General features: G+C 45.8%; 4 protein-coding genes, 1 long non-coding RNA gene and 1 pseudogene across 6 annotated transcripts in view; 4 read left to right on the top strand and 2 right to left on the bottom strand.

Annotated features, from left to right (window-relative positions):
* Alkbh3 (alkB homolog 3, alpha-ketoglutarate dependent dioxygenase) overlaps nt 1–17,917 on the top strand; it is a 38,281-nt gene extending 20,364 nt beyond the window's left edge. Inside the window, exons 9-10 of the mRNA XM_090347863.1 lie at nt 16,264–16,362; nt 17,610–17,917. Of these exons, the coding sequence (XP_090203989.1) occupies nt 16,264–16,362; nt 17,610–17,732 (222 nt within the window). The 3' untranslated portion in view covers nt 17,733–17,917. The remainder of the gene's footprint in view (nt 1–16,263; nt 16,363–17,609) is intronic.
* Nucleotides 17,918–18,575: 658 nt separating this feature from the next.
* On the bottom strand, nt 18,576–20,969 carry LOC150052936 (uncharacterized). The gene is made up of 3 exons (XR_016538043.1): nt 20,885–20,969; nt 18,875–19,021; nt 18,576–18,791 (listed from the first exon to the last, which is right to left on the bottom strand). It is a non-coding gene; the product is annotated as an uncharacterized LOC150052936 (long non-coding RNA).
* An 11,101-nt stretch (nt 20,970–32,070) lies between these two features.
* C16H11orf96 (chromosome 16 C11orf96 homolog) lies at nt 32,071–33,379 on the top strand. The gene has a single exon (XM_090348911.1). The coding sequence runs from the start codon at nt 32,290–32,292 to the stop codon at nt 32,659–32,661; it is 372 nt and encodes a 123-aa protein (XP_090205037.1). The 5' UTR covers nt 32,071–32,289; the 3' UTR covers nt 32,662–33,379.
* Nucleotides 33,380–56,593: 23,214 nt separating this feature from the next.
* LOC150052934 (large ribosomal subunit protein eL29 pseudogene) lies at nt 56,594–57,089 on the bottom strand (annotated as a pseudogene).
* Nucleotides 57,090–76,465: 19,376 nt separating this feature from the next.
* On the top strand, nt 76,466–122,971 carry LOC150052933 (putative inactive 1-aminocyclopropane-1-carboxylate synthase-like protein 2). The gene is made up of 19 exons (XM_090349243.1): nt 76,466–76,607; nt 105,909–106,366; nt 109,025–109,084; nt 109,744–109,814; nt 110,848–110,917; nt 111,095–111,161; nt 112,080–112,177; nt 112,593–112,670; nt 113,162–113,262; nt 114,615–114,704; nt 115,680–115,725; nt 115,810–115,951; nt 117,177–117,319; nt 117,410–117,560; nt 118,507–118,675; nt 121,778–122,025; nt 122,123–122,251; nt 122,295–122,540; nt 122,907–122,971. The coding sequence occupies exons 2-19, from the start codon at nt 105,998–106,000 to the stop codon at nt 122,969–122,971; spliced, it is 2,343 nt and encodes a 780-aa protein (XP_090205369.1). The 5' UTR covers nt 76,466–76,607; nt 105,909–105,997.
* Nucleotides 122,102–139,548, top strand: Accs (1-aminocyclopropane-1-carboxylate synthase homolog (inactive)). 2 transcript variants are annotated; one of them, XM_090347861.1, is made up of 15 exons: nt 122,102–122,251; nt 125,070–125,360; nt 126,513–126,572; nt 127,065–127,135; nt 128,499–128,568; nt 128,983–129,049; nt 130,896–130,993; nt 131,431–131,508; nt 132,541–132,641; nt 133,799–133,888; nt 135,351–135,396; nt 135,507–135,648; nt 138,456–138,598; nt 138,706–138,859; nt 139,001–139,548. In XM_090347861.1, exons 2-15 carry the CDS (start codon nt 125,070–125,072, stop codon nt 139,063–139,065), a joined length of 1,476 nt encoding a protein of 491 aa, XP_090203987.1. In that variant the 5' UTR covers nt 122,102–122,251; the 3' UTR covers nt 139,066–139,548. The 2 variants fall into 2 exon arrangements, with proteins under 2 accessions (XP_090203987.1, XP_090203988.1); XM_090347862.1 differs by lacking the exon at nt 122,102–122,251 and adding an exon at nt 123,036–123,135.
* The last annotated feature ends 2,536 nt before the right edge of the window (nt 139,549–142,084 follow it).

Genomic DNA, 142,084 nt, shown 5'->3' with positions numbered 1-142,084 from the left:
TGAACAGTTAACAGCCCATGCAGAGAAGTATGGGCTGGGAATCAGTCTTAGCCTTTGCTGTAGTATTTCAGTATGATTAGGTTTTGGTCCTATGAAATCCTAAGTTCACACATCAGCAATTTGTCTTGCCCTTAGTAAGGCTCATGTTTTGTTCATAACGGTGAGAGGCACTGTGTGTCTCATCATTTATGTTCAGAGCCTCTTCTCAAGGCAGACTTGGAGCAGCATCCCCTTCTTGCCGGAAGTGGCCCTGGGAATTAGGGCTCTAGCAGTGAGTGAGCGATATCCTTTTTTCCCTCCTGGAGCTCCCCCTGCACCTGCTGGCATTAGTGCTGCTAATCCTCCCAACTCCCCCCTGCTTTGGGGAGGGACACACGAGCTGTGGTGTATGTAATCTTCTGCATCATCTTGCTCTTGGCTTCTTTACAGTTATTTTCTTTGCTGCTAAGTATTTTAAGTCTTTACACCCATACATTTCTACCACCACTTTTTGAGAAATATCTGGACCCTAGTTATAGGTGTGTGTGTGTGTACCCATGTATACTTTGGATTTTGTACTTTGTGTTCTTTGGCTTGCTCACATCTGTTGCTGTATTACTTGGGCACACCCTCAGTCTGGCATGCTGCTGGTTAAATGGAGATGTAGTCTCACAAGCTTTAATGTCTGGACTGGCTTTGACCACAGTCCTTTAGGTTTCAGTCTACTGCATGGCTAGGATTACAAGCATGGGCCATCAGCACCCAACTCAACAAGTGTTAACTTTTGAAAAGACTCCTTCGGGTTTCATGAACAGTTTCCCAAAACTCTGGGGATCCATAATAGTGACTAAGCTAACAGTGAGGAAACCATAACAGCCATAGAAATACTTCTTAGGGGGTGCATCTTTTTTTCTGAAGGACCAAAGGGAAATGGTTATTGTAAATGTCTACTTTTCTTTCTAAACTCAGGCGGTAGCTCTGAGAGCATGCCTTATGATTCATATAATCCAAGGGAAAGTATAAATTAAATTCACCTTCTATGTGGAGTTTATATAATTCTTAGAAAGCCACTGTAGAAGGCAATTTTCATGTCTATCACAAGACATCTGAGGTATACTGACTGTTGTGGAAGGGAATCTTTTGAACTTCTGTTAGCTTTGACCTATCAGATGAGTAGTAATACTATTTAACTTGAGTCACAGTTCCTCATTTGAGGCAGACAAAAGGGTGGCAAGATGTCCTTTATTTACTATAGATAGGCAGTTTTCATACAAAGCTTTTGTTTTAGGCTCTTTACACACTCCAGCTCCCTTGTTTCTGCAGCATGATGTGTGAGCAGCTGCAGATATTCTGGAAGCTGCTCCAGTTTCCTACAGCCTCCTCTGTGCAGAGATGGTAGGGAGCTCTGTGTTCTCCAAGCTCCTTTCCAATGCCCACACTGGCACAGTCGGCTTCAGCTTTGATTTTGTGCATACTTTATCCTGGGATTAAACAGTGTCCTAGCTTGAGCTACCCAGCCTTTACCACTGTTCTGCAGGCCACATCAGCTCTTGCTCGCTGTTTTGGTTTGGTTTTGTTTTTTGGCTGATCCTGGGGCTTTACCTCAGGGCCTAGGCACTGTCCCTGAGCTTCTTTTGTTCAGGGCTAGCACTCCACCACATAAGCCACAGCTCCACTTCTGGCTTTGGTTTGGCAGTTCAGTGGAGAACAGAGTCTCACATACTTTCTTGCTTGGGCTGCTCAACCTCCTGAGCAACTAAGAATCCAAGAGTGAGCCACGCATGCCTCACTTGTTTTGGTTTTAGAGTAAATATCATTTCCTTTAATATTTGTAGGGGACATAAGAGACTTATTTGATCTTGTTCTTTTGTTTACCCTGACCCTGATCCTGTCAGATTCTGAGGGAAGAGTACCATGTCAGTATTTGGCTAATACCAGACCCACCTATCCTAGCACCTAGGCAAAGCTGACCAAGCACACTTTAGTAGGTCTTCTGTATTTAGTCAGGGTATGTTCATGAAAGCTTTTCTATACTCTCTGTCCAGATCCAGTTGTACTTTTCAAACCACATGGTGTCTTGTGTTTGTAAAGATTTAGCCTGTTTCTTTTCTAGCTTTAATTCTATACAGAAGAGCAAACCAGAAGAGGAACTACAAAAGCCATTTGGCAGGTTGCTATTTCTCTGTCGGTTACCATGGAAACAGTGATGGCTGGGGGGGAGGAGTATTAGATAATAGCAGGAAATTTGTGATGCACTGGAGGGTTTGATTGCCAAAAGCCTTGTTTTTTTCCTAGCAAAATGACCCTGGATTAGTTCTCGCTTTTATGAGCTGAGTCGTGCCGATATGAGGGGCTTCTCTTCACCTCCAAGTGATTGAGCTGAAGCAAATTAGACCTTTGTGTAACCACTACTCTCTCTCCCAAAATGTGTTCTGAAGACAGTGCTTCCCTCCAAAGGGAGTGAATATAGAAGCAAGCCCCGTGGTGACGACTGAGAGCATGTAGTGATGGAGGTCCCAGAGGCTCCTGGCTAAGAGTTTTATATCACTGCTAGGGTGAGTGACTAGCATATTAAAAAGTCAGCCTGATGATAAATATTGATATATTTTTCCGGAACTTTAGAAAAAGAGAAGGATATTAAAATCTAGAGTAATTGGTGATGAATAGCTTCACTTAGGATGCTGGATAAGCTAGGAGTGTGCACATTTCATGAAGGAATGGCTGAGCCCCACTTTAGGTGCACCCGTTCAGCCACCTGCTGATTGTTGCACCTGCGCTGAGAGGTTACAGAACATACTTAAAGACATTCTTGAAAACTGTAGGCCTTTTAAAACATCCCCTAATGAAATGTGGAAAATCAGGTCGTTTCCTGTTCCTCTCCCTGAGGCTGGTAAACAGCACTTATCTGCCTCCTCTATACTAACTCTGATTCCACAAATGGAAATGATCATAGGTAGCTACTACATGGGAATAATCAAAAAGTTTTTCCGTGGAAAGTGTTGCACTAATCAGTGAATTTCTAAACTGTTAGAAACAGTAGATACCACAATGACTTACCAAAATTGAACAAGGAAATGAATAACAATAAACTCCTAAACTCCTTTGGATAGTATAATGGAGTCTGAGGGAGGGTGAGGCAGCCTAAGGACTAGTAACTGAGTCTTCAAGCTATCTGAAAACCACCTGATGGTGTGAATAAATACGTGTGTGTGTGTGTGTGTGTGTGTGTGTGTGTGTGTGTATGTGTGTGTAACAGGTAATCCTGGTTAAAATGAATTGTCAGGCTTGATTGATTTTTTTAAACTAATTATAGATAGATAGATAGATAGATAGATAGATATAGTTTCACTGTCTTTCTTTATATACATATAATGTACTTTGATTGAATTTCCCCCTATTTCTCTTTCTTGCCCAACACCCTCACTTTTTTGTGGGTCATGGGGCTTCAACCTGGGTCTGGGCACTGTCCCTGAGCTCTTCAGCTCAAGGCTACTGCCCTATCCCTTGGCCACAGCCCTACTTCCAGTTTTCTAGTGATAAATTGGTGATAAAAGTCTCATGGACTTTAGTGCCCGGGCTGGCTGGCTTTGAACTGCTGGCTGACTTTGAACCGTTGGCTGGCTTTGAATTGTGATCCTCAGATCTCAGCCTTCTGAGTAGCTAGGACTACAGGCATGAGCTTAAGGTCAATAGAGTAAGTTTATTTGAAAATGAAAGTTATGGAAAAAGTAGTGAACCCTCCATTATGAGAGGGGCCTTAAGATGAGTTTAATGGAGCCCCTTAGGAGGGCTGTTGTATAATTCGAGGCTTCTCCCATTCTCCCCTGGGTAAGCTAATTTGTAACAGGTTTCATTATTCTGTTTTCATATATGTATATAAAGTTCCTTGATTAAAATCACCAGCTCCTGTCACCTCTTTCCCACATCACTTCCCCTCCTCAACAGTTCCCCCTTCACACCACACTTGAGATTCTTTGGGAGCTAGAATTATTTGCTCCCTCAAGACTTTGTCTCAGGCTTTGACATCTTCTGGGAACAGTTAATTTTAGCAAAGACCCTCTCAGATCTGAATTGCTAGTGACATTTCTGGATTCAGGAGAATGGCCTTTTCCAGTGTGTTTCTGTGTATTTCAGGATTAAATAGGAGAGCTGCTTGAAACCTGATTCTCAAAGCTTGTCACAATAGCAATTTTTCTCTCTCTTGCTATCCTCAGAAGCATTCTTAGCCTTCTAGTGATTGTATTCCCTTTCAGAAGTCGTGTTTTTCATAGAGAATGGCTGTCTGCAAAGGGAGAGGAAGCCCCACCCATAGCACTAGCATGGGCATGAATTGTATAGCAGGTGATGCGAGAGAGAACGGGGGCAGGGCCAGGCTGTACAGACACTCTGCAGGAAGCAGAAGTTTTACTTTAAGTACATCCAGAAGCCACTGAGGTTTGTTAAGCAAAACATAGGCATGTCCTGACTGACAATTTTGAAAGATCAGTATGGCCACTGCAGTGGAGCCTAGATGAGAGAAGAGCAGGGAAAGCTCAGTCAGCCTCGTCCATACAAACTAGGACCGAGGGAAGGAAGGATTCAAAGGAGCATGAGGTTTGGTTGGTTGTTGTTTGTACATTCAAAGAAGCATGAGGTTTTGTTGTTGTTGTTTGTGTTGATGGTATAAGGGTTCAAAGCCTTGTGATTTTGCTTGACTTTTTCAAGGGTGGTACTGTACTACTTGAGCCATGCCTCTAGTATGGCATTTTGCTGCCTGTTTTGGAGGTGGAGTGTTATGGATTTTCCTACTTAGTCTGGCTTTGAACCTCTATCCTCCAGATCTGAGTCTCCTGAGTAGATTACAGGAGGAAGTCACCAGCACCTGGCAGGAACATGGATATTTAATGAAATAGGGCAAGGGTGAGACTGTTGCCTGACTTGACTGAGGGACATGAGAGGAAACCCGAGTTTCCTTAGGATAAGGAGAAAGAGGGGACCCTCAGAGCTCACAGGGGTTGATGAAAAGGCTGGGTCAGCGCTTTTCTGAGAGGCAGGTGCAGGGGAAAGAAAGTGGGTTGTTTATGTGTTTGTATAGGTCTTGTCCAGGAATGTCTGGGAAGGAGAATGCCCTGGTTTTTGGTGGATGGCCCGTCGAGTTTGCTGGCTAGTGGCTGATGTCAGCTGTTGGGCAACGTCCTACACTCTTAGAAGATACTTTTTGTTTCTAGTGCTATGGTCTTGGGTGAAAGCCTTTTCAAAACAGCAGTTCCTTTAAACTGCGTTTCTTGGAAATATTTTATTACCAGAATTGCAATCCTCATCACATGACTTCTGATTTCTAATCACATGTAGAGTGGCTAGAATGGTTGCACTATAAATGTAAAGCCAGATTGGTTCTTGTTTAAATTTCTAACTTCCCACCTCCATCCTGCCCCCAGTACTGTATCAACAACAAATCTGATCAGCAAACACCATCAGTGGGTATTTCCTTCTAAATTTCATTTACCTCCACCTGGTCTTGAGGAGGAAAGGCAGGAGTCTGCTGCTAGGTTGGTCTTTGGGGTTTCATCATTGATATCTGCAGAGCTATGCTGCATCCACCAACTGCCCAGGCCTCCAGATCCTCTTGTGTGAGTCAATAAAGCGCTGGCAGATTCCTGCAGTATTGGGCTCTTAAGGTCATGTGATGGGCCCAGGTCACCCGTGATCTGTTGCACCTTCTGGTTCTTTCTGCTTCCTTTTCTTACTCATCTCACCAGAACCTTCCAACCCTGTGAGTGCCAAAAACCAGGAGTTCAGTTAAAACCCAAACAAAAACCAAGGGGTATATGTGGCAAGTTTCAAACCATTTTGAACCAGTAAAACCTTGATGGCTTCAAAGCCGCTTGCCCAGCTAATCTTTCTTGAGTGTATCCTATTTCAGAACCAGCTGCTTCTGTTTTTAAAGTAATGTACTTCAGATCAATGCTGAGGGATGCCATCATTTAAATGTGTGTTGAATCAGCAGAATGTCTGCACAGATGACTTGTTGGGGTCCCAGCTTTATTCTCTCCACAATTCCCATAACTGCTAGGTTGTGTTGGTGTAGATTTTACAGTATGTTATCATTATACACAACAGTCCAGCTGTTCTTATATAGGAACAACAGCGCCATCCAAACACAGCTGCAAGCATCCACTGGCCCAGCAAGGTCCCCAAGGACAAGGCAACTCCACGGTGCAGAGAAAGCAGCTGAGGAGAAGTGATAGCTGAAAAAGGAGACAGGCATAGTAGGTATGTAAGATGGGAGGCAGGGCAAGTAGAGCAGCATTTGGCCTTCAGCAGCTAAGTAGCAGCAATTGATTTTCAAATATCATTTTAGCCTATTAAGAAGCTGTATTACCTTTTTCTCTGCACTGTTAGAAGCTAGCAGTAAACACCACATGGGCCAGGCCACTTTCTGCCTTGTTGTTTTATGCCCATTATTTCACAGCAGGTATACATGCTTCAACTGAACAAATAAACATGTATGAGCTCATCAACTCTTACAGCTCCACCATTCTTTCTTTGGTGAGCATTGCTTACACCTGTTTTCAGCTGACTATTTCTACATGTTTATGGGACATCTCTACTTCATAGTAACATATGTAACTTCCAAACTGAAGTTATAAAATTAAAGCCTTAGAAAAACCCCACATCGCCAAGAGCTTTAAACCCATTTTGCTTGTGATATCACATTCTGTTGGTCAGATTAACAACACCAATTATTTCAACTCTTCCTTGTTCCCTTGTTTCTCATAAGTTAATGCCAAAATTATCTCCCTACCTTCCTCCCTTTCCTCCTCTGTCTTCCTTACCTTCCTTCCTTTCCTTTCTTCCTCTTTGTTTTTGATACAGAGTTTTACTGTTTTGCTCAGGCTAGCCTCAAACTCTGCCTGAGCCCTCTGAGTAACTGAGATTACAGATGTATAACACGGTGCTTGGCTCTTTAATTCACAATTTTAATTTTGTTCTTTTCCTAGAGGACAGTTTTTCTTAAGTCCTTAAGGGTCCGGCCTCTTAGTTAGGCCTTAGTTGGTGCCATCTTGGGGTAATACCAGCTATATAAACCAGGCTAGTAGTAGTGTTTGGTCCTTCCAGGCTTCATGAATGGGATTGCTGACCACCTTGCTGTGAATGACACAACTCTTCACGTAGAGCTGGGAAAGCATCGAAGATGCTTTCTTAGGAAAGGTCCAGGCCTGCAGCCTTCACCATGCTTTGTGTTCAGCTTCCTAATGGCCTCATCCTTGGCACATACCCAATACAGCTTATGTGGTGAGCAGGCTGTGTGTAGCCAAAGCCCTTTTGGGTACAATGCTTGTTCCTTTTTTGCCATCTTGGAAGTGAGGACCCCAGCCTTTTTTTTTTTTTTTTTTTAGAAACTCAGTAGCATCAAAAATAACCATGAAGCCCCTTCCCAAGAACTAGGACTACAGGTGTGTATGACTACACCTCCCTGCTTCTTTTTGAAGATCACCTTTCTTACAGTATGGTCGAAACACAAAATTTGTCTTTTACTCTTTTTTTTTTTTTTTTTTTTTTTTGCCAGTCCTGGGCTTGAGCTCAGGGCCTGAGCACTGTCCTTGGATTTTCTCAAGGCTAGAGCTCTACCACTTGAGCCTCAGCACCACTTCTGGTTTTTTCTATGTATGTGGTATTGAGGAATTGAACCTGGGTCTTTGTGCATGCTAGGTAAGCATTCTTCCTCTAGGCAAAACCCCCAGCCCTTGTCTTTTACTCTAGTTTATGTTTTTAAATCATCTGTCTCCTGCCCCTGCTGTTATTACAGTCTTCGTTCCTCTCCCCTGCCCAGTGTCTAGCTAGGTACCAAGTTGTATTTTCAGTAGCAGTTCTTTTCTGCCTTTACCTTCCTCCTCACTTTACTGCTAGATGTTAGTGTGGCACCTACTGAGTGTTGAGTATTTGCTCACAACTCAAGGTTAGATCTGACCCTTGCAGATTTCTATGTGGTGGGGATAAGTGAGGTGACATGATTCCATTTACTTTCATGCAGGTTCACTTGAATGTCATGTGAAGATTAGCTCAGGGACAGGCAAGAGGAGGCGGCAAGCAGACCGCCGAGAACAAAGTGGCTATGGGAAGCTGCTGGCTTGTTCTTTTGTGCCAGAATGAATCAGTAGAACTTGCCAGAATTTCAGATGCGGGGCAAGATTTGAGAATGGACTCCCACGTTACTGACTTCACCAATTAGTAGATGGAAGTGCTACTAACTCAGAGGAGAAAATGAATTTCTGCATTTGATTTTGGTGTGTGTGTGTGTGTGTGTGTGTGTGTGTGTGTGTGTGTGTGTGTGTGTGTGTGTGTGTGTGTGTGTGTGTGTTGTCCTGGGGCTTTAACTTAAGGCTGGGCGTCATTCTTGAGCTTGGGTTCAAGACTAGCACTCTACCACTGAGCCAGTTCAATTTTTGGCTTTTTGATAATTAACTGGAGATAATAGTCTCAGGGACTTTACTGTAGGTAGGATTATAGGTATAAGCTATCAGCACCCAACATTCTCCAGTTAGAGAGTCTGAACTATAATCCTTCTTTTTATACTTCCTTCTATAGCTCTGGTGACAGGCACGTGTCACTGCACCTACTTGTTGAGTTAAGATCAGTTGTCACAAACTTGTTACCTGAACTGGCCTTGATCCTGGCCACCCTCCTGACCGCTGCCTCCTGAGCAGCTAGGTTTACAGGTGTGAGCCATCTTTGTTGGTGGATTTTATTTTCTTCCTTTCCCTCTCTCCCTCCCTCCCTCCCTCCCTCCCTCCCTCCCTCCCTCCCTCCTTCCCTTCTTTTTCTCCTTCCTTCCTTCCTTCTTTTCTTCCTTCCTTCTTTCCTTTTCTTTTCTTTTCTTTTCGTGTGCCAGTCCCGGGCCTTGAACTCAACGCACCGAATTCAGACACTGTTCCTGAACTTATTTTGCTCATAACTAGTGCTCTACCACTTGGGGCACAGCTCCATGTCCAGTTTTTATAGTTGTTTAGTGGAGAAGAGTATCACAGACTTACCTGTCCAGGCTAGCTTTGAACCGTAGACTGGCTTCAAACTGTCATCCTCAGATCTCAGCCTATTAAAAGTAGCTAGATTACTGGTGTGAGCCGCTAGTGCCTGACAGATTTTGTCCTCTTTTTTTTTTTGCCAATCCTGGGCTTGAGCTCAGGGCCTGAGCACTGTCCTTGGAATTTCTCAAGGCTAGAGCTCTACCATTTGAGCCTCAGCACCACTTCTGGCCTTTTTTTCTATATATATGGTGCCGAGGAATCGAGCTCAAGTCTTTGTGCATGCTAGACGAGCACTCTACCACTAGGCCAAACTCCCAGCCCCAGATTTTGTCCTTTTTTAAAGGAGTATCATCTACATATCACCTGGACAATACCTGAGAGTTCCACATGTACGTTATTGATTATAGATTACCTAGACTAGAGATGGCACTTGGGTTGTCAGAATGGCAGAGTAAAACACTAATAATAACAAGATATAGTCTGGACTGGGTGCCTGTCTTTTTTCGAAGTGCTTTGTACTGAATCCTTCAAAATCTTGTCTAGTCCAGCTGTAATTGTCCCATTGACAGACAAGGTGCTGTCACTGCGAGATGGCTCAGACAACTACTTCTAATGATAGGTACAGCTTGTTCAGGGCAAGGGAACAAAGAAAAAGAAGCACATAGTGAGCCGGAGCTCTCTGCTCTTGTCACTGTGTTTTTCCAACCCAAGAAAGTCTCCTTGTGCTCCTTCTGGAACACAGGATAAAATGTAAATGTCTCAGCCAAGTTGTCAGATCGTTCTAGAATCTGCACGTAATCGCCCTGGTCTCCTGTTCATTGCATGAGTGCTACATTCTACTGAATGATCTCTCTGTAGGAATTTTTGTTCATTCAATTCCCTTCCAGGCCTCCAGTACCTCTGTAGCCCCTGAGCCTCCCTCATGCCTCCATTGCAGAGACTAATAATAGTTCTATGTGGCAAGGCCTTCTGTGAGTTGGGAGATGAGACCCAGGTAGCAGCTTGTGTTTGTCTTTCCTGCTCACGTGTCTTGCTTCTATAAGCAACTTCTTGAGAGAGGAGATAGTTCTTAGATAAAGCAGCTTATCGGAGACCTAGAAGATCTGGAAAACCAAATGTCTCACTGTTAACTGAGATCAAACATTTGGAAGCCGCATTTTGCTTTCGGTCGCTTTTCTGTGGGGAGTGAGATGAGCACAGTACTGTCAGAGAAGGCAGTATTGTGTAGCGTGGAGTACAATATGGTATGGCAAAGGGGGATCATGGAAGCACAGCTGATGACAACTGGCATGAAGGGTTTACAGGCCTGCTAGAGTGACTGACAGGGAAACAAAAGAAGCTAACCATGTTAGCACACCTGGGGAAGCCTTCAGCGAATCCAGCCCCAGAGTTGTGGCTACTGCCCAGTGTTTTCTAAAGGAACTGAATTACATGAATTATGTACCTCACACTTGTAATCCTAGCTACTCAAGAGATCTTAGGATCATGGTTGGAAGTCAACACTGACAGCAAAGTCCATGGGACTCTTAGCTAGTCACCAAAAGAAAATAAACAGAAGTGAAGCTGGGAAGCTGTGGCTAAAGTGGTAGATCACTAATTTTGGCAAAAGAAGCTCAGGGGCAATGCCTAGGCCCTGAACTAAAGGCCCGGGATTAACATGCATACACACACACAAGCATAGGGACTTGGGATATAGCTAAGTAAAGAAGGCCTGACTGGTATGCATGGAGCCCCAGTTTTGGTCTTAAGCACACAAAAAGAAAAGCAAGGAAAACATACCAAAAAAATTAAAAGTCCAAGAAGTCTAAGTTATCTAAGGAGTTAAACCGACATTTTTTTTTAACTAAAAGGAAATGCAGTTGTGTGTTTAACTTTCCACAGGATGAGAAAAGGCTTTCTAAGCATAAAAGGCCATGAAAGTGAGCCAAAGAAAGGTTAATAGACTTGACTAAAATAACCTCAAGCTACTCTATGTTAAATAACATAAACACAGTTAAAGTTAGGCATTTTAGAGGAAAAGTATTTGCAAGACCTGTGACACATGGCAAATGAGCTTCTGTCTATGGTGAAAGACAAATGTTAAGACCCTGGAGAAAAGTGGACACGTTTGAGAACACGGGTCACAAGAAAAATTTAAGCAGCAAATAGGCATGAAAAATCAGTGAGCTGAACCAGTAAACACAGAACTGTCACTTGCATGAGTTGTCACCTCTCTCCTAATTTCTTCCCTGTCACTGTCAGCTGATAATGTTTGGTCAGAAGATAGATGCCATCATATTTTTCAGATAGAACCACAAAGTGCCATAGCCTTTTCACAAAAGCCGTTTGGTAGTAGTAATGGAGTGCCTTGAAGTTCATACCTTGGGGCCCAGAAATCTCAGTTGAAGGGTCTCTCCTAGACATAAACATATTTTTTTAAGATTTTTTTTCTTTTGGGTCCGTTATTGGGCTTGAACTCAGGACCTAAGCACTGGCGCTGAGGTTTTTTTGCTCAAAGCTAACATTCTACCACTTTGAACCACAGCACCACTTCTATCCTAGACATATATTTAGAAATGTTTCACCTCAAATTTACTTGCTGTAGCCTTTTCTATTTTCATTCCTTGCTGCCATGTGTATCCTTAGTACAAGCACAAAACCTAACACACACACAGGAACTTCATTATTCCCGAGTTTAAAGAAGAAAGGAAATGCTCAGACAAGAAGTATTCAACAACCACGTTAAAGACAGAAAACAGCTCTGTGTAGAATGTTGACTCTGTTGTGTGAATTCTGAAAGGTAGGGTTAAAGGTGATTTTATTTTCTTGATATTTTCAGTCATGGAGCACAAATTGGTTGGTGTGCGTGTGACAGGCAGTAAGTATGTTTCTAAACGGCAAGACTGCTAAGAAAGTAGTGAAGAAGATAATCATTACAGGCTATTACATTAGCAAGCTTATATAAGTTACTCGTATTCTCCAAAGAAGTGACAGCGATGACTTGGAAGTAGTGGTAATTATAAATTTCTCAGACACTTACAAGAAAGGGAAGACCACAAGGAAGTTGTAAATCTTATACAGCGTCACTTGCCTGCCACAGTTCCACTTCCAGCTTTTTGATGTTTAATTGGAGGTAGGAGTCTCAAGGACTTTACCACCCCGGTCCTCAGATCTCAGCTTCCTGAGTAGCTAGGATTATCAGGGTGAGCCATCACTGCCCAGTCCCCCTCCCCCTTCTAAAACCAATTTTAATAGGTTTTGTTCTACTTTCATATGTGCAATTAAACTCCACGGACTACATCCATCCTCAGTCACCCTCTTTGCTAGCCCTCTTATGAATTGTCTTTGTAACAAGAAGGAAAATTTCTAGGTGGACTGTCTTGTTGGATGGTTAGTACTAGAACAGTAAACACACCAGATTTTTTTATTCTCTAAATAGCATTTTTCTAAAGGAAACTGAAGAAGACATATCTTTATTGTTTTTATTATCAGGGTGATGGATAGAGGGGTTGCATTTGTAATGTAGTGAGTACATTACTTCTTGAACATGGTTATATGTCTTAGTGAGGTGGAGATAAGAGTTGCACTACATCCCCATCATTCTTTTTTTTTTTTTTTTTTTTTTTTGCCAGTCCTGGGCTTGAGCTCAGGGCCTGAGCACTGTCCTTGGACTTTCTCAAGGCCAGAGCTCTACCACTTGAGCCTCAGCACCACTTCTGGCTTTTATCTATGTATGTGGTACCGAGGAATCGAACCCGGGTCTTCATGCATGCTAGGCAAGCACTTTAACCACTAGGCCAAACTCCCGGCCCCTACATCCCCTTCATTCTATAGGAAAATAAACTTAAGCTTTTAAATGAACTGGCAGTTATTGGAGAGAGAATAAGAATGTTGCTTGACATTAATATGAAATGCTCTAGGTTGTATTAATGTTGTATTAATGTAAAAATGCATAAGTTTTGCTCATGCCTTTTCTCTTGAAAAGGGTTCAAGACTTTAGAACAGCAGGAGCATGTACAGCAATCCTGCCCTTTTGGCTGAATCTCACTCTAGTAACTTCCTCTGTCCATAAAGTATTGGGATGTTTTGTGTTGTTTTGTTTTAAAGGAAGTCCTGAGTAAATCAAAAGAACGAGAGATGTGTTTAGAGACTTAGCCACAGTTAATGAGGGGCAGCTCTACACGATCCAGCCAGGCTTTCATGGTCACTGATCCATACACTCAAGCTCTTGGACAAAGCGTGAGCTCTCCTGGCTTTCTATCTGCTTTCCAAGTGGAGAAAGTCTCTTGTGTCTTGGTCAAGTTAAAGTTAGCAGACGTATTTGTGAGCCTGTGGATTGTTAGGTCACTCACTCCTTCATGTCCATCTCCCTCTGCAATGAGGAATTTGTTTTCTAAGCCAAGGGTGTTGGAAGGATTAAATAACAAACATCAATGTAGTGACATCACCTTTCACAGTGGGCGCACATGGGTCACTGTCTCCTTTGTGGACCGCTGAGAGTCGCCTCCCTCCCAAGTGAAGGCTCGCCTTATCTGATTTTTGGTATGTCTGCTATATTAGCTGTAATGTGCTTAAAAGGAGCCCGAGGCTTTCTCTTCATTTGAAAATTTCAGCTCTTAGCAACATCAGATGGAGGGAGTATGACTGTTCAACTTCTTTTTCCATCAGTGCCTTTGGAATTGTCTTCCACTTCTCAGGTGCATTTTCCTTCATCACATTTCCAGGTGGAATTACAGAATTCACCTCTTCTCTTCCATTCCTCCCAGCCCCCATTTCTCCTTCCCCAAAGTGTTTTTGGAATGTTCTAGATCTTTGTCTCAGATTGGTCCTCATGTAGTGATCAGTGTCTGTCTGTGCGTGTAACTTTGCCCCTCCAGTCTCGGTGTCTGAGTTCAGACACTGAAGTGTAAGTTCATTTACACTTTGTAGGCTTCATTATACTCTGTTGATTATGTAGCAAATAGAGGAATTTCTGCTTCCAGCTCAGTTGAACCTTAAGTTGGTAACTGCCATTCTAGCCTACATTAAGGAGGCTTGAACCCCCAAACCTCAAAGGTGATGCATTGCCTTCTCATACCTCTTCTTTAGCAAGACCTTCATCTCTTCTACTCTTATAGCTGGCGTGCTCCCTCTCCCTCCCCCCCCTCTCCCTCCCTCCCTCCCTCCCTCCCTTTCTCCCTCTCTCAACTCTCCCTCCCTCTCACCCCCTCTCCCTCCCTCTCCTCCCATCCTCCACCTCTCTCCCTCTCTCCCTTTAAGTCCCTACTTAATTCCTCTAAGATGGAACTGGGCCCCATATACCACATGTAAGATCTCCTTCCCTGTGCTCTCTGGTTAGCTGAGCAGGGAGAAGCCAGTGTCTTAGAGTTTTCTTATTCTTGGGAAAGAAAAGCTGGGAGACACAATTAAAACTTGATTTCCAGGGGCTGGGAGTCTTGCTTAGTGGTTAAAGTGCTTGCCTAGCATGCATGACGACCCGGGTTCGATTCCTTGGTACCACATACATACAAAAAAAAAAGCCGGAAGTGGTGCTGAGGCTCAAGTGGTAGAGCTCTAGCCTTGAGAAAGTCCAAGGACAGTGCTCAGGCCCTGAGCTCAAACCCAGGACTGGCAAAAAAAAAAAAAAAAAAAAAAAAAAAAAAAAAAACTTGATTTCCAAAGCCAAAAATTATTTCAAAACATCACTTCTGCTTTCTGTCTGTGCAAATGATAGGCTGTCCTTGACAAAGTCACAGCCAGGGATTGAGACCTGGAACTTGCTGTTTATACAAGTCCATTATTTTGTTTTCATTTCCATTTTCCTGAGGAAATCATGGTAAACAGTGAAGTTCTCAGAAGCACTCTGCAGTAATAAACATAAACACAGCCCTGCACTGCAGTAAATCCCTGGGCCACCTAAATGTAACCCCTGCGCTGGAAGTGAAGTATGTGGCCCTCCATCGGTGGAGGTGATGAAATCAGGAAACTCAGGTCTGTCCTGGTCTCAACTCTCACTTGCCCCATCCTTCCCTGCTTGAGCTGGGAAGCCGCTCCCCCCTCTCTTCCCCTCCCCTTGCCACTGTGGCTGTGGAGGCACTGCTGCACCACCTGTTGTGCTTTGCCGGCTGTGGTGTGAAGACTGACAGTGCTGGAGCACTCCAGGAGAAATGAAAATCAAGGCATTTCTGTCCGCCTGTTCAGGAGTTATAATCATTCTCAAAGGCTCAAACAGCCAGGCTTCCTTTAGCAGTACTGCTGTGATCAAACCAGAGCTCACATTGTCTGCTCTGGACAGAGGTAGGAATACATTTCAGAAAAGCTGTGACTAATGATACCATTGGCACCACGTAGGGACTTGGCACAAATCATGAAAAATCCCCTAGCGCTGTCCCATAGCTTTTCACTCAAGGCTAGCCACTCTTCCACTTGAGCCACACCTCCACTTCCGGCCTTGGGGGTTTTTGGTTTTTTTGCTTTTGTTTTTGTTTTTTTGCTGGTTATTTGGAGATGAGATTCTCATGCACTTTTCTTGCCATAGGCTAGCCACGATCCTCAGATCTCAGTCTCCTGAGTTGCTAGAACTCAGCCCATCAAGCCTTGGTTAAGCGGCCATTTCCCTCCCTTGTGTGGTTTTGAAACACGTAAGACTGCTGTATAATGCAGGGCTGAGAAATTCTTGTATACATGACTGTTCCTCCCCGGTCCAGAATGGGTTTCTCTGTATCGCAGATGATGGTGGTGATGATTCTAGCTGCTACACGGTTCTTCATGTGAGCCTGTCCCCACATTATTTATACAGAGCACCTGAGGCTCCCTGGAAGGCAGATGAGGCCACCATCGCCATTTTATGAGTAAATCAAGAACCCATGGGTTCTATGTATGAACCATATGGACTGGCCATAAGTTGTTAGGTCACAAAAGGACATAATGTAGCGGGGAAATTCAGGTTTGGGGGCTCATACCTGTAATCATGGCAATTCACTTAAAACTCCTCGCACTTAGGAGGCTGAGTTAGGAGGATCTCAAAAACAATCTTAAAAATGCAGTGCAAGCTAGGCATGGTGGCTCACGCCTGTAATCCTAGCTACTCAGGAAGCTGGGATCTGAGGATCAAGGTTCAAAGCCAGCCCAGGCAATGCAGAAACTCTTATCTCCAATTAATCACTAGAAAGCAAGAAGTGGGGCTGTGGCTCAAAGGTAGGGTAGTAGCCTTGAGCTGAAGAGCTCAGGGACAGTTCTCAGGCCAGAGTTCAAGTCCCGTGACAAAAAAAAATAATAATAATAGTAATAATTCAGTGCAGTGGATGCTGTTTTCTAGGAAGAGAATGGAGACTACACGTATGTGGAAAGAGTGAAGATACCCTTGGACCACGGGACCCTGTTAATCATGGAAGGAGCTACACAAGCTGATTGGCAGGTGGGAGGAACATGTGGGTAAATGCGGGTAATGCAAATTCTCTCTCTGGATGATGGAAAAGTATTTGTTTCTAAGTAAGCGTGCTAAGAAGCAAGTTGCTCAGGGCACCCGTGGTTCTTATTTAATTATCCTAGCTACTCAGGAGGCTGATATCTAAGGATTGCTATTTGAAGCCAGCCCAGGTAGGGAAGTCCGTGAGACTCTTTATGTCCAATTAACCACTCAAAAACTGGAAAATGGAGCTGTGGTTCAAAGTGGTAGAGCACTAGCCTTCAGCAGAAGGGCTCAGGAACAGCATCCAGGCCTTGAGTTCAAGCCCCATGACTCTCCCTCCCACTTCAAAACAAAAAGGTTGCTTTAATAATAAGCCAAAAGGCAGTAAATTGACAAATCTCTAAGGAGTTGTGGCAGTCAGAATAGACAACTTCAGCAGCGCTGTCTAGTGTAACTTTTTTTTTGGCTTGGTACTGGGGCTTGAACTCAGAGCTTGGGCACTGTCCCATAGCTTTTTCACTCAAGACTAGCCACTCTTCCACTTGAGCCACTCCTCCACTTCCAGGTTTTTGTTTCGTTTTTTGCTGGTTAATTGGAGATGAGAGTCTCGTGTACTTTTCCTGCCCCAGGCTGGCTTTGAACCATGATCCTCAGATCTCAGTCTCCCTAGTAGCTAGGATTATAGGTGTGAGCCACTGGTGCCTGACTGGCGATCGTGTTCTATATCCAAGCTGGCTGCTTTAGTAGCCACTAACTACATGTGACAGTTAATTACTAAAGGTGTGATTATGTGCTGAAGAACCAGTTTAATTCATTTCAATTTCAGTACCTTCAGGTAGCTAGTGGTCAAACACTGTGGTCCTCTCAGCTCCTCAGGGAGGCTAGGCCAGATCTTTTTTAAAGTATGAATATAACAGTGTAAACTCTTGGCACGAGAGTCAAGTCCCATGCCTCTCTTTGGCCTCATCCATTTTTGTTTTTCTTATGAGATTGGGAAAAGCAGCAGGAGCCTGAGAAGAGCAGTTAGAAAGACAGCGCGCCTGGCTGCCAGGGTGCTGGCGCGGGTGCAGGGTGCTCAGCTGGAGATGTGTTTCAGAGGAGGAGAATGTTTCCAGAAGACATCAGAGAGCTTAAACGCTGCTCATTTAGACAGGGGTAAAATGGAAATATTTCCAGATCCTCATAAATAAGTCGTAAATTGCTTCCGACTAAAACCATGTGTGTTTATGTCTGTTATTTATATTTCCTTTTAGCATCGTGTGCCCAAGGAATACCACTCCAGAGAACCGAGAGTAAACCTGACCTTTCGGACAATTTATCCAGACCCGAGAGGGGCGCCCGGTGATGGAAAGTCTTCACAGATGCTGCTCAGCTAGGACCAGGCAGCCCCTCTGCTGGAGACTGTCCAAGAATATGGTTGCCTTTGCTTCCCAGTCCTGTTTAAGAGAACCAGCAGTTCATGTTGGTAATAGGTCAGTTGTGGGAAGAGTTATGCTAAAGCACACCTCAAAATCAAGCATTACCCTCAGGAAAATTAAAAACAGCTCTAGCTGTGCTTATAGATGATTTATTCCACCAATTTATTTATCTTCTGCCCCTTGCCCCCCTTGCACTTGAAGCCATCTGAATGGCCTTGTGCCTCTGGGAAAGGTCCGCATGTGTTTGTGCCTTATGACGTCAGCACAGTGGAGATATAAATATGCGTCAGTGACTGGAGCCTTCTGTAGGCAGACAGCTGGTGAAACCCAAACAGAGGTGGCTTTGTGGGGTTTTGTGGAAGCTTCTCTTGACTCTTTAATATCTTGGCTCATGTGTTATTGTAATGGAAAGCTGCATATTCAGGGCTGGTTGAGGGGAGGGGGGTAAGCACTGTTTAGCTGAGTCTCCGGCCCATCTGTCTTCCTGGGACACATGGAGGCCACAGGCTTTCACACAGAGGGAAAGCAGTGTGCTCTGCCGCACACTCAGCCAGACACCGGACCCTAGGTAATGCAAGAGAAACCCAGCACTTCGAAGGGAGGAACAACTGAGGGTGTCTTGAGCAGCAGAAAGCTGAAATCTCTACTGAAGAGCTGCAAAAGTCCCTGTCAGTGACAGCTGTTCCACATAGATTAGTTTCCCCTAGAGAATGACGTGAGTCATTTAACCCCAGGCCAGCTAGAAGCTGGAGCAGTTGTGCAGGGAATAGACTCAATGACCTCATGCTCTGCTTACCTGAGACTTCAGATGCCCTGTGACTAAGGCTGTCTTCTGACTAACTCACTGCTCTCTTATACAAGAGCTCCTGGAGTTCGGGGGTTAGTCTGTGATGTCACCTGGGTTCCACAAACAAAACACAGTGGCTGCACCTTGTGGCATCATGAAAGCACATGTCTCCTTGAACTTTGACTCAAGAGCAGGGTGCCAGATTAACTCCCAACCAAGGAAAAGATAACCTGAAAGACAATATAAATGGGTGAAAGTAGGACACGAGAGTTAGAGTTTCCTCTCTTGGCCTGAAGGGGAAAATCAACATTACCTTCCTGGGTTTCAGCCTATTTGCATCTATGCTGTAATACTGATGGTCCTCATCACAGGGCAGTACCCAAGACTGGGCTCTCCTCCCACGAGCTCTCCGACCCCTTGTGTTGAGGTCACATCATTTGAAAGCATATATAACTCCTTTCTGAAAGAAATACTCAGTGCTATATACAATTTGAACATCGAATTAAGCCTTCCTGCAAGGTACAAATCACCATAAACATAAAATAAATCCCCTGATTCCTAGCTGTTCTCCAATTACAGCCAACAAAACCTGGCTGAGGTAGTACAGCCAGCTGTGGTTAGGAGCTGGATGCCTGATACAGAAATCCCTCTGTTCTTAGGAGTAAAGAGACCCGTAAGCATGAGGCTCCAAATCTTCCATTGCCCTCCCCTCCTCCCTCTGCTCACCTGTGCATTTGATCTCTCCGTTCAGTGTGATGAGTCAGAAAACACATTGCTCCTTTCCTGCCAATAGACCGGACCAGCACCTGGGTCCCATCAGAGAACTGCAAATGGTCCCATTACTCCAGGCTCCATAGGCACACCTGCCATTGATTTCCACCACTGGCATAATGTCCCTTCCACAGTGTCAACTAGGTACTTACCACGTTTAGGAATGGATGGGAATCCCAGGCAGTGGCCGAGGATGGCCCTGCTCAGTGACTGGACCAGCCTGTTATTATTTCACTGCTGATAGGTCTTACCTAGGAACTGGGTAAAGCTATTTTTGCTAACCTTACAGGCCTGGAAGTGGAAGCAGATGTAATAGCTGCAGCATGAAGAATAGGTTTGTTTTATCTAAAGCTCTTTTTTTTTTGGAGGGGGGTAAGTTTTAGCAGACTGCAAGCATTGTCCTAAGAGCATACATAATCTCTAATCTGCTCTCCACCCCAGTGCCTCAAAGCCAGGATACCATCCTGACCAAGGAAGCTGAGTCTCCAAGAGCTTATTTAAGTACTTTAGTAGGAGTAGTAGTGGCAGAGCCAGATTTCAAGCCATTGGTGAGTCCCTGAACCTGGTGCTTTTTGCTCTGGCTTGCTGAACGTGGAGTCCTCATGGGAAGCTCTGCTGCTGATTGGCGCAGCCATTTTACTGGGAAGCTCACTTGGAGGAGAAAAGTGAGTTTAGAAAATTCATGGGGATGGGAGAGTGGCTTAGTAGTAAGAGAGCTTGCCTAGCATGAATGAAGCCCTGGGTTCCATTCCTCAGTACCACATACACAGAAAACAAAAACCGGCATTGGCCCTGTGGCTCAAGTGGTAGAGAGCTATCCTTGAGCACAGAGAGGCTCAGGCACAGAGCCCAGTCCCTTACCTGAGTTCAAGCCCCAAGACCAGCAGGAAAAAAAAAAAAAATACCAACCTTCTCAACAGCTGTACGTATACCTGGAAGCTTCCACAGGAGGGAGGAAGTTTTTTCCCTTCCTTCAACCTTCTCTGTGAGTACCATTGGAGGCATCTGATTGTGTTCCCAGCACTGAAATCACATAAACTGTGCCACTGGCTTGGCTGGTGATTCTGGGGCCCAGCTGGGGGCTCCAGCTCCCTGCGGCCTCTGTGGCTTTCTAACACAGAGTCGGTGCCCATGTCACAGCAACCCTGAAAGAGTTAAGCTGGCCCTGCAGTGAGCAGAAAGCTCCTGTTGGAGGATTTCGGAGAAAATCCTGACAAATGATGCATTCCTGCTCTGCGGGGAATATTTCTTCTTGAGTTCTGGCAGCTTTTTCCTGACTACAGAACATCTAAGGCCCACTTTGCCTTTTCTGGTCATAAACACTTGGGGTGTTGAATCTGAAGTCTTGATTGCTTTATTTTGCCTAATGGTGCCTTTGAAAGAAAGCTGGAGGGTTTCCATAGTGATGCATTCTGTTTGTTTAAATCCTTGTACTTATACATGCTTCCACCCACAGGCTCCCTTGCCAGGGACTAGTTTACAGTTGCCCTTGCCCCTCGCGGGGTTTGCTCATGAGAAGGGATCCACGTGTGCCATCCCGACCACTGCTCACCGCTGGAATCTCTCCTTAGCTAGAGTCCATAGGCAGATGACTTCGATGTGGAACAGGAGCCAGCCGCGCCTCCCCAGCCTGTGGCTGTGGCGGGAGCTCCACGCGGAGACCCGGGCGGCGCTGGGGCGGGGCGGTGTCAGAGCCCCGCAGCCCCTCGGTAGGGTAGCCAGCACCCCGGGAAGATGTCCTATCCCCACAAGCGCGCGTGTGACCAGGACCATTTCTATGCCCTCACTGGCCCTCCTGGGAACTGTGATGTCACTGTCAGCACAGGGTCATCCCAGAGGCCTGGAAGGGAAGGGGAGGGGGAGGGAGCTCAGCGTCGCCGCCCTGCTGGCCCACTGAGTCCGGATCCCAGTTATCCCCCCTCCCCCCAGAGCCCCGGCCCATCCACAGAAGGGGAAACCGAGGCACCGGATGGGGCTATCCAGAGGGCGTGGCTGCGGGCCGGGCCTCGAGCCTCGGGTTCCCCACGCCCCGGCCCCCCGCGCCTGGCAGCGCGGAGCCTTTCCGGGGCTTCCTCCCTGGAAGCCCGGCGGAGCGCACGGGGCGGGAAGCGGGAGGAAGTGGTGGGCCGCGCGCGCACGGGAGGGCCGCGTGATCGTGATGGGGCGCAATTAGCCTCCCACGCAGGAAGGGCGTGGGCGCGTGCGGTGACGGTGGCAGCCGCCCGCCCACCCTCCGCGCTGCGCCCGCCCGCCAGAGCCGAGCCCCGCGTCCCTGAACCCGACGCCGCCCCCGCCCCCGAGAGCCCCGCAGCCCGGCCACACAGTCCGGGACCCCGGGACGGGGAGAAGGGACGGGGACCTGGCTGGCGGGCTCCGAGCGGCCGCCCCTTGGGGACTTGGGCAGATGACATCCTGCGCGTCGCTGTGTCTGACAGTAACACGCTTAGTACACAATGCCTTGAAGCCGAGCCTTTCACGTGCCCCGCTCACCCCACCCTCCCCCTGCGGTTGGTGGGGAGAGGGGGGTCTGTGAGTGATGGACAGCCCGGTGACCCCCCCGCTCCGCCCTCCCCCGTGGGGGACAAACCTCTGTTGCAGTCAGAGGTCGGGGATGGAGGGGCCTGCGCCTGCCAAAAGGATGAGGGAAGGGGAGACTGCAGGGGCGCAGCTGGGCCTGCCTGCTCCCCGGTAAAGCTGAGAGCGCCCAGATGCCAAAGTGGCTGGGTGGCGAGGCTCAGCTTGCTCCTGGCAGCCGGGCCACATGCTCCCCAGGTAATTGGTCTTCTAATGTACCATCCCTGGCTGGAATCCAGCCTGTCTCCACGGCTGGAGGTCAGTTCTTGCACAGTCTCCACGCCCTGCAAGCAGGTCACTCCCCTACCAGGCACAGATGCAACCCCCGCCAGTCATATTGTTTGTTTGTGCTTGCCGGCCATTTCTAAACCCTGCACAGAACACGTTGGCCTGGAAGATTAAACAAGATTGTCAGGCTGGAATTCAGTTCAAGACCAAAGCTTTTATGTTTAGAGATTGTGTGCTAAAGGTAGTGGGGGCAGATAAAAGAAAGACACAATCCTTCCCCTGGCAAGATGGCAGTAAACCACTGTGGCTTGTATTTTCTTTTGCAAAATTAGTTTGTCCTCCTTGCCACAAAAGGAGTCTGTGTTCTTTGCAAGAAACTAGAAAGAAAAAGAGGAAAAATCATTTTGTAACTTCATAAACCCATGATGACAAGCTTCCACATTTTGCAGGACATTTTTTTCTACACATTTGTATACGTGGAAGAAGAAAGCTACATCATACTGAATTTACAGTTTAGCCTTTTTATGTTGTTTACATTTGTGTATGACAAGAATTATGGGGGGGATAGACAGTTGTATTGCTATTTAGCCAGTTTCCTTGTGTTGGCTATTTCTTAGCAGTGGTTTGACTGTCAGTAAAGTCTGACTTGGAAATCATGAGAATGGGCATCAGGATAGTAGTATCACTAAAAGGCAAGGCTCTGATCTCATTCACACACTTTAAAAGACGCTGAGTATGTGCCAGGTGCTATGCAGAGCTTTATGTATCTAGTATCTCATTTGGCCCATGGACCCTGGATGTGTGTGTGTGTGTGTGTGTGTGTGTGTGTGTGTGTGTGTGTGTACACTGGAGCTTTAAATCAGGGCCTGGGCAATGTCATTTAGCATATTTATGGATGATACTTTACCACTTATGCCACAGCTCCACTTCTGGCTTTTGCTGGTAAAATGGGAGATGAGTCTCATGGACTTTCCTGTCCAGGATAACATCGAACCATGATCCTCAGATATCAGCCTCTGGAATAGCTAGGATTATGGGTGTGAGCCACTGGTGTACCTAATCTGGAGACAGTCAGCTTCTAGAGCTGCAAAGCACAGTCTTCTACTTTCCAGCCGCATGGCTGAGCACACCCGTGACTGTTTAAGTGGGGCTGCAGACCCAGATTCTGAAGACCATACATACTTTTAAAGCTTTGACTGTATACGTTAACGCAAATGACTTCCCACAAAGAGATGCCAGCTTTTATCTTCCCAATAGTATGTAAGCATATCCAAGAAACACCTGCCTTACACCAGCTTCACACTCAATATTCTAGAAGCTTCTCTAGTCCAAAGAAAGCAAGAACTTAGCACATCACTCCAGGGTTAACATCATAGGTATATTTTGTGTCACTTGAGAAAATAAGAATGTCAGGGCTAGGATAAGACCGTGAATGCTGCAGGAGTTAGGACATGCAACAGAATGTGGGCTAGTGGAAAGGGAAGGCTGTGTGGTAGACGAGGCAGAGGCACTTGGAGAATGGGAAGGAGGACCCTGCAAAGGAACTGCTCTGGGCTCAAGAGCAAGAGGAGCCATAAAGGACTTGGTGGGGAGTGTGGAGTTGGTGCAAGGGAGAAGAGAGGAAGGTGGGCCTGGATCAGGCCAAGAGCCTATCCAAACAGAGGACACTGAAGCTCGGGGGGAGGTGGAGTGTGGAACTTTAAGGAAATGTGTTTGTCAGGATGGAGTGAAAGGCTAGCCTAGAGTTAGACAGTCTGACAGGAGCTCAGAGCAAGTGGCTATTTGACCTGGCTGGGTACCACTGACAATGGTGAGGAGAGAAAGGCTAGACTCAAGGTAGGGTCAGCGCTGCTTCCCACTGAACAAGAGAAAAGAGGACCGGTTACATTTGTTGACCTTCAACAAGGGCTGTGTACAGCAGGCCTGCCCTGCTAACCTCAGGAGACTGCCTCCCCCAGTTCCTGCCTCCCATTGCTGGAGGGGAGGAAGGGAGGCCTCCAGGCCTGCATCCAGAGGGGGAGGCTGGCCCTTTCCCGGGGCCTCCCACATAGACACACAGGAGCTGAGCAACTTGTGCTCTGATCTTGAGGGCAGATCTGGAAATGGGCAAGACCAGGCCAATTTCCCACATGCCCAATGTAGCAACTCCCAAACTTTCCTATCAGATAAGACTTCCCCATCTCCTGGGAGTCTGGGAGAGAGGTGGATTCTGCTTTTCCAGTGTTCTTCCCTGCTGAAAAGTTCCTGTCTCACCGCAACGCCCCTCTCCCCCCAGTCAGAGAGGCTTTAGCAAAAAGGCTGCCAACAGTAGGCCAGGCAGGACAGTTCTGCATTGCAAAGGTTGGCCTAGTAAATCTGGCTTTAGTTCCAGCTCCTGCACTTGTTCCTGTGTTGCCTTTGGCAAAATTTTTTCTTCTAAACTTGGTCTGTGGCAAGAACTCAGTGAAACAATGTCAGTTCTAGACCAGCAGCTCCTTAAAGGCCTGTATGGGGAGGTGAGGAAAGCCCTGCCCCCACACACACCTGTAGGCAGGGCTTGTGGGACTTCTGGGAAAGCCTCTGGGTGGCTAGATCCTGGGCAAGACCTGGGGGAAGGAGCACCTAGTCTGGGTGAGAGAGAGTGCGGTGACACTTGGTCTGTAGATAATTTGTCTACAGGTGTCATTGAGGTTGGTGGAAGGTTAGACATGTTGGGTAGGGGATGGGAGGGACAACCCTGAGAGGAAAGCAGGCCAGGAAAGATCTGTCATCACAGCCACATGCAGTGATTGACTCCCATCCTAAACTCCCTACCCATCTGTTCAACAATGAACTGGATTTTCCCTCACTCTGTGGGAGCCGCCCGGGCAGCTGCTGGTAAGCAATAAGTGCCTACAGGTAAAAGCAGACGCATGAGGTCCAAGCTGCAGCAGCAGTAGGCCATGTGGGTCTTCTGTCTCTGACCCTGGGCAGAGCCTTCTGCTCTGGGCCATGATTTCCCATCTGTACAATGCAGGGCATGACCAATTGAACAACTTTTTACAAAGCCACAAAGCACCTGACAACAGAGGCCCTGGGCAAGACTTGCCTATGTAGCAGAAGCTTGGTACTGCCTCTATGGTCCCGGCTTCTGCTCTCCTCTTATAGAGCTGTTCCTCTGTTCCTCTGCCTTTCCCCCTCCCGTTTGAAAGAGAAAACCCAACAGAGCCATGCTGAGCTTGAACTTGTCTCCTGGTCCTCTGCGGTCATCAACTAATCTTTCACCCCTCCCACCTTCTCCATCCTTTCTCCAAAGGCCAAGGGGCCATGGTTCTAAACTCTTCAAGGAGGAGGAGAGGAGGAAGGCCTGAGGGTGAGCTCTGGGGCCAGGTCTTGGCTGAGGGGCAACATCCACTTTATTAGGCTCTGCACCCACCATGTTCCTGGCACTGGGCCAACTGTGTTTTACATAGCTCCTCTCATGTAAATCAATTCCTTTGGATCCTCTGTGGAAACCCTGATGTCCTGATGTCACCCCCCCATTTCACAGATGAGGAAATGGGGAGTTGATGCCTCATAAGGGTCACCTGAAGAACCAAGGGCAGAAGCCAGATTCAAAGTGAGGTTTGCTGGGCTCTCAAGTCAGTGCTCACTACCTTGGGCCATCACTGTTCCTGGGGTTTCTATGCAGACAAGAACAGGACTGGGTCAGAAGTCAGATGCCCATCAGTCACCTGGGCTGCAGTGTCAGCTCTAGCATCCACAGCTCTGTGGATTCGAACCAGTTGCTTCCCATCTCTGAGTTGAGGTGGGTGTTATAGCACAGAACACAGAGAAACCACAGCTATCCTGAACAGTGCCTTATGGAGAGACCGGCACTTTGTGTGATTTTGTGATTTTGATCCCACTTACACGTGCACATGTGTGGGTATGTGCGCGTATGTGTGTGTACCTGGCACAAGGGGAAAGAGCCAAACAGGGACAAATACAGCACCACAGAGCTGGCAGGTGATGACAGACCTGGCATCCTGGCCAAGCTCTTGGCTCCCAATGTGCCAACTCCATTACCCAGAAGAGCCATGAGCCTCTGACTTCTGTATCCTACCCAACTGCTTCTCCTCACTCAGAAGTAGCATGTCGTCTAGAACATTGTGAGCATAGAGCACTCTGACAATTTTGCTGGAGGGTTGCCATGACAATCCTCAGTAAGTACTAAGAGGAGGAGTCAGTGTGAACAAGCAAAGAGAGCAAGAGAGGGGGTGACAGAAGGAGACAGCAGAGAGGAACTATGGAGACTCCAACCATGTCCCCAAGTAAGATGACCTCGCCCCAGTCTCAGGTGTCCCAGCCCAGAGTTCCCCATTCAGGCTATGATGAGCTCAGCTCTAAACTGGGCCATGAGGCAACAGGATGCCAGCTGCTTGTATGCCAGCTGTGGAGCTGACAGAGATGGGATGCTCTTACCCTGTGCCTGCCAGGATAAATCCCTGGGAACACAGGCTGGTGGGGACAGGGAGATTCTTGGGGACTCAGAGAGAGGCACACCCAGGGGGATCCCCCTTAGAAGCCTGCCCAGCCTGAGGAGCTGGCTGTTCCCTTAGTGGTGCCAAGACTGTTTCTGAGCACACCTCCCCAGCCCAGCATCTGGGCCCAGGGCTTCCTGCAGGCATCTTGAAGTTCTGAGTGTCCCCTTTCTGGGATGCCCAGTGAGAGAGCCAGTGCATGGCAGTGGATAAAGTCTTCTACTATTTGTGCAAAGTAGTCTCTCCTCTATGGCCTCAACAAAGCTCTTTGATATAGAGCTACCATTTATTGATTTGTTTATTTATTTGCCAGTCCTAGGGCTTGGACTCAGAGCCCTGAGCTCTGTCCTTGGGCTTTCTCAAGGCTAACACTCTACCACTTCAGCCACAGCACAGCTTCCAGCTTTTTTTTTTTTTTGGCATGTATGTGGTACCCAGGAATCGAACCCTGGTCTTTGTGGATGCTAGACAAGCACTCTACTACTAGGCCAAACTTCTGGCCCCATCCTTCCTTCCTTCCTTCCTTTTCTTTCTTTCTTTCTTTCTTTCTTTCTTTCTTTCTTTCTTCCCCCCCTCTCTCTTTCTCTCTCTCTCCCCTCACTTCCTCTCTCTTTCTCTTTCTTTTTTGTCAGTCATAGGGCTTGAACTCTGGGCCTAGGGGCTATCCCTGAGCTTTTCAGCTCAAGGATATCACTAGAGCCACAGCACCACTTCCGGTTTTCTGGTGATTAACTGGAGATGAGTTTCAAGGATTTTAATGCTTCGGCTGGCTTTGAACCACCATCCTCAGATCTTAGCCTCCTGAGTAGCTAGGATTACAGGCATGAGCCACCAGCGCCTGACTCAAAGCTACTTTTTGAGAAGAGCAAAAAGAAGCTGGGAGAGGGGAAGAAACAATGTCTCTTCATTCTTGCTCTTCAAGGTGGTATAGGGGAACAGCACAGAAGTTTAGGACAGGCACTTTCCTCTTGGAAAATAAGTGGAAGTCATATCTCCACCTGAAGAGTTCAGACGTGTAACACCTCTCACTATAAGAGGCAAAAGTTGGGGAATGTGACTCAGCCAGGTGGACAGCCAACATTCCCTATCAAAATCTTCCCATTAGAACAGTGGCTCCCCTGTCCTGTGTCTCCTTAGCTCTCAACTTTGTCTTTGCGGAAAATTCTACCTTGCTTTGTTTATCACTTGGTGATTTACAACCAGAGCATAATATTGAGGACCACTGCACATGGAATGCTGACTTAGGCTTGAATAACCCTGGGCTTCTGCAACCAGACCATATGTGTGTGTGTGTGTATATATATATATATATATATGCATGCCAGTCCTGGAGCCTGAGCACTGTCCTTGGGCTTTCCTCAAGGCTAGTGCTGCTGTACCACTTGAGCTTCAGCACCACTTCCCGCTTTTTCTGTGTATGTGGTACCAAGAAATCAAACCTAGGACTTCATACATGCTAACAAGCATTCTATCACTAGGCCATGTTCCGGCCCCCAAAATATATTTTTGGTGATAGTAAGATTTGAACTCGGGACCTTGTGTTTGCTAGGCTAATGAAGTATCACTAAACACCATTTACAACACTGTTTGCTTGTGTTCTGGTTATTTTTAGGATGAATTCTTGCTTTTTTTTGTCTGGGCTGGAGTCTGAGTTTCTGTCCATCTACTTTAAGTCTTCCTCTTACCACTGGGATCACAGACCCATGGGATTAGCTTCCCTCCCATTGAGGCAGAGTCTTTCAGACTTTTCTGCCTGTGCTGGCCCGCAGAGGTAGCCCTCTCAGTCTCAGCCTCCCCCATAACCTGGGGTAACAGGTACATGCCACTTGTACCATGCTTGAGAAGAGATCTAACCTCAACCTCCCAAATAGGTGAGGATGGCAGGCAGGAGCCATTGCCCCACTGCCCAGTCATACAATTTTGTCAGTGATAATTCCTCCAGGGACTTGGTGGGCTTCACATCTACCTGGCTGTCATCAGACCCATGGTCCAATAACCACACCCACAGTTCCTTTTCTGACAGTATGTCTTCCTTGCCCATCTTCTCTTCTTGCTTTACAATGAAGGCTACCCTAAGGACATGTGAAATAATATATTTTGATCACAACACCCTTCCTAAAATGCTTTACCATGGGGTGTATCTGGGAGCTCGATTTTGGCCCAATAGACAAGCACTGAGAGATCTCCTGCTAATCTGAAGTGGTTTCTCCAACCCCCAGGACAGCCGCTTTCTGGATTCTATTTCTGGCTATTTTGTCTTGTAAACTAGCCAATCTCTTTCTTGTAATACCTTGCTAAAAGCAGTATCAAGTAGCCAACACATGCAAATGTTTTTGGCTCATTTCAACCATCTTTCTAGAAGTATAGGCTCAGTAGGCATTTGGTCTGTCTTCCGAATATCCAGGTGATGTTTGCAGTTGGTATTTTGTCCCCGGGGAAAGGGCACCAGCTTCCCATCCACCAGCATCTGTTTCCCTGCTGCATACCACCTGTTGGCTAAGTAGTGCCACCGCTCTGAGGTGATTAATTCATAGGAGCTTTGCACTCCTGGTACAAATTTCCGTTTTAGTGAGACTAAGGCTTATTATTGGGAGGAACTACAGGACATTTTTGTTTAAAGGAAATACAGAGTAGAGTGGTTCTGGGCACTATGGAAACAGACTTTTTTTTCTCTCTCATGGACTAGAATTCCATTATGAGAATTTCAGGACTGGGGATTTCAGGTGGGTTTTGATGATGGCCATCTAGCAGGCTGTCCTTCTTCTAGGTGTTTCCCTGTCACTCATTGGCCCCATCAAACACATGTTCAAGCCAAATACATTGGAGTCAGCCTTGATCTCCTCCTCCCCTGAGACACACAGGCCCTGCACCTCATCTTCAGACAAACTCCAAATCTGACCACTTTCCCCCTTCATCTCCACAGACTCCCCCTTACTCCAGGTCTTCAAGGTACTGAACCTGAGGTTGTATGATACTTGTATAAGCAAATTCCTACTCTTCTATAGCTCCTTGCTTCACTACAGCCAGAGGAAGTTTTTCTTTAATTATAATTTATTGTCAGGATGTTGGGGTTGCAGTTACATTCATTGGGTAATGGGTACATTATTTCTCAAAACTTGATACTTCTCCTTATGTTTTTGTCCCCCTTTCCCTCCCCTAACCCCTCCAATCATCTTGTTTTCCCCCTTCCCTATTTCAAATAAACAAATTAACATATATACAATATACCAGGTAACAAAGTCTGATACAGCAACCACATGAGATTAACCATAAGTGGAAAGAAAGAGAAAAGAAATAACCACATAGCACATTAAGAACAGCAATCACACAGATAAGCCTCTTGTCTCCATAACCTAGAGTTCATTTCGTTTAGTCTCATCCTGTAGGACCATATGTACATAGCTTTTGAGCTATTGTGATCCTCTGCTAGGAGAATCCTAGATGTGTACCAATTATTACAAATGAGGGAAGCCATGGAGCTTCTTTGGGTCTGGCTTACTTCACTTAATATTTTTTTCCAAGTCTTTCCATTTCCAAGTCATTCTTTCTGATAGCAGCATAGAATTCTATTGTGTATAAGTACCACATTTTCTTGATCTTGAACAGCCGGAGGAAGTATTGAAAAACAAATTGGAGGATGTAGCTCCTGGCTCAAAAATCCTCCAGTGCCTCACTAAATACCCTCATAGTGAAATTCTATTGCCATAGCATGGCCCCAAGGCCACCGTGACTGTCCCCACTTCTCATCCTCGGCAGCCACACTGCTTTAGGCACAGGGCTTCCCAGCCTTATTCCTATCTTAGACAGAGAGATGTGGGCTCTGCTCAAATGCTCTCTTCTCAGTTGGTCTCATGGCTGGTCCATTTGTCTCACTCCAGTCTGACCACTTTAGTGTAGTAGATAAGGCGGAGGGCTCACGACTCACACTGCCTGAGTTCAAATCTCAGCTTTACTATTAACTAGCTGTGGGCCAAGTTGTTTAGATTCTCTGGGCTTTGGTTTCCCTCACCATCTACAGTACTAAGAAGGAGGTTGAGAAGATGAACTAAAATAGCTAACATTTGCATTAAGTGAACTGATGTATAAATGTGATCGATGCTTGGCACATTGCTTACCAAGTACTTAGTGGTGCTATTATTGTTCTTTGGATGTCAGCTAAAGGCCACCCACTCTGAGAAGCCTGTCCAGCTGACCAGCTCCTCTTTGTATCTATCAGACCAGTACAAAGTAGGTTCTCCACAAACGCTTGGTGAGTGGGGAGGAAGGAATGGAGGCCAATTCACACCTCTTGGCTAAAGGCCCTATGAGCCTGATCTCTAGGCAGGCTCACCAAGTTCCCTCTAGAGGCTCCTGGGCACTGGACAGGGCTGTCCTGAGGGATTTGCTCTGATGGGGAGGAGGGAGAGGAAGGGGGGGCGGAACAGCCAGATTTAGCTCCCCTATGTTACCCTCAGCCGGGTGCTGTACCCTGGAGTCTGTTCCATCTTTACTAGAGGTTCCATCTTTATACTAGAGGACTAGTTAATTATCCCCTCTAGGCCTTCCTTTTCTCATGTAAAATAGAAAGAATACTAATTAGCTCACTGGGCTATTATGAGAATGAAATAGGATAATGTATGTAAAACGGAGCTCTCTAGCTGGCTCGGGAGTAAGCCCTCCAGATGGTAGCTATTATTATTGTTGTTGTTAGTACCGTACCCGAGCGCCATTCTTAAGTGCATGAATGGGGGTGCAGGAGGGACGCGTGTGGAAGGGGGCAGGGAAGAGACAAGACATGTCTAGGGAAGGAGAGCACGAGAATGGAAATAATGGGGTGCGCGTGTGTGTGTGTGTGTGTGTGTGTGTGTGTGTGTGTGTGTGTGCGCGCCCGCGCGCGTGCCTGGAGAGTGGGTGGTGGTGATGGTGAATTTCAGCTCCAGAGAGCCGGGTATCCTTGGCTCTTCCAGCCACCAGGAGAGCAGATCGTGGCTTTGCACTCCCCGGCGCTCGGGGTGCAGAACCCCTGGGTGGAATAGCCAGCGTCGTAAGTGTGAGCCTCTGGGATGCGGGGACGGGGAAAGGACCGGGCAAGGGGACCTGAACCTCAAGCCACTTGGGTTGGTGCACATCGGTGGCGAGAGGTCCAGAAAGCCGCGCCAGCTCAGCCTTGGCCACCTACGAGCCCATCCTGCGCTCAGCTCCCCGGGGCCACGGATTCTCCCGGAACCCGGCGGGCGGGGCCTGCCTTCCGGAGCCGGGTTGGGGGTGCGCGGGGCGGCGCCGGGGAAGGGGCCGTTACTTTCCCAGAGTGGCGGGGCGACGTCAGGCGGAAGGGCGCGGGGCGCGCACGCTTTAAATGGCATTCGTTGTCATCCGAGCCCGCAGCCGTGTGGGCAGGAGCGGGCTATATAAGCAGCTAACCCGGCCACCGCGGGGCAGACGGCGACGGCGGCGGCGGTGAGCGCCTCGGAGCGCAGCGGGAGCAGCAACCCCCCTCCCCCGCCAGCCTCGCGCCCCTCGACGGGTCCGTACACCCACCCACCCCACCAGAGCGCCGGCCCGGGCCCGCGAGGGCCGCCGCCACCCCACAGCAGATTTGGATCCCCCACCCGGCGAGCTCCAGGCTGCTGCCACCCGGGGGGACCCGGTGCAGCGGCCGCCCGAGGAGAGCCCCAGCGCAGACGCCGGCGGTGCCATGGCAGCCGCCAAGCCGGGAGAGCTCATGGGCATCTGCTCCAACTACCAGGCGGTGATGCCGCACTTCGTGTGCCTCGCCGATGCCTTCCCGCAGCCCGTGAGGCCGGCCAAGCTCTCCAAGGGCAAGGGCCGGCTGCGGCGGCCGCGCCAGTCCCGCTTCAAGACGCAGCCGGTGACCTTCGACGAGATCCAGGAGGTGGAGGAGGAAGGGGTGTCGCCCATGGAGGAGGAGAAGGCCAAGAAGTCCTTCCTGCAGAGCCTGGAGTGCCTGCGCCGCAGCACGCAGAGCCTGTCGCTGCAGCGGGAGCAGCTCAGCGGCTGCAAACTGAGGAACAGCCTGGACTCCAGCGACTCCGACTCGGCCCTGTGAGGGGCGCCGCCCGCCTGGGGGACGCGCGCGCGCGCCTCCGCCACCCGCCGGGGCCCCAGTGGGGGCGCGCCGGGGGAGAGGACCCGCGCCCCGAGGAGTGGGGGGGGGACCAGGATCGGTGATCGCTGCCCCCCCCCCCCCCAGCGCGTTTGGACTCCTGCCCCGCTGCCACCAGCTGGTGGGTGCGCTCAGGGTTGCGTTCGCCTCCGGGGTAGGGGCCCCGAGCTCGCTCAGCGACCCCGCGCCGAGGGGGGCGCTTTCTTTGCCCTTGTAAATGTTTATTTTTGAACTCTTCCCGGTACGAACTCTACCGTGAGTATGTGGCGGGCGGGGACCAGGGGCGGGGCCCGAGGGTCGCCCGGGTCGCCGCTCCACACCCTCGGCTGCTGGTTTCCAACTCCGATCGATCTTGTGGCAACCCCGCTCCACCTCTCCCCTCCCCTGCGTCCCCCCGTCCCCCTCCCCACCCAGCGCACGCCCGTTCACACTCACGCCAACACACTCTCGCTGGACACTTTTATAAAATTGTCAGGCGGGCCGATGGATGGGACTTGGGGCGCAGCGAGGCTGCTGCGGCTGCTGCCGTTGCGACCGGAGGATTGATATTTATTTTTGCACTGCAAGAGCTGAAGGTGTTTATTTAACGATCTTTTTACCTGGATATGTCCGTGAGGCTCCCGAAAGGAGACAAATAAAGTCAATATATTTACACAGTGAATTGTTTCACTCCTTGACTCCTTGAACCTCATGGGTGCCCAAGACGGGTGGCGAGGGTTGGGGGTGTGGGAGTGTGTGTGTTGGAGGGGGGGGGCTGGGTAGAGCCAGATTCCCAAGACTTGGAGGGAGGAGGTACCAAGGAGACCCAAGTGAAAGAAACGCCACAAACTTCAGTTGCCAGCACGAAGTGACAACCTCCGCCCAGAACACTCGTGCCACCCACTGTCTGTTCTCCACGGCTAGCATCGGATGGGGGATGGAGAGAACCCTAGGAGATGGAGGTCAGGTAGATGCCAGGGCATCTAGCACAGGAGACCCCACCCATCACCCTTTCCCAGAGGCCACGTGCAAGGAGTGGGGGGGGGGGGCGAAGGGAAGACGCTGGCGCAGTCAACAATAGGAAAGCTGGGTAGTGGGACCCACGGAAGGGCGACAGTGGGGTCCACACTGGCTGTGCTGGAGAGGTAAAGGACCGGGAGCTCCACGCTGACTCAGCGCAGTGACAGACGCACCTGCGCTGCAGCATCCAACTATTACTGTCCCTTCCCCCCTCCCCCGCTCCGCCCTTCACTTCCTGGATCTCCAGGGCGGGGCAGGCCTTTAGGTAGAGACTTAAGAGAGTTTGGACACTTACTGCGTCCCCTCCACTCCTGCCTAGTCCCCCACCCCCAGCCTTTGCTTACAGCCCAGAAGCTGGGGAGAGCCACGTGGAGGGTGGAGGGTAGTGGTTCAGGCTTCTTGCGCCTTCCAGGGCTCTTCTACAGCTACCCTGCATCTCTGTCTACGCCCTGAGTCCTCTGGGTTAGAGATATAGATAGCAATGTCATCTGCTACCAAGTGGTGACCGACTGGAGTAACAAGTGGCCCTCTGAGGATTGGTCTACACACTTGGGGTCCCCTGCAGAACTCCTTCTCCCAAGCAGACCCATCATGGCAGAAGAAAGGGTTGGCAGGTCTATGCTGGGTGCCCTCTGGTGGAGGGGGTACTGTGTGTGCGTGTGTGTGTGTGTGTGTGTGTGTGTGTGTGTGTGTGTGTCTGACATGCGCATAGTGCTTAGCATATAACCCATCTGAAGAGATGAAACAAAGAAACAAAAATAGAACTCCAGGGCCTTAGAGGAAGTCCTCCCCACTGGCTTACAGTAGAAATCCGGCCAAGGCCTTGGTGTTTGGGGTCTTTGGCCCCTGTCCCAGCTCCTGAGAACACACTGGCCATTGCAATGGCTCCATTGTGGTTCGAAGTGTGACAGGGGGCCCTTTAGCTGCCACTGTCTTGGTTTTGCCAGGCAGCTGTGCTTGATGCTTTATTCCAGGCCCCACAGCTGCCATCTCTGGTTGGCCCTCCCTCCTCCAGGAGTGGGAGGGGGGGTGGCTGATGCTCTGAATCCTCTGAGTGTCCCCTCCTCTCCAGAGACAGGAAAGGGGGAGGGAGGAGCATGCTCCAGCTCCCTCTTCCTGCTTCTACTTCCCAGGAATCTGAGTCTCTCAGGTTCTGGCTGACATCCCTGCCCTTGATGCCTGAACGGGGTCCATGGGTCACACCCTCCAGTACCAAGGGCTGTGGCAGGACTTGGGTCATCTCTCTTTTCCCTGGCTCAGTTGTGGACAGAAAGCAGCACTGGCCACATGCTTTTGGAATGTTTGTGAGTTCAAAGCGAGCAAGAGGCAGTAGGGAAGCTCCCTGTCTGTCCCATCTACTTCCAGATTGTCCATTATTCTAGTATTCATTCATTACCCAAGAAGAAAAAAAATGCCTATTCTAATGCAAAACAAGTCCTTGTGTTCTTACCACTCAGGGATAACAGGAAAATACTGGAAGTTATACCTGCATCTGCAAATCTCTTTTCTTGGACTAAAAAAAAAAAAATTTGTGGTCTACTATTTTTTAACCTGCCTCTAAACTCTATTACATTTGTGCTTAATGCACGGATCATTATCATGTCTTTAAATCAAGTTCTATTGAAGAGATATTACACAGTTAGTTAAACTCATGCTTCTACTTTAAAGTACAAAAGTGACATCCTATTTGACCCAGTGTTTTGAGTTTGGCCCACAATAGGATTTATTAATTTTTTTTTTCCTTTCTGGTAATGAAATCTGATCTCAAGGCCTTACACTTGCTAGACTGGTAGTCTACCACTTGAGCTACATTTCCAGCCCCGTTTTTCATTTGTTTGTTTCTTTTAGAGATAGAGTCTAGCAAACTTATCTGTCTATTATGATTTCAAACCTTGATCCTCCAGATTGAGTGTCCTGAATAACTAGGATTATAGGCATAAATTACTGGCATTGGCTTATAATTGGCTATTCTGAGAGGTAATACAGGAAGAAATTTGGTAAAGGCAGTGACCCTGAGAGGGTCTGGTAATAGAGAGGTTTGGAGGCTCTTATGTGAGAGGAACAGGCTGTGCTAGGCTGAGTGACCAAGTGGCAGAAGACACGTAGAGATATGTCTCTGGACCTAAAGACAGAGAGAAAGGGAGACAGTTAGGTGATGATGAATGATTGTTGGATAGGGAAAGGGACACAGAGAAGATAAAGGAAATACATGGATGCAGAAAACTCAATTTGGAAGGCAGAAGATATCAAACAAGAGTAAGACAAATTCTAGCAGACAGAGAAAAAGGGGTGGAGGTGGGAACGATGGAGGAGGTGAGTCTAGAGTCAGTGCACGAATGGGCGCTGGGGAGAGAACGGAGAGTGTGGGGGATTGTTGTGATGCTGGGTAGGTGGAAGGCTGCCAGCCATCTGGATTTACAGGCCTGTCCAAGTAGACGCCTGCTTTCTCCCCTTACCTCCTGGTCTCCAGCTTGTGATCTAGCCTGGGTGACGAGTTTTTCAAAAGGCTGGAGCCTAGAGCAGGCAGAGTAACAAGTGACCATCTTGGTCCTGGTTGGCAGCCTCTCCTAAATATTTCTCTTTGGCCTGGAGGAAATATTCATCAGAGTGATTCTTGGATGAATTTAAAAGCAAGTGTGGCCTTTTGCAGCACTCTGTGTGCCAATTTTGGGTCCACGTGGTGTGGGGTTGAGAAGAAGGCCATCTGCAATCCCAGGGAATTGGGATTAACTGTGGACTGGCTATCCTAGTAGCCCCTGGCTCTTGTGAGAATGGAGAAGTTGCTCAGAGGTGGTGGTTCATGTCTGTAATCCTAGCTACTAAGGAGGCTGAGAACTGAAGATCATGGTTTGAAAGCAGGTGGGTCAGGAAAGTTTGTGAGACAATTCTTTTTTTTTTTAGTCATGGGACTTGAACTCTGGGCCAGGGCCCCGTCCCCAAGCTCTTCAACTCAAGGCTACTGCCGTAGAGTCTCACAGACTTTTTAGTGACTGGGTTGGCTTTGAACCACAATCCTCAATCTCAGTCACCTGACTAGCTAGGATTTCAGATGTGAGCCAATGTACCTGGTGAGACTCTTTCTAGGTAATCAACAAAAGGCCAGAAATGGTGATGTGATTCAAGTGCTAAAACTCCGGAATTAAGCACAAAATACTCACGGACAGCATCCAGGCCCGAGTTTAAGCCTGAGATCCAGCATGCACATTGCATGGGTGTATGCATGTGCATGCACTCACACACACACACACACACACACACACACACACACAGACCCAGAGAGAGAGAGAGAGACAGACAGAGAGAGAGACAGACAGAGAGACAGAGACAGACAGAGAGAGACAGAGAGAGAGAAAGAGAGAGACAGAGAGGTTGTCAAGATCACTATTTGGTAGGCAGCCCCTTTGGGGAACTCCACCTTGATCCTGGCAGTGTTTCCAAGGCAGTTCACAGATAAGAAGCTGAAGGTTAGGTTTCCTGACTAGCACCATGCAGATGGCTAGCTATATTATAACTTAGTTTTGTTTTGTTTTTTAAATTTACAACTCTGCTCTTTCTAGAATCAAAACCGCAGTTCCATCTGTGAGCCTCTGAGGCACCCATTAGAATGGGCCTCACAGAACTCCTGCTGTGGGGAGTCCATCCTGGTTTTGAATTCTTTCTTTGGCTGAGGTGGTGATTCCAGCTCTGGGCTGCCACTCCCAGTGTAGGTGTGGCTGGGGTACTGAGGCAGAACCATTTCTGGGGACCATGAAGACTTCTGAGCTGGTGGATGTGGGCTCAAGCATTCCAAACACTCTGCTGTGGCTTTTGTGGCTGCAGTGTTAGGGTCTGTGGACAACTTTCTCTCCTGTCTCCATCTCTTGGGGCCACCCTAGAGGTCTCCCCCATAGGCCCCTGGTCTTCCCTGGCTCTCTCCCTGTTTCCTTTCACACGGGCTGATTTTCTTGGGAGACCTCTGCACATTTAAACCCATCTTGGCATCTGCATCCTGAAGAACCCGGGCTAGAACATCCTTCCAACTTCCCTAGCGACCTCACGCCTTTTCTTCAGCCTCCACTTGGCACGGAGGGAGAACAGTGGGCATGGTTTTAGGGAAGTCTTGTAGGGAGATGGAAAAGTTTTCCAGATGAATATGTTTCTTGACACTTTGTTGGCTTTGTGTTTCTGGGTGGGAATAACCACGTTGTGGCCTGTGTGTGCGAATGTGGTGGAGGAGTGAAGGGGTGAAGGGCTCCCACATTGTCATTCTCTCAGTCTGGCTATTGTCTATGTTCAAGGCCATATTGATTCAGAATGGCCATCTGCCCACTCAGCAAAACACCCTTGCTGGAGTCAAACTGTCCACCAGCACTGACTTCCCGTTCCTGAGGGCATTCAGTCAGATCCTGTGTCTCAGGCTTTCTCAGACCATGTGTCTCAGACCTTAGGATTCCAGGCAGCCCCTCTCCCCGCCTCCCACCATGCTCTTTTCCTTTCCTTTAGATGGGAACTTAAATATGCCAGCAATCCAGTGGTGATAAAGCCACTGGCCCTGGTAATGGCACGGAGATAAAATAGAAAAACAGCCTGGCTGTCAATCTGAAACAATTGCCACCATGGGCTATTACACACAACAGTCCGTACTTCTTTTTGGAGTCACTGATCTTTGCTGAATGTCTTCATCATGGCAGCCTTCCCTAACCATAAACCAATAGAAATTAGTCCTAGCAATGCTGTACCGTTCTGACAAAACCCCTAACATGCAAGACACTTAACTCAGCGGCTTTGTTGCATGCAAGGGGAGGAGACACGTGTGGGCTGGAAAGTTGGCAACTCTGCGACCCTTGGCAAAGCATTCGGTAGAACCATTTTTATGACAATTTGGAAGACAAATCAATATGTGAACTCAATCCATAGTTCTGGGACTGCTTGGAAAGAATCAGAACATTAATAATAGAGTGGCTGCTATTTATGTCTTTTAGCAGATTATTAGAGAAAGATGTTCATCAAGAGGATGTAGAAACCAGACTTTCCAGAGGTGAGAGCATCAGCTTGCTGGCCCACATAGCAGGACGTCAGGCCAGCAGCTGTCCTTCCCAGAGGCCACCCCAGCTCAGCCAAGCATCCAGGCCTACAGCAAGGTTAGACAAAGGCTATTACCTTCCCACTCACACATACTGTTTTAGCACCACCAACAGCTAGCTGAAATTAAAATGAAAGGGGTAAGCCAGAGCCAGAAAGCAAAGTAATAAGACAGGCTTCAGAACTCTGCCAAGAAAACATCTTTGGGTGTGGTCTCTGGCACCCGGAACTGTCTGGAAGCACATACAAGAAGCTTTGTAAGTATCTTAAGGAATGCTTTGCTAAGAACACTGGGAATAGGAAACTGTGCTCATGATTGATTCCCAGAGCAATCCCCTAAGGACACCAGGCCCTGAAACACTCTTCACTGCACACATGGCCCCCCAAGGAGGATGGGAAAAGGAGAACTTCCCAGAAATGGAGTCAGTCCAATTAGCCAATCGACAAACAGCCTTGTTTTCCAATGCAGGAAGCTGCCAAGTTTGGTTGATTTCTGAGTTTTCCCATTCTTCCCCTTCTCAAGTGAATGTGCTTATTGTGGTTTTCTTATCCCTGTCCACTGCTGTAGGGGTGTGTGTGTGTGTGTGTGTGTGAAGGTAAAGACAGATGGCTTGTCTTGCAACTGATTCTGTTGCTGGAGCAGAGGACCCTTGTGTAGCTCTGAAAAGGAATTCCTCTCCCTGAGACATCCCTGCATTTGGAAGTGTGACTAGCCAGAATTTGGGAGTGAGTTTCTTGGGAAAGAGCTGAGTATGTTCTGTTGTGGGAAGAAGAATCTAATAGCCCATAGGATGGACCTCAGTGGATACAGTGGGTGATGCCCTGAAATCTCCTGTCTGCATCTCCCACACTCCAAGGCTGGACTGATTTTCTCCACCCACTGTGCAGTGCACAAAACCCCAGGCCTGAGTTCCACCCGTGGAATGGCAGGAGGAGCTGTGGACCACGCTAGACCAGGACCTCAAGCTCTTGACATGTCGATTTCCTTTCCCCAAAGACAGCTCATGGGCAGATCTGAGGGCTGCATTAGACCTTGGATGAGAACAAGGTCTGGACCAGAGAGGGGGATGAGGGTGAATTATGATGCTAATCTGCCTGTGGATGTGAAATGTAGAATCAAGATGGGCCATGAGTTGAGAGAGAAATGAACTTTCCGTCTTCCCTCCAAACCAACGCGTTCCTGCTGGACCTCTTCAACGTGTTGTGTTCCTTGATAGCAGTGAATCATTACAAAGTCCTTTCCTAAAGTCTACATGGAGGTAGGACAGGTTCTCCACCAATCTGTCCTATAACTTTTCCTTTTTTTATGACAGTCCTGAGGCTTGAACTCAGGGCCTGGGTGCTTGAACTCCTTTTGCTCTACCACTTTGAGCAAAAGCACTCCTTCCAGTTTTTTCCAAGGAGTGTATTGGAGATAAGAGTCTCATGGCCTTTCCTGCCTGTGCTGCCTTGAAAGCACAACCCTCAGAGCTCAGTCTCCTGAGTAGATAGGGTCAGAGGCCGAGCCGCCAGTGCCCTGTGCTTGGACATGACACGTGCCCCAGCGGTGAGGTAAGTAGTTGAGGAAAGTGACATGTCAAGACTCGTAGGCTGGGACTGGGATGAGTCCTACCCTACCCCTGCTCTGGCCCTCCCTTGCTGTGTATTCAGGAGCAACTCGATTCTTCTTCCTGTCTCTGAGGACTTTAAATTCTGAAATCAACTTAAAATCATGGACTACCAGTGTTACCTAGAAGACACACAGGCATGTAGGGATGTCATGGATCAGGTCTTTATCCTGTCATAGATACACAGGAAGATGGAGGCACAGAGACAAGACAGAGCCTTGGGACAGCAGTTCTTCCATCCCCCTCCTCTTCCCAGCCTGGAAGAGTTCACTGCATCCAGGGCCATGCTGCCCAGCGTTGAATAATTCATTTCAAGTACGAAATCACAGCCCAAGCACCATGTACAGCAGGATTAGGATCCTGCCCTGCCTGTCACCACCCCATAGCCCACATCCTGCCCTCTTCTGGACTTGGCAGCTGGCCTTTGAGAGAGGTCTGACTGCCTCTTCTCTTCAAGAGAAAGCTCATCTGAGAGTGGTCTAGCCTCAAGAGTGGTCTATCCCTAACGCCATGCCTAGCAACCCCCATCTCAAGGCTATTCTATGTGTCCTTATCTTTATGGTCTACTGAGGGTACAAACTACATAGAAAGTGGATGTGCTCTTGAAAAGTCTTATCTTCTCTTTCCTCTCTTCTTCCTTCCCTCCCTCTTCCCTTCCTTATCTGTTCTTTTTTCCTTCCTTTTTTTCTCCTTTCCTTCTCTTATTCCCATTGCCTTCTTTAAAAAAAAAAATGGCACAGCTACTGAAATCTATGCATTTTCCTCCAAGTCCTTCTTTAACTATAGCAGTTTATAAGACTACTCAAGTTTCGGTTTGCATTTTCTCACTGATTCTAGTTGTTTAAATACTAGTTGTACACTTTTTCAATTGGAAGCATGTATTTTCTTTGTCATTTATCTATTTATTTTCAATTTTATTGAAGCCAGATGATTTTTTTAATAATGCTTATGTCTTTTGAAAGTGAATACAATTATTCTTTGTGACCTTATGAGAGTCTCAGAGCCACCTGAAAATATGGAGTATTGTAATGCCCAGAAATTTGAAGCCCTCCCGGAAGGATCATCAGAGACCGAAAATCAATGCAAATTGCAATGAGTTGTTTATTGACGAGCTCGAGCACGGGTCTCTGCGCACTGATAGTCGAGTGCAGACCAGAGGCCAAGAGCACAAAATTACAGCACCTTTAATACATTCTTTGGTACCCCTACCAAAGCACTGGCACTACGATTCCATTAAATGATTGGCGCAATACAAAGCGGGAGGAGGGTCGTGACTAGTCATTGGTTTAGCGAGCTGTCGTGCTTTGAACTGATTGGCTAATGGGTGAAGGGACAGACCCAATATGTGATCAGTGGAGAAAACCCGACAAGGGGCCAGACAGGCTAACAGGCTTGTGCCTAGTTCGCTGGTCCTCGCAAGTCCGACCTTGTACAAGTATAAAAATACAAATGAATACAAGTATAAAAATACAAATGGCTAATCATAGGTTTATAGAAAATATATAGATATTTCCTGTGCTCCTCCGTATTTACTATTTTTGTATCTTTGATCTGCCTAATTAATTATATCACTAGTATCCTTGCATCTGTGATATAGAAAATAGATCTTCACTATAATCTGTGCTCCTGTTCTTCCTGGAGCAAGATTAGACTAAAGTTAACAAATCAGGAGATTAAGTTCTGCCTGATGGCGTGTGAAGAGAAACATGTGTGCCATTTCTAGACTTAAATCTTCTGTCTATGACTGTGCCACCTCCATTTTTTCTTGCCTTCTTTCTGCCAGATGCAACCCAGATATGGTGGTACCTCAGCTTCTACCACACCAAGGAGGCTACAATCCTGGGGACTAAGATGGTACATTGAAAGGAACCTGCCATCCTAGAAGATGGACCTCTTTCTACTATGTGAGAACAAATCCTTGAACTCTTCAGGGCCAGTGTTCTCTCCCTTACTTTTCTCACTCAAGTGCTCTACCACTTGAGCCACAGCTCTACTTCTGTCTTTTTGCTCATGGACTTTGCTGCACCAGCTAATGTCAAACCATGATTCTCAGATCTCAGCCTCCTGAATAGCTAGGATTACAGGCACGAACCACTGTGTCTGGTATCGCTTTAGTCTTTAAGCCATCTGTGATTTCAATCTCTTGCTTTCTTCTTTCTCTCTCATTTTCAACCACTTTTACCCAAAAGTATAAAAATCGGTGACAACAACAAAGCTGTTGGGACTGAAACCCAGTGGTCAAGCAGCAGGTATATAGACCTAGGGTGGTATATGATCTTCCACTCATAGCTCAATTAGGAATGAAATTCTCTTTAGTGATAGCCTGAAGTTACCTCCCAGGAGGTACCTTAAGGAGTAAGTTGGAAAGATCTAGCAGGATTGTGGCTATTCCTTGTTACTTTTAGCAATGTATGCAAAGAAAACAGTTGACTTTGCAGGAAGTGGCCGACCTGAAGCAGAGATGAAAGGGTCTAGAGGTAGGGGGTTCTCAAGGCTGAAAAAGCAGAAGATCAGATAATTGTGGCTCAGACCTTTTCTCAAACACTATCCATTAAGTAAAATACACAAAAGGAACCAGCCTCAAGGCAAAGATGAATCTAGAGGGTTTGCTTTGCTCATAAGCCTATTATTTCAGTAGTCTTAAAATTAACTGTGATTAATAGGAGGGGAAGAGACGTGGCTGGTGCAAGGAAAGAAAGAAATGTAGTGGGAATCAGAACTATGTGAGAAAAAGAGCATAAAGTGTGGTTTCTGGTTCACGAAATGACTGGGAGCAAATAGACTTGAACTCCAATAAATAATCCAGGGAACTGTGTCTTCCAAAGAAACTATGCAAGTCATAATTGTTTAGGCCCCCAAGCAGCCCTCAAGGGAGACGTATTTTCTGACACCCATTTCAGGTGAGGTTAATGGACAAGGGAAGATCTTCCAGAGAGCAAAACCAGAGCAGCCAGAACATTTCCCACTCAGAGTAGAGCCTTCCCCTCCCCACAGGCCCTCACTGTGTAAGGCTCTGCTCTCTCCTTTGAGCGGTAGCATTGATGGAGTTTTTCCTTTCATTGATGTTGTGCCATCATCCAGATGAGTGGGCCAATTGCCCTTGAGTTTATAAGTCATGGGAACACAAGGAACTATCCTTGCATCCATGGAAATTCTGTGTGTCACTTGGAGGTCATGGGAATACTAACTAGATACTTTTGGCTTGTCTGCCATGGAGAAGGGAAGACAGTTTCCTGGAATGGGAGGAATAGGCACATTGAAGGTATATGGGGTATATGATGGCCAGAGGCATGGGTTGTAGCATAGCTTTCAGTGATCCCCTAAAGTCTGGCCCACTCTTCTGTTTAGTTATGAGGTGAAACCATTCCCAGGCCATCTGACCCAAATGGAGAAACCACTGGAGTTTATCCAGTGACAGGTTTCTCCAATACAGAGAGTGTTTAAGTAATAGTTTGCCATTCTGGTTCTGGCTTCGATCTCAGCAGCGCGATCTTTCTTACCTTGTTATAGGAGCAACCTGGATGTGGTAGTAATTTGTCTTCTACCAGGCAGACAGTGTAGCCTTAAGAAGCTGAGGGAAGAAACTTGGAACCACCAAATGGCACAAAGCTGTCCACAATTCTGGGCTGCTAAAGGAGAAACAAAGCAACAAACACCCAAAGTTGTTTCACTGGTATGGTCTCCTGTGTTTCAGCAGCACTGCATTGCATTTTTCTCTCCACGTGATCTACCTGGGAAGTGAATGCAACTCTCTAACTGCTCGAGTGTTCCTGATTTCTGAGCATTGCTATAATCCATACCTGCTGAACGAAACAAATCAACTATGTGTTGCATAGACATTTGTTAGAATTCCATCTACATTTTAGTTCAGTGGCACATGGATATACTGGCTCCTTGTTTTGCTTAATATATTTTAGGCTGAACTGAAATGTATTTGCTAATCAAATAAGAATATCAAAATTAGTAAGCCACATATGGCAGCTTAGGTAAGAGGATCCAGTGTGAAGCTAGCTCTAGGGTAAAATCTCAAGAATCTATTAGAAAAAATAACTAAACAGAAGGGTTCAGAGGGCATGACTCAAGTGGCAAAGTAGCCACCTAACAATTACAGGCTCCTTAGTTCAAACCCCTGTAAGGCCAAAAAATAATTTTCATCTGCCTTGGTATATATAGCCTTTGCTCATCCTTTAGTTTCCAAATGCATCAGTTTATATTAGGCGTATCTCTTTCATAGTCTAGAGTTGGATTTAATCAAGTTAATTATATAATTAAATAAGAGATTAAATTAGAAATGAGAAGTCTCTGGCTGTGGGCAGCTCCTAGGTGCAAAGTTTGCATGGTTTCCTTCATTTGTGGTAGATAGAACGTAAGTCTAAAGTGAACTCATTGAGCTGTATGCAAGTGGTTGCAAACAGATTAGCTGAAGTAGAATAAATTCTATGAAGAGATCAAATAATATAGTTTTAGTTTAAAGACTAGGTCAAAATCCAGTAAAATCAGCACCAGAAAATGGATATATGCAAGAGTGGGGATAGGGCCAGGGGGAGATGGGTAGATGAAAGAAAGGGGTGTTTTTTTTTTGGGGGGGGGAAATGCAGCTAATAATTCATTGTATATACCACAAAATTAAGAAAAGCAAGGGAACAGGAACTGAGAATGTTGAAGGGGTGACACCAATCAAGATATATTGTACTCGGGGCCAGGAGTTTGGCCCAGTGGTTAAAGTGCTTGCCTAGCATGCACGGAGACCCGGGTTCAATTCCTTGGTACCACATATATAGAAAAAAAGTCGGAAGTGGTGCTGAGGCTCAAGTGGTAGAGTTCTAGCCTGGAGAAAGTCCAAGGACAGTGCTCAGGCTCTGAGCTCAAGCCCAGGACTGGCAAAAAAAAAAAAAAAGATATATCGTACTCATAAATTGCTTGGTTAAATGGCAACTACTTTGCACAACTACTTGAAATAATTTTTAAGATAAAAAAATCGAAAGACTTCCAACAAAAGAAAGTGAAGAGCCAAATTACTTCCCTGATGAATTCTACTCAATACTTACAAACACTGTTAAGACATTTCTAAAAAAAAATCATCCATCATATACAACAAGACAAACAACTTTTAATTTATTTTATAAGGCCAGCATTAGCCTGATACCAAAGTTGGAAACAGCACAAGAAAGTTACAGACCGATAATCCCCTTATGAGTCTAGATGCAAAAGTTCTCAACAAAATACCAGCAAACCAAATCCAATGGTATGATAAGAGGATTACACTTCATGACTAATTGGATTTTGTCCAGGAATACAAAGGCAGTGCTATGTGAAGCCAACTGGCGAATTACCCTACATTTGTAAAACAAAGGGAAAATAACGTATGATCATCTCAACTGGCCTAGAAAAAGTATCTGACAAAAAGTCACCATGCTATCATGATTTTAAAACATTCAGTAAAACTGGGAACAGAAGGAAAATTCCTCAGCCTGATGAAAGATGCTTATGAAACACCCACAGCTAATATCAATCTCAGTGATGAATGACTGAAAACATTCCCCTTTGACCCAGAAAGCCAGAAGGCCTGTGTTTTGTCATTGATTCCCAATATTATATTGGAAGTTTTTAGCCAGAACCATTAAGCGAGAAAAACAAAAGGTACCTGATTTGGAAAGGAAGATGTAAAACTGTCTCTAGTCGCAGGTGACATGATCCCATTTGTAGTGAACCCTAAACAGCAACAATAACAAAACTCTGAGAGCTGGTAAGAAAACTCACAAGGTATAAGATCAACATTGAAAAATGAGTCTGAGTCAGGTAGTGGTAGCTCATGCCACACGCATAGCTAATCAGGAGGTAGTGATCAAATGTATTGTGGTTCAAGGCCAGTCAGAGTCATCAAGTTCATGAGCTTCCCATCTCAAACAATAGCTGGGCATGGTAGTACATGCCCATTATCCCAACCTAGTGGGAGGCTGAGATCTGGAGGATCATAGTTACAGGACAGATGAAAGAGAAAACAGAAAGGGTTGGGCGTAGTGGATGTATCTGTCATTCTAGCAACAGTAGGAAACATAAATATGATTGTGGTTTAGGCTGGCTTGGAGAAAAAAGTGAGACCCAGCTCAAAAATAACCAGAGCAAAAGGGGTAGGTATGGCTCACACAATAAAGTATCTGTCCAGAAAGTAAGTACAAATCCCTGAGTTTCAATCCTAGTATCTATACAATAGCAATTAATGACTTGAGGAAGAAAGAACAAAATGATAGCATTAAAAAGAAAGAAAGAACAAAATGAGAAGGAAAGAACAAAATGATAGCATTAAAAAGAGCAAACTAGATATACATTTAATAAGGAGGTATAAATACAAAATACTGAAAATTATAAAACATTACTGAAAGAAATTAAAGAAGACCTAGGAAGTGAGAAGATATTTCATGCACATCAATTAGAAAATTCAATATGGCTCAGTTGGTCTACAGGTTTAACACACTCTCACAGAAATTCCAAAGATCTTTCTTTCAGAAACAGAGGAGCTGATTCCATAATTCCCGTAGCATTATAATCCTCAAACTCAGAATTTACCATAAAACTTAAAGAAATCTACACCAATTTGGCAGTAGGATAAACATAGAGTTTGGAAACAAATTGAGTTTGGAAATTAACCCCTATCTACAGTCATCTGCCTTTTGATTATCATCTTTTTTTTTTAATTGGGGTGCCTTCAACAAATGATTCTGGAACAACTGGATATCCATAAACAAAAGATTGATATTGGGCCCTTCCCTCATGCCATATATATATATATGTATATATATATTAAGAATAATTCTAAAATGGATCAAAATCTAAATAGAAGAGTTAAAAAACATGAAGTTCGTAAAGAAAATACAGGAGAAAGTCTACAGGATTTGGAATTTGGCAATCATATCTCCGGCATTACACCAAAAGCAAAAGTAACTAAGTAAACAACAAAGTTGGACTTCATCAACATAAAAAACTCTCAGTCGGGCCTGGTAGTGCATACCTGTAATCTCAATGCACAGAGGCTATGGCAGGAAGAGCAAGCATAGAAAGTTAGTCTGGGGTATATGTCAAGACCCATGGTGATGGATGAACAAATAAAGCTTTCATAGATCAAATAATCCTGTCAAAAGAATGACTAGACAATAAGAAAATACTTTGATGATATTGTATCTAGAGTAAATATGAATTTTTTTGTTCTACAACTCAACAAGAAAAAAGCAACCCAGTTAAAAACCAGCAGAGAACTGAAATAGACATTTATCCAAAGAAAATATAAAAATGTTCTTAAAAAAAAGATCTGTGAAGCTGGGGTGGCTCATGCCTGTAATACTAGATACTCAGGAGGCTGAGATCTGAGGATCCATGTTCAAAGCCAGCTTGGGCACAAAGGGACCTGAGACTCTTATCTCCAATTAACCTCTAGAAAATGGGAAGTGGGGCTTGGCTCCAGGGTAGGGTGGTAGCCTTGAGCTGAAGAGCTCAGGGACAGCACCCAGACCAGTTCAAGCCCCATGACCTGGGGGGGGAAGGGGAGGGGAAGGGGGGGGCAGAAAGACCTGTGAGTTCTGGGCATTGCTTGGCAATGAATATTGTGTAGGTCAGCCTGATTTTATCCCTCTGTTAATCACTTGATTTTTTTTCTCCTTTTTTTTTTGAGGTGGGGATTAGCTGCTGAAAGAATTATTTTTAACCTTTAAGTTTGATAATTTTATTAGGAGAGAGTCTTGGAATTGACTGTTCTAGATAAACATCATTTGCGCACATACTATATTTTAAGTAGATTCATTTTCTTCCTTCATATCAGGAAAATGTCCTTCAATTCTATTGTAAGCAAGTGTATTTCTTTGTTTTGTTTTTCTTTTTAGAAATTCTAACTGTGTAATGTTGGCTCTCCTTTTTTTTCTGTCTTTTATTTTCTCTCGAATGAAACAAAGCACTTTCCTCATTTTGTCTCATCCCATTTGCTTTTCTATTTCTGTCCTTCATCAGCATCGCTGCTTGTAAGTTCTCTTTCCAAATGCATTTTTTTTTTTTTTACCAGTCCTGGGCTTGAGCTCAGGGCCTGAACACTGTCCTTGGACTTTCTCAAGGCTAGAGCTCTACCACTTGAGCCTCAGCACCACTTCCGACTTTTTCCTATGTATGTGGTGCCGAGGAATCGAACCCAAGTCTTCATGCATGCTAGGCAAGCACTTTAACCACTAGGCCAAACTCCCGGCCCCCCAAATGCATTTCTTTCTGATGGTCTGGTTCTTACTTTCACGAGTTCTTTCAGTTTTCAATCCTCTCCCTGCTATCTCCCAATTCTTTCTTTTTATTTTTTTGCCAGTTCTGGGCTTGAGCTCAGGGCCTGAGGACTGTCCTTGGACTTTCTCAAGGCTAGAGCTCTACCACTTGAGCCTCAGCACCACTTCCCACTTTTTTCTATGTATGTAATACCGAGGAATTGAACCCCTGTCTTTGTGCATCCTAGGCAAGCACTCTACTACTAGGCCAAACTCCCTGCTATCTCCCAATTCTTGATCAATTTTTGTTTACCTCTTCACATCTTGAGCTTCCAGAAAAAGAGGAGGAAGGTTCCACCTTCTGCTTCCACTACACTTCCCTACACTTGACTTCTGAAATGCTCCAGATGTTCCCATGAAACCTGGGACTATGAATTAAGGCTTCAAACCACCAGCAGCTGATTATGATCGTGAATTCTTAGGGATTATGCTTTTGCTCTTCATTTAGTACAAAGAATTCTTTGTGGGTTTCAGTAGGGGCGAGCTTCGCTCCTTCATTATCCCTAACCTGTCTGTGAAGACCACTGAAGATCTAGCTTTTGTGCCAGAGGTGGAGGTAACATTAGTCTACCAGGACTCTGGGAGTTGACTTCTGTGTCTTCCATCCCCATGAGTCGTGGAGAAAGAAAGCCTGGGTCATGTGATGAAGCAAGATCCCTGCTGCCTCCCACCCCCAGCACGCGTTCCAACTTTACTGTTTTGTTTTAGAAATTAATTTATTGTTATTATGGAGGCAGTATACAGAGGGCTTACAATGATACGAGTCAGGTAATAAATTCATTTCCTTTCATACAGTGTCTTCTGTTCCCTCATTCTCTCCCAGTTCCTCCCTCCTGACTATATAGTTGTATAGTCTCCCTCCTGTTGTATAGTTCACTTTTATAAATGGACTGTGGGCTCCACTGCTGTATTTTTTCACCCTTTTGCCCTCAAGTTCTGTGTCCCCTCCCAAAGATACAGATATGAGTATACCATACATAAGGTAAAGAAGACCAAATCATCAAAAACTAAATGAAAAAAGTCTTTTGTTTCCATATCTTGGAGTTCTTTTTAGTAAGTATATTATTTCATAAATATGAAGAGGCACTCGGTCATTGTGCCTTTGTTTCTCTCCTAAGAGTAGCCTCTTTTGGTCTCCCTGTGTGTGAATAGCTAGGAATCCTGTATATTTTGTCTTATCTCATGGCTTTTTAGATCTAATTTCCATATATCAGAGAACATACATTGTCAGTCGCTGAGATTGGTTTACCTCACTTAACATGATTTGTTCTCATTTCCCCCATTTCCCTGCAAGTGATATTTAATGGCTGTATAAAGTTCCAGTGGGTATAGGTACCACAGGTTTTGGGTCCGCTTGTCTATCATGGGGCCTCTGGTCTATTTCCATATGGACATGTGGGTGTAGGTGTGGGTGTCCTCATCGTATCCTGGCTCGTGATATTCAGGGCCGATGCCTAGGAGTGGCATGCTGGATCACAGAAAAGGTCTAGATTTGGTTTTTTGAGAAATGTACAGACTGCTGTCCAGAGTGGTTGTACTAGTTTACATTTCTACCAGCAGTGCAATGGGGTTCCTTTCCCTCCACATTCCTGCCAGTGTTTGTTGTTGGAATTCACAATGTTGACCAATCACTGTGACGAGATGGAATCTCAGAGTTGTATTGATTTGCATGTCCTTTATGTCTAAGGTTAATGAGCATTTTTTCCTATGTTTCTTTGCGATTCTTACCTCTTCTTCTGAAAAATCTCTTGCTTAGCTCCCTTACCTGTTTAGTGATTGGTTTATTAGGTTTGAGAGAGAGAAGTTAGTTTCTTGAGCTCCTTGTATATATTGGATATTAGGCCTTTATCTGATATATTGCTGGTAAAGGTCTTTTTCCAGTTTGCTGGCTGTCTTTCTAGTTTAGTAATTATGTCCTTAGCTGGGCAGATACTTTTCATTTTGATATAGTCCCACTTGTCAAGTCTCTTTCCTATCTGTTGTGTCCTCTGGGACTCCACTCAAAGAGTTTCTGCCTCTACCTGCAAGTTCTAATGTTTCTCCTACTCTTTCTTATAGTAGTTCAGGTCTGCTGTGAATCTTTGATGCACTTTGAATTGATACTGGTACATGATGTTTGGGTGGTCTTATGTGGCTTTGAACCACAAATCTCGGCCTCCTGAGTAGCTAGGATTATAGGTGTGAGCCACTGGCACCTGGTTATTTTTTTCCAAAATTCATGTACTTTTAATGATCCTGTTTAGTTGCTTACAATATGAGAAGCAGCAAGCAAATCTCGTTCTCATTGTCCTTACCTTTCTAAGCTTCTTCCTCAGGGAGAGATGACTCCTGCTTCTCAGGCTCAGACCTAACTTCTAGTCCACTGCCTCCCACTGCCCCTGGGGCTGGGGTCCACCCATGGCCCTCAGCCTTATAGAGCTGTTATTTCTTTTTTTAAATTGTAATTAGTAAAAGGGTTACATGATATTTGCCAGATAGAAGGTGCGTTAATTCACATACATTGATACCCTTTCACATGTCTTGGTACCCATTTCCTTCCCCCCCCCACACCCCCCACCCGTCTTGGTTTTCCCCCCTTCCCTATCAAATTTCAAATATCCAATTACAAATAAATTCAATATATTAGATAACAAAGTGAGATACTATACCAATATGGGATAACAAGGGACAGCAAAGGAGATGAGAGACAACATAGTACATTAAGGACAACAATCATTCATTATATGGCTTTTGTTTCACTATCCTGGAGGTCCTTTTAATTAGCTTCACATTATATGTCCTTATGTATCAAGATTTTTAGAGCTGTTATTTCTTACCAAGATGATACAGCATGTTGGTCTCAGTACTGTCAAGGGTTCAGGAAAATAGGCGTTGTCCTTCACAGAGCCGACATTGGGACAGACTGAGGGGAAAGTTACATGAGATCATTGCTGAGGAAGAGATGGCAAAAATGAAGTATCTGAGTGAGATGTTGTCCTCCAGAATTCATGCAAAGGTGTACAAACACACGTGTGGGGGGGATCAGAAAAATGGCAGCATTGTCCCTATAGCAGATGCCAAGAGTCATTTGAAATGACCATGAAGAGGCTGATGCCAAGGTCAATAAATTGTGAGACAACTTCATGAGGAGAAACCTGATGCCATTGTAACGACTGAGTACTGGGAGCTGTGGTTAGTCTGCTGTCAGTGAAAAGAACCAGTTACAATATGGCATTTATATTGAGATATAATTTCCAATCCAGATTTATTTAAGTATCACTGACAAATAACAGCTGTATATATGTGAAGATTTGATAGACATACTCATTGTGAAATGGTTCTCATCCTAAACCAGTTTCTGCACTTATCACCTCACATTGCCCTTATGTTTAAGATCTCCTGTGTGGACAGCTTGCAAGTATACGTTACCACATTGTGAAGTTTAGTCACACTGTGGACATTAGATCCCCAGAACTCATTCATGTCAGAGTTGAATGCTATACCCTTTGACCGTCCAGATAGAATTTCTCTATTACTTTGTGAGGATATGCTGTATACCTGTGTGTATGCTTTACGTCCTGAAAAGATTTAGCAACATTTAAACAACTCTATTTGTTAAAGTAATGAGACTTGTTATAACAACCAGCCAAACTCCCTTGGCATACACATAGTTGAACTTTATTTCTGGCTCATAAAGTCAAAGACAGATGCCAGTGTGCCTCTCTCTTCCAAGCAGTTGACCCAGAGTTCCAGTTTCATCTTGCAGCTTTGTCATTTTCCATTTGGCTTGTTGCAGTTCTCCTAGGAAGATGGAGGGGGAAAGAGAGGGGCATCATTGTAGTTGCCACCATTCCCTTGGCCAAACCTACAAATGGTGCCCTTCACTTCCAGTGACCACATTGGTCTCTGGGTGATTTGAGTGAGTTCTCTAGGGGCTTGTGTGTTGGAAGCCTGGCCCTCAGTGTAATGATATTAAGAGGCACAGCCTGGTAGGAAAGGATTGGGTCTAGCTAGTGTGATGCTGTGAAAGATAGATAGATAGATAGATAGATAGATAGATAGATAGATAGATAGATAGATAGATAGATAGATAGATAGAGGCCTAGCCCCTCTCCCTGCTCTGTCTTCTGGTTACACCATGGGATCTGTCTCCTCACACAGAGAAGGATTTCTCCTTCTCTTACCACAGTGATTCTCACCTCACCAGAGTAGAGCAGAGACCAATTTCCAACTCTTGGATCTCCAGAACTGTGACCAGAACAAACCACTTTTCTAAGTTCCTTGGTCTCAGGTATTTCATTGTCATGAGGTAAAACCGACAAACAGGGAAGAATAGGAGAAGAGAGGTAAGGTGTGCCCACGGGAGTCATCGACAAGATCTGATGTGCAGCGTAGAGTGCCTCGTGGCCACTTCTGTAATGTTTGGAGAGCTTGAGTGCGCTCACATTACTTTCGTTAGAGTTCATATGAATGAAGCTGGCTACTAAGCCTTATGCTGGGTCTGTTAGACTCTCTCAGGGACAGGATGGGGCAGCTCCGATGGAAATGGTCCCTGTGCTGGCCAGTCCTTCCATTGTGATAGACTATTTCTTGCCTGTGGTTTGGTCTTTTGGACATTTTGGTAAGGGTTAAAGTCTCCATTTCTAGGTGAAAGTAATGGCTCTGTTTGGGGTTTTGGTGGCATCATGATCTTCTTAGAGTAATGATCTCCCCAAAGACGTTCTTGTACAATGTAAGATGTCATACAAGAAGGAAGAACTAAGGGTGCTAATCTACTGACCTTAAAACAAGGAGATTACCTGGAATGATCTGGATTGTCTGGATGAAAAATGTAATTATGATGGATGGCTCTTAAGTGGGGACAAGGAGGGTAGGACAGGGAGAGCCAAAGAGAGGGCACGGCCAGCTCTAGAGATGGTAGAAGGGGCCGTGTGCTAAGAACATAGGCAGCCTGTGGATGTGGAGGAGGACAAGAATGTAGTGTCTCTAGACTACAGCCTCCAGAATGAAATGCAGCCAACACATCAGTTTTATCCTCCAGCAACTCCTAGGCTTCTAATTTCCTTCTGAATTTTACAATAAAAAATTATGGTCATTTGTGATAATAGCAAGAAGAAACTAAGGTATTGGTCATTTTAGGAACCCATTCATTTATTCCAGATCTCTCTCTCTCTCTCTCTCTCTCTCTCTCTCTCTCTCTGTATATACATGTATATAAATACATACATATGCACATATGTACATATCTATTTATACATACGTACATGTATATACATATCTATGTACATAACACAGTAATCTCTGGTTGTGGAGTCACACTATTTTGGCTCTGATACCCAGCCTCACTACTCACTAGTTGTGTGACTAAACAAATCACTTGTCTCCAAACCTCAGTTCCCTTATCTGTAAAGTAGGGGGGATAATGGATAGGGTCGTATGGGTGTGGGATGACATTGTACACTGCCATGAGGCAGGACCAGTCCCTCCTTGTACCCTGGAGGTTGTTAGTTAAAGTCTGTCCTTGGACCCCCATTCTTCCAGTGTTTTTGTAAGGTGCTCCTGAAATGTAGTTGGAAGAGAAAATTCTTTGCAAACTACAAATCCTTGGGGGATCACAGCATGATCAATAAATAGAGGCTTATTTGAGTTTGTGGTCCAGAGGACCCCAGGGAAGGAGACACCTGTTCCTATTACTGTGTCCTTTTGAAACAGGAGGCTTATTTTTTCGCTTTCTTTGAGATTATGCTGGTTTGAGGTTGGAAAAACACTTTATCCACATGAACTAGGTGGAATTTTGGATGGAGCAAGTTTTGTTTTGTTTTGTTTTCAATAAAAGACAAGACCACCCCTCTCCCCATTCTGTGTCCTTCATGGTCTGGTAAGGATTTTATATTCCTTTAATTATCCAGTCCCATTTGGAGTGGACAGACTGTGATTTGGGGTTTAATGAAGGAGACTTTTGGCATTAATTATTACTGTTATTATTGTTTCTGGATAAGGAGTGTCTCCAGTTATTTTCTCGGCTGTCTGGGTAAGGGGCCAAGGAGGATCATGTCCAGTCAAAAATTGCTCGTGGCTTTTATTTCACTAAAATCAGATCCCAACCCAAACTTGCAGGGATGGTGATGAGCTCACTGTTGATGAAAGTCCTGGCCTTTCACTACCTGGAAAAAAAGAAAAGCAAAAATGCTACCATCACTCGGAAAGGTTCACTTACCTATTATCTACACATTGATGTAAGGAGAGTATTTGTTTAGGCTAGCCCATAGGTGAGCTGTAATAACTGGAGTCCATCTCCATCAGGCTTTATTTCTAAATATAAATGAGGTATGTACTTATTGCAGACAAAATATATTTTTAAAAATTAGCTAGGTATCTTGAGAAATGCCTATGGTCCCAGGTACTTGGGATGCTAAGACAGAAAGATGGCTTGATTATAACATATGCATTGTGGGATTTCTCTTTCTTTCTTTCCTTCCTTCCTTCCTTCAATTCAGGGCCTAGGCACTGTCCCTGAGTTTTTTCACTCAAAGCTACTGCTCTACCACTTTAAGCCACAGCTCCACATCCAGCGTTTGGTACTTTCCTGCCAGAGATGACTTCAAATTGTGCTCATCAGATCTCAGCCTTTGGAATAGCTAGGATTGCAGATGTGATCCACAGACACCCAGCTGCATTGTGGGATTTTTTACCTAAAGGCCTCCCATGGGTGTCTAGAATTGCATAACCTGTGCCCTGGGGTCTTGGGAGATGGGTGGTAACACTTATAGGCAATGTCTCTTCCATGTCCTGGTGGCTCTAGAGAGCTAAAAAAAAAACCATATGGTTTCTAATAAGCTTGTTTCAAAATTTTACACATTGTAGATGTTTGAAACTTAGATATAAGTTTTTTTTTCTGACATCCCAATCCTTAAAAATAACTACCCCTACTTGACATGATATTTCCAGATTTATCTGGACAATTACAAAAAAATTACAAGGCTACATGAAAGTATCATTTTTATCAAAAATAGAATCTTGCTGTCTGAAGATTTGTGCAACTTCTTTTTCTACTTCATAATAAATCCTAATCAGGCCTCCCTGAAAGTTCATGTACATCTCTCATTCTGTTTAATGGCTGCCTAGAAGTCTGTCATTTGAATATGCTATAATTTGTCTGATCTCCCTATGAATCAGCATTTGGGTTGTTTTTAATTTTTCTTTATATAATGGCATTATAAATATTCTTTTTTTGTGTGCTGCTCCTGGGGCTTAGACCCAGGGTCTGGGTGCTGTCTTGACCTCTTAATTGTTCTAGGCTAGAGCTTCACTACTTGAGCCATAACTCTACTTCTAGCTTTTGGGGGGATAGTTGATTGGAGATAAGAGCCTCATGGACTTTTCTATCTGGCTAGCTTCAAACTGTAATCTTCAGATCTCAGAGCCTCCTGAGTAGCTAGCTAGGATTATAGGCAGTGCTTAGTTAGAAGCAATTCTTGTATGTGATTTGTGCAAGCCACTCTGTGAAAAGATTAGAGTGACATATGTCTTCTCCAGCTGCCTGTGGCTTCTGCATTCTTATTATCACAGGATATTATCAATCTTTCAAAAATATTGCCCTCAGGAAAAAAATACCATATGTTCCCATTTCTCTTAGGGAGAGAAAAGGCTGATCCCACAGACGTAGGTTAGAGCAGTGGTTACCCAAGTGAGGGAGAGGGCACAGGGGAGGAGGCTGGAGAGGTGATTAAAAGGAACAAGAGAGGAGAGAAACCAGGCTGGGAATGGAATTCAGACCTTCTAATGGGCTAGGTAGACTCTCCATCACTGAACTATAATTTGAGCCCAATCAGGTAATTTTTTTTCTTGCCTCAGCTTTATTGGTAGAAATGACAACAGGCCATTGGCTGAGAGCCACAGCAGTCCTCCTGTCATCACACTGGCAGACAGAGGTCTTCATTGTGGGGCCTTCACAGGGCCCTGGTCACCCTTAGAAGATGGAGCCTGGGACTGAGCTGGAGTGGCAGCTGGAAACTGGGCCTTGGCTGGAGCCTGGGCCTTGGTTTGTGCCTTAGCCTTGGCCTTAGCAGGAGCCTGGGCCCTCGCCTTGGGCTGGGTGAGCCTGCAACCCCTGGCAATGTAGGCATGGATGCGTGCGCTTCCTGAGCTTGGGGTGGGCAGTGTAGGCTAGTCGCTGGAGCTTGCAGGTGGCCTGCTCTGGAAGCTCGTGTTTGTTGCTTCACCAGGCCTGCATGCTCATGGCCTTAGCATTGTTGGCTTGCATCTTCTTAAAGCCCTTCTTGTTGTGCTTCTTAGCAAAATGCATGCTTCTCAGGAACTTGGGGTCCACCCCTTTCAGCAACTCATATCTTTGTGACCTGGGTATCTTGATACCATTTCTGTGCCACTTCTGGGACTGGTTGTGTGTAGTATGGTTCTTGGACATGGCCATGTCTGAACTGCCAACCCTCAGGAGCTGATGTGCCTGGAACCAGAAGGGAAAGAGACCAATCAGACAATTTTAATATGATTAAATTATTTGATTTTTCTGAGCATTCATGATTAATGAAGTTAGCATCTCGCAATACATTTATTGGATATATTTATTCTTCTTTGAATTTTCTGTTCATGCCCTATCCTGCTATTTCTCAAGGTGGTTTTTCCTCTTAATAACTTAAGATTTCTTTGTATATTAGGAAAAATTATCTTTTGCTTGTCATGTATTTTAAATACTGTGACCAAGTTGTTTGTCATTTGACTTTCTGTTTTACATCTTTCCATGCCTTACAATTAGTAGTTTAAATTCTTTTTTTTTGGCCAAATACTAGGTATAATAAAAGTTGCTTTATAAGAGGATAAGAAGGATGGATCAAATGGTAGAGTATCTGCCTGGCAAGTGGGAGACCCTGAGTTCAGACATTAGTACCACCAAAACAATTACCCAATTCTTACCAAAAAAATTGAGGTAGAAGGTGGAACTGTTTTGTTTTGTTTTTTAGTATCCCAGGCCCAAAGTCCAACTGTTCCACTTGTCCAGTCCAATCACTACCTTCCACGTGAAGAGACATGATGAAGGACTCAGAAAGGAGATTTATTACATGATCGCCACGGGAAGACAACACTATGGTATTGTCTCCCGGACATCTTCAGGGTATAAACATTATGCAAGTTAAACAGAAAGTGTTGAGGGAGAGGATGGAAAAGAGAGGCAGAACTAAAATAGCTCCAGGTCACAAATGTGTTCACAAGTGGTCACTGGTGGTTTGACGGGCTGTTGTCTAAAGATGGTGCAGACAAGGCCTTTGTTTCAAGGGCCATCACTGTCATCTAGCAAGTGGTCCAGCTCTTTTGGGGTTCTGAGATGAAAAAACAGCTTGGGACAAAGGACAGAGACAGAAAATGGAGGAGTCAAGGACGCCTAATAGTTTTCAAGTTGCCTCTTAACGCAACAGGCAGAGAGTCTTGGCACTGGTAGTATTAATCTTCCAGCCAGGGTAGATAATAGGGGTAAGATTTGCAATAACAGTCGAGTTTTTCCTGAAAATAAAATCTATGAAACCAACAATGGGTATTATTTTCATTGCATCTAAATAAAATGATATCCCCTTTCTCCTGTGTGACATTATATATACCCCTTCCAGTGTTCTTGGGTGTCACAGCCATACAGGAAATAGAAAACTATCTTCCAGGACTTCAATTCTCCCTATTGAACTCAAGGCCAAACCTTGGAATAAGAAATATGGTGCAAGATGGCTAAATGGGCTGAAGTTCTGTCTTCCTGTGGCATGTCTGTGCCACCTGCTCTCTTTCCCTGCCACATTTCTTTTCTAACAACTTTCCTATCACCTTTACTATGCTCACATCTTGCCTGAATTCTCCTGTGGCCAGACTCAAGGACTGAGGTCAACTTAGCTGCCCTAAACTTTCTGTGAAAACTGGTATCAGTCAACTCCTTCCTCTACCTCATTTTCTATAGAAAGGAAGTTAACGTTCTTTCCTCTCACTCTGAGAAGTTGGCCCAGGAGACAGCCCTAAATTAAGGCCTGGAAACCCTTTGCTCACAGGCCTTCTCTCAAGATGTCTTTCCTGGAAGGCTGCCTGGAAGAGCGTGGCCTTGGTGCCTGTGTCCAAGATCAGCCTTGGACAAAATTGTGAGTGAGGCCAGCCTTCTCCTGCCTTGTCTTTGGCTCCTTCTCCCTGCCTAGGGCACCTTCGTGGGCTCGTGTTCTTTTCCTCTTTCCATTCAAAACACTCTCCCTGCAATGTAGCTGAAAAGCACGATGTTCTCTGTTGACAGTCTGAGGCAGGGTAGAAAGATGAGGTGACAGGGAAATTATGTTGTTTTAAACAAATACCAAAAGAGCCAGACTCAGAAACGAGAACCAGACAGCCACTAAGCAAGCAGTTTAAACTTGCTTCCCACCATGTCTCCTTCTTGATGTTAAGTTACAAGAATAGGAGACACAAGAAAGGCTATCTATAAATCAGCCATCTCCTTGATATAGTAAAAAGCTAAACACTCCTCATGAATGGAAAGAGAGAAAATGAGGAACAGAGTTGGGAAAAAGAAGTCCTAAAACTCTCTTATCCAGGTGGGCTCAGAGACACCAACATATTTTAGAATAATAAGTAAGCAGTGCCCTTTTTGCCACTGAGAATTTTGCTTAATGTTTGAGCTTTGTTAGATCACATGACCATAAGTATTCCCTCAACTCACAAAAAAGAATAAAGGGCTGGGAATGTGGCTTAGTGGTAGAGTGCTTGCCTAGTATGCATGAAGCCTTGGGTTCAATTCCTCAGTACCAAATAAACGGAAAAAAAAGAATAAAGGCAGCAGGTAACAGGTGCCATTTTGAGTCTTTTCTTTAACTCCCATTTTCTGCAAAACCAACGGAGAATGTTTCTCTTTTGTTCCTTGTTTTTCCCTATTTTAACCCTGTTATACAAAAATAAATTCTTGCTAAAATTTTTGCCTTGTGAGACCTACCTTTTTATAAGACGTCTGAAGTGCTTTTCCTGTGTGGATGGATCTGTGATTTTGCATGGAAACTAGGGAACTTGAAGGTGGTATGAGTTAGAAGAAAAGCAGACAGGAAATTGTGACCTATCGAACTTGCATATGACAGGATAGGTTGATAAGCCAAAACCTGCCTGACAAAGAGGCTGGTGCAGTAGAAGGATGAGGGTGTATGGATGACAAAGAATGAGAAAGTCAGGCGCAGGGGGGCACACCTATAATACTAGTTACTAAGAAGGTTGAGCTCTGAAGATCACAATTTCAAAGCCAGTCCAGGCAGGCAAGTCCATGAGTCTCTTATCTCCAGTGAACCACCAGAAAACCAGAAGTGATGTTGTGGCTTAAAGTGGTAGAATGCTAGCCTTGAATAAAAAGTTCAGTGTCCAGGTCATCAGTTTAAGCTTCAGGACCACACACACAAAAAAAGGTTGAGGAACACAATATTTCTTTTTTCTCTTTTCTATTGTGTGTGTGTGTGTGTGTGTGTGTGTGTGTGTGTGTGTGTGTGTGTGTACCCGGGGCTTGAATTCAGGTCCTAGGTTCTGTCTCCTGGCTTTTCTCCCCGTTGACTACATTTCTGCCATTTGAGTTATAACTATACTTTCAAGTTTTTGCTGGTTAACTATAGATAAGTCTCACAGACTTTTCTGCACTGGCTAACTTTGAACTGTAATCCTCAGATCTCAGCCTTCAGCATAGCTGGGATTATAGGTGTGAGCCATTGATTCATTTCCTTATGACTTCTTGTACTTATTGACATAGTCATGTGTTCCTAAGGCATCATTTGTATCTGTCTTCTCGGTTAAGATGATGTTAAAACAAAACAAAACAAAACAACACCACCCCGTAAACTCTTTGACTAGAGTAAAGAGAGAGTGAGGGTATTTTTGTAGGTTATTTTTCTGTTTGTTGTTGGCAATGGGGCTTGAACTCAGGGTCTGGGTGCTATTCCTGAGCTTTTTCCACACAAGGTGGTGCTCACTCTACCACTTTGAGTTGCAGCTCCACTTCCAGTTTTCTAGTGGTTAATTGAAGATAAGAGTCTCACAAACTTTCCTGCCTGGGCTGGCTTCGAACCCCAATCCTCAGATCTCAGCCTTTTGACTAGCTAGGATTACAGACAGGAGCCATCAGTGCCTTGCTTGCAGATTATATTATTGTTGTTGCTGTTAAGTAGTTGTACAAAGGAGTTACAATTCTGTAAGTCAGCTTTCGAGTACAATGCTTCTTGATTTTGTCACACCTTCCTTCATTTTCCCTTGTTCTTCCCCTCCCAACGCTACCCTCGTTACACAGCTCATTTTTTTACATACTGTACATTACATATAGTGACTATCCTTCCTCCTTCCACCATTCCTGTTCTCCCCTCCCTTTACAAGTTCCCCCCAAATATGTTTCCATTGCTTGGTCATAATTTGAGATGTGACAATTTGTAGACATGCCAGGCCAAGAGAAGTCATAAAATCACCTACTATCCATGGATTTGGGTAGATCTTACCTTCATGTTTTAGAATCTAAATAGCACCCATCTTGGCCACTCAGAATACTGTGTAAGTTTAAGAGAATATTCTCCCAGCTCAGAAAGTAGTAGAGCCTAGAAAAGAACCTCATTTTGACATGAGAAGCAGAAAATGTTTCTTCCTTTTTTTCCTTTTTTATTGTCAGGGTTACAGTTATATTCATCAGATAGTAGGTGCATTACTTCTCACACATTGATAACTCTTCTCATGTTTTTTCCCCATTTCCCTCCTCTACTCCCTCCCAATCATCTTGTTTTCCCCCTTCCCTTTCCTATTTCAAATAAACATATATACAATATACCAGGTAACAAAGTCAGAAAGAGTAATAATATGAGATTAACCAAAGGGCAAAAAGAGAGAAGAGAAATGACATAGTACATTAAGAACAACAATCACACAAGCTAAAGTTCTTGTTTCTATAGAGATCCTTTGATTTAGTCTCATCCTATTTGACCTTATGTACCTAGGTTTTGAGTTTTTGTAAACCTCGGCTAGGAGAGTCCTAGATGTATACTAATTATTACAAGTGAGGGAAACCATTGAGCCTATGTTGCTTTGGATCTGGCTTACTTCATTTAATATGATTTTTTCTAAGTCTTTCCACTTCCTTAAAATGAGGCGATGTCATTCTTTCTGATGGCAGCATAGAATTCCATTGTGTATAAGTACCACATCTTGTTGATCCAATCATCTATTGAGGGGTATCTGGGTTGGTTCCATATCTTCGCTATGGTAAATAGTGCTGCAATGAACATTGTTGTGCTAGTGGTTTTAGTATGTCCTTGTTTCTAGACTTTTGGGTAAATGCCAAGGAGTAGAATTTCTGGGTCATAGGGGAGCTCTATGTTTAGTCTTTTGAGAAACTGCCATCCTGCTTTCCACAGTGGTTGAATGAGTTTACATTCCCACCAACAGTGTAGTAGTGATCCCTCCTGGCCACATCCCGGTCAGCATCTGTTGTTATTAGATTTCTTGATCCTGGCCATTCTAACTGGAGTGAGGTGGAATCTTAGAGTTGTTTTGATTTGCATTTCTTTTATGGCCAGAGATGTCAAGCATTTCTTCATGAGTCTGTAGGCCATTCTTATTTTCTTTTCAGAGAAGTCTCTAAGTCTTTAGCCCATCTTTTAATGGAATGGCTGTTTCTTTGAAGATTTGTTTTGGAGAGATTTAATTTTATTTTAGCTGTAGGTATATTTTAGATATGAGGCCTTTGTCTGTTATATGGCTAGTGAAGATCTTCTCCCACTCTGTGGGCTTTCTATTTAACTTGCTAGCTACGTCCTTTGCCATACAGAAGCTCTGCTCTTTAATGTAGTCCCATTTGTCCAAACTTTGTTTAATTTGTTGTGTTTCTGGATCTTTATTAAGAAAGTTTCCACCTGTGCCAAGGAGACCTAATGTATCTCCTATTCCTTCTTGTAAAGTTTTCAGGTATCCGCCTTTGCTTATTTCTCCCCATTTCTCCCTGCTTTGAGGCCAGCAGACTTAAGCATAGGGTCCCCGATTGCCAGAGAAGCAAGACCAGGGCCACAGATCTCTGGAGAGTATACTGTGACTCTTAGACGTTGGCTCTGTGCAGATGAGTGCTGTTTAACATTCTAAAACATGGTGACTTAGTCTGCCCAAACCTAGGGACAATAGATGATTCTAGAAATTTCCTTTGCCAGGCATGCCTACCAATTCTTTGTCTTTTTAGAGAACTTGCAACTTTTTGTTGTTGTTGTTGTTGGTCATGGGGCTTGAACTCTGGGCCTGGATGCACTCTCTGAGCTCTTCAGCTCAAAGCTACCACCCTACAACTTGAGCCACAGTGCCAATTCCAGTTTTCTAGTGGTTAATTGGAGATAAGAGTCACGGATCTCAGCCTTCTGAGTAGCCAGGATTACAGGTGTGAGCCATTGTACCCAACTAACTTTTTCTTTGGCATTGGGTTTGAACTCAGTATCTTGCACTTGCTAAGCAGGCATTTTTGCCACTTGATGCCGCTACTCTAGCAGCCACTTTTTCCATTAATTATTTTCAAAATATGTTTTCCTATTTTTATGCCTGGGAAGGCCTGGACTATAATCCTCCTGTTTCTTTGTTTCTGAGCTGACAGGTGCACTCCACTGCACGCTCAGCTGAGTTTACAGCCCTTTCACATCTCAAAGGAGGAAGTAAGTGTGGAGAGCTCCTTTGTGTCTCTTGTTCCAGTAGCTTAGCCTCTCAATATAGATATGGTGGGAGGGGAGTTAGTTGCATTAGTGTCTAGTTTTTTATTTCCTGGTTGTAATGTCTGAGTCCGACCCTTTTAATTTTTTTAATATTAATTTCCCTGTACTTCTTCTTCTATCTTACTTCACTTGATGCAGGGATGTGCTTCTAATCTTTTAATGTACCATCTGACCCAGAAACAGACAGTCATTCATAGCAAACACACAAGTGTGTTTGACTGTTTGCAACAAACAGTAGGGAAGGCATTTGTGTGTGTGTGTGTGTGTGTGTGTGTGTGTGTGTGTGTGAGAGAGAGAGAGAGAGAGAGAGAGAGAGAGAGAGAGAGAGAGAGAGAGAGGCAGCAGTATCAGAGATGAGGGACAGGAAAAGCCTCCTCTAAAAGCCTGAGTAAGAACAGGAAGAACAGGATGGGTTTCCAGGCTCAGGGAACACAGAGTGTGCTCTTGGAATTATCATGGGGAAACACCAGTCACTTTTTTTCATATATTTTTATTGTAATTAATAGAAGGGTTACATTATATTCGCCAGATAGAAGGTGCATTAATTCACATACATTGATACCCTTTCTCATGTCTTGTTCCCCATTTTCCTCCCCCCTACCCCTCATCTTGTTTTCCCCCTTCCCTATCCAATTTCAAATAACCATCTCTTTTGCTGTCCCTTGGTTATTTCATATTGTTACAGTATCTCACTTTGTTATCTGATATATTGGATATATTTGTATTTGGTTATTTGAAACACCAGTTACTTTTTAAGGACACATTTTGTAAATGAGGGCAGCTGGATCGCTTTTATAGGGCACACATTAAACCATCCTTTTCCAGAAGAATCACAAGGGGTCTGAAGGATAGAGGTAACAGAGGAGAAGCAGACAGGATCCAGGTGGCTTTCAGCTCTTCATCCTGTGGCTTGACTTAATTATGTGGTCCCCCTCCGTGCCTCAGTTTCTTTGCTTGTGCAACTGAAGCAGACCTTCACCAGAGGATGGGCCACCAGAGGATGGTGGTAACATAAAATCCCAGTCTAACTGGGTGTTGGTGGCTCACTTCTGTAATCCCAGCTACCCAGGAGGCTGAGATCTGAGGATTGTGATTTGAAAGTCTGTGAAACTTAATCTTCAATTAGCCACCATGCAAAAGCCAGAAGGGGAGCTGTGGCTCAAGTGGTAGCCTGGAGCACAGAAGCTCAGGGACAGCACTCAGGCTCTGAGTTCATGCACCCAGCCCTGTTTCTAGCATGGAGTAGCTAACACAGAATGACCATTGTTACATAATAGGGAGACTTTGCCAAAGACCCAGGTACAGGAAACAAAGGAAGTTTAATGTGACCCGCAGACCCCCTCCCCCACAGGTGAGCACCTGGGAAGAATCAGTGGCTGTTGTTTGGGGTGACCTATATACAGCCTGTAGGGGTTGGAAGGGCCCTGCTACCTTATATGATCATGGCCTGATCACCTCAGGTGACCTATAGAACCTGTAAGGTGTGGGGGAGCCTTGCTGGCCTGCATGGTGATAGCTCAGCCCTAGGGGGCTGTCCCAGGCCAAGTGGGTTGGTAGCTAATTACACTGAATGGGCCCAATGTTGCCTGGGGAAAAAGCACACTGGGTTATGAGAGAGGGGGCCGTCAGGCCTGCACCATCACCATCAACCCTCGTTCCACACTTACTCCAAACAAGCAATCAATCAATGTTTACATCGTCAAAACCACCTGAACGTATAAGAAAAATGAGCAATGTGTAGCTACACTATTAAAATCTCCTCTCCCATGTCTCTGTCCTGCGCGTGTGCGCTCTCTTTCTTTCTCTCTCTCTCCTTCTCTCTCTCTCTCTTTCTCTCTCTCTGTTTTGTTTTTATCAGTCCTGGGGTTTGAACTAAGGGCTTGAGGGCTGCACGTGAGCTCTTTTGCTCAAGGCTAGCACTCTACCACTTTGAGCCCAGCACTACTTCTGGTTCTCTGGTGGTGGTGGTTAATTGGAGATAAGAGTCTCATGGACTTTTTCCTGCTCAGGCTGGCATCAAACTGCCACCCTGAGATCTCAGCCTCCTGAGTCACTAGGATTATAGGCATGAGCGACCAGCACCTGGTATTTATTTTCCTATTAGATTTAGTCTTAAATACTTTGCTGATTACTGACAGGTTGTTTGCTGATAGCCTTGGGATAGGAGGCAGCTCAGAGGATGGGCCACCTCTGGAAATCTCTAGGTAACAATAGAAAGTCTGGGTAAAGGTTCCTTTGGCCTATAATTCCACATGTACTTGTCAACAGCCAGCACAACTTAGTCTCCAGGGATGCCGGGACAGGACACAGTAGTCAGCTTTGACTGAGAGTTAGTGACGTTCACAAGGACATTTTTCTTGATGGATCTTGCCAAGATATTCATTTCACAGAAGGCCCTGGCTCCTTCAGGCAGCCTTTCCCGTCGGCCACGTGCCGTCTCCTGGTAGAACAAAGTTGCACAATCCGTTTTCCAAGCAGATTTAGATCCAGTCTCCTTCCAGTCACAGACTTGCCTAACAGGGAAAACACTTCAAGCTTAGGGTCGTGGGGCCTGTGTGCAGAGAACAGGTGGTGTGTGTCTTGTTAGGAAATGGCCAGGAGCTTTGTGGGGTTCCCTGGCACAGTATCACCAGAGTGGCAGCTCTGGTTGGGGTTGTGGGGGGTGTAGAGTGGCGGGCACTTCATATCAGTCTTCAGATCTGTCTGGGGGCAGTTCAGAGTTGGAGCCCAAAGACCTTCAAATTAAAAAGTGGATGTGGAATTTGGCTATGGTGGAAGGGGCCTGCCAACTCTCCTTCAACTCCCCATGTGTCACACAGGGAAATGGAGGCCCTGGAAGTTGTCTAAAGCAATGCAGTAAGTCTTCCATTTTTCTCCACTGAGGCCTCTGCCACTAGTGGGATTTGCCAGGGAGGGGTGTGCCTGGAACATGATGAAACCTCAAGGCTTGAGGTGGGGGAAATTCAAAGTGGGGAGGGCTGAGTGCAGAGGTTCACCCCCTCACCCGCTTCGGCCCCTGTTTGCCTACATCTTCCCCATCCTGTCCTGTCCTCTCCTTTGGTGGGAAGTCATAACGTCTGGACATTACCTGTGAAGCTCTGTCATCGCCTCTCCAGATTCCCACAATGTCAGGGGGCCCACCTCCGATCTCAGTGGGGACATGAGTCTTGGAAGGTGATTAGGTCACAAGAGTGGTGTTTTGAAGAGTGGGATTGGTGCCGTTACAAAGAGTGGAAGGCACCAGAATTCCTCCCTCCCCAGTGGGAGATGGCATCCGTGAGCCTGAAAGCGGGCAGACATCCCACATTTACTGGCACCCTGTGACCTTAGATTTCCAGCTTCCAGAATTGTGAGGAACAAGTTTTATGTGCTTAGCATGCTGGACAGATGAGACCCAATTTCTTCTTAGGTGCTTCTGGTTTGCTTTGGGAAGTGGGAGGTTTGTTTGCTGTATTCCTTTCCAGGCTGCCCCAACATCTTTCATCTTTCTCTGCCTGTTCTGTGTAGGTGTGCTGGCTACCCTGGGTGGTTTCCAGGATCCTTCTAGATAATGGGAGGCGGAAATGCTCTTGTAAAGAGAGTGCTGCTCCCAAGAGAGGTGATTCTAGCTAATGATTTATGCCCTGGGGGGTAAGGAAGGCTCCACTTCCTCACAGGAAGTTTGCTGGGAGTGGAGGAGACCAGCTGGAGAGGTGGGAAAGCTGAGGCCAATGGCCTGACTTTCTCTAGGGAGCAGCAGGCAAGCCCAGTAATGGCCAGTTGGAGATAGAGCTGTTCTGGCCTCTGCCCATTTGGTTGTTTACTTCATAAATAGGCCTTGAGTCCTCACCTTAGAACCCAGCCCAGCGCTGTGCCCACGCTGAAAACAGGATCAGGAGCAAATTCAGTTCCTACCCTCTGGGGACGGTCTGCGGGAGGCCCATGTCCAACAGGAAAACAGCCTCACCAATAATGTGATTATCCTGGTTACTGTCTGTGTTGTCAATCCCCAACTGTCTGCTCAGCGGGTCCCCTTCCCTACTGCTAGCTGGTGTCCAAGGCCTACGGCCTGCCTCCTTCTGTTCTGCCCAGCTTGGGAATGGCAGTCATGGAGTTATGAATGCAGCAGACCGGGAGCCATTCTTATTTCTCCCTCCCTTGTGCCTGTCAGCTCTGTTGGCAAGCCCTGTGATCATCAACTCTGCTTCTCTCTCAGTAGAATGGCATCATTTCTCATTCCAGCATTGCCACAGCTTCCTGGTTGGTTTTCTTGCAGCCTCTCTCTCTCCATTCTCCTACCATTCACCCTTTTATTGAGAGTAAAAGGTCATCTCCAAACCCTAACTGGGTCCACCGGTTCACCTGCTTAGGATCTTTCCTGGCTTCCTAATGATTTTAAGTAAAGGATCCATGCTGAGTGCTGGTGGCTCGTGTCTATAACTCTAGTTATTCAGGAGGCTAGGGTCTGGAGGATAGTGGTTCAAATCCTGAGGGGGCAGAAAAATCTGTGATTTTTTTTTCCTCTAATTAACCAACAAAAAAAAAAGCTAGGCTCTAATGGTAGTGTGCTAGTCTAGCAAGTGTGAGATTCTGAATTTAAACCCCAGTAGATTCTAAATTTGACACCCTGGTTACAAATCCTTGTGTCAGCTGGCTCTGGGCAGCTCTATAAACTCCTCCGAGGGCTTCTTCCTCTTCATTCACAGTGTTGCCACTCATCATGTCATGTTTTTGCTCACCTCAGGGCCTTTGTACCTGCTGCTTCTGCCACCTGGAAAACCTGTTTGCTAGAGCTTTACTAGGCTCATTCCTCCTCATTTTCTGGCCTATCTATCACTTAAATGAGACCTCAGAAAACAGTGGAGACGTCACTCAGCAAGCCACCCATCCTTTCCCTCTGTTAAATGCACATTAACCACACTAACTCCCATCACCTCACATGCACATTTTCATCACATATCCCTTTGCTTATTCGTCTTCCAGATCCTGGGACTTGTCTACTGTAGGATTCGCAGTGTGAATTCTACATTTCCTACAGGTCAGCTAAGACACAGAAGGTTCCATCACCTCCCCTTAACAGTGGAGGAGAAATCAGTAGCTCCATTGGAAACCCCAGAGAAAGCAGACTCTAGAACCCTAGAAAATCAGTCCCTTTACACCAACTTCAGCCACAATGTGGGAACGGCAGGGCTGGGACTCGCCCTCTTCCAGAAGCTGGTGTAATGAACCCTGCGTTTCCCTGTCTCCACCTTGGCAGGACACATCCAGCTGGACCTCTATTCCATCATCAACCCAGCCAGCAAGTGTTGTGGCATTACAGACCAGCAAAGATCACGACCGCTTTTTAGAGAGAACCAGGCAAGTGCCAGAAAGAGGTTTGGATCTCAAGGGAAGGGAGACCCTGGGTTTTACATAAGCTGGCTTCACAAAATAGGCATTAATCAGATATGCAAAAGGTCAGAAAGGTGGGCAGCAACTTCTGGTCAGGTGGGCAATTCCTTTTGAGTTGTGCAGGAATCGTGGCCCAACCATTATCACCCTTCCTGTAGTGGTATGAAAAGAATGCCTTGTCAGCTTCCTACTACCCATTCTAATGGCTCTACCTTGTCTGTCCCTGGTCCATCTGCCACTAACAGCCCCACCAGGCCACAATCCCACAACTGGGTAGGGGCTGGCAACTGGATGTTGAAAGTGCCTTGGCCTGCAAGGATAACTTTTCTGCTTCACAAGTAACCTGCCAACTGTTCTTAGAACCTGGAGTCCTAAGACCTGGGACTCCACAAATGTGACTTCTTCCCTCTACTCGTATAGTTTTGCAGGGGTGGGTCTCTGAGGCTCCATTTGTTCTTGTGTGAAATGTGGTGGGGTCTGGACTAGGTCGGCCGATTTGTAGATTTCACTAGAAGGTGTTTGTGGGCATGATATCGTCTCAGAGCCCACACTGGGGGTGAAGGGTGGGGGAGGGGATGGAGAGGGAGGCTGGAGTTGCTGTTTCTAGCAGAGACATGGTATAAGGTTTCCCTTTGGCCTGTGGTCAGTGGTCAGTGGCCTGCCCCAGCTGGTGTCTGGGAATGGAAGAAAGCAGGACAGGAAGTGGAATCTGGGTCACCCAGTCTACCAGGCTTCCCTGCTCTCCTCCTCCCCTGGGCTCTGCAGCCTTGCTCCTTGGCTTGCTCTGCCTCCTTCTGAGATATGAAGGTCACCCAGGCCAGGCCCAGAAACTGTTTTGTGGAAAGAGGAGGGTGGCACAGAGCAGGAGAGCAACTTTCTAACAATGGCTTGAATCTCTTCCCTAGAGAACAAGGTCAAGAGATTCAGGGTGCTGGAGTGGAAGGTCAGGGTGGGGTGGCATCCTGGTGGGAGCTGGGCTGAGGCTGGGCTGGAGTGAGAACAATGCCAGGTCTGTGGTGGAGGAGACTGCTCTTCAGGCACTTTAAATGGATGGGGCTTCCTCAGTCTCCTGCAGGATGTTTCCAGAATCTCAAAGAATCTTTGGGGAAACAGATTTTCCTCTTCAGAATCAGATCTGCATTCCCCACCCTCGCAGCAAAACCGAACAGGATGGATGCATTCTTCCCAATCCCTGACTTCAGTAAGAATTTTTTTATGGGGTAGAACCCCTTCTTCTCCATGGACTTGTGCCTCCCACTGGGATGTCTCCTCCTTGCTTATAAAAGTAATTCATACTAAAATGTGAACAACTCCCCTTTGGACTTGGCCTACCTCAGATATTTGTGAAATTCTGAAACACAGGGTCTGTTTTAGTACTCATACAGTTCCAGGGCTAAGCACAGGCAGGTGGACAGTAACAAAAATGACAGCAGTAACAATAACAAATAGCAATCACCCAACAATTACTATTTTCTAAATGTCATATGATCTGCCAAGTGCTTTATATGTACCACTTGGTCTGATTCTCACTCTACTGATGAGTACTGTCTTATCTCCATTTTAGAGAAGTGGAAACCAAATCTGGTGGAGGTTAAATAACTTACCTAGAATCTAAGATTAAGTCACCATACTGGCTCTTGAGCTCAGGACCTCACAATTCAGTTTTTCCCCTCAGAGCTGGTTCTCTACCACTTGAGCCATGCTTCTGCTTGTGGCTTTTTTTTTTGCCAGTCCTGGGTTTGAGCTCAGGGCCTGAGCACTGTCCTTGGACTTTCTCAAGGCTAGAGCTCTACCACTTGAGCCTCAGCACCACTTCCAGCTTTTTTCTATGTATGTGGTACCTAGGAATCGAACCCGGGTCTTCATGCATGCTAGGCAAGCACTTTAACCACTAGGCCAAACTCCCGGCCCTGCTTGTGGCTTTTTACTGGTTCACTGGAGATAGAATCTTCTGACTTTGTCCACCTCGGCTGGCTGTGAGCCTCATTTCTCAGATGTCAGCCTCCTGAGTAGCTGCGAAAGGGGTGACTTCCCAGGTCACATTGACTGTGATGAGGAAGAGGGGACCCGAGAGCTCTCCTCACCTTCCCTTCTGCTCCCACCTGACTGCTGAAGACTTCCCCAGCTCTGGCAAGCCCATGAGGCCAAGCTTTGGGAGCCCCATTTTCTGGAATCCTTTTCAGGGGGTGCAGCCACATCTTTGCTGGTGACCCCTTTCCCCATCAGATGGTGCCTAGAAGTCCTATGTGAGTAGCTCATGGTGAGGCCCACAGTATCTGAGCCCCACAGAGAGCTGTGGGGACATATGTGCTTAGTCTCTGAACTAGTTAGGATATCCCAACTCATCCCCATGGGAGTTTCCATATTGTTATTTCCCTTCCAGGAGCCTTCCTCACTCAACCCTGCCTTCACGAGCCTCTTCCAGTTAGGGTCATCCCCAACCCCGTGCTCCCCTCCCGGGACTTGCTCAGTCTGGAAGATGGTTGATTTAGACTCAGTTGCCTCCAGTTCCCACAGGGCTTCTAGTCCTGGAGCCCGGTCTTTATCTCTCCTCTTCTCCTCTCCTCCTCATCCAAAGCTCTGTATATGGCTTTTCTTCTTCCCTTTTCTCCTTTCACCTCCTTCCCGCTTTCCTCCTCCTCTTCCTGTCTTTCCTTCAGTTAGAACTTGAAGCCCCTCATTTCTTCTGACCAGAGGACTGGGGTTGGAGTGGCCTAACCAGACTTGGATGCCAGTGTGGTTTTGAGTCTTCTCTCAGGGGTGATGTATGGGGTAAAATCCAGGTCCGGAAACCCAGACAGCCATCCACCTTGTAAGCAAAGGACAAGGGCCAAGGCCCTCGGGGGGAAGAGGTGATGAAGTCTGTCCCCTACCACTGAGAGATGAAGTCACCCACCCAGAAGGGTTGAAGGAAGAAGCCTGGGTGTATGGAAGGAGCACTGGATTGGGGCGGGGGGGGGGGGGGAGGAGAGCCAGAAGCTGAATTGCAGTTTTTCCCCAGGCCCCCAACAAATTTATATGTTGAATGACTGCATGTCCTGGCTGGCTTCCTTGCCGTCCAGCCTCAGCCACCCTTGGTCGTAAGAGAGCATCCCTGACTTCAAGGCAATGATGACAACCCGGTTCCCAGTGATGGTGATGGGTCCCTAGTTAATCACAAGGCAGGAGTGACAGTACTAATGACTGGCCAGCCACAGTCAATCACAGACTTGGTGTCTTTCGGGGATCTTGGCTATGGTTAAGTGCACCCCAAAGACTGCAGACTCATGCTGGCTCCAGACGATGGGCCAGCTGGTCTAGGTGTATGGGGACGAATGGCTTAGCACTAAACTGCTATCCACTCAGTTTGGCCCCTTCCCCAGCCTTGTGGCCTTAGTCACTTGACTTCTCTGAACTTCCATGAACTTACCCGTGTGATAACCATGATCCTTGCCTTGCAGTGGCGCTGTGAGAGCTCAGAGGAGTTGAATGCAAACCAAGCAGGGGAAGGTGCTGGGTGAGTGTGTGTGTGTGGGGTGGCCTGCTTGGCTCAGGTCTCCACAGACAGTGGGAGCCCATCCACACACAGGCCCTCCCCACCCCCGCCTCTCTTCCGGCAGATGGTGGGAGCTGGGAAATGCCGTGGAGCTGAACGACTCCTGGTCTATTTTGAGAAGCCTCCTGTTTCCTTTCCTGCCTGGGCCATGTGGTGGCTGAGGGTCTCTGCTCACAGGATGAGCTCAAAGAGCCCAACCTTGCCCTTCCTCTGCCCCTCACTCTTGGCTCTTCCCTTCCTTGGGGGCCTGTAGTCTGGGAGCCTCCATCTCCAGGCTCCCAGCTGTCACCCAGGGTGGAGGTCAGGTGCCCAAATGAGATTGGGGCCTGGGAGGTGAGGTGGGTTGACTGCTTCCCTTTCCTAAGGAAAAATGATTGGCCGGGGCGGGGGGGGGGTGGAGGTGGGCGCTGACCCCTTGTTGTTCTGTTCAAACCCCAGTATAGAGCTTGTTCTCCAGAGCCGCCAGTGCCTGCAGCCACCAGGCTGTAGTTAGCAATACAGGGATACTGGGTGCATAGCACACATTTTGTTTCAGAGCCACCTGCAGAGAGACAAAGCCACCCAGAATGCTGGCCCTGCCTGGAGGTCAGGCAGTCCTTGGCTTGCAGCTTGGTGTGTTTGAGTTCTAGGCCAAGAGGAGAAGCAGAAGGAAGTCCCTAACTTCTCATTTACCATGTTAAGAACATGGGCGCCTCCCTGGTCCCTCTCTGTTAGAGTTCTGACCCAGCTTTAAGGCTCACTTCATCCTTACAAGATCTGTGACCTTTCATCCACTCACCTGAGAAAGAGGAGGAAGCATCTACTTCGTGGGTTGGGGAGACAGGGTACTCTACTACTTGAGCCACAGCTCCATTTCTGCTTTTTTTTTTTTCAGTGGTTAACAGGAGATGAGTCTTTCCTGCCCTGGTTGGCTTCAAATTGCAATTCTGATCTCAGCTCCCTGAGTAACTGGGATTACAGGTGTGAGCCAGCTGCACCTGGCTTGTCCGTCATTCTTATCAGATCAGAAATTCCATGAGTGAAAACAGGGGCCTCATGCCTTCATCTTATCTTCAAGGCCCTAACTCCTTAGGCTGGCATATTTCTGATTAAGTTTCCGCGTGTGTGTTACATGGATGCAGATAGCAGGGATGGTCGGAAGAAACGATCAGTGTTAGAGATTCATGTTCCACTGGAAGAGAGGCTAGTGACACCCTCACTGGAAGACAGGTCCCTCCAAGTGCCCCATCCTCACTCCAACTGCAGCCCACGTGAGCTGAGCGCCATTGCATGCTGTGTCATGGAACCTATTAGTTAACCTGGGGCTGCAGTAACAAACAGACCACACAAGGTACAACTGGTTCAAACACAATAGAAGTCTGGCACTCCACGCGTGTGATTCTGAGCTGCTGGTCTTCATAAGGCTATCCCACACACAGGGACCCAGGGTCCTGGCTCTCTCCATTTTGTGGCCCGGCTATCCCTCGTATGTGGTTGTCATCTAGCCTCAGGCTGGCAGAGAGAGCAGGCACAGCTGCTCTTAAAGCCTGGGAACTGAAATGGTACATAGACCTTTTACTCATCTCCCACTGGTTCCCACTGATCACATGCCATGTCTAAGAGCAAGAATGGCCTGGGAAATAGAGTCTAGCTGAGTGTCTTGGAAAAAGGAGAGAAGACTGTCAGGTTTGCGATGGCCATTTGTAAAAGTAACAATGTGTGAGGATAGTATGGTCACCCTCAGGCCACAGTGAATAAGGCTGAGCTTCTGGTCTGGGGGGCCCTCATGCTCCAGGCCACACTATATTATGCAATTCATGTCTGTCGCTCCTTCTGTCCCACAGAAAACAGGAGAAAGAGCGAGAGGGGTGGAGGAGGAGAGTGGAGGAGAGGCCGGCTGACCTTGAGCATGGTGGTTGGGTTCAGTGCAGCCTGTGAGATTCGGTAGGCACCTAATGAGGATGTTCTCGGGGTACTGGAATATGGTTTTGTAGCTTTCATTGCCAGGAGTGGCCTGGGATATATCCTGAATAACATCTTGGCCTCTCAGATGATGGCAGCTGCTTAGAGAAGGATCTGTGGCCCTAGACAGTTGGTTCTATGCCAATTTGTCAAATGCTCCCAGCTGTGATCTGAAAGAGCCCTTTCAAAGCCAAGCCCCCCCACCCCCCTTGATCCATGCTTGCAGCCAATAGAAGCACAAACCAGACCTCTGGCCGGTCCTCGCTGGGGTGAGCAACGTCTCTGGACGTCTCCATAGATGCCTGCCTGCTCACCCCTCTGCCTGCCCTGCACCAGGGCTGAGGATCTCAGAAACCTGAGTAAGAAGGACATTTGTTGACTCTCTGGTATTTAGTGGCATTTGGTGGGTAGATGCCAAGGCTGCTACAGATTCTTGGACATAGAAGGACTGTCCTGTGTCCTCCTCAGCCTCTCTGTGTCACTGGAGACTGACAGTGCTCCTACATTTAGACTGGCTCAGTTCCAGGCTCCCCAGCTCAAGAAGTCTACAGTGGACTGCTAATGGCCCCAAGTGACTCTCATACTGCTGGTCTACAACTGAAGTGAGGGGGCCAGGAATCTGAGTCCTGATATTGTATTGGACTAGTCTAGTGATATCTATTCTGAGAACTTATTTTCTCTGTTACTGGGGCTTGGGAAGTTGTGGGAACTTTGGAAGGTGGTGCTTAGCTGGAAGAAGTGGCCATTGAGGTGGCCTTGGACAGTGATACGTGATCCATGATCTCTTCTCTCTCTCTCTTCCCCCACCCGCTCCTTCCTTGGCTGTCACAACTACTCAGCTTTCTACCCGTCTTCCCTGCCTACCACGATCCTCTTGACTTACCATGGCCAAGAAACAGCTGGGTATAGACAGAAACCATGACCAAAATCAATCTTCATGTTGTTTATTCATGTCTAGCGCTTTGTCTTACTCACAAAATCTTAATACAACAACAGTCAGATAATGTTGTAATGCCCATGATGTTAGGATATATGACTTTCGTTGTATTTCTCCTCTATACATGAGGCAGTGGTGTGTGTGTGTGTGTGTGTGTGTGTGTGTGTGTGTGTGTACTGAGTGTGTAGTTTCTTTCTACACATTTTCTTTGTAGAAAGCAAAGGTGAGTCATCACTAAATATTTCTTGCGAAGAAGAGGCAGTGGATCTTTTAGGGATAAGACCATTGATGAGCCCCTACACTGTGCAGCTACTTCCCTGGATTTCTGATGATTTGACCTGCAGTTTTTTGGCCTTACAATGATACGAAAGCAAGATGCATTTGATAGAAACTATACTTCAGATTTGAATTTTGATCCTTTTTTTCTTGGACAGCAGTATGGAAGTATGATTCTCTCCTATTGGTGGGAAGAGACAGCAAGTCAAAGCCCAAACACAACCAATCTAAAACACACGACGTTCTACGATATACTATATTGCTAAGCTATGATGCTTTGTAGATTAGCTTGCATTTTTAGTGGAGTGATATCTTTCTCTTAGCATGAGTTTATCAAGATGTAACCCAATCTTACATTGGGTCTGTATAGATCCTAAGTCAAAACCCTCTTTGAAGCAGGGAGAATGGCTTGTGTCAAGTGGATAGACAATCCTCAGCCAGTGCCCTGATTCCTAGTCCAGTACTAGGCACAGGATGTGTAACTTCTGCTTAAAGCCTACTGTATGGGGTTGGGGGTGGGGGCGGGCACTGAGCTGGGTATTATGGGGGACTAAGGAAGGTACCATTAAGCCTATTTTCAGTGAGAATTCTGTGCTCAACGAAGTTCAATGACCTGTCTAGTAGGTTAGATACACAGCTGTTAAGTTGTGGAACTGAGATTCTAACCCAAGACTCTGACTCTGATACTCTTTTTTAAAAAATCAGTAATAAGTAAGCAATGAGTAAGCTGGAAGCAGCATAATGCACTGAAGAGGATGAAAGAGGCCAGTGATTGTGAAGTCCTGAGAGGAAGAGAGGATAAGCAGGAGAGGGAGTTGGACCAGGCTGTGAAAAGTAAGCCTAGGATTGAACAGTGTTTCCTTGAGAAAAAATGTTGATGTTGTTCTAACAACCAAGAACCTCAGAATGTGACCTTAATTTCGAAGTAATGTCTTTGTAGAGGATTTTTAAAAAGTCATTATCATTAACTCAACATGATTGTTGTCCTTCCAAAGCAAAATATGCACACAGAGGCGAACAAGAGAGAAGACCTTGCGAAGACACAGGGAGAATGCCATCTACAACCCAATAACATCAGAAGATGGGGAAGAGGCCCTGGCCCCCATAAAGGACCACCACTACTGACATCTTGGTTTTGGACTTCCAGCCTGCAAGACAGTGAGCAAATACCCCTGCTTGGGGTAGAGGCGGGGGTCCTTCATTTTAGTAGTCCCAGAAGACTGGTACACCATGGATGGCTTTTAGCAGAGGAGTGACATGACAAAGTTTGGTGTTCTTTGCTGGCATGGAGTAGAGAATGACCTGAAAGGATATTTCTAGGGGGACAACTGTTAGGAGGAGATGGCCACGTTCTAGTGGCTTTTGATGACTGCTTGGTGATGATGGGGTGGATAGAGATGAAGGAGAGTAGACAGCTGTGGGCAAAGTTTAGAAAGTGGAATTTACAGGGGGTGTCTAGGATGAATCCTGACTCTGTCTTCTGTCAAGGGGTGACTGGCTGTGGCCCTTCCACCAAGATGACAATATCTAGGCCATGTTTGGGAAGTAAAGACAGAGAATTTGTGTCTGAATTTAATGTGAGATACAGTAAGGCATTAGTTCTTTTCTCCTGAAGAAAGTTAGATTGGAAATGAGTTTTGAACTCCATTCTAGAAGTTTCTAACTTCTACCCTTAAGGCTCAGCGGAGGCAGCCTTGATAGGCTACAGTGCGAAGACTCACCTTTCTACAGTGGTGCAGTACTTCATAAACCTTACGAAATCCTCTCTTTTATATTTTTTCCTTTTTTTCAGAAAATCAGCATATACAAGGGAATTTCATTTGTGTGTGTGTGTGTGTGTGTGTGTGTGTATGAGAGAGAGAGAGAGAGAGAGAGAGAGAGAGAGAGAGAGAGAGAGAGAGAGAGAGAGAGAGAGAGAGAGAGAGAGAGAGAGAGACCTGCGCCTGGGTACTGCCCCTGAGCTTTTGTGCTCAAAACTAGCACTCTACCACTTGAACCACAGCTCCACCTCTGGCCCTTTTCTGAGTGGTTAATTGAAGATCAGAGTCATGGCTTTTCCTCCCTAGGCTGGCTTTGAATCCTGATCCTCAGATCTCAGCTTCCAGAGGAGCTAGGATTACAGGTGTACGACACCAATACTGTACCCCCCAACCCCGCACCCCGGCTTCATTAGCACATTTCTGTTCATGTATACAGTGAATCCTGACCAACTGTAGCCCCTCTGTCACTCTTCCATATCCCCTTCCTCCATCTTAAAACAGCTTCAGTCATGTTCATCCTCACTCAACTTCCTTGTTCATAACCTGGGTTACCCACTCTCCTATCAGTACCTGTGTATTTTTCTTCAATCATATTTTTAGTGTGTGTTAATGGCACCCATTAATTATGATTTTTCAGACAAGCATAGCGTATATTTTACCCAGGGTAATTGTATATTACACTATTATACGTATATGCTCAGTGCATAGAGTGTATTTTTCTCTATCACTTTATCTTCCTCCTGCCTTCCCAATCCCTCCACCTCCATTAATCAACAACACTGGACTGTCGTCCTGTGAGTTCTAGGAGGCCTTGGATCAGCAGGAGCTGAAGCATTTGCTTCTTCGTGACCAGTTGATGCCTTTTACCTTGACATGGCCAGTTTCTGAGTCACATGGACCTAGGCTTAAATCCTGGATTTACTATGAGCTTTGGGAGGTTAGAAGAGTAACTTCTCTGTGTCTCAGATCTTCTCAAAGTGGCTATTGATAACTTGACTCAACATGTTATGTAAATGGTATGTTAAGTGCCGAAGATGTAGTGGCGGACTTAGTACATGCTTAGTAATGAAAACCAACTTTTACGGTATTCATTCTCTGATGTTGTGCAACCTAGTAACTTAATGCTTCCCTGGTATTGGTGGCTCATACCTGTAATCCCAGTTACTCAGGAAGCTGAGATCTAAGGATCGAAGTTCAAAGCTAACCCCTGGCTAGAAAAAAATTTTTTTTGCAAGTCCTGGGGCTTGAATTCAGGGCCTGGGCACTGTTCTTGGACACTTTTTTCTGAAGGCTAGCACTCTGCCTCTTGATCCACAGCACCACTCTCAGCTTCTCTGAGTATGTCTTACTGAGGAATCGAACCCAGGGCTTCGTGCATGCTAGGGGAGCACTCTACCACTAGGTCACACTGTCAGTCCCCTCAGACAGGAAATTCTGTGAGATTCTTATATCTGCAGGTAACCACCAAACAGTCAAAAGTGAAGCTGTGGGTCAAGGAGGTAGAGCACTAGCCTTGAGCACAAACGCTCAGGGACAGTACTCAGGCATTAAGCTCAAGCAAACAAACAAACTTACCTCAGTCTCTTTGTGTTGGGAATATCAGCTTAGCTGGATTCTCTGTTCCAGGGTATCTCAAAAACTGTAATCAAGGGCTGGAGGCATGGCTGAAATAGCATAGTGCTTGGTTAGCAAGTACAGGGCCCTAAGATTAAACTCTAGTCCTGCAAAAACAGGTTGGAATGTACCCTCTGGGGTCAAGGTCTCAACTGAAAGCTAACCTGCAGGAAGATCTGCTTCTAAGCTTATGTTGGTACTGACAGAATATAGTTTTTGACAGTTTGGGGACTCAGCCTAAGTTTGCCACTGGTTGTTGGCTAGAGACCACCCTCGACTCCTTCCCACTTGGCTTGCTCCAGTACTAAATGAGCTTCATGGAGGCTGGAAGTGGGGGAATCTGCTGTGGAGTGAACTCAGCACAGAGTGAAAAACTGTCTCCTTTGGTATCTTCTACAGAGAAGCAAGGGACCATGTCCAGTCTATATGAAAGAGGGGGAATTTTGGAGAACACTAGTAACTGAATATGTTTTTATTCAAATAATTGAGGCGTATTATTCAAACTTTCTTTAAGGCCTTGTCTTGTGCTGGGCTCTGTCCTGGGAGTGAGGCCCACAGAGATAAGAAAGAGCCTTCTCGGGCCGGGAGTTTGGCCTAGTGGTTAAAGTGCTTGCCTAGCATGCACGAGGACCCGGGTTCGATTCCTTGGTACCACATATATAGAAAAAAGTTGGAAGTGGTGCTGAGGCTCAAGTGTAGAGCTCTAGCCTTGAGAAAGTCCAAGGACAGTGCTCAGGCCCTGAGCTCAAGCCCAGGACTGGCAAAAAAGAAAGAAAAGAAAAAGAAAAAAGAAAGAGCCTTCTCCTCAGAGAGCTCACAGACCTAAAGAGGAGAGAAACCAGACAGGCCATACCAGGGATGTGGAAACCGGAAACAACTTTACCCACAATCTCATAATTTGTAACAAAAGTGAAATCCTCATCAAAGGATGAGCTCACACATGCAAGAGTTCAGCAAGCTCCTAGGTGTCAGGGCTGGCTCCGGTTTAGGCTCCCCAAATCTTATTCTCACTATTTTTCAGTCTTTTGTAAGCAGACAACAGAAACAGGCATCTGATCTTTCACAAATGAGGGAGAAGTGTTAAGATCATTCGAATTGGAAATGTTGTAGAACTCTGGGGTGAGACTCAGTAGGTAGCAGGTATCCCAGGAAAGCAGCTCCCAGACACAGAGGCTCAGACTTGATCGGAAGACCCATCAGCCAGGTGTCTGGGGAGGAGTACAGAGTAAGTTTTCTCAACCAAGTTCTTGGTGTCCACTTACTCCTTAGCTTCCTTGGGGGAACCTCAAACTTCTTAGCATTGTACCCCAAGTCAAGAGGCAAAAGGATTAGTCTTTTCACCCTGGTAAAAGAAAATTTGAGCTAAGTTGCCTCCAGGTCCTAGATTTCTGGCATTGTAGAATCCCGGCTCTCCCACCAAAACCAAACTCCAGTCACAAAATCAAGTTCACCACTTTCGTCTTGGTCCAGTCCTGTGATGCATGCATGATCAGCCCTCTTTCTAACCTCAAGAAAAAGAGGCTCTGGGAGGTAGGAGATAGGGCTCACCCAAGGTCCTGCAGTAAGAAAATAGCCCTAGAGACTCCCCTCACCTTCTTTTAGCCCACCCCATCCCTAGGCATGCATTGGAATTTTGCTCCCCCAAGTGTGCTCCCCAGTCTAGCACCTTCTGCGGCATCTGGGAACTGGACAGAAAAGCAGAATTTTGTGCCTCTCCCTCTTTTCCCTGTCTTCCCCAGGCACTGGAGCCCACAGTTCCAAGCCTGCAAAATCCTGGCAAGGACCAGGGAGTAGTGAAAGATGCTGAAATCCTGGGAGGAGACAGCTTTGTCATCAAAGACCTGTCCCTGCCCACCCACGACTTTTCCATTTCTAGTAGACATGAAACCTCCTTCCCCATCGTTGTACACGGCAGGTGGAGAGCAGGGTGGGGGAACTGCTTCAATTGTGCGCTGCCACCAGCCCTCCACCCCCACCCCACTGTGTGCTAAGGCTGATTGTCCCATTCAGCACCTCCTTCCTGGATTGGCTGCTGGCTTTCCAACCCCTTTTGCTGCCTAATTACAGCTACACATGCAGCTGGGGGGAAAGAAATGATTCTATAATTACTGCTGGCACCCAGCCTGACTGGGGCTGGGAGGGGAAGTTTCCAAGGACAAAGGGGTTCCACTGCAGGGAAAAGGCAACTCCAGGCTTTGTTCTGCTCCTGGGTTGGTAGGAGGAGGAGGGCGAGTGGCAAACCCTCCCTCATGAAGACAGGACTGGAGGAGGAAGCCAGGCCTGTGAATGTGATGGTAAGCTCTGTGTATTTTCTGCCAGGTTCTGTGCTTTGCATAGTATAGCTTCTGGCGGGACCAGATCATCCTGGCTTCCTCAGGACATCTCTGTTTTACCCACAAGAAGTCCCACACACCCAGACCCTGCCTTCCCTCATGCAAATTTGGACAGGGACTCATGTATCTCATGCTCTAGCAGGTAGACTCCTTGCTCCTGTTGTACAGGAGATGGACTAAGGCTTAGTGAGCTTGAGGATTTTTCATCCTAAATATCTGTGAATGGCCTTAAATAGATATAGATTAGGTTTAGTAACACCAAAGATTCACAATTCAAGGATCTGCCCAAATGCCAGAATAAAAATAGGGGTTGGGCTGAGGTTCCCCACTGTGCAAAGTACCCCCCTCTATCTTTTCTCTGGGCCAGGCCCAAGTCCTCCACCCATCTCCCACCTGCTTGTAGTGCTAAGGTGTTTCTCCATACAGCATAGTTCCCCAAACTTGACCAGTCTCAGGATGAAGGGACACCCATGGCAGGGCCTGGCTAGACCTCTAGAGCACACAGCCTAGCAGAAAAGCAGAGCTCTAGCGAGTCTGGCCTAGTGGTAGAGTGTTTGCCCAGCATGCATGATGGCCTGGGTTCAATTCCTCAGTACCACATACATAGAAAAAAGTTGGAAGTGGTGCTGTGGCTCAAATGGTAGAGTGCTAGCCTTGAGAAAGCCCAAGGACAGTGCTCAGGCCCTGAGTTCAAGCCCCAGGACTGGCGAAAAAAAAAATGGAGCCAAGGAGACCGTTTCCCTCGTGTGACAGATGGTCAAGCTTGCGTGCAGGCTCCAAACCTTTCTAGCTCCTTTGAGTAGCTGATATCTAGCCTGCCCAAAGCTGCAGTCCCTTGCTGACGGTGTGACCTTGAACCAGTTACTCAGTGTATAGGAGATGCTTGGTGGAAGGGGCAAAGGAGATGGTGCCCACTGTTTTTAGGTCATAAAGAGAGAATCCATATACTAGGTAATGGATCATGTCTGGAAGCCTAGCTACTTATGAGGCTGAGATCTGAGGATTGTGGTTTAAAGCTAGCCTGGGAAGGAAAGTCCATGAGACTCTTTATCTCCACACACACAAAAATAGCCAGAAGTAGAGCTGTGGTATAGTGCTAGCCTTGAGTAAAAAAAACTAAGGGCCAGCCAGCACTGAGTTCAAACTCCAGTACTGGCACCAAAGTAGGGGCTGGAGCGGGGGGAGAGAACACTGATAGCATGCTCTTAGCATATGCCCTGAAGGAAAAAAATGATTGTTGCTATTATTGTTATTTTGATTTGGAGCCATCTCCTCTGTGAAGTTGGGGACTCATGTTAAACCCTCTGTCCTCCCCCACTGCCTCAGTGAGGTTCTTGGCAGGACCAGCTGGTACTTGAGCCAATGAGAACTGAAGGAAAGACTGACACTATCCCCTGGGCCCGAAAATAGAGAGAGATCACTCCAAAGCCAGGCTGAGCAGGACAATTTTGCCCATACAAGGCTGGAACTGGTGCCACCTGGCAGCCCCTTGGGGCACAGAACTGTAGGGCAGACTGAGCCTTAGGCCCACTCTGGGCTTTTGCCAGATCTGCCGAAGGCCACCCGAGGAATGCCATAGGCTCTTTCTTGATGACTCTCTGGGGACTGGATTTGATTTGAAATCAGTTTGAAAGAGAAGCAGCCTCTGGCTTTAGGCTCTCCTCCTAGCCAGAACCTCAATAAGAAAGAGACCCAAGGCTGGAGGGTTTCCAAATGCCCCTCTTGGACGTGGATTCTGAAGCCACTGCTCCTGAGAACATCAGTTCAAAAGTGTGTGTGGGGGACTTCAAGTTCCCCTTTGAAATGTGTCCCCAGAAGCTGGGGGGCAAGGAGCTGCTACTCAGGTCCTCTTTCATGCTTCTGTATGAATTGGGCTCCTCTAGCCAATTCGCTCTCACTATGAAGCATCGAGGCATTGGGTCAGTCAAAGGAAAGGTATGCAGATAGAGGAGAAAAGTCCATGCTTGCACCTTGTGTCTGTCTTGAAGGAGCATTGTGGTCTTGGGCTGGGCATTCTACCTCTCTGAGTTTCAGTCTTATCTTCTAGAAAATAGGGATAATAATATACCTTGCTGGCTTCAGGTGAGGATTCATGAGGGTAACAGAAAGATGAAATTATAAAGCTCGGGGCTGACACATTCATTTTTATTCCTTTGGTTGTAGATGTGGGGTGTGTGTGTGTGTGTGTGTGTGTGTGTGTGTGTGTGTGTACTTGTGAAGGAAAGAAAGAGAAAGGGAGTATTAGGTAGTGCAGGGAGATTTGTCTTGACTTATAGAAACAAGACCCTAGGGTGTAGCCCTTCCTGGTGGGAGGCCCAGAACGTAGGTGCACGAAGCAAGTTCTTGCATTGGAAAGCATTCACTCAGTACGCTTGTCCAGTGGGTGTCTGTCTAGCCTGGTGTGGTGGGAGAAGGATAGCTGATTCTCTGTTTGCTCTCCAGGCTTTTTGCCACTGTCCCCATTAACCTACAACTGCTAATATTTCAGCGTCTTTCAAGCAGCATGCTCCAGGGGTCTGGACTACCAGGCTTCTGTTCATGTCTGGATCCTGGGCAGCTTACTTCTTGGAGACTTCCCAGCACAAGCTATTGTCCTAAAACTGTATGAGGGCTTCTGAGATTACCTAACTCGTTCCCTCACTGGTATTAGAGGGTTGTAGACAATACTTGTTAGCAAGATGGGTCAGGAGCCAGCTGGCATGAACGTAAACTGTAGTCCTGCCATATGTAAACAACAGTGTCAACCTGGGCAAGTTATTTTGATCTTTGGATCACAGTTTCCTCATCTGTGGTGTGGCTGTGACAATGAGCACCAGCTGCTTTGGGCTGTCTAAGGTACTTGGAAACAAGGGCTGAGTACCTAGCAGGTGCTGGTATTGTCCATGCAAGTTATCTGCAGCAGCTAACATCTTTATAATAATTCTGGAAGCTACTGTGAATGTCATATTTGTTTCTAAATGAGGAAACAGAGATCCAAGGTCATGTGGCTAGTAAATGTCATAGCCAAGATTCAAAGCTGAAGTAACTGGTTCTAAAGCTTGAATTATTAAAGCAACATTAACTTATGTTGTGAAAGTTGGTATACCCATCAATATTTACCTCCATAATTGTAAGATACTATTATTTCTAACTGAGAGGTCCTGGAATCTGTGTCTCCAGACTTTGGTTCCCTCAGCTTTAAAGAGGATCCTGGTATGACTCAATTTCTTTTCTTTTGTTGGTCATGGGGTTTAAACTCAGGGTTTGGGTGCTATCCCTGAGCTTTTGTGCTCGAAGCTAGCATTCTACCACTTTGAGCCACAGGTCCACTTCCAGTTTTCTGCTGCGTACTTGGAGATAAGAGTCTGAACTACTTTCCTTCTTGGGCTGGCTTCAAACTGTGATTCTCAGGTCTCAGCCTCCTGAGTAGCTAGGGTTACAGGTAGCGCCCCATGGCTTGGCCTGCCTGGGCTTGAAGAGAGATTGGTAGAGTAGAGAGAGGACAGTCAGAGAACACAGCCGTGTCATGAACCAAAATGGGAAGAAAATGTACCTGCTAGAAGAAAGTTTTTAAGAGTTTCCAAGTAGGTTTCTCTTAAACACCCTGTGAGAAATGTGAGCAATGAAGTTGTATTAGTTGGTAACTACTGAACTGCGCTATTTGACTCCAAGACCACTTAGAGACTGAACTTGTATGGAACTCGAGCAATGTCGGTATGCTCTTGGGTCTGCGAGAAGCCTTGAGTCCCTGGGACAAGCAACTCAAGGGCTGGCTCATGGTGCCTCACGGTATAGTGGTGTCTCCACACATTTCAGGGATGTCTTCTCTCATAAGATCAAGCATTCACCTCTGCTTGATCACTGACTTTCTGAGGTCCAAGATGACTGCAGGCTTTCCTAGGCATGGCATTCATGAAGGAGTCTCTGCTTTATCCCAAATAGCCTCCCTCCAGGCAGTAAGGGCCAGAGCTTGGTGAGGGCCCATCAATGCCTGGGTCCAAGACCCAGTGTACCTTATCCTCAACATTCTCATGCAGCCAAGTAGAAGGTCATTAAATATATGAGCAGGGGTGTGAGCCTTCAAAAGAGCCAGCAATGGAACTGACCCACGGAGGCCACTATACCTGTGTCTCCAATGGGAGGCCCAGGTGGCTTTTGAGATTGATACAGTGGAATGACTGAGTGGTGGGATAGTGGTTTGAAAATAAATCTATGATTTATTCCCATTAGTTGTACAAGAGTCCATTAAACATATCCTACCTAGCTCATGGGGGAATAAAAATATTTATGTTTGAAATGCTGTGTATCCACAGGAAGGTTCATTCAGATATGCAGAATGTGAACCAATAGTGTAGTCATAGTAGACAAAGCACCCTGACCCTCTGAAGAGATAAGTCACCATCGCTCTCTGCTTTCTTTATCCTTCTTCCTCCATGCAGTGAAATCACTTATTAGGTTATGTGAAGGGTGAGCCCAGAGCTGACTGATAAACTGCCTTTGTAATGATTTTTACAAAAAGAAAACAAAAACTAAATAGAAGGGCCAATAACAGCTAAAACATCTGCTTAGTCATTCATTCAGCAGACATTTACTGAACATTCACTATGTGCAGGTCCCACGCTGGTTGCTGCAGCCCCTGAAATAAAGTGATCATATGGTAGAAGCTAGCTCAAGTTTCACAGAGTGCTTATCACAGAGCTGGCAAAGTTGTTTGATTTGGTTTGGTGTTGTGCCAGTCCTGAGGCTTGAACTCAGGGTATGGGTATTGTCCCTGAGCTTCTTTTTGCTCAAGGCTGATTCTTTTCCACTTGAGCCTCAGTGCCACTTATTTTTTTTTCTTCTGGGTAGTCTATTGGAAGTAAGAGTCTCATAATCTTTCCTTCACAGGCTGGCTTTGAACCACAATGGTCAGATCTCAGCTTCCTGAGTAACTGGGATTACAGGTGCGAGCCACCAGAGCCCAGCTTCAGGGCTGGGAAAGTTTAAGTCAACCTCTCCCAGATATAAGTGGGTAATCTGAGGAGTAGAAAAATGTCCCTTCTCGCCGGGCATGGTGGCTCACGCCTGTAATCCTAGCTACTCAGGAGGCTGAGATCTGAGGATCTTGGTTCAAAGCCAGCCCAGGCACTACAAAGCCGTGAGACTCTTATCTCCAGTTAACCACTAGAAAATGGGAAATGGGGTAGTGGCTGTGGTAGGGTGGTAGCCTTGAGCTGAAGAGCTCAGGGACAGCGCCCAGGCCCAGAGTTCAAGACCCATGGCCACTTCCCCCCAACACACCAAAAAAAAAGAAAGAAAGAAAAGAAAAAGAAAAAAATGTCCCTCTCTCCTGAGCTGTCTACAGAGTGGTTTGGCTGTGCCCTGGCTATCCACCAGTCATCCTGGATCTCCAACCCCAGCTGGTAAGAGCTGCAAAATGGAATTTGCCAGAAACAATCCATTTACTGTGCTTTCGAAACTCCAAACCCTTTCCTGGGCCCCCTGAGAAGTTGTCTGATCTGGAAAATAGCAAAACGAAAAATGAAAACATGGGAGGGCAGGAACAAGAAGTACAGACATCTGAATGAGGTTTTGTGGCCATGAGAGCCAGGCTTGAGGAGTTCACACCAGAGTTTTAGGAGAATTTGTAAACATAGCCATGTAAGTTACCTCCATCCTTAGTCGGAGGGTGACTCAAGGTAAGCAAATTGTGTGATGGAAAGAAAAGCTAGGAAATAAAAGTCCAAATAAGTTAAAATATGATGCTGTGTTTGGGGCCTGGAACCTGGGGCTTTTCCAGTGTTTCCACTCTTGGGGGGAAAAGTCCCACCATGAATGGAGACCTAAGAACCCCCAAACTTTCTGTCTCTTCTTGATCCCTGGTGATTTTATGACTTAAGTATCCCTCAGATCTGTCCTATCTCCTGTCACCTTTGTCTCTTACCCAGTCCTCTGCAGGCATATTCTCCCTGACAAGGACCTCTCCTCCCCATTCAGTTAGCCAGCCCCTTTCTCAGCTGGCCTGGCATTTCTCTCACTTACCACAATCCTTACTGTGGGTTTATGAGCCAGCCTGTTTAATGGCCATCTCTTCCCACTTCTTCATAACTTAGTTGAGTGGAGGAACTAAGTCTGGTTTTGTTCATCTTTGCTGTCCTCTGGGCATAGTGCCAGACAAGGAAACATGTCATGATCCATGCCCTCCACACATCGTGTGTTAGCTCTGTCATGCTTGCCCTCTGCCTTGTCCCCTCCCCACACTGTGTGCTCAGTATTTATTCAAAGAATGGCTACACAAATTAAGAGATTTTAAAGATAAGAAAGTCAGGTGCCAGGCTCATGTCTGTAATCACAGCTACTCAGGAGGCTGAGACGTGAGGATTGAGATTCAAATCCAACCTAGACAGGAAAGTCCCTGAGACTCTTATCTCCAATTAACTACCAGAAAACCAGAAGTGGAGCTGGGCTCAAAATGGTAGAGTGAGCACCTAGTACTTGAGTTCAAGTGCCATGACCAACCAAAAACAAAAATGAAAATGAAAAGTTAAAAAAAAAGTCAGCATTGGGCCGGGAGTTTGGCCTAGTGGTAGAGTGCTTGCCTAGCATGCACAAAGACCCGGGTTCGATTCCTCGGTACTATCTATATAGAAAGAAAGCCGGAAGTGGTGCTGAGGCTCAAGTGGTAGAGCTCTAGCCTTGAGAAAGTCCAAGGACAGTGCTCAGACCCTGAGCTCAAAAAACCCAGGACTGGCAATAAATAAATAAATAAATAAATAAACTATATTAAAAAAAAAAAGTCAGCACACAGATCTGAGGATTATAGTTTGAAGCCAGTCCAGGAAGGAAAGTCTGTGAGACTCTAATCTCTAATTATTCTGCCCTCCCCCCAAAAACAATAAAAGCCAGGAGTGGATCTCAGGCTCAAGTGGTAGAGTGCTAGCTTGAACACAAAAAGCTTAGGAACAGGAAAGATACCCTGAGTTTGAGCCTCAGAACCAGAAAAGAAAAGAAGGAAGGAAAGAAGGAAGGAAGGAAAAGAGGAAGGGAGAGAGGGAGGGAAGAATAAGGGAGGAAGGGAGAAAAGCAATTTTTATACTCATGTAATTAGCTTTTCTTCCTCCTACTAAAGAAACATTTGAAGATCCTCTGTACAATATATTCAGAGCTCACTCGTGGATGGTGGAGATCCTGATAAACCTGGGTGTTTAAGTGGAATGGAAGGCATATGCTTTGGTGGGAGTATAAAGCAGCACATAGGAGGATTTTATATAATTACGTACTATAGAAATAAAGCCAAGCTAGAGGCCCTGGGGTCTTTCTCTAAGTATTGGTACAATGACTATTTGCACAAATATAGTTGACTCTATCTAAGAGACAGATTGCAGTTCCACTGATTCAACTAATTAAATATCAGGGGAAAATGGGGGTGGGGGGAACTTACTGTAAACATACAATTTTTCTTAATGTTATTTCCCAATAATGAATAACAACTTTATACAACACTTATTATGATTAATCTACAAGGGATTTAGAGTATATGTGTCGTGTGTGTGTGTGTGTGTGTGAGAGAGAGAAAGAGAGAGAGAGAGAGAGAGAGAGAGAGAGAGAGAGAGAGAGAGAGAGAGAGAAGGAGAGGAGAGAAGAGAAGAGAAGAGAAGAGAAGAGAAGAGAAGAGAAGAGAAGAGAAGAGAAGAGAGGAGAGAGAGAATATCCTGGGGCTTAAACTCAGGGCCTAGGTACTGTCCCTGATCTTTTGTGCTCAAGGTTAGTGCTCTACCACTTGAGCCACAGCTCTACTTTAAGCATTGTGCTGGTTAATTGGAGATAAGAGTCTCATGAACTTTCCTGCCTGAGCTGGTCTTAAACCATGATCCTCCAATCTCAGCCTCCTGAGTAGCTAGGCATGAGCCACCAGCACTGCTTTGTCTGCCTAGGTTGGCTTTGAACTGTGATCCTTAGAACTCAGGCTCCTGAGTAACTACAATAATAGACATGAGCCACACATGATTTGTTTATTTATTTATTGACAGAGTTTTGCTAAGTAACCCAGACTGACCTCCAACTTTTAATCCTTTGGCCTCAGCCTCCAGTGTAGGTAAAATTACATATATGTACCACTGTGCCTTATCTACTTTTTATGAGGATATAAATGTGTTTTCAGGATAATTTAGCAATATCCATTACAAATGTAGACATATATCATCAGGGACACATCCTCTTCCTGGAGTCTATGTTATGGATATACTTAAAGTTGTATGTAGATATGCCTGCATAAAATCTGGTGCTGGTGGCTCACTCTTGTAATTATTGCTACTCAGGAGGCTGAGCTCTGAGGATCACAGTTTGAAGCCAGCTCAGGCAGAGAACCTATGAGACTCTTCAATGAACCACAAAAAAAAAAAACTCCAAAAACAAAAAACCTGAATGATGCCATAGAGAACAATGTTTGAACACAAAAGCTCAGGGACAGCACCTAGGCCCTGAGTTCAAGTCCCAGGACTGGATGGTTAGAAGCTGCAGTGCAGGGAAGGGAGGAGGAGATTTTGCTGTGCCATTCATTCTCTTAGTAGTCCTATCACTGCTCACCTGATTCTTCCAACCATGGAGGGCTGCCAGAACGCCAATGGGCTTTTCTTTTTTCATGACTTGATAGAGCCGGACCTGAAGCCCACATGGAAAAAAATGAGACCTTGAGACACCAGGGTTGTTTTCAGGCAGTAGCTACTCTGGTGGGCCAAGGGCAGGGCAGATTCTGCCAAATGTCTGCAGTGGAAAAACCCCAGGTTGCTAGGTGCAGTGGCTATAGTTCTGCTGGCCAGACTCGGTCATTGTGGCAGGCAGGGGCAGGGTTGGCTTCTAGCATCAGAGAGGTCCCCTGGGAAGCAGCTGCTCTTTAGTCCAGGCTGGACTGGGTGAGGGGAATCAGGACAGTAGTTCACACTCAACATCATGTCCCCAATCCCCCGCCTGCTACTCTGACCTCAGGCTTTTGGGAGAAATCAGGGGCCTATTACTTTATCACTCAAACTGTTTGGGTTAGAGTTATCTGGAGGTGTTTGGACAGAGTGATGGTCTCCAGGGACTGATGGGTAGCTGGGTCAGGGCTGGACAGTCCCCTGGAGGAAGAAAAAGGACTGGAGCCAAGACCCTGGGGCCATTCATGGATGGGGAATCAGTACCGACAGGCATGTCTCTGGGCGAGTCACTCCCTCTCTCTGAGCCTCTGTTTCCCTACTTATAAAACAGAGAGGGAATCATTTTCTTTTTGCCAGTCCTGGGCTTGAACTCAGGGCCTGAGCACTGTCCTTGGACTTTCTCAAGGCCAGAGTTCTACCACTTGAGCCTCAGCACCACTTCTGGCTTTTTTCTATGTATGTGGTACGGAGGAATCGAACCCGAGTCTTCATGCATGCTAGGCAAGCACCCTACCACTAGGCCAAACTCCCGGCCCCAAGGGCATCATTTTTTTAAGAGAACTTTCCAACTTCGAAAATCTCAGATTCCCTTCTTTTCTGTGTCTTGTTTTGTTTTGTTTTGTTTTTGTGCCTCATCCCTCATAATTTGGAGATCTGCCAAAGAGCAAATATTTATAGAGCTCTTGGCGTCTTGTCAGGTGAGATGGGAGAAATGAGGAATTTCAAGGCCAACTTTTGCCCTCCTGGAACTTGTCAAGGACACCCAGATATACACAGAAATTCCCACAGAGGCAGCATCCCAGGACCCAATGGGAGCTACTTATTTATGGGGATCCGAAGGAAGAGTGAGCAAGAGAGTGTGAGTAGAACTCGAGATAATTCTTTTTTTTATATGTAATTTTATTTTATTTAATTTTTATTTTTTTTGTGGGTCATGGAAACTCAAGATAATTCTTGCAACATGGGCAGAAGTCTAGGTTAGGAAAAGGGAAACTCTTCTCCACCCAAGGCCTGGAGAAAAGCTGAAGTTCACATTGACAGTTGTGCAGTGTGTGCACCACACAGCTCCAAGCGGGCGCCATTCACTGAGGTCCATGTGAGACATTCCATGTGTCTCATGCAGAAGCCCTAGAAAAAGCACCAGAATAGGTGAATGATGTCTGCCCAGGCTACAGGAGAGGGCAAAACAACTCCTCAGCTGCCCACTGGCTTGTAAGGAAGTATAAGTCCTCTATCCCCGGGGAATCAACTCAGCTTATTCTCTGAACAAGGTTTCAAGTGTTCATGAAAAGAGTGCCTGCCTCTGAAGAAGTGAAATCTGATGTGTTTTTTGCCAGTGTTTTGTGGGGTCCTGGATGATTGGCATTAACCCTCCATACCCAAAGTTTCTTGCTCAGAAATATGGCCGGGAGTTTGGCCTAGTGGTTAAAGTGCTTGCCTAGCATGCATGAAGACCCGGGTTCGATTCCTCGGTACCACATACATAGAAAAAAAGCTGGAAGTGGTGCTGAGGCTCAAGTGGTAGAGCTCTAGCCTTGAGAAAGTCCAAGGACAGTGCTCAGGGCCTGAGCTCAAGCCCAGGACTGGCAAAAAAAACAAAAAAAAAAAAGAAATAAATGTTGAAAGAGTTCTATGGGTAAGGCACAGTGACACATGTCTGTAATCTCAGCTCCTAAGGAGGCAGAGATAGGAAGATCATAATTTGAGGTAGTCCCATGCAAAAGCATGAGCCCTTATCTGATAAACAAACCAAAGCTGGGGGTCTGGGTCAAGACTGAGAAGCCCTGAGTTCTAATCCCAGTTACACACACACACACACACACACACACACACACACACACACACACACACACACACAGAGTTCTTCCCCATGTGGCTGGGAGAAGATGAAAACAGATCATACCTACAAAGAGCTCAGCCCTGGCTGAATGACTGCTGCATATTATGATTGACCTTGGGGGATGGAAAACAAGATGAGTGAGGTAGTTCCCAGAAGATTCTAGGTGCTGGGGAGAAGAAAGAAAGGCCAGTAACTTGCTGTTGGGCTGTGGATGAGCTACTGCCCAACAAGAATGATTTAGCCATAAATTGCAAACTTAAATGTCTTCCAGGACTTCAGCAGGGCCTCCTGGGAAAACTGTTTTAGGAAAATGTTTGGTGACAAACACTAGAGTCAGGGACCCAGGGGACCTGAGTTCTTGCTTTCCTCCCTGCATCGGGGCCTCTTATCTGCTCCTCTCCCCCATGGTGGGGGGGAGGGGGGAGGGGGTTGCAAGGCAGGAGCTGCCCTAGGAACAGCATGAAGCATGGGTCCAGGCAGATAGGTAAGCCACACATAGCTAGGGAGTCTGTCTGGACTGGCTAGTCTCTGACTGCTGTCACCAGCTATGAAGACTTGAGGCTCAGTGGCTGCACCCTGACTCACTGCTGTGTGACCCACCTCTGCTCTCTCAGCCTGAGGCCTCAGATTGCAGCTGGCACTCCATCAGGGCAGAGGTTTCTCCCATAGGCTTGAACTTGGTCCAGGCATCATGCCCTCTTCTCTTGGTCTGTGTAGCCATGGACTTGAGGGCCTTAGCCCCGGGCCTATGGGGGATCGCAGGTCCATCTTACAGGAGTTTCTATATTTGCGGCAATGATAATAAGTCTCAATGGCTATGTGCACCTGATCATATACTGTAGTAATAATAATAATAATGGTGGACATAAGAAATATTCATTAAAATCTGCCTTTTATAGATGTTGTTCAAATGCATATCTCTCCCTTTGCAAGTACAGAGTTCAGTCAGTTATATAGTCACCCATGCCTGCACTCAGGAGGTTGAGGCAGAAATATCAAAGTCGGCCCGGGCTGCATAGTGAGACCTTATCTCAATTTCTTCCCTTAAAAAAAGATACAGTTCAATAGTTTAAAATCTGCCTACAATCTACCCAGAATATCACAAGCCAGGATACTATAAAGACACTGGCACATCCATGTTCATTGCCATACTCTTCGCAATAGCCAAATTGTGGAAACAGCCCAGATATCCTACAATAGATGAGCGGATCCCAAAAATGTGCTACCACACACAATGGAATTTTACACAGCCATTAGAAAGTATATGACGACATTTGCAGGGAAATGGATGGGCCTAGAACACCCCATGTTAAATGAGGTAAACCAAGCCCAGAGAGACCAACGGTGCCTGTTTCCCCTCGTATGCAGAAGCTAGATCTAAAATACACCAGGACATGATAATTTATACAGGATTCTGGGCATTTGCACACAGTGAAACCAAAGGAGGATACTCAGGATAGGAACACAAAGTCTCAATGCCTATGTGCATCTGATCATATAAAATAATATTTACTGAACTGAACTCCAGGTAATGGAAACAAGAGGTGCAAAGGATGATATAGCTGCGGACTAGACATTATGCTGAATATGAACTAACTTGTGGGTGGGGTCAGGAGAGAAAGACACAGAGAGAGAGAGAGAGAGAGAGAGAGAGAGAGAGAGAGAGAGAGAGAGAGAGAGAGAGAATCTTGATATTCATTACCACTCTCCATCTTCCAAGTGACCAGTCCCTGTCAGATACTATGAATTTGACTAGACACTCCACATGAATTAAATTTTGTAATGCATGGGCCTTTGTGAGCAGATTTATTCATTTCAAGATTAATTCACATTGTAGCTGGTATCTGTATTTCATTTCTTTTGCATAGTGATAATATTCCATTGCATGGATAAACCACATTATGTTTATCCACTCATCTGTTGATGGATGGGGTTGTGTCTACTTTGGGTCTATAACAAGTAGTAAATGGAGTAAACATTTGTTGAAGGTTTTTTGTTTGTACATTGGGTTCACATTCTATTGGTTAAGGCAAAGAATGGAATTGTTGGACAGTAGCTCTATGTTTAACTTTCCTTCATTTCCCTCCCTCCTTCCCCCCTCTCTTTCTCCCTCCCCCCTTCTTTCCTCTTCTCTCTCTCTCTCTCTCTCTCTCTCTCTCTCTCTCTCTCTCTCTCTCTCTCTCTCTCTCTCTCTCTCTTGCAGTATTAGTATTTAGATCAGGCAGGTACTCTCTTACTATATGAGCTATAACCCAGCCTGTATGTTTTCACATTTTTTTTGTGGGTCATGGAGCTTGAACTCTGGGCCTGGGCGCTGTCCCTGAGCTCTTCAGCTCAAAGCTACCACCCTACCCTTGGGCCAAGCCCCACTTCCCAGTTTCTAGAGGTTAATTGCAAATAAAAGTCTCAGGTCCTTTTGTGCCTGGACTGGCTTTGAACCTTGATCCTCAGATCTCAGCCTTCTGAGTAGCTAGGATTACAGGCGTGAGCCACTGCACCTGGCTGTTTTCACTCTTTAAAGAACTGATTTCTTCAAGAGTAGCAGTGTATGTGAGTAGCAGTTTCTCCACAACTTTGCCAGTTACTTTTTATTGTGTCTTCCCCTCTACCCCCCCTTCTTTTTTGTCAGTTGTGGGCTTGAACTCAGGGCTTAGGCACTGTCCCTGAGCTTTTTCACTCAAGGCTAGCTCTACCACTTTGAGCCACAGCAGTACTGGTTTTCAGATCATTAATGGAGATAAAGAATCTCACAGACTTTCCTGCCCAGGCTGGCTTTGAACCTGATCCTCAGATCTCAGCCTACTGAGTAGCTAGGATTATAAAAATAAGCCACAGACTAGCTTCCCCTATTTTTAAGTGTGTGTGTATGTGTGTGTGTGCATGCGCGTGCATGTGCGTCTGTCTGTCTGTCTGTCTGTCTGTCTGTCTGTCTGTCTGTCTGTCTGTGTGTACACTGGTCCTGGGGCTTAAACTCAGGGCCTGGGTGCTGTCCTTGGGCTTTTGTGCTCAAAATTAGTACTCTATCACTTGAGCCAGGGCTCTGTTTCTGGCTTTTTGCTGGTAAGTAGGAGATGAGTCTCTGAAAGACTGTTTTGAGGGATATAACATTCCTATTTGAAAATATTTTTCCCAATCTTTTGAATATGTTACTCCCTTCTTTCTATTTCAGTTACTGGAGTCACTGGTGAAAAGTCAATCGTTGATCTCACTGAGCATTTCTCAGACCTCATGAGTCATTTTTCTCTTGTTGTTTCAAGATTCCTTATCTTTTCCTGGCCTCTTAATAATAACGTGTATGGATGTAGAAAACTTTCATTGATGCCTTTTGGAGTTTCTTGAGTTTCTTGAATGTGCAATTTTGACAGTTTTCAATCACTCCTCAAATATTCTTCTTGACTCTTTGCCTCTGTCCTTAGAATACTCCCACAGGTCTACATGTATGAATAGAAATATACATATATATATAATATGTCAACATCCTTAATACATATCATATAGTTTATATAATGTATATGCATTGTACGTCTTATATATACATTAAATATGCTGAGAGGAAGAGAAGGGGTGATATTGTTCAAAAATGTACTTATCTGACTTATGTAACTATAACCCTTCTGTACATCACCTTTTATTATAACAGTAGATATTTATTGGCATAGTTAATGATGTTTTACAGGTCTGTGAACCTTTATTTGTCTTCCTTTCTCAATTGACCTATATTTAAGTTCTCTGATTCTTTATTTTTGTTTATTCATATCTAAAGTTGAGTCCCTCTGATGAACTTTTCAGTTATTGATTGCATTTTCAACTTCAGAATTCATGTTTTTGTTTTTAATTCTATTTCATTGTTGATATTCTCTGTTTGATAAAGTTTTTTTGCCAGTCCTAGGGCTTGAACTCAGGGCCTGAATGCTGTCCTTCAGCTTTCTCAAGGCTAGAGCTCTACCATGTGAGCCACAACACCACTTCTGGCTTTTTCTATGTACATGGTACTAAGGAATCAAACCCAGATCTTTGTGCATGCTAGGCAAGCACTCTACCACTACGCCAAACTCCTGGTCCTTGGTAAAGTTTTATTTCAAGTTTTCTTTTAATTTTGCATACTTAACTTCCTTTACCTTTTCTGTTTTTGGACATACTGGGGTTTGAACTCAAGTCCTCACATTTTGTTAGGCAGGTGCTCTGCCACTGAGCCACACCTATTTTTTGCTGATTATTTTTTAAGATACTGCCATGCTTCCTGCTAGGAATATACCGAGGCCACGATCTGACTGCTTTAGGCTCTCTGTAGTTACTGTGATGATGGATGAGTGTCTCTGCACCCACCATCCCTCTGTTGAGAGGGAGTCATGTGGCTTTTTCTGTGCAAGAACTATGATCTTCCTGTCAGCTTCCCAAGCAGCTAGAGTTAAAGGCATGAGCCACAGGTACCAATCTTCTCTTCTCTTACTTCTTTGACCATATTTATATAGCCAATTTGAAAAGATTTGTTTAGTAATATACCTGAGACTATGTGTGTGTGTGTGTGTGTGTGTGTGTGTGTGTGTGTGTGTGTATGAAGTAGGTTATCAGAGCAATAGTTGAGAATGAACGATGGAAGTTGGTGTGATGTCACACATTCTGCCCATACACCTTCATCTCTGGTATTGGGAGTTAGGAGTGGGAAGGCAGGAATGTCTGTATGGATTGCACCATCTAATAGAAGTCCCCGTGACAGTGAAAACATTCTACATGTGTGCTATACAATATGGTAACCATTGGCTATGCTGAGCTCTCAAGATGTGGCTAACTACTGAATCATTAATTTGTAATTGTATTTAATACTGATGCCCTGATCATTTGAACATAGGCAGCTCTGTGTGTGTAGTAGCTTCTGTGTGGGATGGCATAGTTATGCAGTAAATTCTTCAAAGATGTCCCAAGGGCCTGCGCTTGGTCACCCTGTGACTATCCTTGAGTTCACATCATTGAATGCAGTGGGTGGCATAGGGTACTTACCCAAATGCAGCAGACAAGGGTTTTGTATTCCATCTCTAACTGTGGAATGGGGCGGATTTGCTTGTAGGATTTAGCATTTCTGTGCCCTGGTGTTTTTTTTCCCCCCTTTGCCCATAAATTAAGAATATTAATAATACCTTCCAACTTCTGTCATAAGCCTGTCAGGAGGACCAATTAGAAGAAGATAGGAAAGACTATTTTGTAAATCCTGAAGTAGTAGAGAGGTCAGAGTGTTTAAGCAGTATTTGAATGATGGGGTTATTGTTTGATTTGTTTGCTTTTATTTTTCTTTTGGGATGGAGTCTTGCTATGTAGCCCACACTGACCTTGAACTCACAGTGCTCTTGCTTCAGCTTCCTGAGTGCTGTGATTGTAATTGTACACCAACAAATCACACACAATATGAACAGATGAGTTCCTTAGAGCAGGATCTGGGCTCTGAGCTGAGCTGATCTATGTACCTCTCAGTCTCCTCTGCTTTCCATACTTAGACTTTCTGTGGTTTTGCCACCTCAGTGGTAACTCAACCTCTTTCCAGTTGCTTAAGCCACACCCTTGCAGTCACTGTAGTGCCAGGAATTGAACTCAGGACCTTGTGCATACTAGGCAAGCCCTGTACCATTGAGCTCTATCCTCAGGCCTTGGTTTATTTGACATAAACCTATGTTACTCAGGTAGTTCTTGAACATATGAGTCCTTACCTCTGCCTACTGAGTAATAGGATTTCAGGTGTACACCATCATGCTCCACCCCCAGCAAACATGCTTTTTGTTGTTGCTGATGGTGGTTGTGGGGCTTGAACTCAGAGTCTGGGTGCTATCCTTGAGCTAGTGCTCCACCACTTTGAGCCACAGTGCCACTTCTGGTTTTCTGGTGACTCATTGGCGATAAGAGTCTCACAGACTTTCCTGCCCCGGCTGGCTTTGAACAGTGATCCTCAGATCTCAGCCTTCTGAGTAGCTAGGATTGCAGGCGCGAGACACCCAACGCCCAACCCCAACAGCCATTCTTGATGCCTTTCTTTCTCTGTATATCAGACAGAAAGGGGCAGTTTCCCACCTCACCTGCAATCGTGTATGCTGTAGGCACAAGATCCACTTAGACTATGACGTAGCCCTGGAAGGAAGCCCTACTTCCTGGTTGTCACACTTGTGTCACATGGACAAGTTAAGCTTGGATGCTTCATCCAGGCATTGATGCCTTAAAAAGGAATTAAAAATTCAAAACAAAATTTTTTTTTTCACTACTGGGGTGTGAATTTAGAGTCTTATGCATGCAAGTCAGAAAACCCCCCCACTGCAACCACACCCTCATCCCTTTTCTTTTTTTTTTTTGCCAGTCCTGGGCTTGAGCTCAGGGCCTGAGCACTGTCCTTGGGCTTTCTCAAGGCTAGAGCTCTACCACTTGAGCCTCAGCACCACTTCCAGCTTTTTTCTATGTATGTGATACCGAGGAATCGAACTCGGGTCTTTGTGCATGCTAGGCAAGCACTCTACCACTAGGCCAAACTCCTGGCCCCCCTCATCCCTTTTTCTTTTTAGTTTATTTTTCAGGTAGGGTCTCATGCTTTTGCCCCAAATGGCCTTCAAATATCTCTACCTCCTGAGTTACCTGTGATTACAGGTGTGTGCCACCACACCCTGTCCGGTCTAGGCAGCCTTGAAGATTTCATCTCAGAGAGTCTATGACCCTAAGGTCTTGAGAAACCCTCCTCTATCCCCAGCCCCCCTTCTCTGGCTCTGTTTGCACACATACCTGATGGTTTGGAGACATAATAATCCAGAGGAGTTGTTTATTCATGGGATGACCAAGAGATCACTCAAGAAGGAGAAGGACAAAGTCTAAAGCGAGGTTTTTGGGGGTAGGGACAGCCCCAGCTGAGCACAAACTTTGTAGAAGTGACTCATTGGTATGGGTACATTCCAGCAGTCCAATCTGGGTCCCCTGGGCCTTGTGATTTTTTTGCTGTTGTTGTGTGTGTGTTTTATTTTTTTAATGTACCAAAGGGGTGCTTCGTGATCTCCCTTGCTTGAGAACAGAGTGGGCTGCCACTCTCTGGCTCTATCAGTCTCTTCCTCCCCCCTCCCCACCCCCACCCCCGGCCCAATGAAGAACACAAACAATTTCTTAAGATCTCAGAGGGGTCCTTGACCTGAATATTTGTTCCAACCCTTCACCAGGAAGCCCTCCTCTTCCTGGACCCTCAGACCCCAGATGGCAGAAGCATCCTGTTTTACAGGGACAAGGAGGGAGGGGAGGAGAGGGTCAGAGAAGCAAGGCTTGCTCTCACCCGGCCCTCCCCTCACTTCAAGCAGAAGAGTGGCCTGCTGCCTGGCTATTTTTATCCTAGGAGCGTTCTCAAGGAGAAAGGAGCCAAGGCCCAGGGCTGGGTCCCTGTGGAAAACCTCCCCTCATGGGGAAAGAATCAGGGGAATTTTTTGGGGGGAGGATGGAGGAGTTTTGCTTAAAGCCTTTGATTTTTTTTGTATATCTTTTGCTAATGTATGAGGCTTTTCATTGTTGATGTGGTGTGTGTGTGTGTGTGTGTGTGTGTGTGTGTGTGTGACTGAATTTCCAATCAGGCCTGTATATGCAGTCTTATGCAATTGCTGATCAGGCTAAGATCTGAGTTTTCTATAAATACTTACCAGCTTGAGGGGCAGGTGGGTGTGACAGCTAATATGGATTCAATAGCCTTTCATACAGACTCCCTGTGCCTGGCTTACAGTGTTCCCAGGACAGAGACCACTATGGTCATATTTTCACACATTGGGGAATACTGAGATTCAGAGGGGCTATGTGAATTATTTGTCATGGAGACCCCATGTAAGGAGAGGGAATTACACCCTGGGCTTGGAAAGCACCGACTGCTTCATTTTCCCCTGGGCTTCAGTCTCAGTCCAGTCATGTGTGTGGCTCAGAGCCAGCTGTGTCATCTCTCTGAGGTCCCTTGCTGTGACATGGGACACTTGTCTACCGGTGTGTGAGGATAATTCCATGATCATGGGTGCAAGGCAAGACGTGCTGGTGTGATGTGTGGCCGTCTGTCGTGTGGCTGCCTCATCCTTCCTGGTCGTGGTGAGGGGGGATTCTGACCCTCTTTTGTTTTGTCCTGGGAGCTTCCCTTTCCTGTAGTTTTAAGACTCTTTGTGTCAGGATTGCTGTGATGTTTTTCCTAAGAGGATAAATATCTGGGAGGAAATAAAATGAAGCCTAGGAGAGTCTCAGCCTTCTCACTAGGTGAAGCTGGGAATGCAGAGTTTATTGAATGAGGAAGATAGAAAGGAGGGAGCAGAAGACATGGGAAGAACCTTCAGACTGGTTGAACCACCACCTCTCCTGGAGAAAAGAAAGAAGCCAGGCCCATGGGGCTTTCATACCCCCACAGTACACCACTGCTGACTAGAAATGTTCAAGTCCTGTGGAAATGTTCAAGTTCTCATTAGCCAGAAACTCCCGAGGGAGACTCAAGGAGGAGGTGTGTCCTTGGAGCTTTGGCCTCCTGGGTGACAGTGAGAACAGTCGGCAGGGCTTTTCTAGATCATTCTTTGTTAAGACTTCCATCTCGGGAGACTAGTGAGCACATTACTCAAGGAAAAGTGATGGGAAGTGAGCAGCTGGGGACATGGGTTTTTTGGTGGCTGGCCGTTCCATTTTCTGGTCACCATTTTACATCATCTCTCAGCGCCCTTCCCAGACCCAGCCCACTACAGATGAGAAGAACATAGCATCTTACCCCACTCTCATGCACAGCTTGTAAGTGGCTGAGACTTGTGCAAGCTGAGACTTGAACTTCAGACCCTAGGCTTAGATTCCCCATCACACTACCCTCCATAGAGAGACAACACTGAGGAGCGGGGCCCCAGAGGATGGGTGGAGGAGCTCAGTGTCTGCTAACGCTAGGAAACTAGGACACCTGCTGTTCCCGCCTCTTCACCCCAGGATGCCCAGGGCTGAGGTCATTTGGTCTCCCTCCAGGCCCCCAAGGTTCCTCAGGGGGCCCATTGGCTTTGAAGAGTAGCTGATGAACAGATAGCCTCAATGGAGAAAGAAACAAATCCTTCTTCTTTGTACCCTAAATCCTGGGCATGGCAGAAATGGGTGGCTGGAACAGACTCCTCTTTGATAGCAGGAATGGAGGCCTGTGGGGATATGGAAGAAGCAGCAGGAAAGAGCTCAGAGGAGAGTCTGGCTTTCCAAGCTGGGTTGAAGCGCTGGCACTGGGAACCGCTTATTCATATTTGAAGAGGTACTGGATGCTGGCTGCATGCTAAGTGCTGGAAAGAAGGGAGGGGCTGCTATTGAAATAAATCTAGGCAGAGCAATGAGATGGAGGGCAGAGCCGAGAAAAAAAGAAGGCACAGACAGGACTAGGGTTTGTTGGGAGGGAGGAAGGGGCGGGGCATGAATTTAGTCCTGGCTGCGACTGTGCTTTCTGGGGCAGGCCCTCTTTCATTGCCTTGAAATTAGATTCTCAAGCTCTGGGGACATCTAATAGAAGCTGCAATCCTTACTTATTACTCCTGCAAATGTAGATAGGATTTAGGGTGGAGCTGGGTGTCCATGCCTCATGCCTATAATCCTACCTACTCAGGAGGCTGAGATCTGAGGATCCAAGTTCAAAGCCACCTGGAGAGAAACCATGAGACTACAAAAATCTGGAAATGGGGCTGTGGGTAAAGTGGTAGAGTATTCGCCTTGAGCGATGAAGCCCAGGAACAGTTTCCAGGCCCTGAGTTCAAGCACCAGGACTAGGGCTTGAAAAATTGGAAAGAGACAACCCCTCCTTCCCCCCACCCCACTACTGTAGGCCAGCGGTGAACAGCAGTAAGGCTTGGCATTATGAAGTTGTCGCTTTCTCAGTGACTGCAGTATGTCCCATAGATGAGAATTCTGTCCTGGGGCAAGCCCAGATGAATTCTTAGACACTAAGGCTTGGGGCCAGGGTTGTTATACTCTGCCAAGAGAACCAAAGAATATATTTCACTAAGGAATGTATCATACTGACTGGCTGGCTGGCCCATCCAGCTCCAAAAGGCAGTGAGAGTAACTCATACCAGTTTCTCTACTATAGGACAGGTCTAGATGACCTATGAATAAAGGTTCAAATCTTTCTGGGTGCTGCAGTGTATGGGGGTAGTCTCTGTCACCGGGCAGCTGAGGTAGGGCTATGTCTGTTTTGCTTCCATCTAGAGTGGTGTTCAGCACATGGCAATTGCTCAATAAATAGGTGCCAAATGAATTAGTAATGTTAATTTTGATCCTCTCTGTTGTCCAACAGGACACAGATGGGCATTGTCCTCAGAATGGGTTAAAATTTCCTGGAAAAAAAAAAAAAGAGTTTCCTTTTGGATCTTTTCCCATGTAAAACACTATAAACAAGTCAGCAAAAATACATCTACTCGGAGTCTCTTATATGCTTATCTACTAAGGGGAGTAAAGATTTTGCCCTCTGGGTTGGGGAGGGGGAGTTCTAAGACCTTCTGGGTCAGGTCTGAAGGCTGAGGGCTGGGAGCACTAACCAGCCTCACTTCCTTTACTCCCACCCTCGGCTTCTGCAGTTGGCTTCCCGGGGTGAAAAAAAAAGTGTTTAGTGCCCTCTCATGGTCAATCTTTGGTACAGCGGCCATATTTGGAAGGATTGTCCATAAACATCCAAGTGGTAGGAAGGGAGAGAGGTTTGGAAGATGAGAGGAAAGTCTTCCTTATGTTGTTAACATTTGTCAGGTGCCTATAATTTGTTGATTTTATTCACCTCATCTTCAGTTGCTAATCAATGTGAGTTGCAAATGAGTATCCAACAAGTGTTATTTAAAAACCACCTCTTTGCCTTGAAACTATGGTGTGCATAGATCGGAGGAGGACCCAAGCCTTAAAGGACTGTGTTCTGGTAGTCATCCACCCATCCACTCATCCCTCCACGCATCCATTCACACATTCTGGCCTCCCTCACTTACATAGGCCCAGATCCTTCAAAAAGTCTGAACCCTCGTATTTTATAAGCTCTCTAGGTATTGCTAATACCCCTTGAGTTTTGAGACCTGTGGCTCTAATATGATTCTCTACCATGCCAATTCCCTGCAATGGCAAGAAGAAATGCTGCTTTGCGTTAAGAGGGAGCTCCTGGGAAGAGTTCTGTAAAAGGAAAAAGGTGGTTCCTGTGATTCCTCTTGACACCAAGTGTTTAAAAGCAGAATTTCCAGAGCAAAAGGCAAACAAGCTTAGTGAGGAGAGGAGAGCTGTGGATCACGTCTCTGAGCACCAACTGGCAAGGGTGAGACGATTTTAGGCTGAAGAAGACATGAGTGAGAAGGGAGACAGAGGTAAGTGTGGAGGGGAGAGGGTACAAGTGAGAAGCTGTAGACCAAACATCACTTGGGGTTCCTGGGTCCCAGTGACAGCGATTGCTGATGGACTTAGGAAACTCATGGGTCCCAAAGAGAAGGCCAAGCTTCACAGAAATGGTAAAAACAGGGATGGGGTCTATAGTTAGCCCACTTAGATGTAAACCAGGATCAAACAGACTTTGCAATGTGCTGTCTTGTATGGTAAATTTCATTCTCCCGAGCCTCGGGTTTTTCACCTGTAAAAGTGAGGCTCTTTCTAGAGCCATGTTGAAAGTTAGATCACATAATGCTAGAGCCACATGACGATATCACCAAAGAACAGGAAGTCAGTGTGGTATTACTTCCTGCGGTCTCTTCTTCCTGGCTCTGCCAGAGAACTATTGGCGACACTTGTTTCACTCTGAGACTGATAATACCCACCATAAATGACCCTTAAATGTGTCTTGGGAGGCAGATGATGGGAGGTTGAGGAATACTGGAACCTAGATATAACAAGACGAGGTACCCCAGTACTAATTAGGGCTAAATTTGAGGCAGGGTTTCTGCCTTTATGTAAGTGGCACTTAACATAGAATTTTCTTATATGGAAAGGGTAGACTTTTCCTATAGGGAAAGCAAGTCTCTGCAGTGGTCCAACCACAAAGTTTCCCCTTGGCTTTGTCCCATACTTTCTTCCTTACCAGAAAACAACTTTTTTTCTTCGCGTTCACTGGTTTTGGCCTCCATCAGCCTTCTGAGGAAGGCTCTCATTCTAACTTGTTTAAACAGCCTGTCCCCCCACCCATCTCCCCTGATGTTTTGGGGCCTCAGTAGCTTCCAGCTTCCTCTGGTTCTGACCCCGTTTATTGTGAACTTGTAGTCCCTGGCTGAGGGAGATGATGCATACTAGTGGAGTCTGGTAACAGAGCAGACTTCCATGACAAATCCAAGAGCCCTTGTTCTATCTTCAACAGGAATGGCTGTTGAAATTCTAGGGCCTCAGGCTGATGTGAGGGAGCTGTCCCAGAAGCTGGCTCATCTTTGACCTCTGTTAGGAAGGTGACACAGGACAAAGCTGCTGTGAGCAGCTTCCATTCCCATCTTAGCCTTTCTTGTGAGCCCTCTTCAGGCCCAGTGGGTTTGATCAGTGCCACCTTTGAGAGTCAGAACCAAAGAGACCCCACCTGATTCCTTGGGCCACCTTACCACAGTATTTAAGGTAGAATCTTACAACAGTGAGATCCTACAACATCGAGATCCTTCCATCTCCCAAGAGTTGAAATTGGAATCAGCAGAGAGAGTTGGGCCCAGAGTGGAGCTTTTACTTGTGGAACAAGAGTAAATCTGAGCTTCAACCTTCTTCAAGCTGGTGGTAGTGGGACACAACCTATATTTCCAGCTATTCAGGAGGCAGAGATCTGTGGACTGAAGTTGGAAATCAGCCTGGGTAGGAAAGTCTGAGGTTCTAATTTCCAATTAAACAGTGAAGCTGCGGCTTAAATAGTAAAGCAAGAAAGCCAAGCAAGAGCGTGAAGTCTTGAGTTGAAGTCCAAACATATACAAAAATAAGACCCACTCTGTTCATAGTTTTTCTCAACAGTATGTTGCTAACATTTGAAAGGAAAGATCGTTGTAACATTTCTTAGCTCTTACCCCAAACATACTGAACCAAAGCCCATGGGTTTGACTTTACCATCTGTAATACATCAACCCCCCCACCCCATTACCTGGCCAGATTGTTTGGTTTTGTTTTTTTTTTTAACTCTATTGTCTTTTTTGGTCCTGGGGATCAAACCTAGGACACTGCCACTGAGCTACAGCCCAGCCCTTGCTCAGGTGATTCTGACGGGCTTAGTCTGAAAAGCATGTACCCAATCTATGATTATTAGTGAGCGAAGCTTGAAGCAGCTGCTACTATGAATGGGTTGCAGGCACTTAGAGGAAGCTATGTGAGATAAGACCGGGAGACCGAGAGTACCGGGATGGCTAATCTAAAGGGACCCAGAAGGGAAAGAAGGGCTGATAAAAATGCTAAAACATGAGCTAGGAAATCTTTCTATAGAGGACCAGACAGGAAATAGCTGAAGTTTTTCTGTAGGTCATTAGTTACCATCGTTATTTTATCAGTTTGAAAATGCAGTCAGAATCAATATCTAAAAAATCATGGATGTGTGAATGTGCACGCATGCTGGTACTGGGGCTTGACTTCAAGCCCTGGTTGCTGGACCTTTAGCTGTTATGCACATGGCTGGTAATCTACCTTTTGAGCCACAGCCACACTTCCGGCTTTTTTGGTGATTGATTGGAGGCCAGAGTGTCATATCTATTCTGCCCTGACTGGCTTTGAACTGCAACCCTCAGATTTCAGCATCCTGAGTAGCTAGGATTACAAGTATGATCCCTTAGCACCCAGCTTTTGACCTTTGTTGCCTCCCTTTCCTATTTTTCCCCTTGGAGAAATTTGACAAGACAGGCTCTGATCAAAGACTAGTGTAGAGAACCCAGAAATGTGTCGAATCCTCCTCTTTCCTTATAGAGGACCCTAAGGCTCTTAGAACACATCCAGATGTCATTGCAGTAGAGTGCATTGCCCCAAATGAAGGCAGGGAGATAGAAGGAGCTAGGGAGGAGCTTGATTAGGGCTGTGCTCAGCCATGCCTGGGCCCAAGTGTCAGAAGCATCTTTTTTGTTCCAATGCATTGTCTTTCTCTACAGGTTCCAGCCAGCCTGCTGAGGCCAAGACAGATGCCCCACTCCACAGTTACTGGAACACCATTAGAAAGCAATTCGAGGAGTTGTTGGATATGATGCAGAAAGCACAAACTGACATAGAGGAACATATCACGTTAATGAAAACCAGGGAGTCACAGGGTCAGTCACTGAACCAAGACATTTCCTTTGAAGTCATCAAATACAAATTACAGATAATCACCTTGTTGCAAAGTATGATCAATCTCCTGAAGTCTAATGATGGCTATGCCCAAGGTGACCACACAAATTCGCTTCCTGTAGCCTCTGGAGATGTCACACAAAGCCAGCGTGAATTTAAGGTTACAGTTATCAACCACTTTCTGTCCAATCGTGGGGCTGCTATCCTTGACTCTTGCGACTTGAGGTTCCAGGAGTATGGGGCCTACCCAAAAGACAAATACCAAAAGGACAAGAACCCCTTGGTAAGAATGGGAGTGTTGCGGGAGGTGGGGGGAGAAGAGAAAAACCTTGACAGTTCAGTCATTGAGATTTCTGAGCCTGTGCCAGGTACTGCATACTTGATTCTTCACATTCATGCAAAGGGTGTTGTTGGAAAACTGGGGTCTGGCGCACTCTCTGGCTCTTTCTCTCGCTCATCTTGGGGCTTGCCAATCTTGGGGCTTTTTCAAGCCGAGCACTCTCCCTCTTGAACCATAGCACCACTTCCAGCTTTTTCTGAGGAACCAAACCCAGAGTTTTGTGCATGCTAAGCAAACACTATACCACTAGGCCACACTTCCAGCCCCTGGGGTCTGGGTCTCTTCATCTTTTCTTCAAATCCCAACTCTTCACCACTAAGAGCCAGTCATTCTAGGCACAGTGGTGAGCCTGCCCTTAGGAAATACATGTAGGCAAATGTGGATAATGTTTCCAGGAACACTAAAAGAATGATCACTTTAGGTATCTTGAGCTAGCCAGCCAGTGTGATGGTGGTCAGGATGGATGAACAGTATGTGTGAAAGCTGTAAGGTGAGAACATCTTGGAGTGATTGGGCAAGGAGGACAGATGTTAAAATGATCCTCTGAGGATATGAGGGATGAAAGGCTGACAGCAATCAGAGCAGCTTTCTAGCCAGAGGGTGGTGGAGGGCTCTAGCCAAGTCTTTCCATCTCTAAGTGGTGATGGGTAATTGCTATGTGCTTTTCTAAGAGCTGAGCTGGTGTCTCCTTGGCACTGGAAAGGGATTTATCTCCTCCAATGCCTTGGATGGCTCTTACATGTGATAGTGAAGATGGGAACCAGGCAGGGCCTGTGCTGGTGAAGAGTCTTGGTTCTGGGCAGAGTACCCATCCCCTGGGGACATGTGGCTGGTCATTGGTAACGCCAATGTTTCACATACACAGGTAAATATGAAGTGCTGGTACTTGAACTCAGGGCCTGGGCATTGTTCCTTTGCTTTTTTGCATGACCCTGGTGCTCATTCAAGCCACAGCTCTACTTTGGACAGGTTTTTTTTTTTTTTTTTTTTTGCTTATTTTTGTGCCAGTCCTGGGGCTTGAGCTCAGGGCCTGAACACTGTCCGTGGGCTTTCTCAAGACCAGAGCTCTATCACTTGAACCACAGCATCACTTCTGGCTTTTTTCTATGTTTGTGGTACCAAGGAATCAAACCCAGGTCTTCGTAGCCCATTGCTTTTATTTTTTAATTGTATTTTTACTATTCGGGTAATGGATAGAGGGGTTACAGTTAGATTGGCCAGGTACCTTACTTCTTGAACATGATACTTCTTCCCGTGTTTTTCTCCCACTTTCCCTCCCCCACCCTTTTTAATTCTTTTTGTAGTTAATTGTAGATAATCCCGTGGATGTCCCTGCCTAAGCTGGCTTCAAACTTCTATCCTCAGATCTCAGCCTCCTGAGTAGCTAGGATTGCAGGCTTATATTATTCCTTTTTTTTTTTTTTTTTTTTTACCAGTCCTTGGGTTTGAACTCAGGGCCTGGGAACTGTCCCTGAGTCTTTGTGTTCAAAGAGACTGTACCACTTGAGCCGCATTGCCACTTCCAGCTTTTTGAGTATTTCATTGAAGATGAGTCTCCTGGACTTTGCTACATGAGCTGGCTTTAAACCTTGATCCTCGGATGTCTTGAGGAGCTAGGATTACAGGCATGAACCACTGACTCCTGGCTTTATTTTTGCTCTATAATCATGTATAGAACTCTTCCTTGGAACTTAAGGCAATGTCCCTAAAGTGCTTAAAGTGCTTAATCTAGTCTGTCCTAAGAATTCAGTGACTGCTAGATAAAACTTGCATATAATTACATAAATATAATTGTATTATCTATGTGACTCTAAACAGGGAGATTTTTTGTGTGTGTGCCAGTCCGGGGGCACTAGGCCAAATTCCTGGCCCTGAGGGAGAATTTTTTTTACTTTTTATTATAATTTTTAAGTGTAATTAATAGAAGGGTTACATTATATTCACCAGATAGAAGGTGCATTACTTCACAAACATTGATACCCTTTCTCATGACATGGTCCTGAGGGAGAATTTTTTCTTTTTTTTTTTTTTTTGCAAGTCCTGGGCTTGAGCTCAGGGCCTGAGCACTGTCCTTGGACTTTCTCAAGGCTAGAGCTCTACCACTTGAGCCTCAGCACCACTATCGGCTTTTTTCTATGTATGTGGTACCGAGGAATCGAACCCGGGTCATCATGCATGCTAGGCAAGCACTTTAACCACTAGGCCAAACTCCCGGCCCTGAGGGAGAATTTTTTAAGCTATAAGTTCAACTTAACTAACCCTTGAGGATGTACATTGCATTTCCCTGTATGGCAACAGAATCCCTTCCTTGGACTAAATGAGATACGTTTCTTTTTTCTTCTTTTTTTTTTTGCCAATCCTGGGGCTTGAGTTCAGCCCTGGGCACTGTCCTTGGGCTTTCTCAAGGCTAGAGCTCTACCACTTGAGCCACCACAGCACCACTTCTGGCTTTTTTCATGTATGTGGTACCAAGGAATCGAACCTGGGTCTTCCCTAAGCCAAACTCCCAGCCCATGAGATAAATTCTTAGTTCTTATTGGCATATCTAAAGGGGCCTGAAGGGGAGCAAGAGAGGTGACTTTGGATTTCTCCCACCTGCAGGGTTTCATTAACCTTGGCACGAAAGAGAACAAGCTCTGCCTTGATCTGATGACTGAAAGGGTAAGTTGGGTTCCTGGATGTGCTGGAATTTGCCTCGTCAAGGCTCAGTGCTTACCCTTGCATTGCTCAGTGTGTGGTAAAAGTGTGGAGATGTGGAGAGATGTCAGGGATATGAAGAAATGAGATGGACTCCAGCTTAGTACACCTCACAGCTTGGCCTGGCTGCCTGTGTTCTCTGATGGGGTTACAGTAGGCAGGTTTCCCTGGGAGCTTTGGGTTGCTAAATGCTTCCCATTGAGGCATGTATTTGTGTAAATCTAGGATGAGGAGGGGCATGCATTCAATAAGGAGTGTACCAACTGTACACCCATTTCCCTAAAGGGAGGTCACAAAGTACAAGGCAAATACTAGTGTACAACCCGAGTAGAATAAAGTCTGCAGGGCTTCCTGAAGCTGACTATGTTCACTCTCTGTGTTGGCCCTGGGGCTTGAATTCAGGGCTTGGGCCCTGTCCTTGCACTTTTGTGCTCAAGGCTAGCGTTCTTCCTACCACTTAAGTCACAGGTACACTTTGAACTTTTTGGTGGTTAATTAGAGATAAGAAACTCATGGATTTTCCTACCTAGGCTTGCTTGAAAGCATTATCCTCAGATCTTGGGCTCTGGAGTAGCTAGGATTATAGGTGTGAGCATGCTCAGCTACTGTTTTTTGTTTCATAGTTGAGTCAGGATGACAAGAACTTCATTGAAGAGGACCAGCTACAGTACCCTGAGGAGAGAGGCCAACTGTTGTAAGTAACCATCAGATTAAAGGTCCCCTGTTCTTCAGGCACCTGTCTTGATTCAGAATGGGATTTCATACATTAAATTCTAAGTTGGCTATCTCCTCATTTCTTCCAAGGGAAAAAAATTCTTTTTGTCTGTCCTAAGGCTTGGGCTCTGGGCCTGGGAGCTGTCCCTGAGCATTTCAGCTCAAGACTACCACTTTACTCTTTGAGCCACAGGGCCACTTCCAGGTTTCTAGTGATTAATTGGAGATAGTCTCATGACTAGGAGTGGTGGCTCTTACCTGTAATCCTAGCTACTCAGGAGGCTGAGATTTGAAGATCAAGGTTCAAAGCCAGCCCAGGCATTAACGTCCATGAGACTTATTCCAATTAACCACTAGAAAATGGAAAGTGGCACTGTGGCTCAAGGGGTGGGGTGGTGGCCTTGAGCTGAAGAGCTCAGGGACAGCACCCCTACCCAGAGTCCAAACCCCATGATGGATCAAAAAACAAAAAGTCGGCCAGGAGTTTGGCCTAGTGGTTAAAGTGCTTGCCTAGCATGCATGAAGACCCGGGTTTGATTCCTTGGTACCACATATATAGAAAAAAGCCGGAAGTGGTGCTGAGGCTCAAGTGGTAGAGCTCTAGCCTTGAGAAAGTCCAAGGACAGTGCTCAGGCCCTGAGCTCAAGCCCAGGACTGGCAAAAAAAAAAAAGTCTCATTGGTCTTACATGCCCAGGCTGGCTTTGAACCATGATCCAGATCTCAGCTTCCTGAGTAGCTAGGATTACTGGTGCCCCGCTGAAAAAATCTTGTAGGAAAGGGTCAGAATAAATTCTCATAGGGCATCAGGCAGCAGCCTGGGCTGGTTAAAAATAGCATTGCTGTCTAATTAAAAAGCATGGGGCTTTCCCCACCTCTTACCTATTATCTGTGTGACCTGGGGAGTTGATCGGGTTGGATTGAGTGGTCAAGATCCTTGCTAGATTGCACAGTGTCCTTGAAACATCTTGACATTGAATGAGGAAACCATAAGGTTTGTCTGGTCTATCCACAGCCTTCGGGAAGAACTGGCTAAGTTCCTTACCTACTACTGCAAGGCACCCTCCCGCTTGGATCCTGAAAATGTGAGTCAGTCCTGTGTAGGTCCCTTTTGGGGACCTTCTGTATTAGATCTAGTAGAGACTTGCAAGATCAGCGCAGGACCCTGGTACTTACCCTTTCCCTGCAGTCTAGAGGTAAGAGAAGTAGCTTGGTCCATAGGCACTGGGTTTTGACTTCTATCTCTTGTGTCTTGTCCTCAGGTAGTTATCCTCAATGGAGGCTGCTCTCTCTTCTCAACACTGGCCATGGTTCTGAGTGACCCAGGGGGTAAGTCTTGGGCTGAGCCTTCCCTGAGAGTGAATTACTAGACAGGATCAGCATAGGGAGGAGCCCTTGACTGCAGCCCTTACAGGGGCAAGGTGTGGGCCCTTCTGCACTAAGATATTTGAAGTTATTTCTGGGATTTAGCAAGGGACTTTGATTCCTCTATGATGCTTTGCCCACGGAGGCATGTCCTAGGAATGATGGCATGACAGCCAAATTATTAGGTGAGTAGTTGAGCTCTTGGGCCTAACCGAACTATAGAGACCTATATATCTAGAGAAATAACAGCTTTCCTACCTCCCCAAAAAGAATTGGAGAGAGGCTAATTAGTTTGGGATCAAATAAAAGCTGAGTGATCTGTTGTCAATCGCTGAACAATGCCTAAGCAATGGCTCTGGTTGGGTGGAAGGAAGTGACCAAGATGGAAGGATTAGGTGCTTGATCATCCCATACATCAGGCTGAATGGATGGGAAAGAAAGAGGAAATGCCTGCCCCCTCCCTCACAGCTAAATCACAGGAGCCCTTCTTGCATGCATGGGCCTTGGCCTTGAGAATTTGGCTTGAAGCTAGGAAGACTTCTCTAAGGAAAAGTGTTCCATCTCCTAGCAAGGCTATCTTGTCCAGGTTTGGACCCTGGACATAGCCAGTCACAGTAGCAGTCCTACCTCTTCTCCAGTGCACCCTTCAAATGAAACTAGTTTGTTCTTTGGAACTAGATACTGTTTCCTAACATCTGTTAAGACTGGGTGATTTTTTTTGGGGGGGAAGGGGGAGCTCAATTCCAAGAACATTACTGGGCTGGTAATAGGGGAGGGGTCATAAAACCAAATGCTTCTATTGGTAGTTTTCCTGTCAGTCTATGGAGTGGGCAGGTTCTAAAGGAGCTTGGAATGATGGCTTTTGTCTTACTGTGTTTGCAGAGGCCTTCCTGGTCCCGATTGCCTTCTATGGTGGATTTACCTTTAGTTCTCATCTGTATGCAAAAGTTGAACTGATTCCTGTCTACCTGGAGAGCAAGGTTAGAATGGGCCCCTTCCCTGCTCCGTCCACTGAGGCAGATCTACAGGTGCTAAGAAAGTGGGTGAAGAAGCGATGTAGGCCCTGAACCCTAATAGGAAGGCCTAGGGATTATAGGGATGAGAAAATAAGGCTCACGGACTTTTTCTGTCAGTCATGGGGCTTGAATTGAGGTCCTGAGTGGTGTCTCTGAGCTTTTTGCTCAAGGCTAGCACTCTACCACTTTGAGCAACTGCTTCAAACTTGAGTTTTCTGGTTGTTAATTGGAGATAAGAACCTCAAGGATTTTCCTGCCTGAGCTGGCTCTGAACTGCAGTCCTCAAATCTCAGCTTCCTGCGTAGCTAGGATTATAGGCATGAGCCATCCGGCTGGCTCATGGACTTTTCATCTAGCCATCATCTTGTTTCTCTTCCAGAACAATTCGGAAAATGTTTATGTTTTCCAGTTGAATGAAGAGAAGTTGGAGAAGGCCTTGATTGAAGCTAGGTATAAGGTAAGGGATGGGAGGCTATATTTTCAGAATAGCTACTGCTGGCCCTGAAAGTGGTCAAATATGGATGGAAATCGTAGTGCGCACTTTGGAAAGAAAAACAGTAAATGGGGCCAGGAGTTTGGCCTAGTGGTTAAAGTGCTTGCCTAGCATGCACAAAGACCCGGGTTCGATTCCTCGGTATCACATATATAGAAAAAAGCCGGAAGTGGTGCTGAGGCTCAAGTGGTAGAGCCCTAGTCTTGAGAAAGTCCAAGGACAGTGCTCAGTGCTCAGGCCCTGAGCTCAAGCCCAGGACTGGCAAAAAAAAAAGAAAAAAGAAAAACAGTAAATGTTTCCAGAGCACATCTCACTCAGAGCCATGGCAGCCCTGCCCCACATCTCCCTGGCCACCTCCAGGAGTCTATAGACTGGATTCTAACTTGTAAAAGATCTTTGGCTGAATTTGGGGTTATCAATGATTTGCATGTTTTTCTTGTTTGGATTCTTCCTAGGGAAAAACAATCCGCGGTATTGTGTTAACCAATCCTCAGAATTCCCTGGGTGGTATCGACTCCAAGGCATCATTGATGACATACTTGCTTTTTGCCCATAGGTATGAGTCCAACTCCTTAGCACTGTGTGATATCCATAAGAAGTTTTCATTTTCATTTTAGTCAGTCCTAGGGCTTGAATTGAGGGTCTGAGCACTGTCCTTGAAATTTCTCAAGGTTGGAGATCTACCATTTGAGCCACAGCACCACTTCTGGCTTTTTACTGTGTATGTGTAACCAAGGAATCAAACCCTGGTCTTCGTGCATGCTAGGCAAGCACTCTACCACTAAGCCAAACTCCCAGCCTAAGGTTTCTTGTAACTGGTAGTGGTGAAGTCAGAACTGGATTTCATTTACCCAGTCTGCTTACTGTATATATTCTCAGAGCTACATACAAATCAGTACATGATACAAAGTGAAAAGCATTTGTACATTTACCATTTCCACCTTTTTTGAGGGGTTTTCCTTTCTAGCCTTTTCCCTTAGTTATTTACATAGTAGTCAAAAAACAGATTGTTGGCTTTTCTACATATTATAGCTTAAGTGCTTTCTCCCAGCATCCATTTTGAAGGCAGTCTCTCTGACCTAGTATAATCTGTGCTCATATAGAACTTTCATTCTACTTCTTAGAAAATGTAAATTTTCATTGTCTTTGGAGTCCTGGAATAGCCCTACTATGCAGGGGAGACATTCTTGTTTCCTAGATGAACTACTTAATTCATACTATAGAAATAACCCAGACCAGTGAAAAGAGCAGAACCTAGGTACCAGAGAAAGAATGTTGAAGGCTCTGATCAAGAATCCAATAGCTGTGTTCAAATATCAGTTGTAACTTTTTCTTAGTTGAAGGGATTAACTTTCCAGTGGGGAACATGATTTTCTCTCATTTGTGAAATGGGTGTTGATATTTTTTCATAGAATTGTTGTGGGGAGGGGCTGGGAGTTTGGCCTAGTGGTAGAGTGCTTGCCTAGCATGGACGAAGACCCGGGTTCAATTCCTCGGTACCACATACATAGAAAAAAAGCCAGAAATGGTGCTGAGGCTCAAGTGGTAGAGCTCTAGCCTTGAGAAATCTCAAGGACAGTGCTCAGGCCCTGAGCTCAAGCCCAGGACTGTCCAAAAGAAAAAAATTGTTGGGGGGATAGGTGGGATCGGGTGTGTATGTATGAGACCCATGTAGAGAACTACTCAACTCAGAATGTGGGTGGGATGTGAACAAACAGACCTTGATTTCTACTTGATGGCTGAAAGGTTAGATAAGATACTATCAATGTCTTTTGGTCTTGTTCCTTCCAACCCAGCTACAGTGATGCAATTGAATATCCTACCCCCTCCTACCTGACAGTGCCCCTTGGAGGGGGTGGGGCTGGGATATCAAGAGTATCTGATCTTTCCCCTCTCCTCCAACTACAGGTATATGCTTCATGTGATTATAGATGAGAGTTACATGCTGTCTGTGTTTGGTGAAGGTATCAAGTTCCACAGTGTTCTGAGCCTAGCAAGGTGAGTGAGACAGCTGGAATTGAGCATGAGAAGCATGGGGCTCCTAGACTTGCAGGGTGAGATCCTAAGGCTTCAGCCTCGATGGCTGTGTTTGGGAGTGAATGAAGCACCAATGGGGGTTATACCCATGAACTAAGCAGCTTTCCTCTTGACTATCTTCTAGTCTGTGCCATTGTGTATAGAAGCAAACTTGTAGGGTGTCCCTTGACCTCTTTCATCAGGTTAGGGTGGGACAGGATCTCATTATGGAGTATAGGCTGGTCTCAAACTCGGGATATTCCTGTCTCTGCCTCCCAAGTTGAGGATTATAGATGTGTGCCACCCTTCCTGGCTGGAACTTTTTTTTGGAAGTCCTGGGGCATGAACTCAAGGCCTTAGCGCTGTCCTTGAGCTTTCTAAAGGCTAGAGCCCTACCATTTGAGCCACAGCACCACTTCCAGCTTGTTCTATATATGTGGTACCAAAGAATCAAATCCCGGTCTTTGTGCATGCTAGGCAAGCACTCTATCGTGAGGCCAAATTCCCAGCCTGGAACTTTCTCTACTCTAGGGGTAGGATTCTAGCAAAGCAAAAGAAAGGGCTTGTCTGGCAGAAGGGACAACTTCACCAAAGGAATGACAGTAAAAAATAGGCAAGCACATGTTAGAAATAGTGGAAAGCTCACACCTGAAGAGTCAATGCTAGGAGGGTAGCTTCATATAGACCAGGTGTGTGTGTGCATTGGGGTGGTGGTGGTGGGCAGAGCCACAGGTCAGGGCAAGGGTCTTGGGCCTCTTTATGGATTGGGAGCCATCCTTCTAGTACATCAGATGTACTTTGTGTTGATTCCTGGCTTAGCTGGAGCAATGTTGTGATCTTGAGTTCCTTAGGCCTTGTTATCAAGGAAAGACTTCCAAGTTCACTTCCTTGCCACCATAGATTCCAACTCTTAAATCCTTCAAATACTCCTCCATAACCTTGATTTTTCTTCTGCAGTTGGCCTGACCCTGAAAGGACCCATGTGATCTGGGATGCCAGTTTGGTGAGTCCCAGTTGCCTGTCCTTGAATCTTGGGGGGGAAAAAAAGAATCCAAAAATAGAAGGTTCCTCCCTTGTCTTCCTGTAGGACTTTGGCATTGCTGGCTTCTGTCTTGGCGCTCTGTACACCCAGAATAGGCATGTGGCCTCTACTGTGGGCTCCTTTGGCTGTCTCCATGGTGTCTCTGGCATCACCCAGTACAAGCTAGGTCGATTGCTTCAGGACAGAGGTATTAAGCAACACCCTAGCATGACATCTTGGATGGACCTCATGGCCACTGGGAATTCTAGGTTTTCTCAGGCCTCTAGTATGCCCTCAGTATTCAGTGTCAGGTCTTAACTGAGGTAGGCAATGAAGGGAAGGGGACAGGGATACAGCTCAGATACTTTAATTTTCTTTGCTCTGCTTGAAAGGGGGAGAGTTAATTATACTTTTAAGACCTGAAAGTAGCAACTTCATAAATCAGTCTTGATGTGAATGTCTTCCTTCCCTCAGCACTGTCCTACTTGCCTCTTGACAAGGATTTCAAAGAGTCACTGACCATTTTAGTTAAAAATCATCTCATTTCCTAAGGTAGCCAAAGGAGAACTGGCAATTGTGGCTTAAACTTATGGCACTTACTTTGGACCTCAAGTAAATGCTGGCCTCAAAGAAACTTTTTCCTTTCATATTATAGGAAAATATAGTAAATGTTTCCTGTTTTCAAACTTTTTATAACACATGCCACACTGGGGAATGCTTAAAACAATAACTAGGACACAAGTAGGACACAACAACAAAAGCATGGGTAAAACAAATGAATGTCATTGGATTACCAGGTTTAGTACGTAGTTTGCTTCTAGGTCTGGGTAGAGAGGGAGGTCGATTGGAAAAAGCCAGCTGGATGCATCCCTACATGATACCAAGTTTTTTGATACATGGCAGGAATCGGATCTAAGCTGTGGAACACTAGTTTTCAACCTTGGGTGAACCTGGGAATCATATAGTGGCTTAAGTACCACCAGAGGGTGGACTCCATTCCAAAAGATCTAAATTGATGACCAAGAAGCATAACCTGAGCCCCAGGGCTACTCAACAGCTCCTGGGATTGTTCTTTTGTAGTACTGATGCTGAGAGACTTGAGCTACAAGCATATCTAGCTTCCTCCAAGTCCACGTGGAGCTCAAAAGTTAGATGTCAGGGAGGTTTTGAGCTGCTGTTAACTTGGCCCAGTTGAAGTAGCATCATCTCTGCCTTGATGGGGTACCCTGACACTACCTCAGGGGTGTGAACTTGAAGGGAACATCTCCTGTTGGCCCATTGAAGCCCTTCTTACGTTTCAGAGCCCCAGATAAGGTGGGGTGTCAAAGCTATCCACACAAATAGTCTTGGATAGAAATCACTTGAATGAAACCCAATCTTGTGGCAAGATTTCTGCCACAGGATCTATGACAGCTCTTCCTCCTTTGACCCAGAATGGATTACCCAGGTGTACCTACCCACGAACCAGTCCCGGCTACGGAAAGCTCACAAGTTTGTCACTAGCAAGCTGGACACCCTGGAGATCCCATATGACCTTTGTAGCTTTGGTGTCTCTATGTGGATCAACCTGAAAGCGGTAAGCTCTAGGAATAAGCATGAGTATTCTCAAGAGCGAGCTGCTGACTGGGTCTCACCCTTGCTATTTCTGTGCCTCTGTTCTTTCTAGTACCTTTTCCACCCGGGTACCTTTCAAGAAGAACTGCTCCTCCATCGCCGCTTTCTGGAAAGCAAGCTGATACTATCCCATGGCAAATCCTTCATGTGTGATGAACCTGGCTGGTTCTGCCTTGTTTTTGCAGAAAAACACCTCGAAGAGGGTGAGTGGTGGTGGTGACCTGGTCCTTGCTTCCTTCAGAGATAGCCTATCAGTGTCTGATTCATTTCCTGAAGCTTCCTGCCTTTTTTTTTTTTTTTTGGCTTTGAAACCTCTTGCTGTAGCCCTTCTAAGCGAGCTGTTTTCAAATTTCCTTTTTAATTATGCTCCCTTGGAAACAAGACCTGATCAGTACCCCTAGCCATTCATTATATCCCACAGATACTGATTTTTGTGCCTGCCACACGATGAGACACTGGGAACATGAGCTGTTGACTAGTGGTACTCTGCCCTCATAGGTGGATGTAGGCAAGGCAGATAAATGATAGTGGCAGTTCCCTGTGTTGATATTAATGGAACTTATATTCTCAGAAGGCTATGAAGAAATGAAAAGTTAAAACATTTATGACATCCTTGTGCACTCTTGTACCTTCTTGGGAATATAGCAGTGAGGCATTCCACCTCATCAAGGTTTATACTGGGGGAAATATCTTTTGATCTAGAGTGGGGAAAAGGTTGAGTAAAAACTGGGTGTGATTCTGTATCCCTGTAATATCAGCTCTTGAAAGGCTGAGATGGGAAGACTGCATATTTGAGATCCACTGGGACAACAGAATAGTCAAAACCTGTCTCAAAACACCACAGAGAAAAGAGATCAAGTGATCAGTTAGAGGAAAATGCAGCTAGGATATAGGATTTGATAGACATTGAAATGTTTGGTATACTAATATGAAAAGGAAGTATGGGGAGGTATAAAACAGGTTGATTGGAAATCTGTGCTGAAGAAAGGAGGGGCAATATTTAGCATCCCTGAACTATTTAGCATCCCTGAACTATTTAGCATCCCTGAACAAGAGGCTCTAATGGTGTACTATGATCAGGGTAAGTCTGAGCTCCACCTGCAAACCTACTACGTGCTTTTTTTTTTTCCCTTCATTTGGACCCTTTAGGCATGAGACGGTTTCTTGAGGTGCTAGCTGAGCAGAAACAGGAACGTACAGAGATGTTACTAGAGGATGCCCTGAAGGAGGAGTTTGTCCGACCCACCCATCCATCAGCTAGCCATGTGCTCAAGGGTCCCAAGAATCCGCTTCCAGCTCAGAAGGCCGTCATTGAACAGTGACTCCTTTACGAAGGGTCTCATCTAACCCATTCATCTACCTAAGCTGACCACCTGCTGTCTATGGAAGCTTTTGCATTGTTTTCGTCCTTGCTAGCTGTTGTGCATGCAAAATGATGCATTTTTAAAAACTGGGGTTATAGTGGGAGGGTTTGAAGAAAGGGAGCTTTCTGGCTTATGTGGTTTTATTTTTATATTTAAATACCCAATAAACTCCATATTTTAAATTCCAGATGTGCTTTGTTTCTTCACATTCTTCATAATCATTTCATAGCATCTTTGCAAGATCACACAGCATCTTTGCAAGATCACATCTACTTTTCCCATCATGTGGACAGGATGGGGTATAAGCATGGGTGTTTGTGAATATTTGTTGCAGTTGTGCCTTGCTGAAAGGGTTTAAACCGATTGTGGTTTAATCTTCATTTGTCCAGGCTACTAACAAGATACTGTAAAGCAGGTGACTGTTCTAGAGGCTGCCAAGTTCATGACCAAGCTACTGAGCATCCAGCATCTAGTGAAACCTATCTTCAATTTGCCCATGGCAGAAAAGGCCAACATTCATATGACTGAGTCCCTTCCCAAGGTCCTACCTCCTGGCCTCATCTTGAAGTGATTTAAACACAAACTTAAGGGTTCACTAAATAGTCACTAGCATAGGGTTCACTGAATAGTCACTAGCATGGAATCTTCCATTTCCCGTGAGTTTCCAGTTGTCAAATCACTCTTCAACTCTTGGGTCCTTGGGAACTCGAGTGCTGAGACTGGGACATGAGCAGAGCAGGGACTACCAACATTTTGGAGATAATGGTTTCAGTACCATTTTGAGTGTTAAGAGACTTAATTTCAAATTCCCATTAGGTGAATTGGGCACAGGAGAATTGGTAGCATGTTTACTCTTGGGGTCATTTCAAAGTTATCCTATATCAACTTAATGAAGTAAATATCTATCATAGTTACAGAGCCCTGAATTTCTGTTTAAGACCAGAGCTGTGAGACACATGACAAGCAGAATAAAGTATCAACCTTAAATAGCATAGCTTTGATAATCCCAGCACTTAGGAGTATGAGGTGGAATTAGAAATTTAAGGCCAGTCTGAGCTACTTAGGGAGACCCTGTCTCTGGGAAAGAAACCTGATTATAACAGACACAAAGGAAGTTCACTGGAGGGACACAGTGGTTCATGAAACCCAGAGATGGTCTTGGAACCTCTGTAATAGGACTTAATGGACTTTGGCAGTGGATGGAAAGACTCATGCCTGCCACAGAAGGGCATGTTTCTGCTTTCTGTTCAACTTGAGTGTCAACCATGGGTGGGCTACAGATGAGAGTAATGTTGACAAACTTGAACCATAGGATACTAGAAAATCCTAATAATTCAGTGATTTTTTTTCCCCCAGAAGAATATAACAAAGCACCTATGCTTAGGCTGGGGCATCTGGGGGTTTACTTAGGATGGTGAGATGATCCCAAATGTTTCCATACAGAGGTGTTCATGTATGCTTTGTACAATAGGAAAGGTAGCAGGAGCTCTAACCCCAAATACTGCATATGTTCATGGGGTCAGTCCAGCGCTTTGATACACATTTCAGATACTGAATCGAATGTCATGACTTTGATTCAAATGAGTTAGTATGACTCAAAAGGTAGCTACACATGGTAATATTACCTCTTAACAGAAGTTATAATTTATATAATTAAAACAATAATTTATATACTTATAATATATAACAATTATATTAGAAGGTATAGATCTTAGGACTAGGGTGTGTGTAGCTAGTGGTAGAGTGCTTGCCTAATACTTGACTTTGATCCCCCAGCCCTGAAAAAAAAAGTATGTAACTTAAACATATCACTTTGCATTGCAAAATGGATACTCAAGTAATCTTATTTCTTAAGGAATAAAACATTTCAATGACTCCAGGAAATTTTTTTCTTGGCCAATCTCTGCCTCCTCTTACCCCATGGATTAATTCTTCAGGTTTCAGAACTCCAAGCCAATGTAATCAGACAGGCATGCTTTTGTGTCAGCTTTGTTCATTTAGAAAATATTTATGTTGTCACATGAACTGGTTTATTCCACTTTATTGATGAGTAGTTTATTGTGTGAGTAAGTCACAATTTATCCATTTACCTTTGATGGATAGAGTGATTTCCAGTTCTTTTTTAAATAAAGGATATATTTTATGCACAAACATTTTTGTGGTCATATATTTTCATTTTTCTCAAATACATAAAAATGTATTTGAGTAGAGATAGATACGTTCAGTTTAATAAGAAATGATGTTTTCCAAAGTGCTTTAGTATTTTACATTTCTACCAAAATTGCATAAAAGTTCTGGACACTCCATTTTCTTATCAATATTTGGTGTTTTTGACCCCTCTTAAAGTTCTGGTAGGTATATAGATTTTATTCTGCTTTTAATTTATATCATCTAATGAATATATTTTTATGTGTATTGGTCACTCGTGTGTTTTCTGTGTATGTGTGAAAGAGAACAAGAGATTGAGATGTCTGCCTGCGTTCCTTTTATATTCTGGAGAAATAATGTGTGTGTGTAGTTACAGACATGACCCCCATGCATGATTTATGATCTTTTCTTTATCTATGGTTTACATAGAATAGCTTCCTTCAGTCTCAAATATTTGGAAACTATCCAGCTATCTTGGGAATACTCTTTTCCTCCCTTCCCAGCACTTTAGAAGGCCATGGCAAGGGGACAGATGGTGAATTCTAGGCCAGACTGGGCTACAAAAGCAAGACAAATGAATGGCTGTAAATAAAAGTTGCAGTCTGGCCTAGTGGTAGAGTGCTTGCCTAGCATGCACAAGAGACCGGGGTTCGATTCCTACGTACCACACACATAGAAAAAAGCAGGAAGTGGTGCTGAGGCTCAAGTGGTAGAGCTCTGGCCTTGAGAAAGTCCAAGGACAGTGCTCAGATCCTGAGCTCAAGCCCAGGACTGGAAAAAAAAAAAAAAAAAAAAAAAAAAGCACATATCAGCACTCTGGAAGATGCTCAAAGATCGTGCCCTCCTCAATTTGGAAAGGCTGTTTGGTGGGCCACAGAACTTGCCAAGAGGCTGAATGTGTCTCTCAGGGTAGACGGGACTGCGCGGGTCCACGTGTGTGCTCCCAAGGCGCAGGTCCAGTGGAGACACCTGAGAGCAGGGGGGTTCCGGAAACGGTGCTGGGGTGTGGGCGGTGCCTTGGGCTGTGGGCGGTGCCCCGGGCTGTGGGCGGTGCCCTGGGGTGTGGGCGGTGCCCGGGGTGTGGGCGGTGCCTTGGGCTGTGGGCGGTGCCTTGGGCTGTGGGCGGTGCCCGGGGGTGTGGGCGGTGCCCTGGAGTGTGGGCGGTGCCCGGGGTGTGGGCGGTGCCCGGGGTGTGGGCGGTGCCCGGGGTGTGGGCGGTGCCCGAGGTGTGGGCGGTGCTTCGGGCTGATAAGCGGCGCTGTGGGCGTTGTCCCTGGCCGGTGGGCGTTTCCTGGTCCAGAGACGGGAGCGAAAAGTACTTTTTAGAGCCAAAGAACGGACACGGATTGCGCAGCTGCCCATTGCCAGCGGCCTGTCTCCAAGTAGGTGCCCATCCCCCTTGCCGCCCCCTCCCCCACTTTGTAGGAAGGCCAGCCAGATCCGCCTGGAAATCTCGGCTGGGCTCTCGCGAGGCACCCCGGTCCTATGGAGGAACCTTTGGTGGTGAACGTGGCCGCTTGTTCGGCCTGGCCTGCGGGACTCCGACCCCTGGTGGGGGTACAGCCGTGGCTGGGGACAGGCTGGACACAGCAGCCCCGCACCCCGGCCCCAGGGCCGTGCCGCCCACCCTGACCACTGCCCGTCGCCCTCTATCCAGAGGAAACTATAGACGTGGGCTTTCTAGAGAGAGGCTTATCAGTTTGATGAGGACCCCAGAAGATTTAGCAAAGCAAAATTAAACCTTTGGGGGGGGGTGGATTTGGCACTGCCCCCTGATCTCATCACTTGATGAGGGTATAGGATATAATTGTTCTAGAACTTTGGTGTTGAGATGTGTTTATGGCCTATTCTGTATCCTCCCTGCTGCCACACCCACTGCACAGATGTGAAACGCTTAGGGAGGTGAAAGCTGGGGCGAGAGGAGACCCTCTCCTGGAGCCCTGGTTTCATCCCAGAGGGAGGGCAAGGACCCTGGAGCTCTGCTGAGTGGGCCTGCCTCCACCGTGTGGTGACGCCTTGCCTGCCCCCTCCCCTCAGTTCACACCACCACCTGCTCCAGACCAGTGATCTCATCCTTAACACCCCAAGATCCCCAGCAGTGATCTGACTGGACAATTTAAAACTTTTTTTTTTAAAGTGGTGGGGGAGCTGGCAATGGGGCTTGAACTGAGGATCTGGTTACTGTCCCTTAGCTTTTTTGCTTAATGATGGCATTGTGCCACTGTGTGACAACTCCACTGAAAGACTATTTGATGGTTATTTGGAGGTAAGAGTCTCACAGACATTCCTGTCTGGGCTGACTTAGCACTTTTACCTTCAGATTTCATCCTTCTGAACACAGATGCGAGTTGCTTGTGTCTGGCTTAAAACATGACTTTTTGAATTGAGGTCAGTAAGGATAAGTCAAGAATATCGGTGGCCTCTTAAGGAGCAGAATGGAAAACTGCAGCAATGGAACGTGTCAAATATATTAAGGTTATTTAAATATAGCAAGTTCAATCCTTGGCAGCCCCTTGATCTGTCCTTGCCTTTTCTCCCTCTTTTCTTCCTCCATCCCTCCTATCTCACTAAAAGTTGCCCATACTGGCCTGGAGTAGCTGAACCTCTTTCAGCAGCCATTACAGGCATGTGCAACCACTCCTGGTTGTCTCATAGCTGGGAATGGTGGAGCCTTCGTGGTTCCAGCTGAGGCTGAGACAGGAAGGTCACTTGAGCAGAGCAATAGGGTACAGCCTAGGCAACACAGTCAGAATGGCAGTCATTAGGAAAGCACAATAAATTTGGTGAGGATACGTAGGGGTGTAGGGGGGACCCCTTACATTGTTGGTGGAAATGTAAACTAGTTGATTCACCAGAGAAGTCACTGTGGAGGTGACACCACATGCAAAAATCTAAAAATAGACTTAACGTATGACCCTACCATTCCGTTTTAGGAATATATCTGAAGGAGTGTATATCAGTGTACAAGGAAGATACCCACACATTTATGTTTATTTTCAGCATAGCCATGTTGTGGAAGTAATCAAGGCCTCAACAACAAGTGAATGGATAAATGAGATTTGGTAATATATACCATAGAATATGATACAGCCATACAGAGAAGTAACATGTCATTTGCAGGAAAATGGTTATTTGCAGAACTGGAGATCATCATATTGGCAAGATAAGACAAGCTCACAAAGCCAAATATTGTTTGTTTTCACTTATTTGTGGAAGCTATACCTAATATATATATATATATATATTCACAGACAGGGGCATAAGTATTTACACCTACATAGATGTATATACCTACCTATGTAGGTGTATATACTTATAGGTATAAGCATATACATATATATGCTTAAATATACATTGTATATGTGCATGCAGAATAGTCTTCTAACACAGACTGTTTAAAGGGTTGAGAGTGAGGGATGAGGGGAAAAGATGGATATGAATAATTTGAAACACATTACAACTATGTATGAAGCTGATATAAGGAATGTAAATGAAAGTAGTTAATCAGTTAGGGGTGGGGACAGAGAGAAAAAGCAATAGAGTTATTCTGATTGAAATATTATACACATCTGAGATATGCTGATATGTCTTGGTACAATTAATGCACAAAGAAATGCAAAAATAAAAGTAAAACAGATTCTGTTGTGGGGGACAGGTTCCAGTGGGAGTGAGGAGAGCTAACAGAGGGCAAATGAGGACGAATATATCTGGAATAATTTATATATATGAAAATAGAACAAATTGAAATTGTTTGTTGAGATTGTTTGGGGTACATTGCAACAATGCATGTATGGGAATGTCAGCATGAACCCCTAAACACCTTGTACAGCTAATATATACAAATAAAAAGTTGTAAAAAAAATAAATAGGGGATAGGGAGGTATGGTGACTCATGCCTATAATCCTAGCTACTCAGGAGGCTGAGATATGAGGATCATGGTTCAAAGCCAGTCAGGGCACTAAAGTCTGTGAGACTTTTATCTCCAATTCACCACCAGAAAACCTGAAGTGGGATTGGCTGTGGCTCAAGGGGTAGGGCAGTAGTTTTGGGCTGAAGAGCTCAGGACAGCACCCAGGCCCAGAGTTCAAATCTCATGACCAACAAAATAAAATGTTCGGGGGGGCGCACAGATAGGATTTGGTGCCATGGGGAGAGCCCTTGAGCAGACCTGTGCATTGAATACTTCTGTCTTTTTGCAGATGTTCGCTCCTCATCGGAAGGACTCCTCAGCACCGTCCACTTGTCTGGGCTCCGCCTCCACCCAGGACTTGGGCGGTAGCTGTCAGGATGGTGTGGAAGAGGAATGCCCCAGAGAACCTGATCCCAAGCAGTTGAAGCTGTATGGACTGAGTAATCCCACTGCCGTGTTCTCCTCTGACAATTCCTGCCTGTCCTATCGAGGAAGAGTCATCAAATGGTTCTGGGACTTGGCGGAGGAGGGCTACAGGACCTTCCACATGGATGAGTATGATGAGGACAAGAACCCCAATGTGAGTGCAGCCCCTCCCTCTCTGACATCCACGAGGAAGGCGACCTTTCCTGACTCCTGGGCAGCACCCATCTTGCACTTGTCAGCTTGGAGTTCAGTCCTGTGACTCCAAAAAGGGTGACTTGTATTGCTTAAGGAGGCCCCAATCCATTGATTTGCTTATAATTAAGGGGACTCTTGATTTGTGAAGAAGGGAGTCAAGGAACCAGGGATCCAAACATAGATTGTGAGCCACACCCTCCAATGATTCCAATTTAATTGCCCTCTTCTCTCCTCCCTTCCCTTCCCCTCCCCTTCTTCCCTTCCTTTCCTTCTTTCCCCCTCCCTCCCTCCCTTCTTCCCGCTTTCCCCTTCCTCCCTCCCTCCTTCCTTCCTTCCTTCCTTTTTTTTTTTTCTGTTAGGGTCTCACAGATGCTAGGCAAGTACTTTACCACTTAGCCCCCTAGCCACTGCTGTTTATCTTAGCATTTCCACTGACACAAGGGCTCCTTCTTGATCTACCTCTACCCTTGTTTCTCCTGCTCTTAGAATAAGAATATACAGACAGCTGCTCAGTCTCTGAGAGAGACAGTGGGCATTCATCTGCCTTCAGGGAGTTTGCCTAAGCAGGAGACTTACAGCATTTATCTTAACCCTCATGGTTCCAGGGCAGAAGCTGAGCAGTGCTCAGCAGATAGCAACAAAGAACTGTGGATTCCTGAAGAAGTTGGTGCTTCTAGGGGAAGACTTCCTGGAGGAGGTGGCTTTTATTTTTTTTTATCCGTTGTGAGGTCTGAACTCAGGATCTGGGTGCTATCCCTGAGTTCTTCTGCTCTAGAGTAGTGCTCTCTCACTTGGAGCCATAGCTCTATGCTGGTTCTTTGATGGTTAATTGGAGATGGGAGTCTCACAGACTTTCCTGCCTGGGCTGGCTTCAACCAGGATCCTCAAATCTCAGCCTTCTGAGACGCTAGGATTACAGGTGTGAACCACTGGTGCCCGGCAGAGATGGCATTTAGAAGTGTGAAGATGGGAGCTGGGAGCTGAGGGAAGCTCAGCTCCAATACAGGGACAGTGGAAGGGCAGACTGCAGAGTACTCCATTTTGCTTCCCTGGGTCTTTCCTTGGCATTTCTCTGCCGTGCTCATACTGCCTCTGCACTTCTCATATCCAGGGTATCATTAATCTGGGTACCAGTGAGAACAAACTCTGCTTTGATCTGCTATCCTGGCGGGTGAGTCCTGGGGTCCCTCTGTGGTTGGTGGCGGGAAGGAGGGCGGTAATGAATGGTAACACACAAGTACATTTCTGTACCAGATTTTTTTTTTCTGCTAGTCCTGGGGCTTGAACTCAGGTCCTGAGCATGGTCCTTGGGCTTTTTCAAGGTTAGTGCTCTACCACGTGAGCCACAGCACCACTTCCAGCTTTTTCTATCTATGTGGTTCAGAGGAATCGAACCTGGGTCTTCATGCATGCTAGGCAAGTACTCTATAACTAGGCCAAACTCCCAACCACACAAATAGATTTCTGAGGGGCTTCTTCCCAGGAACGCTTCCTTCATAAGAGCCTTCTGTATGCCTGGGTCAGGACAGGTCCTGGGAGGGAGTTCAGAGCCCTGGCTTCCAGGTCTGCCTTCTAGGACAATTTTCTATGTGATCTCGGGTGACTCATTTTCCCAGTCTGTCAGTGCCGGCCCTTAGCTCTGCTCTTCCCTCTCTGTCCCCAGCTGAGTCAGAGTGACATGCTACGGATAGAGCCATCCTTGCTGCAGTATCCTGATTGGAGGGGGCATCTCTTGTAAGTAGTTGCCAGTGGTTTTCAACACAAGGTATCTTGGGGCAATAGGTGTGTGTGTGCAGGGGGATGAATGGCAATATGTGAATAGATTTTTGTTTGTTCTTACTGGGATTAGGTTGCTACTGGCCTTTAGAGAATAGAAGCCAGGAATGCTGCTCACCCTACACTGCACAGGATAGCCCAAAGAGTTATCCCACCCATCTCAGGAGTGACAGGCTGAGTTTTCTGTAGGCTGAAGGCCCATTTTTGGAGACTTGGTGATTGTGGGCTGAGGGTCTCTTTCTAATTCCAGTCCCATCTCTGGAGCTATCAGCTTGGGTCTCTGACTGTGGTCTGAGGCATGGAGAGGGCGTTTAGAAGAAGGGTTTCTCAGTATCTTTACAGTGGCCAGAATCAGGCTGAGCAGGGTCATTTTCTCATGGTAAGGTAGGATGGGATGTCGTGTAGAATGTTTGATTATGGTGTACTGATGGAGTACTGATAAGGGAGGCTAGCTACGTTCTAAGGGCACAGTGGACCAGCACAATGCGATTCCAAAAACCAAGATCTCAAAGCACATTTCCTTAAAAATACAGTAATTAGGATGGTGAGCTTTGGTTGCAGAGCACAGGGCATGAAAATGAACTTGGCCACTTACCAACAAGTCACCTGATTCCCTCTAATCTCAGTTTATCTGTAAAATAGATATACTACTACTACTACTACTACTAGCTAAAATGTAACATTCTCCAGAAAATATCTGTATAAGGTGAATGTTCAAATGTTAGCAAAAATAACTGCAGTAGCGGTTACAATAATAGCAATAATAAATTAGTATTGTTGTTGGTTGTGGGGCTTAAACTCAGTGCCTGGGCACTGTTCCTATGCTGTTTTGCTCTAGGCTAGCACTCTACCACTTTGAGCTACAGCTCTACTTCTGGTTTCCTGGTAGTGAATTGGAGATAAGAGTCTCATGGACTTTCATGCCTGGGCTGGGTTTGAACCATGATCCTTAGATCTCAGCCTTCTGATTAGCTAGGATTATAGATGTGAGCCACCAGTACCCAGCAGTAATAATGTTTAGTGTGATATTATGTAGATCTGCCTATAGAGTTACCTCTCATGCCCTGGTGACTCCTGATTAGATGGATTGGGTGTCCTAGATCTACTGAAGAGGAAAGCTTTGTAACAGGTGGGTAGGACCTGGGGATGGGGGGGGAGGGTGCCAAGGTACTGTGTGTGATCAGAGAGATATGGATCACATTCCTCACGTGAGAAGTAGGGAATAAGACTAGCAAGCTGATTGACGATTCCCCAGAGGAACTTTGAGGTGGACCATGGTTGAGAGTCTTCTGGTAAGTTTGTCTGTCTATCTTATCTCTAGTCTCCGGGAGGAAGTGGCTAAATTCCTGTCTTTCTATTGCAAGAGCCCAACTCCTCTCAAACCAGAGAACGTGAGTAGCTCCCCTGTTTGGCTCTCTAGTTGTTGACTCATTCAGGATAAGGAGGGGTTGGGACCTACCTTCCACTTAGTCCTGGCTTGTTTCAAAGAAGGATGAGGAACACTTCTTTCTTACCCCTAACTGAAGAGATTTGGAGTTGGGCTAAAATTTCTGCCTTTGTTGTGCTGAGGACACTTCTGGACATCTCAACTTTTGGCAAGACCTTGGGAGTGACTGGCCCTCTCCCTCCCTTGCTCAGCTGATCCAGATCAGGGTTTCCATGAATGAGTGAGGTGGCAAGCCAGGGGAGATTTTTTTGGGAAGAGAGCCCAGGGCGTTGAGAAGGGGACTGAATCTCTGGTGTGCTGTCTTGAGATGGAGGCTGGGGTCATTACATCATCCCTGTCTCCTGATTGTCACCCCCAGGTGGTCATTCTGAATGGCTGTGCCTCTCTCTTCTCTGCTCTGGCCACAGTGCTGTGTGAGGGAGGAGGTAAGTGAGCTGTGAGACCAACTCTGCCCTGGGTTGGGCTGTGCCTCACTGTCTTCAGTGTTCCTTCTAGTGTCAGTATACTTTCAGCCCTAATTTAAAAAAAAAGATAGGTGACTACAGGAACCTTAAATAAATGCATGCCAATATACCCAGGGGCGCCAATTCCAGGGGAAGTGCCTCAGGATTCTACTTTTTCTTGAGAGAACCTTCTTCATGCTCTCCAGAACATTGTCACATCCTTCCGTGACAACATATGTCTAAAGACCAGGCTATACCATACTTCCCTCTTCTTCTATCAGAACAAGTGTGTGTGTGTGTGTGTGTGTGTGTGTGTGTGTGTGTGTGTGTGTGTTCATCTCCAGAAGAATACCAGCAGAATCACTGTCTGACTCATTAACCAGAAATGACTCATGAATCTGTTCCCAAAACATTCTCTGCCAAAGAGGAGTAAGCCAGGGCTGGCATCAACCAAATGTGGGTCATCTTTATAGCTTAGGGAAAACCTCACTGCTTTGGACATATCCTTGATATTCTCTGAAAACTTAGGTGGTCTCTTAACAAAGAAGAAAATTGGAATGTCTCTTGAGTGGGTCGACAGCAGGACCTGAGAAAGAGCTGTGGTCCTATTAAGAAGGGGTCATTGTCGGGGCTATTGGTTACAAGGAACAGAGGTCTCATGATAGCTTAATTAGTAACAATAATATTAGTGGCTTCTATTTATCCCATACTATGCTCCAAATCTTCCATATGATTTTACATAGAACCTAGGAAGTGTATTCTATGGCTGTCCTCATTTTATACTAGAGGAGGCTGAAGCTTCTGTGACCTGTCCGAGTCATACAGACAGGTCATCACTGAGATTTTTACCATAAAAGAAAGATTTACCGTGAGAATGAAATAGGCAATTCCCTTCCTATTCTAGAACAGTCAAGGTCAGGGACCCTTTAAGATTCTGTTAAGTTAGGATGATAACAGTTCTCATGGAGAGTGATGGTGAGAATCAGATGAGGTGCAACTATTTTTTTTTTGGTAGTTCTGGGACTTGAACTCAGAACCTGTTGCTTTCCCCTAGCTATTTTTGCCCAAGGTGGTACTCTACCATTTGAGCAATGCCTGTAATTCTAGCTTTTTGTTGCTTAATTGGAGAGGAGAATCTTAAGGAGTTTTCTGCCTGTCTGGCTGCACTCCTCAGATCTCAGTTGGAACTACGGGCATGGTACCTCGGCAATTAAGTATTTAGCACTGTTCCCAGCACATACTAAGTGCTCAGTAAATGTTAATAGCTAGTTCCTTCTTGGCTTTTTGGCTAAGATTGAGCGTTTGCTGCTAATTCAGATGGTCTTCAATTAATGATGGTTCTATTTAGTATTTTTGACTTTATATGAGTGTGAAAACTGTACTCATTCAATAGAAACAATATTCACATTTTGAATTGGGATCTTTTCTCTGGCTGGCAATCTGAGACCATCTTTTCTTGCAGAGGAACCACAGCTGCACACACATTCAGACACACACACACACACACACACACACACACACACACACACACACACACACACATTCAGCCTCACAACTCTACTGCTAAGCTAGCGATGCTTGGATTAAATGCTTTTTTGGCTGAATGATATTTTCAATTTACAGTGGGATCATTTGAATGCAACCCCATTGTGTTAGGAGAGACATTGAGCTTAGTACTTCTAGGCTTTAGTGTTTTAGGGAGCTGGGAGTAGAAACATGCCCCAAATGTGCCCCAAGGATGTTGAAGCCCTGGAGAGCAGCAAGGCCTGTGATGTGGGTCTGGGGTGTTCTAGCAAGAGAATGACACACTGCCCCCTTCCCCCCTCAGAGGCTTTCCTGATCCCCACCCCTTACTATGGAGCCATCACCCAGCACGTCTATCTCTATGGCAATGTCCGACTGGTCTATGTCTACCTGGACAGTGAGGTAAGAGTTTCAGCATCCTAAGTGGGACATGGACCTTCCTGTAGGCCCAGAGTTTTCTAGCTCTGAAATCTACATAAAGGAGCCGGGGCTTAAGTGAAAAGGGAGTGGAACCTCCTGTTGCCACTGGCTGCTGTGCCTGGGTTCTCCAGAGGCTCCCCAGCACCAAACTCTGAGATACTCGGGGTCCCTGCAGAAGCCAAGGACAGCCCCAGAAATTAGGAGTTTGGAAGGGGGGCAGATCAGATTTTGACAAGGCAGTCTAGTGATGAGGGGAGTCCCTGATGTAAAGGGTGGGGATGCATGGCAGGAAAAGACAGTGACATTTCCAGACACAGGCTAAGTCTGGAAATTGCCAAGGGTGAGAGATCTAGAGCTTAGGTTTTGAGGGGAACACCCTGAACTTGGCTGTTGGCTTTGGTGGATATTTTTTTTTTCAGGTTACTGGGCAAGACACACATCCCTTCCAGCTCACAGTAGAGAAGTTGGAGTTGGCCCTGCAAGGAGCTAATGCTGAGGTCTGAGATCAAATCAAACCCAGAACTGGGAATGGGGGGGTCTGAGCAGCTTGTAAACCCCTTTTTCTCTGGCCGATCTCTCCTGAGTTGGATTGACAACCTGTGATAGGGATGTGGGGTGGTGAAATGAAGCCATTTAGGGGGTTAGACAAAGCCCTGATTGTGGACGGTCTTCCCATTAGAAAAACTCTTGAACCACATTGCAGAAGGAAAACTAGGGAGCTTCACTAAACATTCTCTCTCTCTCTCTCTCTCTCTCTCTCCATACTCCCACTGATTCTGCTTCAGGAGTTAAGTGTGGTACATACAGGTCTGTAGTTTAGTGACTCTCCCTGGTGATTTAAAGAGGGTGATTCTGTTTTCCTTGAGAGAATCTGGGGCCTCCTCAAGAAAAGCAGAGACCTGTACTAATAGTTCTTTCCAGTCTATTTTTCAATGATTTGCCATCTTAGGTTATTTTGCCTTTATCATTTAATTTGTCACATGTGTACTATAGAAAAATATTTTTTGTGAGTGTGCTGGTAGTGGGGCTTGAACTCAAAGTGCTGCCCCTTAGCTCTTTCTCTCAAGGCTGGCATGCTTATCACTGGAGTCAGTGCTCCACTTCTGGATTTTTGTTGTTTAACTGGAGATAAGAGTTGCATGGACTTTTCTACATGGGCTGGCTTCAAACAGTGCTCATTAGATCTCATCCTCCCGAGTAGCTAGGATTACACGTGTGAGCTACCAATGCTCAGCTTATAGTAATTTTGAAAATTAAAAAGCAAATAAACCCTCCACTACCCATAACTCTTCCCACAAAGGCAGCCTCTTCAGCATTTGGGCCCATTTCTCTGTTCTCTGTATTAGTTTTATTTTCATTGTGGGCACCACACTGCAAATGGACTGCTGCATAGTTGTTTTACGTTGGACCATGAACATATCCCAATTCTGTTCCCTTGGACTCACCCAGTAATCAGTACCTCCTACTGGGACTGTGTAGCTTTGGCCTTGGGGAGGATATGATGTCTTCTGCCCTTTGGATGCTTTCAGGGTGTGAAGGTCAAAGGTCTCATCCTTATCAACCCCCAGAATCCTCTGGGTGACATCTATTCTCTGAGAGAGCTACAGGACTTCTTGGAATTTGCTAAGAGGTAAGTCTTCCCCTCCCCCTCCACACCGCACAAATCATGTGAGCACACAGGGCTCTCACAGGGGATTGGTGTCGATTCCTGTACCATTTTTAATCCATTTTGTAACGATAGCTATCATTTATTGTACTCTAGGACCAGGTGTCATGCTGAGTACTTTAGAGCTGATAATCTGATTATCTCTGATAATCTGTGCAATGACCTCATCAGGAATAGATACTGTTGATTATCCCTACTTGACAGAGTCTTAGCCTGGACAAGTCAGAGATAAGCACAGACTTGAATCTGGGTCCATCAGACTCCAGCTCTGGTATTTAATTAATTAATCAATTCATTAATGTGTTGGTTATGGGGCTTGAACTCTGGGCTTGTGTGCTAGCACTCTACCCACAGCATCACATCCAGTTTTCTTGTGGTTCATTGGAGATGAGTCTCATGGACTTTTGTGCCCTAGCTGGCGTTGAACCACAATCCTCAGATCTCAGCCTCCTGAGTAGCTAGAATTACAGGTGTGAGCCACTGGTGCCCTGCCAGCAACTGGTATTGAAATGTGCTGTTCCATGGAGGAGCCTGAGGCTCCTGCCTTTCCCTTACATTTCAAAGATCCACTGTCCTTTCAGTTTCTAGTTTGTCTGAAAAATAAACAAAAAGAGAATGTACTTAGAAAAACAACTTTGCTAACACTGGGCTAGACTGATCTTTCGGGGTTTCTCTGTTTGTTTGTTTGTTTGCTGATTTGGGGGCTTGAGCTCAGGGTCTGGGCACTGTCCCTGAGCCTCTTTGTGCTCAAGGCTCGTGCTCTACCACTTGAGCCACAGCACTATTACTGGCTTTTTCTGAGTAGTTTATTGGAGGTAAGAGCCTCACGGACTTTCCTGCCTGGGCTGGATTTGAACCTTGATCCTCAGATCTCAGCCTCCTGAGTAACTAGGACAATAGACACGAGTCACTGGTGCCTGCCTCTTTTTTTCTTTAATTTACGGGACAGGATCTCAGGGCTTGGGCACTGTCTCTGAGCTCTTTTAGCACAAGGCTAGCATTCTACCACTTGGAGCTACAGCTCAAGCCCTCAGCTCCCTTTGTGGATTTCTGGCATACTACCTCCCCGCTTGGCAGATACACTGGGTCTACAAATCAAGCTCCATTCTCCCCAATGGCAGGCATGAGCTGCACGTGATTATGGATGAGGTCTACATGCTGTCTGTGTTTGAGGAGTCAGTTGAGTACCGAAGTATCTTAAGCCTGGAGAGGTAAGGCTCTTGAATACTGCTGGCTTTGGCCTTTCTTTGACCTTTCTCATAGCAATTCCTCTAACAATGGCCCCATTTGCCCTCTGATGGCTGAAATAAAAGGTGGGAGAGTTGAACTCCATAGGTGGGTTTTCAAATTCTTCTGTGGAGTTAGGAGCTCCGAGGGGGATTTGGTAATAATAGCTATCATTTCTTATACTCTAGGGCCAGGAAGGAGACTGGCCTCCATTCCTTCCTCTTTAGAGGCGCTGTTTTGATTTGTTTGGGGTTGTGCTGGGGATCAGACTTGCACTTCATGCTTGATAGGCAGGTACTCTTCGTTGGTTTTTTCAGCTTAGGCTCTTATGTGCTTTTGTCCCAGAGCTAGTTGCAGACCACCATCCTCCTATCCCTTCTTCCTAAGTAATTGGGAATATAGGTATACACCACCACCCCCAGTCTCAGAATATCTTGAGTTTTATTCACTCATCTAGCCATTGTATTGATTGATTCAGCACATACTTTTAGAGGCTCTAGCATATGCTGAGAACTTTAAATAGGTTTGTTTTTTTTTTTCATGTAGCTTAGTGTGGCCAGATAATTTGTAACTGGTATACCTATGGCAACACATAAACTAGATCATCAGTAAAGTCTGCATACTTGACCTTCAGGGATTCAGAATGTCAATCCCGTTGAGCACTGACCTCTGCTTCTCTCATCTGTTCCCCATGAAACTCTGCAAAACAGATAGTGCGTGGATCTCCACTCCCATTTGCTTGCATTAGGAAAGTGGGAGCCAGAGAAAAGACTGACTGCCCATGATCCTTGCTTCATTATGGGGAAAATGACTACTGAGTACCTGTGCCAGGCACTGTGTTGGGTGCTGGTGATATGCACAAGATACACAAGACTCTTCCTATCACTTTCCTCCCTGGGCTGACTTCAGACTCAGCTTCCTGGCTAGCTAGCATTAAAGGCAAGAGTCACAAGCACCTGGCTCCTGTGAATCATTTTGATGTGCTGTGAGGTGTGTTAGAGTGGAGATATCTGGGAAGTCCCTAGAAGCTCTTCTTGGGATTGCTCAGTTGGCCTGGTCTTCTGGGGATGCTTAGGGCGGGGGTCTTTTGAGGAAATGACACGAGCAATGATGTAGCTCAGAACTCAGGCCACTCTGCCTCTCACTCAATTCTGCCAAGGACACTGTGCAAACCAGTGAGCTTGTCTGCATTCTCATAAGCATTGATTCTCACACACACACACACACACACACACACACACACACACACACACACACACACACACGCACAAGCCCAGCAGGCTAGATTTGTCTAGCAAGTTGTTTGCTGACCTTTGATTCAAGGAGATGAGAACAGGGCTTGATCCAAAATCAGATTTACCCATCCATGCCCTCCTTTGTTCAAGCAAAATACATGAGCTGCCCAGGGTCATTGTTGCCTCTCTCCCCTCACTGTGCCCTCTGCAGGCTTCCAGACCCCCAGAGGACCCACGTGATGTGGGCAACAAGCAAGGTGAGTTTCTGGCTGGCCTGAGAGTGTGAGGGAGGCGGAGGCAGTCAGGTGGGTGGAACTGGCTTCCTCCATGGAGGTCTGGCAGTGGCTATGGTGCTTTCTTTCTGCAGGACTTTGGCATGTCTGGGATGCGCTTTGGTACTCTGTACACAGAAAACCAGGACGTGGCCACTTCTGTAGCTTCTCTCTGCCGCTATCATGGCCTCAGTGGCCTGGTGCAGTACCAGATGGCACAGTTGCTCCAGGATCGTGGTGAGTATCTGAGTTGGGTGAGCTGAAAGAAGCGGATGGGTTACCATCATATTTTGGACTAGCCAAGGGCCATGATAATTCTCCCACAAGAAGAATTTAATTCTTCCATGTCAGAGTCCATACTCTACTCAATCACTTCCTGGCTGTATAGCGCATGACATCACTTCTCTGTAAAACGGGGATCCTACTGCTGTCTGATTAAGTGAGATTTGTAACTGAGTTGAGTACTACTGTACCTGCTACATGATAGGCACTTGGCTAATGTGAAATCACTGGCCGGGTACAGTGATGGTTCCTGTAGTCCCAGGTACTCAAGAGGCTGAGACAGGTTGGTCAGTTGAGTTCAGGAGGTCAAGGCCAGCCTGGGCACCATACTAAGATATAAAAATGTGAATTCACCATCATTTCCTAGCTATGGGCACTTTGAAAATAGAAACTACTAAAAGAAAACAGATATATGGGCCTTCTCTCTGCCTCTACCCATTTATTCTGTTCCTAGGAACCTAGAGGGAATTTAGATGGTGAAGCTCACTTGTTGCCATTTGTTGAGCCTAATAGATGTTCTAGTAGAGCATCTCTTTGGTCCCTCCCTAAGTTCCTAACAAGCAAGAATTCTTATATATTCTCCAATACTTTCCAGATGAGGAAACTGAGGACTAGATACTATACACCTACTATAATAGCAAAAACATTTTTTTTTAGAAACAGGGAGAACCTTGAGTGTTGACAAGGAGGCTGGGTAACTGGAGCTTGTGTACATTGCTGATGAGCATGTAAGATGCTTCTGCCACTTTGGAAAACTCTTTGTAAGTTTCTTATAAAGTCAAATGCACAGGGCCAAGGCTATTACTCAGTGGGTAGAACATTACCCTAGTATTCATAGAATCCTGGGTAAAGAATCCTGGTTCAATCCCTAGCATTACAAAATAAACCAAAGCCAAACATTAAACTCCACATACTTACCAAATGCTCCAGAAACCCTACTTGCAACAAGTGATCCTGTAGTTTCGTAGGGGTTTTATTCAGAACCACTGAGAACTGGAAATGGGTATCCTGCCCCTTCATAGATGAGTGGAAATACAGATGGTGGCAAATCCACATCATGGATTCCTGCTCTTGGGCGGAGTCCATGTAGCCTACATCCATCTCAAAGGCATGATACTGTTGAAAAAAAGTCAGGCTCAAGAGAATGTATGCTATAGGATTCTATTTTTCCAAAGTCTATTACTGGGTTTCAGATGGGGTTTGCATAGGTGAGACTATGAGTAGCATGACCATTCTCTAGGGGATGGAAGCATTCAGAATCCTGACTGTGTTGATACTTACACAAACCTATGCATACCTTATAATCCATAGAATCCTGTATACCCCTTCCTGGAAAATTCAGTAAAAATATTGAGGGATCAAGGAGGTGAAGTTGTTTAATGCCCCCCCCCACCCGTCAGTTGGTTCCATTTGAATCTGGACCTTAGTTTGTGTGGTTCTAAACCATCACTGGATAACTGGATACACCCTTGATTAAATGCCGTATTCCCAGGGACTTGGTACTGTGGTACAGAGTGAAAGACTTGGAGCTGTCAGGACCATGTGTCTGGATTAAAGAGACTGAACAATAGCTCAGCTGTGGTGACTCATTCCTCCTGGTCAGGAGGCTGAGATCTGAGGACTGTGGTTCTGCCAGCCAGGACAGAAAAGCCTGTGAGACTGATCTCCAGTTAATTACCAAAGAGCTAGAAGTAGAACTATGGCTCAGTGGTAGAGTGTTAGTCTTGAGCACAAAAGCTTAAGGACAGTGCTCAGGCCCTGAGTCAAGCCCTAGTATACACACAAAAAAAATATTTTTTTCTCTTTTTTAAAATTGTAATTAATAGAAGGGTTACAGTTATATTCACCAAATACAAGGTGTATTACTTCACATACATTAATACCCCTTCTCATGTTTTTGTCCCCATTTCTCTCCCCCTACCCCCTCTCCTCATCTTGTTTCCCCCCTTCCCTTTCCTATTTTCAAATAAACAAATAAACGTATATACACTATACCAGATAATGAGGTAATATACTGTAACAATATGAGAATAACCAAGGGACAACAAAAGAGATGAGAAATGACATGGTACATTAAGAACAACAATCATGCATTATATCGCTCTTGTTTCCATATCCTGGAGGTCCTTTCACTTAACCTCATCCTATATGGCTTTTTGTATCTAGATTTTGAGCTATTGTAATCCTCTGCTAGGAGAGTCCAAGGTTTCTACTGATTATTACAAATGAGGGAAACCATTGCGCCTATGTTTCTTTGAGTCTGGCTTACTTCACTCAATATGATTTTTTTCTAAGTCTTTCCATTTCCTTAAAATGGGGCGATGTCATTCTTTCTGATGGCAGCATAGAATTCCATTGTTTATAAATACCACATATTGTTGATCCAATCATCAACTGAGGGGCATCTGTGTTGGTTCCATATCTTTGCTATGGTAAATAGTGCTGCAATGAACATTGTTGTGCTAGTGGATTTAGTATATCCTTGTTTCTGGACTTTTGGGTAAATGCCAAGGAGTGGAATTGCTGGGTCATAGGGGAGCTCTATGTTTAGTCTTTTGAGTAAATGCCATACTGCTTTCCATAGTGGTTGAATGAGCACAAAAAGACATTAAATACTGAATTTGTATATCCTTTCACCATTTCCTTCCCTACCCTCTGAGCACAGTAAGCCAGACAGAGGGACTCTCAGAGTCCTGCAGCATTTAGACCACTGTGATGAAGTGGAAGTTGGAGATTGATCTTTTGGCTTCTCTTTTACTCAGACTGGATCAGCCATGTGTACCTGCCAGAAAACCATGCCCGACTCAAGGCAGCCCACACCTACGTCTCAGAAGAACTCCAGGCCTTGGGGATCCCCTTCTTGAGTCGTGGGGCAGGATTCTTTATCTGGATTGACTTGAGAAAGGTAATATAGGCGGAGGTGTGGGTAGGGAGGAAGTGTCAAACCTCACCTATGCAGCAGGTGAGGGCTGTGGAGGTCTCTGCATCCCAGGCCTCTTTCTGCCCTCCAAGTATCTTCACAAGGCCACCTTTGAGGAGGAAATGCTACTCTGGCGCCGATTTTTGGATAACAAAGTGCTTCTGTCCTTGGGCAAAGCCTTTGAGTGTAAGGAGCCCGGCTGGTTCCGTGTGATCTTCTCAGACAAGGCCCAACGGCTTCGCCTGGGTGAGTAGCCTCCATCTTCAGCCCCTCCCAACTGCATCCTTCAGGATCCCCCATCTCTTGTGGCCCCATCAGCCTAGGTTTGCTCACCCTACCCCCTTGCCTATCCATCAGTACTGAGGGCCCCTCATGTCCTCTTCTCAGGGATGCAGAGGATCCAACAGGTCCTTCAGGGCAGATCTCAAGTATCAGAAGATAATCTTCCTTGACAGAGTACGTTGCTGCATGATCAGCCCAGATGAACTGCCTGCTGCCACGATCTGGACAGGCAGGAGTTACAAAAGACCCACTGAATGAGTGATCTGCCAGCTGGATTCCCACGTTGGCCCTGACTCTGAAGACCAGTTTTCCTGCCTTTGTTAGTGGCTTCAGGAGACTCCAGAAGCTGAGATTCATCCTGGGCCAAGAGACTCCAGAAGCTGAGATCTGTCCTGGGCTAGCTTTCCTTGTGCAGTGAGATTGGAGTCGGCCACATGGCTCTGCTGTGAATATTTTACAAGGCAGGAAGTCGTGACTGCTCCTAACGCAGGCCTCGGCCTCCTGAGGATGTGAGAGCAAACAAACAACACGTACCTTCTTTGTGATGGCACCTTTGTGCCTTTTTCTGCGTTGCTAGGGAAACAAGCACAAGGAAACAGTACCCATAGAGAGAATACCAAAAAAAATAAAAAGTAATCATGAGGAGCATAGAATGAATTCTGTTCATTTGCATCAAAGCACACCAGGAGCCTGTGGCAAGCCTCCGCTTGGGACCAGGTGAACCAGACCCCATGATGGGAGTTGGTGGAGTTGAAGTGGCCCCGGGGGCCCCACCTCCTCCTCCTGCCTAAGAAAGAGCTACCTTCACTGATATTCCCGCAAGCAGAGTGGCCTAGCTGTGGATTCTGGGGGTAAAGTTGGGGGAGGACCTCTGATCTAAAGCTGTCTAGGACCAAATGGATCAAGTTTGCCCTTTCCATGTAGAGTAATTGAACAAACAGCTATTTGGCTTATCTCTAGGGGTGCTTTGGTTCAGAGCTTACATGAGCTTTTTGATCCCTCAGGTTGTGTTCTGAGAACCTTTCCAGGTGCGTACTTCTGCCTTATGAAAGCTGATTCTTGGCTGAACATGGTGGTATGCTCCTGTCCTCACCACTGCTCTACAGGCTGCAGCAGGAAGATTGCTTGAGCCCATGAGTTTGAGGTCAGTCCAGGCAACATAGTGAGACCACATCAAGTTAGTAGACGACTGCCTAGCACATTTGAGGCTCTGAGTTCAAATCCCAATAATAAACCTTTGCATTCTTTTTTAATTAAAATTTATTTTGTGTGCTGGTTACTGGGACTTGGACTCAGGGCTTGGGCATTGCCTCTTAGTTTTTTTTACTCAAGGCTGGTGCTCCACCTTTTGAGCCACAGCTCCACTTTTGGCTTTTTGGACGTTAATTGGAAATAGTCTCACTGACTTTTCTGCTCAGGCAGGCCTGGAACCATAATGCTTAGGTCTCAGCCTCCCGAGTACCTAGGATTACAGATATGAGCCATTTGTGCCTGGCTAGCCAACTGAGTTTTACAGAAACTAAAGTTGCCAACATCATAGAGCTTCAGAGTTTCAGGACCAAGATCCAATTCAAGATAATTGGGTTCAAAATGTTTGCTCTTTGCAGGCTCTCAGACCAACACCTAATAGATACTTTTGACTCTTTCCAGGCCTGGAAATCAGCCTTAAATTGTTTGTAATTTCCTTGGAGCACTTTTCTACTTTACTCCTACTTCTGAGAAAACACTAGGAGCTCCATTTGATTTCCTGAGGTGACCTGAACTCTTATAGAAGGTCAAGATAAGACATGGCCACACCTTAGCCTCTGTGCCCTTGTCCACACATTGGCTGAGACTCTACCACTGTAGTTTGGGGTCACTCATGTGACATATTTCTTTTAGGAATGTTAGAAACAGGACTCCAGATTCTTCTTCAGATGGAACTCCAGCTGGCTCCTTGGTTCAGCTGACTAGTCTAGGAATCTACACCTATACTGAACTCATTTATCTCTGAAAGAAGTAAATGGGACACCCATGGCCCGTGGGGAGTTGGTCTGTCTTAAGTCCTCTCTGTCTCTTTTTTACTTTTCCTATTACTGTAGCTTTTCCTATTACTGTAGCCATTTGGCGCTCTCTCTCTCTCTCTCTCTCTCTCTCTCTCTCTCTCTCTCTCTCTCTCTCTCTCTCTCTCTCTCTCTCTCTCTCTCTGTGTGTGTGTGTGTGGTCTGAAAGTGCCTCATCATTCTCTTTTGCCCTCATGGGACCTGTGGGACACTTACAAATCAGGAACTATGGGAGCATTAGCTTTTCTGGACCAGCCCTTGAGCACTGGAAGACAGGAGGACCTTGTAGACTAAAGTTTCTTTTCTCCACACAGATTGGTAGCTCTGCAGTATATTGGTTTATTTGATCGATCCCACATGTGTCACCAGCTCTATAACATATCTCTGGCTTATTGTTTTCTTTCTTTCTTGGTTGCTCATCTCATTCTTTCCATTTCTTCCCTAAAGATGGCTTTCTAGCGTAACTATTGGTAGCAGAGCATCTCTCTCAGGGGATGTGAGGCAGATATGAATGGCAAGTAGATGACAAAGCTGCTTTTCCCAACAGCTTTGAGATACAGGACCAGGTTGGTACCATTCTTGTTGATCTAATTTGTGTCTTCCAAGTGTTTGGATGTTTGCTTGGGGATTTCTATGAGTCACTGAGGATCTTCTATTGTTGGCAAAAAAAAAAAGTCTCCCAGAGAAATTACAGTATATTTTTAGAAATAGCACAAGTTTTTTCTCTGTTTTAAAATTGTTATTGTAAAGGTGACATACAGAGGGATTGCAGTTACTTGAATTTAGACAATGTCACCTCTTCCCTCGCTCTCTCCCAGTTTTTCTTTCTCATCCCCACAGTTTGCGTAGTTCATTTTCAACATGGAGGTCTGGGGAGTTCCATTGCTGTTTGTTCACCCTTTGTCCCTTCATTTCGGTGCCTTCCTTTATCTTCCCATGAATAAACAAGACAGAAAACAAAAACAGCAGCCAAAAAATACACTTGTTTCCATTTCCTAGAGTTCATTTTAATATTATTTTCTATGATCGGATGCACATGGACAATGTACCTTTGTATTCTTTTCCTAAGAATATTCTCCTTTGGTCTAACTGTGTGTGAATACTTAGATTCCTGTAGGATGTACCATGTTCCGGTGTATATTAGATG

This window comes from Megascapheus bottae, chromosome 16 (assembly GCF_031878675.1).
Source record: "Megascapheus bottae isolate mThoBot1 chromosome 16, mThoBot2.hap1, whole genome shotgun sequence".
Taxonomy (NCBI): Eukaryota; Metazoa; Chordata; class Mammalia; order Rodentia; family Geomyidae; genus Megascapheus; species Megascapheus bottae.
This window is presented reverse-complemented; position numbering and strand designations above follow the sequence as displayed.

Coding starts and splice junctions, on each gene's coding strand:
- Accs (XM_090347861.1), top strand. CDS start 125,070: ATGTTCGCTCCTCATCGGAAGGACTCCTCAGCACCGTCCACTTGTCTG. Junction 132,642..133,798: donor TTCTTGGAATTTGCTAAGAG/GTAAGTCTTCCC, acceptor CCCCAATGGCAG/GCATGAGCTGCACGTGATTA. Junction 138,860..139,000: donor GGCCCAACGGCTTCGCCTGG/GTGAGTAGCCTC, acceptor TCCTCTTCTCAG/GGATGCAGAGGATCCAACAG.
- C16H11orf96 (XM_090348911.1), top strand. CDS start 32,290: ATGGCAGCCGCCAAGCCGGGAGAGCTCATGGGCATCTGCTCCAACTAC.
- LOC150052933 (XM_090349243.1), top strand. CDS start 105,998: ATGATGCAGAAAGCACAAACTGACATAGAGGAACATATCACGTTAATG. Junction 115,726..115,809: donor TGATCTGGGATGCCAGTTTG/GTGAGTCCCAGT, acceptor GTCTTCCTGTAG/GACTTTGGCATTGCTGGCTT. Junction 122,252..122,294: donor TGCCAGCGGCCTGTCTCCAA/GTAGGTGCCCAT, acceptor CCCACTTTGTAG/GAAGGCCAGCCAGATCCGCC.